At 43.6% G+C, this 144,179-nt stretch overlaps 1 protein-coding gene across 4 annotated transcripts; it reads right to left on the bottom strand.

The window, feature by feature from the left end:
* Positions 1–38,142: 38,142 nt before the first annotated feature.
* xpnpep1 (X-prolyl aminopeptidase (aminopeptidase P) 1, soluble) lies at positions 38,143–140,508 on the bottom strand. Of its 4 annotated transcripts, XM_087998716.1 has the most exons (21): positions 140,463–140,508; positions 121,864–122,073; positions 107,500–107,624; positions 103,016–103,079; positions 98,789–98,893; positions 97,818–97,910; positions 89,626–89,769; positions 85,857–85,952; positions 82,046–82,127; positions 77,448–77,658; positions 74,938–75,027; positions 74,577–74,627; positions 74,284–74,342; positions 67,667–67,744; positions 66,726–66,797; positions 64,801–64,861; positions 63,990–64,059; positions 57,788–57,961; positions 50,512–50,588; positions 42,754–42,852; positions 38,143–38,434 (listed from the first exon to the last, which is right to left on the bottom strand). In XM_087998716.1, the coding sequence occupies exons 3-21, from the start codon at positions 107,614–107,616 to the stop codon at positions 38,315–38,317; spliced, it is 1,863 nt and encodes a 620-aa protein (XP_087854842.1). In that variant the 5' UTR covers positions 107,617–107,624; positions 121,864–122,073; positions 140,463–140,508; the 3' UTR covers positions 38,143–38,314. The 4 variants fall into 4 exon arrangements, with proteins under 4 accessions (XP_087854842.1, XP_087854843.1, XP_087854841.1 ...); XM_087998717.1 differs by lacking the exon at positions 121,864–122,073 and having other exon boundaries at positions 140,463–140,482; XM_087998715.1 differs by lacking the exons at positions 121,864–122,073; positions 140,463–140,508 and adding an exon at positions 119,821–119,841.
* Between the last annotated feature and the right edge of the window lie 3,671 nt (positions 140,509–144,179).

Below are 144,179 nucleotides of genomic sequence, written 5' to 3'. Positions count from 1 at the left end.
ATAGCACCAGGGACCCAGGTTCGATTCCAGCCTTGGATGACTGTCTGTGTGGAGTTTGCACATTCTCCCTGTGTCTGTGTGGGTTTCCTCCTACTGTCCAAAGATGTGTAGGTTAGGTGAATTGGCTGTGCTAAGTTGTCCATAGTGTCCAGGGAAGTATTGGTTGGGTGTGGATTAACCATGGGAAATGTAGCATTACAAGAGGGTGGGATGCTTCTTGGAGGGCCAGTGCAAACTTATTGGGCTGAATGGCCTCCTTATACACTGAAGATATTCTGTGATTCATCTCTGTGCGTCTGGAGTCACATGTAGGCCAGACCAGTTAAGAATGGAAGGTCATTCGTGAGCCAGATGGGTTTTTCTAACCATCGGTACATAGTCATTGTTAGATTCTTAATAGCAGATTTTACTTTTAATTGAATTCAAATTCTACCATCTGGCATGGCAGGATCCAAACCTGGGTCCCCAGGATATTACCTGGGACTCTGGATGAACAGGTCAGCTTTATTATCACGAGGCCATCGTCTCCTCCAAGCAGAGGTAGATAGATAGGATTGAAAGGTTACTGGGGTGGGTTATGGTCAGGTCAGCTATGATCTTATTGAACAACAGAATAATGGTCTCCTCCTGCTCCTCATTCGTGTGTTTGTATCAAAGTACAAAGGCACTGGCCACAATCTTCCCCAGATTCAGGGTTCAAGCTGAACAACTGGAAAACTCCAGAGGAAGCACACTTGTTCATGTAAGGTTGTGAGGATAAGCCCAGCAAATGGAGACTGGTCATTGGTGGGGAAATGTTTTGAAATTACTTTTCAGCATGTAATCTGAGAAGATTATGATTAAATAAATTAGCATTTTTTGGAGCGGTAATGACAGAGTTGGTGTGGATAATGCTGTTGATGTATTGTATCTGGACTTCCAGAAGGAGGTCTGTACACTGTTACACAACAGACAGAAGCAATACAGATTCACAATTGGCTGAAGGATAGAAAAGAAATAGTAATGGTGAATTGCTTCATTGGGCAAGAGAAAGATTGGTGGTAGAGTTCTCTAGGGATTTTGTGGAATCCCTACAGTATGGAAGCAAGCCATTCAGCCCATCAGGTCCATACTGACCCTCTAAAGAGCATCCCACACAGACCCACTCCATCCCTGTAACCCTGCATTTCCCATGGCCAATCCCCCCTAACCTGTAATTCTTTGGATTGGAGGAGAAAACCAGAGCACCTGGAGGAAACCCACACAGACACGGGGAAAACGTGCAACCCCCACACAGACATGGGGAAAACGGGCAACCTCCACACAGACACGGGGAAAACGGGCAACCCCCACACAGACACGGGGAAAACGGGCAACCTCCACACAGACACGGGGAAAACGTGCAACCTCCACACAGACATGGGGAAAACGTGCAACCCCCACACAGACACGGGGAAAACGGGCAACCTCCACACAGACACGGGGAAAACGGGCAACCTCCACACAGACATGGGGAAAACGGGCAACCTCCACACAGACACGGGGAAAACGGGCAACCTCCACACAGACACGGGGAAAACGGGCAACCCCCACACAGACACGGGGAAAATGGGCAACCCCCACACAGACACGGGGAAAACGGGCAACCTCCACACAGACATGGGGAAAACGGGCAACCTCCACACAGACATGGGGAAAACGGGCAACCTCCACACAGACACGGGGAAAACGGGCAACCTCCACACAGACACGGGGAAAACGGGCAACCCCCACACAGACACGGGGAAAATGGGCAACCCCCACACAGACACGGGGAAAACGGGCAACCTCCACACAGACATGGGGAAAACGGGCAACCTCCACACAGACACGGGGAAAACGGGCAACCTCCACACAGACACGGGGAAAATGGGCAACCCCCACACAGACACGGGGAAAACGGGCAACCTCCACACAGACATGGGGAAAACGGGCAACCTCCACACAGACACGGGGAAAACGGGCAACCCCCACACAGACACGGGGAAAACGGGCAACCCCCACACAGACACGGGGAAAACGGGCAACCTCCACACAGACATGGGGAAAACGGGCCACCCCCACACAGACATGGGGAAAACGGGCCACCCCCACACAGACATGGGGAAAACGTGCAACCCCCACACAGACACGGGGAAAACGGGCCACCCCCACACAGACATGGGGAAAACGGGCAACCTCCACACAGACACGGGGAAAACGTGCAACCCCCACACAGACATGGGGAAAACGTGCAACCCCCACACAGACATGGGGAAAATGGGCAACCTCCACACAGACACGGGGAAAACGGGCAACCTCCACACAGACACGGGGAAAACGGGCAACCTCCACACAGACATGGGGTAAACGGGCAACCCCCACACAGACACGGGGAAAACGGGCAACCCCCACACAGACACGGGGAAAACGGGCAACCTCCACACAGACACGGGGAAAACGGGCAACCTCCACACAGACATGGGGAAAACGGGCAACCCCCACACAGACATGGGGAAAAACGGGCAACCTCCACACAGACATGGGGAAAACGTGCAACCTCCACACAGACACGGGGAAAACGGGCAACCCCCACACAGACACGGGGAAAATGTGCAACCCCCACACAGACAGTTGAATGAAGGTGGAATTGAATCAGAAACTATGGTGCTGTGAGGTAGCAATACTAACCACTGAGTCAGTGTGCTGTGTGCATTGGTATCTTTGCTTTTCATGATTCAGACTTGTGATCTAGATTTTGGGTGCAGGGGACAATTTTATTTGTTGATACAAAACTTAGAAGCATTATAAACTGCGCAGAGACTATTGTAACTACAAAGGACATTGACAAGTTGATAGAGTGAGCAGGCAGGTGGGGCTAGGTTAGGTTGGACCAAAGGATCTGTTTCCGTGCTGTAAGGCTCTGTGACTCTATGAGAGGTGACAGGATGTTTGATGCAGAGAAGTATGAGACAGATGAAGGAAAAATAAAGACTGCACAAGAGGACAGAGACCTGACAGTAGCAGTAGTCAGTAGAGATGGCAGGACAGGTAGAGCAAGCAATTATGAAGCATAGAGTAACCTGTAATTTATTAATAGGGACATAAAATATGGAAGCAAGAAGATTGTGCTGAACTTGTACAAGATACTAATTAGACCACAGCTGGAGTATAGTGTACAATTTTGGACAGCAGACTTTAGGGAGGATGTGAGTGTATTTGAGGGCATGCAAAAGCGGTTTAAGAGAATGGCTCCAGGGATTAAAAACTTCAATAAGGAAAAGAGATTGAAAAAGTTGTGACTGTTTTCCCTGGAGAGCAGAAGTCTAAAAGGGGATTTGATGGAAAATTTCAAAATAGTGACCGGGCTAGACAGAAAGGCAAGGGAAAATCTGCTCCATCCCATTAAAAAATTGAGATTGAAAAGGTACAGATATAAAACCATCTGCAAAAGAAACAAATGCACGCAAGAAATAATACTTTCACGCAGTGAATAGTCTGGAACACATTATGTGGTGGAAGCAGATTCAACTGAGGTCTTCAGGGGGATATTAAATGGTTACAAACAATCTTCACAGTTTCGAGAAAAGTCTGAAGAATGACAATAAGTCATAATGCTGATTCAACAATCTGGTAAAGACACAAATAACCAAACAGCCTTCTGCTGCACCATAACAATTCTGTGATTCTATTATTCTGGGGTCAAAGATCATTCTCCTCAAACTGCACTGAAGAATTAAAACGAAATGTGAATGAAATTGTAGTAAGAAAGTATTAGCCAACAGGAGGTGACTGCAAGAATGAACTTTAGTATGAATTTGAGAGCTCTTGTAGCACAGTGTCTCTCCCTCTGAGGCACAGGTTCAAGTCTGACCTGCTCTAGAGGTGTGTAACTGCATCTCTGAGCAGGTTGTTCAGAAAACATTCAAAATATTATACGTGACCATATACATCTCTCACAACAGGGATGTGATTGCACAAACACGTCGTTATAAAATTCACAGAAATGTAACCAGAAGATTTTTTGCTATATATGTGTATTTTACTTTGTTACAAGGAATAAATTAGTCATCTTTCTGTGAAAGAAACATATTTATATTATTAAGCAAAACATTAATAGACAATTAGACAAAGCATAAACAAGTCACAATCAAGTAATGTTAGTAAAAGCATAATGGAGCCCGTCACCATCAAAAATAATAACCAAAAGGACTGTGGATGCTGTTACTCAGTAACAAAAACCGAAATTACTGGAAAAGCTCAGCAGGTTTGGCAGCATCTGTGGAGAGAAATCAGAGTTAAGGTTTTGGGTCCACTGACCCTTCCTCAGAGAGAGAAAGTTGTAGTGAGGGAAATGTTTGATTTTTATGCAGGAGTGAAGGGAACAGCTAAGGATAAACAATATGTGGGGGTAGAGCCCAGGGAGAGAGAAGAACAGTTGGACAAAGGAGAGGATAACAATCAGCCTTGGAGAATGAATAGCTGCCAACAGGGACTACTGGTGGCTAACAATGGGTTCTGCATAATAGTAGACAATGTGATAACAAGGCCTGGGGTGTGGTGGTGGGGGTTAGGACATGGGGAAAGGTCCTAACACTCCAGGGAAAACAGCCCCAGCCTGTTCAGCCTCTCCCTGTAGCTCAGATCCTCCAACCCTGGCAACATCCTTGTAAATCTTTTCTGAACCCTTTCAAGTTTCACAACATCTTTCCGATAGGAAGGAGACTAGAATTGCACGTAATATTCCAACAGTGGCCTAACCAATGTCCTGTACAGCTGCAACATGACCTCCCAACTCCTGTACTCAAAGCTGTGACCAATAAAGGAAAGCATACCAAACGCCTTCTTCACTATCCTATCTACCTGTGACTCCACTTTCAAGGACCTATGAACCTGCACTCCAAGGTCTCTTTGTTCAGCAACACTCCCTAGGACCTTACCATTAAGTGTATAAGTCCTGCTAAGATTTGCTTTCCCAAAATGCAGCACCTCACATTTATCTGAATTAAACTCCATCTGCCACTTCTCAGCCCATTGGCCCATCTGGTCCAGATCCTGTTGTAATCTGAGGTAACCTTCTTCACTATCCACTACACCTCCAATTTTAGTGCCATCTGCAAACTTACTAACTGTACCTCTTATGCTCACATCCAAATCATTTATATAAATGTCAAAATTTAGTGGACCCAGTATCGATCCTTGTGGCACTCCACTGGTCACAGGCCTCCAGTCTGAAAAACAACCCTCCTCCACCACCCTCTGTCTTCTACCTTTGAGCCAGTTCTGTATCCAAATGGCTAGTTCTCCCTGTATTCCGTGAGATCTAACCTTGCTAATCAGTCTCCCATGGGGAACCTTGTCGAACGCCTTATTGAAGTCCATATAGATCACATCTACTGCTCTGCCCTCATCAATCCTCTTTGTTACTGATATTGATCTGTGAACATTTATTACATCAGGCTGCAATTTTTTGCAAAAATAGCTTGGAGTAGCACATGAATCTTCCTGAAGTTACTTTTTTATCCTTTAAAATTAGATTAGATTCCCTACAGTATGGAAACAGGCCCTTCAGCCCTACAAGTCCACACCGACCCTCTGATGAGCAACCCACCCAGACCCATTCCCCTACCCCACATTTACCCCTGACACTATGGGCAATTTAGCATGGCCAATTCAGCTATGTGCACATCTTTGGACTGCGGGAGGAAACTGGAGCACCCAGAGAAAACCCATGCAGACACAGGGAGAATGTGCAAACTCCACACAGAGTCATCAAACCCGGGTCCTAGGTGCCGTGAGGCAGCAGTGCTAACCACTGAGCCACTGTGCCACCCCGAATTCCCCTTCTTTATTAATTCAAGTTTTTCATACATATAATGACCTTTCATAATTATAATTCTTGACCATGTTATTCTCAAATTAAAGTAAATTGGTTTGTTGAATGAATTCCAACTGTCCTTAAACAATCCAATAGGAATCTTTAATAAAGCCAAAGATGGAATCTGATGCACTTCATTGTTTAATTCCATGCACAAAGCACTCCATAATTAATTAAACTGACCTAACTTATCTCCTACGCTTCCTCAGTGTCTGAATCAATTAAAACATATAAAATATCAGTCTCTCTCACTTCTCATCAACTTTACATTTTTACACCCAGTTTACTCCATTAAAATATCATTCATCGTTTTGCTCGAAATGATTGCAAGATACTGCGACAGGAATATAAAGTTGTGAAGACCTTTGTCTTTGTTGGCAGACAATGTCCTTTGAGTAAAATGTGTTATATATTCAATCATCAGGACATGACGAAAGAAAAGACAATGCTTCTTTTTCATCACAGTGTTTATAATTGTGACCTGTGAAAATGAGAAAACTCAAATTTTACAACAAGTGTTAATTGACTTGGTCTCCATTTCTCTTGCTAGGATTACAGTTAATATTCAATAGCTTCTCCACACAAACTCTAGTACCTCAGATCATGCCCATGATGAAAGGTGACAAACCATTATGAATGTGCTGAAGGTGAATAACTGTATTTGGGAATGGAGCTTAATTTAGGTAAATGTGAGGTGCTACATTTTGGAAAGGCAAATCAGGGCAGGACTTATACACTTAATGGCAGGGTCCTGGGGAATGTTGCTGATCAAACAGACCCTGGGGTGCAAGTTCATAGTTCCTTGAAAGTGGAGTTCCACAAAAACAGGGTAATGAAGAAGGTGTTAGATATGCTTGCCTTTATTGGTCAGAGCATTGAGTATAGGAGTTAGGAGGTCATACTGTGGCTGCACAGGGCATTGGCTAGACCACTTTTGGAATACTGTGTTCAGTTCTGGTCTCCCAGCCACAGGAGAGATGTTGTTAAACTTGAAAGGGTTTACAAGATGTTGCCAGGGTTGGATTTGAGCTATAGGGAGAGGCTGGGTAGGCTGGGGCTGTTTTCCCTGGAGCATTGGAGGCTATGGGGTGACCTTATAGAGGTTTATAAAATCATGAGGGGTATGGATAGGGTAAATAGACAAGGGCTTTTCCCTGGGGTGGGGGAGACCAGAACTAGAGGGCATTAGTTTAAAGTGAGAGGGGAAAAATTTAAAAGAGACCTAAAGGGCAACTTTCTCATGCAGAGTGGTGTGTGTATGGAATGAGCTGCCAGAGGAAGTGGTGGAGGCTGGTACAGCTACATTTAAAAGGCATCTGGATGGGTATATGAATAGGAAGGGTCTAGAGGGACATGGGCCAAATGCTAGTAAATGGGACTAAATTAATTTAGGATATCTGGTCAGTATGGACCGGTTGAACCAAAGGGTATCTTTCTGTGCTGTACAACTGTATGATTCAATGACTGATTAGCTGGAGCTATTCATACATCGCAGTAATCTGCACAGCACAAGTAGGGAGTGTAGTGGAACTCTGTCTTTCTTTGCCTTGTTAAGTGCAGCTCCAATAACATCTAGAAACATATAATGTAACAGGGCTCATATTGTCCAAATTACAATAGAAGGTTAGCAGGCTGCAACAACTTATGAGGAAAGTGTTGGTTTCAAAGGTAGCAAAGGTAGTAAAAAGAAGCCATTTTGCTTTGTTAATGTTTTCAATACAAGAACCTTGCTGTTCTTATTAATACTATTTACTGGATTCAAAGGGGAGAGGTATTGCTTTCCTCAACATTATCATTCCTCACCTGACAGAGCATGAAATTGACAATAAAGGAGTCACATTGTCCATTTTTATAATGCAAACAATCCAAAAGACGTTTGTTTTCACAGTGAGGAGCTCTTCCAGAAAACAAGGGATTCCAATATTTGAAACTTAAATCAATTTAATATTTTTGTAGCCTGCAGTTATAGATTTATAGTGGCTTTGAAGGCTTGTGCATAATAGGAAGATGGTATGCATTAACTGCACAATATTTAGCAATAGCCTAATACACTTCAGAAAGAGTCAGCAGAAAATGCTAGAAACAGCAAGAGGTCAATGTTCAGGTCAACATTTAGGAGAAATCTTTAGGAATATTTTTAACCTGTTTTCATATTTTCATTCTTTTTCTTTTGATGACGTGAATTTTCATTACATCAAAAAAGATTCAGATGTTGTAGTTCAGTCACACTTGTGACACAGAATTCAAACTACATTTCTTTTTGATGGTCCAGCTTTTAATGGAAGCACCCAGTTGTACAGTAGAATACTGCCCCCGTCACCATCAATCGATTCGATTCAGCACAGGCAATAAAATACACGGAGAAATAAACAAACGTTACCATTTCTGAGGTGAGAGTTAAACGGGTTTGCATTGTATTTGATAAAAAACACTTTCTGATGCACAAGCGCTCAGTAGATAGCTGTACAGCAGTTCAGGCAGCATCCAAGGAGCTTCGAAATCGACATTTCGGGCAAAAGCCCTTTATCAGGAATAAAGGCAGAGAGCCTGAAGCGTGGAGAGATAAGCCAGAGGAGGGTGGGGGTGGGGAGAAAGTAGCATAGAGTACAATAGGTGAGTGGGGGAGGGGATGAAGGTGATAGGTCAGGGAGGAGAGGGTGGAGTGGATAGATGGAAAAGAAGATAGACAGGTAGGACAGGTCATGGGGACAGTGCTGAGCTGGAAGATTGGAGCTGGGGTGAGCTGGGGGAAGGGGAAATGAGGAAACTGGTGAAGTCCACATTGATGCCCTGGGGTTGAAGTGTTCCGAGGCAGAAGATGACGCGTTTTCCTCCAGGCGTCTGGTGGTGAGGGAGTGGCGGTGAAGGAGGCCCAGCACTTCCATGTCCTCGGCAGAGTGGGATGGGGAGTTGGAATGTTGGGCCACAGGGCGGTGTGGTTGATTGGTGCGGGTGTCCCGGAGATGTTCCCTAAAGCGCTCTGCTAGGAGGCGCCCAGTCTCCCCAATGTAGAGGAGACCGCATCGGGAGCAATGGATACAATAAATTATATTAGTGGATGTGCAGGTAAAACTTTGATGGATGTGGAAGGCTCCTTTAGGGCCTTGGATAGAGGTGAGGGAGGAGGTGTGGGCGCAGGTTTTACAGTTCCTGTGGTGGCAGGGGAAAGTGCCAGGATGGGAGGGTGGGTCGTAGGGGGGCGTGGACCTGACCAGGTAGTCACGGAGGGAACGGTCTTTGCGGAAGGTGGAAAGGGGTTGGGAGGGAAATATATCCCTGTTGGTGGGGTCTGTTTGGAGGTGGCGGAAAGGTCGGCGGATGATTTGGTTTATGCGAAGGTTGGTAGGGTGGAAGGTGAGCACCGGGGCGTTCTGTCCTTGTTACGGTTGGAGGCGTGGGGTCTGAGGGCGGAGGTGCGGGATGTAGACGAGATGCATTGGAGGGCATCTTTAACCTCGTGGGAAGGGAAATTGTGGTCTCTAAAGAAGGAGGCCATCTGGTATGTTCTATGGTGGAACTGGTCCTCCTGGGAGCAGATACGGCAGAGGCGGAGGAATTGGGAGCCTGAATCTCCATGCTTCAGGCTCTCTGCCTTTATTCCTGATGAGGGGCTTTTGCCCGAAACATCGATTTCAAAGCTCCTCGGATGCTTCCTGATCTGCTGTGCTTTTCCAGCACCACTAATCCAGAATCTGGTTTCCAGCATCTGCAGTCATTGTTTTTACCAGATAGCTGTACATCCTCAAAACCAATGCCAAATACTTTTCACAATTGCAATTGTGACAAGATCTCAAGAAAATGCATCAAACACAAAGTTGGAATATTGTGTTCTTGCAATATATTTAATTAGTTCCCTGTGTCTTTCAAAATGCACCTCCCACAATAGAATGCTTAAGGAGAGCTGAAAGAGGCACATGTGGAAGCACAAATGATTTTGTGCTATCAAAACAGTCTCTGCATCCTATTGATGTGTTCTCAGGACAGATGGATGCAGTTTTGGGAGTGAAAAGTGACCTAAGCACATCAATTCCAAGAAGTCTATAATTTCTGCCAACTACCGAGCAGTCCCCTGTGGTGTTAATGTGGAAATGTTTATGCTGCTGGGTTTCGGACAGAAAAAGCCAACACATATGGCAATTAGTTCAGTTTTGCATTCAGAACAGAAATTTCAAGATTTACTCAGAACAATCCAGAGTTCAGTTCAGAACATGGAACGGTGTTTCCTCAGAGCAGAACCAATTGTTTTTCCAGTTCAGTTCAGAGGTACCAGTCACTTTGAAGAAGTTTGTATTCTGAGAAGCTTCCAAACAGGAAAATTTTAGATCAAAGTTTTTGAATTATTGGAATTGAAAATGCTTAGGCATTCAGAATTGTAAGTTTGATATCAGCTAACTCAGAAAGGGATTACAAAAAAAAACTCAACAATCCAAAGGAAAGAAATTGCAAAGTGTCAGATAAGTGAAGATTGAAAAAGCTGAGCTAGAAGTGATAGTTTTCTGGGATTGCAATGTTATGAAACAGATTGAAACTTGGTTTTGACATATGTGAAAAGATCTTTCTAAATGTTGTCAGCATATGTACTGCATTTGTTTTTGTTTCAGTGTAATAAACTGTGTTCTGTTGTTAAAGAACACCTATAGCTTCATGTGGCTAATCTTCAGTGACTAAGCACTTCATTAACCAATTATAACCACTAAAGATATTGTCTCTCAAGCCAGGTTTCATTCTGAGTTCAGAGTTGCCCAGTACTATCATCGACAGTGATCATAACAGGATCAAGGCATCATTCAGAGAAATTAGTGCAAATATTGAGGAGCAGGCTGTTCCAGCTTAGCAGATTCAAAACCCAGAAAGTCTTCACGTGCTGTGAGAGAACTACATCTTTCATTTGGTCTGAATTAACCAACTGTATCAATCAAGAGATTGCAACAAGGTAAGTGGTCAGCCTGAAACATTAGCTTTCTTTCTCTCTCGTCAGGTGCCTCTAGACCTGCCGAGTATTTCCAAAGGTTTCTGTTTTTATTTTGTGCTTCCAGCATTTGAAGAATTTTGCTATCGACGTCCAGACAAGTTGCTTTGTCTTAATAGTGTTCTTCTTGTAAGCTGTAGTCATCCAGGAAAGTGAGGAGTATTCCAACACACTCCTAACTTGTGCTTTGTAGATGATGGACAGACTCTGGGGAGTCAGGAGGTGAGTTACTCACCACAGCATTCCCATCCTCTGACATGCTCTTGTAATCACTGTGTTTATGTGGCAAGCCCAAATGAGCTTCTGGTCAATGGCAACCCCCAGGGAGTTGATAGGGGATTCAACTGAATGTCAGCAGGTGATAATTAGATGGTCGCTTGTTGAAGATGGTCATTGGTTAGCTTTTATATGTCATTAATGTTACTTGCCACTTGTCAACTGGATATTGTCCAGATCTTGCTGCATTTGGACATGAACTGCTTCAGTATCTGAGAAGTCGTGAACGGTGCTGAATATTGTGCAATCCTTGGGGAACATCCCCAGTTCTAACCTGATGCAGGGAAGGTCATTGTTGAAGCAGCTGAAGATGGTTGGACCGAAGACACTATCCTGAGGAACTCCTGCAGAGATGTCCTGGAGCTGAGATGACTGACCTCCAACTACCACAACCATCTTCCTTTGCGCCAGGTATGAGTCCAACCAGCAGGGAGTTTGCACCCTGATACCCGTTGATTCCAGTTTTGCCAGGGCTCCTTGATGCCACACTCGGTCGAATGCAGCCTTGATACCAAGGGCTGTCCCTCTCCCCTCCTCTCTGGAATTCAGCTCTTTGTCCATGTTTGAACCAAGGCTGTCATGTGGTCAGGAGCTGAGTGGTCCTGGTGGAACAAAACTAAGCGTTACTGAGCAGGTTATTGCTCAGTATAGTTTTCTTAACTGATATCTTATGCCTAACGATAATGCATAGTTATTTATAGGAATGCTACTTATAAACTCCCAACTTGTACCGTCGGTTCAGAGTATGGCATGCCGAAATTATAATGTTCTATTCTGAGAGACAGTTTTTAAAAAGTGGCAAATAAGTGATACATCAATGTCATAATCCTTTTTTGAGTAACTTACTCAAATCCCGGTTATTACAAACATCAACTTCATTTCTCTCACCGTCTCTCCCAATGTCCTAACCAAAGATAAAATACAATTACATTTGAAATGAATTTCATTTGACCCATATTTCATAATTTTACCTTCTCCTTCACAGATTCTTTAGCGTCACTTGTCAGATACCGATTAGTCAATCAGATCGTGTTGCTCTTGCCCTTGGCCCCATGATTTTCAACATGTGTTTACTCAACTATAAAGGGAGACATCAAATTCTAACGGCTTGGGGAGTTAGGGACTTGCAAAGTCCTGCAGATGGGTTTTAAATCTAATGAACTGTACAAGTTGTAAATTGCATTTTGTTATGTCTGAGAGAAAAGTTTCAAAGTCTTTGAACCATGGTAACAGTTTGTCACCAGAAATGTCTGTTATAATTTTCAAAACGTAAGTACCATATCATCAGAAAGCCATTGAACTGGTCAGAAAATTATCAACAACTCCAGCCCTTTAATTCGCTGGGTCATGCAGATCTGGAAGGTTAAAGTTTCAGTTGCTGAATTTGCCTCTATCAGTTTGCAGACTATGAAACCACTTCAAAGATCCTGGACTTCTGACCCTAATACTGTTTGAGTGACAGGATTAATGGGGCCATATTGAGTGTACTTTGGCCTTGACTATGATCCAAAATATCCACTCAACGACATAATCTACAGGGACTCATGACCAGGAAGACAAAGATTGAATGCACCTCAAAGTTCAGCCTGTGATATTTGACACTGTATAAGGCAGTACATTCAGGAGAACACTGGACAGTACAGCTTGGGGATTTATTTTTCATATAACTCCCATTGTTTTGAGCGATCGACACTGATCCATACAATAGAGACTGAATGTCAACATCCTGAACCCCAGGCCTATGATCAAAGAACCTGTATCTCACCAACCACACTCTCTTTTAATCAAAACAATGAAGGAGAAGTTGCATTTTGGCAAACTTTCCTCATCTGACTTTTGAAGAGATTTTTAAGGAGTCAAAACTGCCTACACTCCTGAGCTGCTGGCCAGCCAACCACCTACGCTCACAAAGGATCTCCAGTCTGTTAATACACACCATGGACGTTTGGACTCCTTCTTTAGTACAAAGACATTCTAAACCTTTGTCATTTTCCACCTTTGTACTTCAGTGGTCACGAGTAGAACAATCTCTTTGGTTTTTCTTATTGTGTAGAATCATGGAACCATACACTATAGAAGAGGCCCTTTAGCCCATTCAAGTCTGCACTACCACAAACATACTGCTATCTGCACTGCTCTGACTTTCCTGCACTAGTCTCATTGCCTTGAATCTTATGATACATTTTCAGAATATTTTTGAAGATTATGAAGTATCCTGGCTCAACTCCCCTCCTGGTAGTGCATTCCAGACCCACACCACCCTCTTGGTGAAACCATTTTCCTCAAATCCCCTCTAATCCTCCTGCCTTTCACTGTAAAAGTGTTACACTTGTTCTTGACCCTTCCACAAAGAGGAGCAGCTGCTTTCTCTCCATCCTGTTGCTGCCCCTGATCGATCAGGGCCCCCTCATCTTTCTCTGCTCCGAAGGAAATAACCTGAGCTTATCCAGCCTCTCTTCATAACTGATATCTTCCTGATAGAGTCATAGAGTCACACAGCACTCTGTTCAGTCCAATTGGTCCATGCAAACCAAATTTCCCAAACTAAACTAGCCTCATTTACCATCATTTGGCCCCTATACCCCAAAACCCTTCCTATCCATGTACCTGTCCAAATAGCTTTTAAATGTTGTAACTATACCTGCCTCCACTACTTCCACTGGCAGTTTGCTCCATATACTCACCACCCACTGCATGAAAATGTTGCCCCTCAGGTCCCTTTCAAATCTTTCCCCTCTCACCTTAAACCTATGTCCTCTAGTTTTGGGCTGCCCCTCCCTGGGGAAAATATATTGGCTATTCACTTCATCTATATAGTCTAGCACAGACTCATAAAAAGCAATGAAATGAATGACCTAAAGTGAATGTCACTGACAATGCAGCAATCCCTCACCAATGCACTGACCTGCTCTGGTCTCTGTTTGACACAGATACTGACATTGATCCAAAGATGACAGATAATTCTAAGCAGGATGTTTCCTCTCACACCATATTTATTATCTAAAACATCAAAACCCCACAGTTCACTTTGTGATACATCCAAGCACTGGAAACACAATGCTTTTGTAGAGAAAATGCTGGAATCAATCTGCATTTGAAAAGCTAATAGATTACTATATTTAATGGTGCCTTATGTCCGAACTGCCAACATTTACACACTTATAACTTTATATTTTTGCTTGTCTGACCGGACTATTTCTGTCCCCTCCACATATATAAGAATTAATTCAAATACGTTAATATTATAGGATATGTAAATGTGTTTGCAAAAGATATATTTCTGGAATTGCACACGATTATTGAAACCTTATAGAGATCACAGAAATACAGCTTGTAATAACTGATCTTATAAAGCAATATCGTGGAGAGGAACAGAACAGGATCTTAGTGAAAAGATTTCTGAGTGAACAAACTAAATACCAAGTTGGTGAAAAACAGTGAAGAGAGCATGAGTAAATGGAAGATAAATCTGCAGAGACTGACAGACAAGCAGAAAATATGAGAGGATAATTTACAGAACAGGCAGAGACAGTCGTAGGACACAAAACATATAATACATCTGTGCTTTTATCGAAATAATGGATTCTTGTAATTTGGCAACATTCTGAAAATTTACTCAGTCAACAATCATGATGTGTGTATTAAACTCTCAAAGTCCGCTTTCAATTGAAATTGTTTTTGTGACCTCCTTAAAACATTTACTCTAATTTACATCTAAAAGTCTCTGAACCACAATATTTTAACAATGCGTGGGAACACGTATTTTTATTATAACATATTGAGATGTATCACATTGACAGTGTGCTGAGTTCAATAATTACATGACACCACAGCATATTCTAATAATTGAACACATAGTGTTATGAAATAGATCTGGGCTGACACACAACATCATTGTACTTGAATTCACTGAAGCCAGAATTATTCTTTATCATTTACATTTTCAATTTCTATTTGCTCTTTCAAATTTTCTTTTGCACTTATGGGTAACATAAATATGGAGTGTAATTTCCATGTTTTACTCCTGATTTTAATGCTTCAATCATGCATCCTGAAGAAAATCAGAAAGTTAGCAACAAAACTCATGAATATGTGGTAAAGAGCATTCCATCAACTCTATGGAATGAGCTGCCAGTGGAAGTGGTTGAGGCAAGTACCTTAACAATATTTCAAAAGGATCTGGAATAATACATGGATAGGAAAGGTTTAGAGTGATAATGAGCCAAGTGCAGGGAAATGGGGTTAGCATAGTTGGACATTTTGGCCAGCATGGACCAGTTTGGGTGAAATGGCCTATCTCCATGCTGTAGGATTCTATGACTCGATGATGACTGGGCAATGCTGAGGAGTAATGTGCAGCACTCAGTAAAAGAAATATGGAGACATTGAAACATGGAAGATAGGAGCAGGAGAAGGCCATTCAGCCCTTTGGGCCTGCTCTGCCAGTCAACACAATCATGGCAGATCATCCAACTCATTAGCCTAATCCTGCTTTCTCCCTGTAACCTTTGATCCCATTCGCCCCAAGTGTGAGATCCAGCCGTCTCTTGAGTACATTCAATGTTTTGGTATCAACTACTTCCTGTGGTCATAAATTCCACAGGCTAATCACTCTGGGTGAAGAAATGTCTCCTCATCTCTGAGTTAAATGGTCCAGTCCCGATCCTCAGACTGTGATCTCTGTTTTCTGGGCTCTCCCACCATCGGGAAGATCCTCCCTGCATTTATCCTGTCTAATCCTGTTAGAATTTTGTAAATCCCTCTGAGATTCCCCCCTCATTTGCCTGAACTCCAGTGAGAACAATCCCAACCTAGGAATCTCTCCCCTACGTCATTTCCTTCATCCCGGAACCAGCCTGGTAAACCTTCACTGCACTCCCTCGAGAGCAAGAGCTTCCTTCCTCAGAAGTGAAGACCAAAACTGCACACAATATTCTATGAGTGGCCTCACTAAGACCCTGCATAACTGCAACAGCCCTGTTCCTGTACTCGAAACCTCTCTCACTGAAAGCCAACGTACCATTTACCTTCTTCACCACCTGCTGCAGCTGCATGTTCACCTTCAGTGCCTGGTGCACAAGGACACCCAGGTCCCACTGTCCACTCCCCTCTCCCAATTTACAGCCATTCAGGTAACAATCTGCCATCTTGTTTTTGCTACCAAAGTGAATAACTTCACACTTATCCAAATTATACTGCATCTGCCATTGGTTTACACACTCCCCAACCTGTCCAGATCATGCTGAAGCATCTCTGCATCCTCTTCACAGTTTACCCTCCCACCCGACATTAGGCTTACTGCTCTATAATTCCCTGGTATCTCTCTACCTCCCTTTTTGAATATTAGAGTGACATTAGCTACCCTCCAATCTGCATGGATTGTGCCAGTGTCTTTAGAATCTTGGAAGATGACCACCAATGCATTCACTAATTCTAGAGCAACTTCCTCTAGATTATCAGACCCGGGGATTTATCTGCCTTCAATCCCATCAATTCCCCAGCACCATTTCCCTACTAATATTGATCTCCCTCTGACTAAATCTTGCATTCTCCAACATTTCTGGTATCTGATTTAAAGTCATAGAGATGTACAGCATGGAAACAGACCCTTCGGTCCAACCCGTCCATGCCAACCAGATATCCCAACCCAATCTAGTCCCACCTGCCAGCACCAGGCCCATATCCCTCCAAACCCTTCCTATTCATATACCCATCCAAATGCCTCTTAAATGTTGCAATTGTATCAGCCTCCACCACATCCTCTGGCAGCTCATTCCATACACGTACCACCCTCTGGGTGAAAAAGTTGCCCCTTAGGTCTCTTTTATATCTTTCCCCTCTCACCCTAAACCTATGCCCTCTAGTTCTGGACTCCCCAACCCCAGGAAAAAGACTTTGTCTATTTACCCCATCCATGCCCCTCATAATATTGTAAACCTCCATAAGGTCACCCCTCAGCCTCCGACGCTCCAGGGAAAACAGCCCCAACCTGTTCAGCCTCTCCCTGTAGCTCAGATCCTCCAACCCTGGCAACTTCCTTGTAAATCTTTTCTGAACCCTTTCAAGTTTCACAACATCTTTCCGATAGGAAGGAGACCAGAATTGCACAATATTCCAATAGTGGTCTAACCAATGTCCTGTACAGCCGCAACATGACCTCCCAACTCCTGTACTCAATACTCTGACCAATAAAGGAAAGCATACCAAATGCTGCCTTCACTATCCTATCTACCTGTGACTCCACTCTCAAAGAGCTATGAACCTGCACTCCAAGGTCTCTTTGTTCAGCAACACACCCTAGGACCTTACCATTAAGTGTATAAGTCCTCCTAAGACTTGCTTTCCCAAAATGCAGCACTTCACATTTATCTGAATTAAACTCCATCTGCCACTTCTCAACCCATTGGCCCATCTGGTCCAGATCCTGTTGTAATCTGAGATAACCTTCTTCGCTGTCCACTACACCTCCAATTTTGGTGTCGGCTGCAAACTTACTATATGTACCTCTTATGCTCGCATCCAAATCATTTATGTAAGTGACAAAAAGTAGAGGACCCAGCACCGATCCTTGTGGTACTCCATTGGTCACAGGCCTCCAGTCTGAAAAATAACCCTCCACCACCACCCTCAGTCTTCTACCTTTGAGCCAGTTCTGTATCCAAATGGCTAGTTGTCCCTTTATTCTGTGAGATCTGACCTTGCTAACCAGTCTCCCATGTGGAACCTTGTTGAATGCCTTACTGCAGTTCATCTACATCATGTCTACTGCTCTGCCCTCATCAATCCTCTTTGTTACTTTTCAAAAACTCAATCAAGTTTGTGAGACATGATTTCCCATGCTTAAAGCCATGTTGACTATCCCTCGTCAGTCCTTGCCTTGTGAAAACAGAACTAAAGTATGTGTTCAGTTGCCTTTCTTTGTCCCCTTTAAACATTTCTGTCTGTATTGAATAACTTTCAAGTGTATCATCAGACTATTCACAAAGTTCAATAAATGTACTCACTTTCAAAAAACACTTTCTTAATATATGGTTTCATTAAAAACAAACACTCATGCAGAACAAGAAGCCTGAAATTCTTTATTCCTCAGGCACAGCATATGCCACACACATCCCACATTTACAAAAGTTATTTTGTCTTTTGTTTCTTCACTAAACTCGTATCACTGCCTGTGGCTGTAGGACACAATACCTTTTATAATTCAGTCTTCCCGGCCCTCGAGTCTATGACAAAACCTCCCTTTGGATTTTACCATTCCCCTCTTCCCTTTTCACTTGCTGAAAGCTCATTACATTTCTATCCTTCCTCAGTCTGTTGAGGCATCATGAATCCAACTTACCGAATTCTACTTCTCTCTCCATTGATGCTGCCTGATCTGTTGGGTACTTCCAGCATTTTCTGCTTCTGATTGAACTATTTTATTTTATTGCTCTCTGGGACATTTTCTGCACCAGAATCTCCACCTTGGCCTCATTGGGAGAGCTGCCCCACGTACCCCCAGGCTGTGGCTCAGCTCCGACTGCAGGACTCTGCATTGATGCTGCAGTGCAGAGCCTGTGGTGAACTGCACTATTGGGAAAGCCATCTTTCAATTAGGACATTGTACCAGGGCCGTGTCTCCATCCTGGACACTACTTCAAACTCATTATCTTGTCCACAACCAATACCACAAAAACAGATTACCTGATCATTAGAAAATAACTGTCTGTGGGAATAATAACCAGAAGAAGTGTGGATGCTGTAAATCAGAAACAAAAACAAATTGCTGGAAAAACTCAGCAAATCTGAGAAAAGGTCACTGTACCTGAAATGTTAACTCTGGTTTCTCTCCACAGATGCTGCCAGACATGCTGAGCTTTTCCAGCAACTTCTGTTTTTGAACTGTGTGTGGGAGTCTGGTGTGAGCAGATTTGCTACTGCATGTCCTATAGTAAAACAGTGATTGCACTTTATAAAGGTGCAGCATTAGCTGTAAAGTGCTTGTTGGAGATAGCTAGCGCTCAATACAAATGTATGTCTTTCCCCTTCACTGGAATAAAGCTATCTTTGTTCTGACAGCGACCGTCAAACACCTTTGTTGAAACAGTTCTTCTAAATCAAGAGATATTTACTCTGTTGGATAATTGAAATAACAATGTCAATCCATTGAACACTGATGTTCCCCACATCTGATGGGATCCCATACAATTAGTGGTCACTCACTCTCACCTTCAATTCATGGAGTCCACTCTGAATTTAGCATTTTGCCCCCTCAGTAAAGTATGTTCGTATCAGTGTTGGGATTGAAAATCACTGAATGTATTTTATTTTAGCATTCAGTTGTTGTATTTGCATTGCTTATTCAGCAGTGAAGACAAAAATTGCTTTGCTATTTTTGTCTCAAGTCTATGCAATTATCTTAATCATAGGCTCAAAAACGTGCTGTGGAGGTAATTTACATTTTTGCTCTGTTTGCTCATTACGACTAGAAATAGCATCAAAGCACAACCATGTTATTAAAATCCCCAACATTGCCTCCATTGGTAATGAGGTAGACGGACTTGTGTTGGCTTTCACTAACAATGTCATTTGAGCAGAATGGGATCAGGAAAGATGTTTAACAGGCGTCACATCATACATCTTAAACAAAACTTACATTCTCCCCCAGAGCCTGGAAATGAACTCCATCAATCACTGAACCCTTGGGCTGAAGGATGGGGTCTTGGGTTTTATTCCTTACCAGCCAGGGCTCCTGCTTATTGACTCCCAGTCAATACAAAGAGATAAATATCTATGAACTCTTTCTCATTTGTTCACCAGAACCTGTGCCATGCATTTGCCTCCAATAAGGTGTTGCAATGCTGACATTGAGAATGTAGCATGAGAAACTTAGTGGGATATTGTGGCATTGAAGAATCCAATCGATATTGTTTCAGGCGGTCCCCAGATTGCAAAAAAGTTCCATTCTGCAGTCCGTTGACAAGTCACTTTGGACACCAGTCAGAATGCAATGCAGGAAATTGTAAAGGAGCTATTCATAAGGACAGGAAATGGTCATATGCCCTGTCTTTAAAATTACACCCTAGTGTGGGAACACTTTCATAAATACAAGCATTCATAAAGCAAATGTTCATAAATCAGGGACCCCATATTTATAACTATTATGTAGAGTACATTTCACACCTAGGTATGTGTCTGGGTGAATATTAAGCCATGAGGTCACATAGTTATTAGCTATCAGCTGCCTGCTTCTACACAGCATCATGGCCCATGTGATCCGAGGGAAAACAGAGACTGAGATCGTTATCCCCTCAGGTCAGATGCCTTGATGCAGCAATGGGTCTTAAAGGTATATTAATGCATTGACTAGGAAACTCCTTGTCCTCAGATAAATAATGACATGAGTTGGAGTTACTAATCTTGAAGTTAATACTTACCTTGAACTGGTCTTTAAGAACCTTCCATATCTTGTCTGCATCTTTCCGATCATCCTGGGAAAAACAAAATTTTCCAGGTAACAATGGCAAGTAAGATATTTAGAGGTTTTTTTTGGGATCATTTATCACTTGATCAGTAAAATAAAACTGCGTGTTGCATTTGAACAGTTGTCATTCAGGAAGCATATTACTGGTTGCCAGGGTTGGAGGATTTGAGCTATAGGGAGAGGCTGAATAGGCTGGGGCTGTTTTCCCTGGAGCATCAGAGGCTGAGAGATGATCTTATAAAGGTCATGAGGGGCATGGATAGGGTAATAGCCAAGGTCTTTTCCCCAGGGTAGGGGAGTCCAAAACTAGAGGGCATTGGTTTAAGGTGAGAGGGAAAAGATTTGAAAGGGACAACTTTTTCACAGAGTGTGGTGTGTGTGTATGGAATGAGCTACCACAGGAAGTGGTGGAGGTTGGTACAATTACAATATTTACAAGGCATCTAATGGGTATATGAATGGGAAGGGTTTAGAGGGATATGAGCAAAATGTTGGCAAATGGGTCTAAATTAGGTTATATATCTGATCAGCATGGACAAGGTGGACTGAAGGGTCTGTTTCTGTGCTGTACATTGCTATGACCCTATGACTCTGTGACTCCTCTGTCAGAAGTCTATAAAAAACAGTTCCAACACCTTTTAGTTCTGAAGAAGAATCATATCAGACCTGAAATGTTAACTCTGTTTCTCTATCCACAGATGCTGCCAGACCTCTGAGTTTCTCCAGCATTATCTGTGTTTGTTTAAGAGGATCCTTTACAATGGCTATCAACAAAATCAGTTACAGATATTGAACAGAGTTGCCAAAGGGATGATGCACATTCTTGAAGACAGAATAATACCAGTTTACTTAGATTCACTGCTCACAGTCAGCTGTCGATATTCGATGTCAATAATCACTGTGGGGACTCTTTCCTATCAAAGTAATAAAAGTGACGTTTTCAGAGTCAAGTCTCATTTACTGAATAGCTCTATATTAAGAAACAGTCAGTGACTGATCTGAGAGTTATTATCTGAAATAGAGACAGCCTTTGGAGTTTATTAACGCAATCTGCTCAATAAAGGAGTCTCTGTTTCCCCGATTCCCTGCAGATTTGCATCTTGAGATCATTTGTCTCCACACTGTCAGAAACTGCAGCAGCATCTTCATCCCTAGCGCTGTTCGTTCACCCCGAGTCTCTGCATCTCTCCTCAGTAATAGCCCAGAAACCTTTGCACAGAAACCTGTGTCCTGCCACTTCATTCACCCTCACATTGTTGCCCTAAGTGAACACCAGTCTACCTGGCAAAGGGGATTTTAATATGTTGTCTAATTTTATTCATAATATTCTAACACACTAACAAATTCCCTTCAAGCTATTGATGCTAAATTGATCACAGGCAATATCAGGGATAACCCATTGGAACATACACATGCAGGATATTTCATTCACTAATGGCAGAATGCTAGAAATGTTGGCTTTGTCATGAAGAAGCCAGAAGTTAGCTACAATGTAGCATTATTGAAGCTATGTCAACAACATTTACTTCCAGAGTAGAAACATCAAAAGGTTTACAAGACACAAAGTCATCATTTGGCACATCATTTCCATGCTGGCTGAGAAAGCTGTCCTGTGTATCTCACCTTGCAGACATTAATCCACAATCCTGTCAGTTACAGCCCCACAAGAGCATATCCTCATATAATTGAAGAATCCCTACAGAGTGGAAGTAGGCCATTTGGCCATTGAGTTACACACCAACCCTCCAAACCTACCCCCCTACCCTGTAACCCTGCGTTCCCATGGTTAATCCACCTAGCCAGCAATTTAGCACTGGTCAGTTCACCTAACTTGCACAGCTTTGGACTGTGGGAGGAAACCGGAGCACCCAGGGGAAACCCACACAGACACAGGGAGAATGTGCAAACTCCACACACCTGAGGGTGGAATCGAATCTGAGTCTCTGGCGCTGTGAGGCGTGATTTTAAATTGTCCTGTGCATTTTATGTATGTGACACCATTATGTAACAGACTGATTGCTAGGTCCTTATAGGTGAATAAAACAAAGTACACTGGAGATCTGAAAGTGCTGGAGAAACTCAGCAGGTCTGGCAGCAGTTACGCAGAGAGAAACAGAGTTCATATTTCAAGGTTGGTGGCCTGTTGTGAGATCTCAGTTCAGAACCATTCTGAAGAACGGTCAGTGAACTCGGAATGTTCACTCTGTTTCTCCCTCTGTAACATCAGCCGGACCTACTGAGTTTCTCCAACACTTTCTGTTTTTTTTTTAATCACAAGAAGATTGGGCCTATATTCCCTCAACTTTAGATGGATGTGGCTGGTCTCATTGAAGTGTACAAACTTTGCATTGAGTTTAACAAGACAAATACAAGATGCTCCTTTGCCTGCTCAGGGACTCTAGAACCATGGGATACAATTTCACAATCAGAGGGGGATTAACTGAGAGCAAGATATAGAATTTCTTCACACAGAGGATGGTAAGTTGCTGAAACGTGCTATCCTTGAGAGCTGCAGAAGCTCAGTAATTGAGTATGTTCAAGCCTGGGATCAACAAATCACTTGAAATTAAAGACATACAAGGATATTAGGAAGGTGCAGGGAAATGGTGTTGAGAGAGTTGATCAATCATGTTTGTTGAATGGTACAGCAGACTCAATGGGCTGAAAAATCTACTCCTGCTCATATTCCAAAGATTATTCCAAATGAACGTATATTTGGCAACTGCCCGCTGAGTTTTACAATATTCTATTCAGATTGTGACATTTGTTTTTTTAGGAGAAACCATGTTAGTTTCCATCATATCCATTCAGTGCAGGGTCACCTTGGTACCACAGAGGGTTAATCTACTGACCATCATCTTCAGGACCTAGATTCAAATCTCCCTCAACCTCTCTTCATAAGACAAACCCTCCAATCCAGGCAGCATCCTGGTAAATCTCCTCTGCACCCTCTCTAAAGCATCTGCATCCTTCCTATCATAAGGTGACCAGAACTGGACACAATATTCCAAGTGTGGTTTAACCAGGGTTTTATAGAGCTGCGCTGAAAATGTGTTGCTGGAAAAGCGCAGCAGGTCAGGCAGCATCCAAGGAACAGGAGAATCGACGTTTCGGGCATAAGCCCTTCTTCAGGCTTATGCCCGAAATGTCGATTCTCCTGTTCCTTGGATGCTGCCTGACCTGCTGCGCTTTTCCAGCAACACATTTTCAGCTCTGATCTCCAGCATCTGCAGTCCTCACTTTCTCCTTTTATAGAACTGCAGCAAAACCTCACAGCTCCTAAACTCAATTCCCCATTATCAAAAGTCAAAACACCATATGCCTTCTGTCAACCTGGGTGGCAACTTTGAGGGATCTATGCACATGGACCCCAAGATTCCTCTGTTCCTCCACACTGTCAAGAATCCTGTTTTTAATCCTGTATTCATCATTCAAATTCAACCTTCCAAAATGAATCACTTCACATTTATCCAGGTTGAACTCCATCTGCCACTTCTCAGCCCAGCTCTGCACCCTGTCAATGTCTTGTTGTAGCCTGCAACAGCCCTCCACACAATCTACAACACCACTGACCTTTGTCTCATCGGCAAACTTACTAACCCACCCTTCCACTGCTTCATCCAAGTCATTTATAAAAACTACAAAGAGCAGAGGTCCAAGAACAGATCCCTGTGGGTCACCGACCTCCTGGTGGAATATTTACCATCCTCTACCACTCGCTGCCTTCTTTCAGCCAGCCAATTCTGTATCCAGACAGCCAGATTTCCCTGTATCCCATACCTCCTAACTTTCTGAATGAGCCTACTGTGGGGAACCTTATCAAATGCCTTGCTGAATTCCATTTATACCACATCCATTGTTCGACCTTCATTAACTTGTCTCGTCACATCCTCAAAGAACTCAATAAGGCTTGTGAGGCATGACCTGCCTCTCACAAAGCCATGATGACTATCTTTAATCAAACTATGTTTTTCCAAATTGTCATAAATCCTATCTCTCAGAATCCTTTCCAGTACCTTGCTTACCACAGACCTAAGACTGACTGGTCTGTAATTCCCAGGGATTTCCCTATTCCCTTTCTTGAACAGAGGAACAAACATTCCCCTCCCTCCATTCAGCCGATACTACTCCTGTGGAGAGTGACGATTAAAAGATCATCACCAGAGGCACAGCAATCTCATTCCTCGCTTTCCATAGAAACCTTGGGTATATCTGGCTATGGGGATATACCTGCCTTGATGCTTCCCAGAATTTCCAGCACATCCCCTTCATTAATATCAATCTGTTCAAGTTGATTAACCTGGTCCATGGTGTTCTCACTATCAAAAAGGTCTCTCTCACTGAGTGAATATTGAAGCAAAACACTCATTCAGGTACCTCCCCTATCTCTTCAGACTCCAGGCACAAGTTCCCTCCTCAATCCCCAATTGGCCCTATCTTCCCTCTGATCATTCTCTTATTCCTCACCTAGGTGTAGTACACCTTTGGGTTTTCCCTAATCCTTCCCGCCAAGGCTTTTTGTGCCCCCTCCTAGCCCTCCTCAGTCCAGTTTTGAGTTCTTTCCTAATTATCCTGTAATCCTCTAAAGCTGTGCCAGATCCTTACTTCCTTAACCTTAAGTAAGCTTTCTTCTTCCTCTTGATGAGAAGCTCCTCTTCTCTTGTCACCCAAGTCTCCTTCACATTACCATTTGTTGCCTGTCTCGGTTGGGATCTGTGAAAGGGCAAATGACTTGAATAGATCAAAAACATTTTGCTTTTAAAAGTAAACAAAGCAGGAAATTTCACTTTGTGCTGGGTTGAAACTAGCTCAGAATTTTTTAAAAATTTGCTTCGAACAAGTTAAGTGGATGTAGGGGGAAACCAAAAAATGATAGTAGCCGTTGGCATGGTAACAGATGATTAATCATATGCTTTTACTGTTGAAACAGTTCAGACTGAGCTCCCTTGGTCCATTCTGATGTCAAGGGTAATTTTGAACAGTACGCACGGTTTGGTGGGTTTCTGCGTTATCCTTAGACTATCAAAAGGATCTGGATGGTACCCTTTCTGGTAAGTAATACCATGTGCTTATTAACAATTAGATCAATGTTGGTTAGCTTTCTAGTAGGATTAGACAAGGTCAACGCAGGATGGTCCTGATGGTGGGGAAGTCCAGAACCAAGGGTCATTGTTTAGGGATAAGGGGTAAATCTTTTAGGATTGAGATGTGGAGAGATTTCTCCACCCAGAGAGCGGGGAGCCTGTCGAATTCATCACCAAATAAAGTGACCGAGGCCAAAATATTCAATGTTTTCAAGAAGGAGGTAGATGTAGCTCTGTTGGCCAATGGATCAAGGGATATGGAGGGAGGGCGGGATTACGGTATTGAGTGCAATAATCAGCCACAATCATGTTGAATGGCTGAGCAAGCTCAAGGGGCAGAATGGCCTATTCCTTTTCATATCTTCGGTTGCATGTTTCGACACATGCTCTTACTAATCTGTCTTCACGACTGGTAATGGGAATGTGTGTCTCTCTATTTGCAGAAGTTAAAATCATGAACATCACCATGGCATCCATAGCATTGTGTATACTGGTGGTGTCTGAAATTATATGTGGCCTGTTTTATCACAAGCAAAGAAGGTACCGTGAAATATAATGGGGATATAGATGGTAAAGGATCTCCTGTTGTTATTCTGACACCTCAGTCCCCAGTGGATTGGGTTTGATTTATATTATAGTGCATGGTACTCGGGTCTCGGGGATCATCGGGCATTATCCAGCAGTTAATGAACACTGCACTGTTAGAAACATCAGTTAAAGTGGGAATATTTACCAAGACCATGAATTCAATTCCCACAGTCATTCAAGGGCTGCAGTGGTTCAGAAAGGTGGTGAGGGCAAGTCGGGCTGGACAATAAATGCTGGCCCTAGCCAGTGGCACTTACATCCCACAAAAGAATGTTAAGGAAATATATACAAAGGGATTGCTGTGGAGAGGCCTTAACTATGTTTCTAAAAAGGTCACCATTTCAAAGGCAGAAATTCCAAAGCAAAACCTTCAAGGCAGTCTGTTTGAAGTATTCAGGTTGAAGATTATTTCAAAATACTTTAACCCTTTTAGAAATAACTCTGATTGGCAGCCTGTCCTCACCAATTTGAATAATTTCCCTCCTTTAGATGTCAAGACTTGACATTGTGAAGCTAGCTTTACAAATTACAACATTAAAGGTGAACACTCGGTACATCCGAGTTGTAAAACAGAAATCAAAGCCACAGCTCAAAGCACCATCACAGAGATGTATAATGATAAACCACAGCAATAGTGGGGCTCAGATAGTTCAGCTAACTGTACTGCTATTTTGCAGTGCAGAGTAATGTCAACATAAGGCCAAAGAAGTAGGAATTGGAGTAGGCCATTCAGCCCCTCGAGCTTGCTCTCTCCATTCAATAGGATCATGACTGATCCAACATTCCTCATGTCCACTTTCCTACCCTTTCCCCATTATCATGGATTCCCCAACTGATCAAGAATCTATTGATTTCAGCCTTAAATCTACACATGGACTCTGACCCCACAGCTCTCTGTAGCAAGGAGTTCCACAGAGTCATAGGAGAAAGTGAGGACTGCAGATGCTGGAGATCAGAGTCAAGAGTGAGGTGCTGGAAAAGCACAGCAGGTCAGGCAGCATCCGAAGAGCAGGAGAATCAATGTTTCGGGCAAAAGCCCTTCATCAGGAATGAGGCCGATGAAGCCCTTCCTGATGAAGGGTTTATGCTGAAACGTTGATTTTCCTGCTCCTCAGATGCTGCCTGACCTGCTGTACTTTTCCAGCACCTCACTCTCAACTCAACCCACATAGGACATGGATGTCACTGGTTGGGTCCAGTATTTATTGCCCGTCCCTAGTTGCCCTTCAGAAGGTGGGGCAAGCTGCTTTATTGAATCACTGCAGTCCGCATGCTGTGGGTTGACCCACAATGCTCTAAGGGAGGGAATTCCAGGATGTTGATCCAACGACAGTGAAGGACCGGTGATATCTTTCCAAATCAAGATGGTGAGTGGTTTGGAGGGGAACTTGCAGGGGGTGGTGTTCCCATGTATCATGCCCTTGTCCTTCTCGATGGAAGTGGTTGTGGGTTTGGAAGGTGCTGTCTGAGGATCTTTGGTGAATGTTTGCAGTGCTCATTGTAGATAGTACACCCTACTACTGAGCACTGGTGATAGCGGATTAGATGCTTGTGGGTGTGGTGCCAACCAAGCAGGCTGCTTTGACCTGGATGGTGTTAAGATTCTTGAATATTGTAGCAGTTGCAGCCATCCAGGCAAGTAGGGAATATTCCATCATACTCCTGACTTATACCTTGTAGATAAACAGCTTCTACCTGCTCTTGTAGTCACTGTGTTTAAGTGGTGAGTCTAGTTGCGTTTCTAGTCAATGGAAACCCCAAGGTTGTTGATAGTGAGGGATTCAGTGATAGTAATATCAAGAGACCAAGGTTAGATTGTCACTGCCTGGCATTTGTGTGGCACAAACGTTGCTTTCCACTTGTCAGCCCAAGCCTAGATATTGCCCAGAACTTGTTACATTTAACATGAACTGCTTCAGTGATTGAGGAGTCACAAATGGTGATGAACATTGTGCCATCATCAGCGAACATCCCCACTTCTGACCTTACAATGGAGGGAAGATCATTGATGAAGCAGCTAAAGGTGACTGAGCCGAGCACACTATCCTGAGAAATTCCTGCAGAAAAGTCCTGGAGCTGAGATGACTGACCTCCGACAACCACAACCATCTTCCTATGTGCCAGGTGTGACTCTAACCAGCAGAGACCTTTCCTCTCATTGATTCCTATTTTGCCAGGGTTCCTTACCACACTTGGTCAAATGCAGCCTTGATACCAAGGGCTGTCCCTCTCCCCTCCCCTCTGGAATTCAGCTCTTTTGTCCATGTTTGAAGCACGGCTGTAATGAGGTCAGGAGCTGAGTGACCCTGGGGGACCCCAAACTGGGCGTCGCTGAGCAGGTGCTGCTTGATAGCCCTGTTAATGACCCCTTCCATCACTTTATTGAGGATCAAGAGTAGACTGATGGAGCAGTAATTTTCCAGGTTGGATTTGTCCTGCTTTTTCTATACAGGACATACCCGGGCAATTTTCCACATTGTCAGGTAGATGCCAGTGTTGTAACTGGGCTGGAACAGCTTGGCGAGGGGAGTGGCAAGTTCTGGAGCACACGTCTTCAGTATTAATGCCAGAATGTTGTCAGGGACTGTAGTCTTTGTAGTATCCAGTATGTCAAACCATTTCTTGATATCATGTGAAGTGATGTCTGTAATGCTGGGGACCACTGGGGGAGGCTGAGATGGATTATCCACTCAGCACTTCTGGCTGAAGATTACTGCGAAAGCTTCAGCCTTCTCTTTTGCGCTGAAGTGCTGGGCTCTTGCATCATTGAGGAGGGGGATAATTGTGGAGCCTCTCCCTCCCACAACTGGATGTCTTAGGGCTATAGAGCTTAGAGTGTTACCAGGGGACATAAATTTAAGGTGAAGGGTGGAAGGTATAGGGGGGATCAAAGTTGAAACTTTATTGCTCGAACAGCACAGCAGGTCAGGCAGCATCCAGGGAACAGGAGATTCGACGTTTCGGGCACAGGCCCTTCTTTGAAGAAGGGCCTGTGCCCGAAACGTCGAATCTCCTGTTCCCTGGATGCTGCCTGACCTGCTGTGCTGTTCCAGCAATAAAGTTTCAACTTTGATCTCCAGCATCTGCAGACCTCACTTTCTCCCCGGTATAGGGGGGATGTCAGGGGTGGGTTCTTTACCCAGAGAGTAGTGGGGGCATGGAATGCGCTGCCTGTGGGAGTGGCAGAGTCAGAATCATTGGTGACTTTTAAGCGGCAATTGGATAGGTACATGGATGGGTGCTTAAGCTAGGATAAATGTTCAGCACAACATCGTGGGCCGAAGGGCCTGTTCTGTGCTGTATTGTTCTATGTTCTATTTGATGTATTGGTTGTCGGATCATTCAGCTCTGTGTACCACTTGCTGTTTGATATTCAAATAGTCCTGTTTGGTAGCTTCACCAGGTTGAAATCTCATCTTCAAGTATGCCTGGTGTTGTTCCTGTCATACCCTCCTGCACTCTCCATTGAACCAGGGTTGATCCCCTGGCTTGATGGTAATGGTTGAGTGGGGGATATGCCGGGCCATGAGGTTACAGATTGTGCTGGAATACAGTTCTGCTGCTGTTGGTGGCCCACAACGCCTCATGGATGCCCAGTCTTGAGTTGGTAGATCTGTTCAAAGTCTGTCCCATTTAGCATGGTGATAGTGCCACACAACATGTTGGAGGTTATCCTCAACATGAAGGCCTCTTTATTGTGAGACTATGCCCCTGGTCATAAACTCTCCCATCAGGTAGGAAACATTCTTTAGCATTTACCCTGATACATTCTACATGTAATTCTTAAAGAATGTATGTAGTGTAGGGTCAACTACCACAGTGGCTGAGGTTACTAAACAGGATCCACCTTCTCAACCTCTGCCCTCACCTGTGCCATGGTGACCCTCAGGTTAAACTTGTCTATTAAGAGAGTAACCTGTTGATCCCAGAGGACTATGGTGTCTTTACTTTTATTGTAATACTGAAAATTCTACACACTTGGGGCCATCGAGTTATTTAAGTTGATCACCAAAGAATTCTCCACAGTTCCTTAGACAGCACCATGATCACTTCCAATTAGAAAGACAAGGGCAGCACATATAATGGGAACACCTCCACCTACAAGTTTCCCTCTAAGCCACTCACCATTCTGACTTGGAAATATATCGCCGTACCTTCAATGTCACTGGATCAAAATCCTGGAATTCCCTCCCTAAGGGCATTGTGGGTTAAACCACAGCACATGGACTGCAGTGGTTCAAGAAGGCAGCTCATCACCACCTTCTCCAGAGCAACTAGGGACAGGCAGTAAATGCTGGACCCAGCCAGCAACACCCACACCCCACATTGAATGAAACAAAAAAATATTTTGATAAATTGTGTTTGGAATTTTAATACATTTCTTAACAAAGCCCAATTTCAGACATTTCTCCCATGCCACATGACAGCATCAAAACAAGAGGCAGAATAGCAAAATCAAGATTGCGGCTGTACTCTCCCATTAGGAAAAATATATTCTTGGAAAAGAAAGGACTCTGCTCTTTTTTGACCTTCATTTGGATGAATTATTTTACTTTCTCAAAGTTATAGAAGAAACTGGCAAACTTTCAAGACTAGATTCTAAATGAGGAATATTAGAATTACAAGTTGTGGAAAAACCACAGTCTCAATTGGAATGGAAGTCTGCTCAGGGATTATATCCAAAACATTAATGTACCTCCTGTTTCAAACACTCACCAACTGACTGTATTTCAATGGGGTTATGCCCCTGACACCAATGAGTTTTTTCTATCTTTTCATTTCTATTTGTGGTTGTGTCTCCCATCATCAACTGCAAGGGATTGATTGATAATCAATGAGTCAAAAAGTGTTGCACTGAGCGCTGAATGACTGCAGCAAGAAGACCACACATTTGCCTCAGGGAGGAGAGAAAAGCATCAGAAACTGACCAGCAATTTAGGAAGAGTTAATGGTAGTCGCCTTTTCCCTACAATGAGGGATTTCAAACTTAGGAGACACATTTTTAAGATGCGAGGGGAGAGATTTAAAAAAGACACAAGGTGAATTTACACAGAGGGTGGTTCATGTGTAGAATGAGCTTCCTGAGGAAGTGGTAGCTGTGGGTACAATACAATGTTTAAAAGCCATTTACGTGGATACATGAACAGGAACGGTTTGGAGGGATATGGGAAAAGAGCAGGCAGGTGGGGCTAGTTTAGTTTGGGATTACGTTCAACATGGACTGGTTGGACTGCAGGGTCTATTTCCGTGCTGTATGACTTAATGAGTCCATCTCACAAATAAACCTCCAATCCACTGACTCCTTCTACACATTCTGCTGCCTCAGGAAAACAACCAACACAATCAAAGACCCCTCCATCCCGGTTATAATTTCTCCCAACCCCTTCCATCAGGCAGAAGATACAAAAGCTTAGTCACCTACCAACAGGTTCAAGAACAGCTTCTTCCCTGCTGTTATCAAACTTCTGAATGAACCCCTCAAATATTAAATTTAAATTTTGATCCCACTCTCTGTACACCTTCTCTGCAGCTGTATTCCTCACTCTGTTATTCTAATGCACTTTGCATGGTATGGTCAACCTGTACTGCACACAAAATAAAACTTTTCACTGTACCTAGATACATGTGACAGTAATAAATCTAATCAAATTGCACAAAAAGCCACATAGAAGGAAAATAAAGGAAATGAAATGAAATAATTAGCCTTTGGGAAATTGACATTGGTGTTCTGGTTCAGCTAAGCAGCAGTGTATCTCGGTACACGTGACAACAATAAATCATTCAATAACAACATTACCAAGGTGACCACAGGCATGCAATCCTGAATAAAATGGTTTGAGTAATTAATAGCAGATTTTCATTCATTCCCATCAATGGAAATGTGCTTACATTTTCACTTCCACCACAGGAAGCATCAACAAGGCTGACTGTATGAAAGTAAAATCAGCAGCAAGTCAAGAACCATCGATGTGAAGAATGTAAAAAGGAGACACAGCTTCAACAACTCATCGATTTTCAGGAAAACAAATAAGCAGTTACCAAAACCCGACAATGGCCTCGTCAGAGGAGTGTATCATTACTTTATGAACCTGGAAACTCTCCAGATGATGAATGTTTGCATGTTTCCTTTCTCTGGTTAAAGAATGGAAAATAAATGATAAACTTACAACAGTCCACCACAATAAACAGCTTTTCTTTTAAACAAGGGGCAGCACGGTAGCTCAATGGTTAGCACTGCTACCTCACAGCACCAGGATCCCAGGTTCAATTCCAGCCTCGGGTGACTGTCTATGTGGAGTTTGCACATTTTCCCTGTGTCTGCGTGGGTTTCCTCCGGGTGCTCAGGTTTCCTCCCACAGTCCAAAGATGTGCAGGTCAGGTGAATTGGCCATGTAGTGTTAGGTGCATCAGTCAGAGAGAGATTGGTCTGGGTGGGTTACTCTTCGGAGGATTGGTGTGGACTTGTTGGGCCGAAGGGCCTGTTTCCACACTGTAAGGAATCTAATCTAAAACATAAACGCCCCTAGCTAAGCCAATGTGAAGTTCTCTCCTCCCCAGTGTATTCATGACAAAGTTCCCTTGTCCCTCCCTATGCATTGTCAGCATGGCTCAGATAGTAAAGATCACCAGAAGGCCAAAGGCTGCTCTCTCATTACAGAGAGTGAGAGAGAGGTTGAGAAGGTGGGATCTCCATGGTGCCCTCAGCTTGTGCTGTTGGCATCACTCCGAATCACAAACCAGCCTCACAGCCAACTGAGCTAACCTATTCTATTAAAGTGATCAGCACTCCAGGCAATGAATATAGAGGTCTTGTCAAGGATGCAAGCTTTTGGGTAAATTAAGCTAGCCCTAATCCTATTGCAGGTGCCAATGAAAGATCCCACACCATTTATGGAACTGGGGACATACAGCGGGATGTTCAGCAGTATTTGTTCCTTGGTCACGTTTAGGCCATGCACCAAACTGCCTGCTGCTGCTTTCACCCCAAGGACAATAGACCTATTCTTCAAAAGGAACTCGATAATGGTTGAAGATGCAATAAAATGTTGTTCCCTTTAAATTCAACCTCAAAAATGCCATTGACTTCCCCCGTTAAGTTGGAGTGAAGCCACTGAATGAGAATAGCATTTTTTTCTATTTAGTGTTTGGAAGCCTATGCTTTTTAGAAATTTTAAATTATTTATAAAAGGCTTTTTATCATCAATAATGTTTCATCCAATAACACATTCGAGCTATTGTCAGTCTTGAAGTTGAATAAAGGGAACTATGGAGCTATAAGGGAGGAGCTGGCCAAAGTTCAATGGTGCAATACCCTAGCAGGGAACAACAATGGCAGGTATTTCTGAATATAATGCAGAAGGTGCAGGATCAGTTCATTCCAAAGAGGAAGAAAGATCCTAAGTGGAGGCAGAGGCAGCCATGGCTGACGAGGTAAGTTAAGGACTGTACAAAGATAAAAGAGAAGTATAACAAAGCAAAGCTGAGCAGGAAGCCAGAGGACTGGGAAACTTTTAAAGAGCAACAGAGGATAACTAAAAAGGCAACACGCAGAGAAAAAATGAGATATGGAGGCAAACTGGCCAAAAATAAAAAGGAGGATAATAAAAGGTTTTTTAGGTATGTGAAAAGAAGAAAAAATGTTTAAGACTAAAATTGGGCTCTTGAAGACAGAAATGGGTGAATTTATTATGGGAAACAAAGAAATGGCAGAAGAGTTGAATAGGTAGGTACTTTGGATCTGTCTTCATTGGGGAAGATACAAGCAATCTCCCAGATGTAATAGTAGCTGAAGGACCTAGAGTAATGGATGAACTGAAGGGAATTTATATTAGGCAGGAAATGGTGTTGGATAGACTGTTAGGTCTGAAGGCTGATAAGTCTCCGATACCGGACGGTCTGCATCCCAGGTTACTTAAGGAGGTGGCTCCAGAAATCGTGGATGCATTGGTGATCATTTTCCAATGTTCTATCAATTCAGGATCAGTACCTGCGGATTGGAGAGTGGTTAATGCTGTCCCACTTTTCAAGAAGGGAGGGAGAGTGAAAACAGGGAATTATAGACCGGTTAGCCTGACATCAGTAGTGGGAAAGATGCTGGAATCAATTATAAAAGATGAAATTACAACTCATTAGGATAGCAGTAACAGGATAAGTCAGAGTCAGCATGGATTTATGAAGGGGAAATCATTCTTGACTAATCTTCTGGAATTTTTTGAGGATGTAACTATGAAGATGGACAAGGGAGAGCCAATGGATGTAGTGTACCTAAACTTTCAGAAAGCCTTTGATGAAGTCCCACATAGGAGGTTAGTGAGCAAAAGTAGGGTACATGGTACTGGGGACAAAATACCGACTTGGATTGAAAACTGGCTGACTGACAGGAAGCAAAGAGTAGTCAGAAACAGGTCCCTTTCGGAATGACAGGCGGTGACCAGTGGGGTATCACAAGGTGTGATGCTGGGACCACAGCTGTTTACAACATATATTAATGATATAGATGAAGCTATTAAAAGTAATATTAGCAAATGACACAAAACTGGGTGGCAGGGTGAAATGAGAGGAGGATGTTATGAGAATACAGGGTGACCTGGACAGGCTGAGTGGACAGATGCCTGGCAGATGCAGTTTAATGTGGATAAATGTGTGGTTATCCACTTTGGCAAGAAAGGAAGGTAGATTACTATCTAAATGGAGTCAAGCTGGACTCAATTACAAGAGGAATTGAGTATAGGAGCAAAGAGGTCCTTCTGCAGCTGTACTGGTCCCTGGTGAGATCACACCTGGAGTATTGTGTGCAGTTTTGGTCTCCAAGTTTGAGGAAAGACATTCTGGCTATTGAGGGAGTGCAGTGTAGGTTCACGAGGTCAATTCCCGGAATGGCGAGACTATCATGTGTTGAAAGATTGGAGTGACTGGGCTTGTACACACTTGAGTTTTGAAGGATGTGAGAGGATCTGATTGAGACGTATAAGATTATTAAAGGATTGGACACTCTGGAGGCAGGAAGCATGTTTCCGCTGATGGGTGAGTCCAGAACCAGAGGACACAGCTTAACAATAAGGGGTAGGCCATTTAGAACAGAGTTGAGGAGAAACTCCTTCACCCAGAGAATGTGGGTGTATGGAATGCTCTGCCCCAGAAGGCAGTGGAGGCCAAGTCTTTGGATACTTTCAAGAAAGAGATGGATAGAGTTCTTAAAGATCGTGGAATCAAGGGATATGGGGATAAAGCAGGAACAGGATACTGATTGTGAATGATCAGCCAAGATCATAATGAATGGTGATGCTGGCTCGAAGGGCCGAATGGCCTACTCCTGCACCTATTGCCTATTATCAACTATCAATGTATTGATATTGAGCCTTAAAGCTCATGAGGAAGTTTGAGAAAGAAGCTGCATTCATAGCCAAAGGAAAATGACTCTCCATTTTCACTCTCCTATTTAGATCAGCAAGTGTTGGAAGAAGCTGGCATACCTGATTTGAAACTTTTCATCTTGCCATCTCTCCTAAAACAAGACACCCTTACAGATATAGTCACAAATCCAATTGCTGCTTTCGGATTGCTAAGATTTGGTCTATTGTTCTCCTAATATTTATGTTAAAGTTGGCTATTCAATAAGGTGGGTTTGGATCGACCTCTGACCACTGCCTGTCTGAAACATCTCCTCTCTTCTGTTTGTTATTCCAGTCTGGGATCAACAATCTCCTTTCCAAACTTCATTAAGCAACTAACATTGCTTCTCTATGTAAACTTTCAATGGTTGCTCAGTGCAGGAAACGAATGAATGGTGGGAATGGCTCCAAGTACTGTATATTTTTTTACAAATAAACAGAAACAACTTTGTCTGAGGCTACAGTGGTAAGTACAACAGAAAGCAGGGTGGGTAAAATCTTTTGGTCAAAATACCTGCGCCACCCAGAAATGGCACTATCAGCCATAAATTGGGCAGCTATGGGTGTAATGGAAATGCCACTAAACCAGCAATCTGGAACTTCAGGCTAATGACCTTGGACAAGGGTTGAATCATGTTAATGCTGAAATTTGAATTCAATAACAATTTGAGCTAAGAAGCCAGTTTTAATGGTGACCATGTAAATGATCTACATAAAGGCCCATCTAGTCCACAAACACCCCTTAGGGAAAGAAATGTACCTTTCCCTGCTCCCGCCTTTATATGACTCCAGAGCCACAATAATAACTTATTCTGGGCAATAAATGATGAGTTTCAATGAATGAGTTTTCTTTTAAAAAGTCACTTTTTTTTTCTGAAAAGACAGAAAAGAATCCTGTCACTGATTTAGAATCTAGTTCCTAGAGGATAGTGTAACTCACATGAAAACATTTAAAGTCCAGAAGAAAAACTGTTTCTCACAACAATGCACCTTTTCCAGTTTGTAATCACATTTCACCAGCCAGAAGAAAAAACTGACACACCAGGAGGCAGTTAGGGCTCTCCATGGTTACCAGAAGCACAGTGGAGCCCCCCTGTCAACATGAAAAACTCAGCATCTTCAACCTCCTTCAGGCAAAGCAATAAAGGCAGTCCTGTGCAGAGATAGCAATGCTCTACCCTCTAAGGCAGAAACTCCAGCTGTAGTTGTTTCCAGCTCTCACTCGGTCATGTGTCAACCTTTGTTCAGTGGTAACACACAGTCAGAAAGGTTCCCCAAAACAGTGAATATTTTTAAGTGTATAGCCACTTATGGAAGGTATGCAGATCTTTGTGCAACATCTCACAAATAGCACTGACATAAATAATCCAGATAATGTGTTTCTTTACTGATATCAAACGAGGGTCAAGTGCTGGCCAGGATGGTGAAGATGCAGCTAAAATCCTGCTCTCTGGTGTGGGATAACCAGAGGTGACCCAGGGGTGACACTAACAGAGGTAACCCAAAAATCACATATATTAGCACGACAAAAGAATAGTACCAAATGATCAGGTTAACAAAATTCTTGTAGGGCAAGTTGATGATTAACAATGAGAAGACAGGTAGTTCCTACAAGGATCTCAGGGGTAATAGAACAGTTTGGGTACAGTTAATTGCACTTCCACTACACAAACAATTGTCACATTTGTATATGCAAGGGGACGTTCCATATATGTTTACAAAAGATTAGTCTATCAGGTGGTTTTACCAAGTGTTGTAAATGGAGTGAGAGGTATGGAGATGAAAAATGTGGTGCTGAAAAAACACAGCAGACCAGGCAGCATCCGAGGAGCAGGAGAATCGACGTTTCGGGCATAAGCCCTTCTTCAGGAATGAGGCTGGTGTGCCAAGCGGGCTGAGATAAAAGGTGGGGGGAGGGAATTTGGGGGAGGGGCGCTGGGAATACGATAGGTGGAAGGAGGGGAGGGTGAGGGTGATAGGCCGGAGAGGGGGTGGGGGCGGAGAGGTCGGGAAGAAGATTGCAGGTCAAGAGGGCGGTACTGAATCTGGCGGTTGGGACTGAGATAAGGTGTGGGGAGGGGAAATTAGGAAGCTGGAGAAATCTACATTCATCCCGTGTGGTTGGAGGGTTCCTAGGCGGAATATGAGGCACTTTTCCTCCAGGCGTAGTGTGGTCAGGGTCTGGCGATGGAGGAGACTAAGGACCTGCATGTCCTTGGTGGAGTGGGAGGGGGAGTTAAAGTGTTCAGCCACGGGTTGGTTGGTGCGGGTATCCCAGAGGTGTTCCCTGAAACGTTCCGCATCATTCAAATCCAAATTGTTAGGTAAATGTCCATCAGTGATTTTGTAAAATATCTATCCAAAACATTGCCCTCAGGGTGAAAGAAAATCAGTTTACTAAAAATGTGAAAACCACCTTTTAAGGTTTTTTTGTTTTAAGACAGTTATTGTTACAAAGATTCTTAACATCAAAGACTTAAAGAGGCACTGGAAAATTAGAAGCACGAAATATTTTATTTGTAAAATTACATACTAAATTTGAAAGAGACATCATTGCATGTTCACGGAATACATTATGAATGTTGCATCCTCTGCTAAGTTAAGTCATAATGCCATTATTGTGCATGATAAACAAATGGGTTTCCCATGGTAAACATTATTTCTCAATCAGGCAATTGGTTGTGTTGCCGTTATAAGCCACTGTAAAGCCTCTGGTCTCCCCTGCTTCTCCAGTTCTGCTCCAATCACTTCTCTGCATAACCGATGGTAGTTGTTGATCCAATCACACTGAAGGACATTGATAAAAATGACATTATTCATCAGAAAATTAAACCATAACAAACAAAGCTGTTGAGTGATTGCATCACTGGAGATCCGTTGGGAGCACCAACAAGAAGTTGATTTTTAAGACAACTGAGAAATGAAAATTCATACTTTAGTGCTGAAGACACAAAATTCCAATGGGTGTGCTCACAAGGCCAGATGGGCTTCTCACACTCTAATGGGTGTCTGATGAATCTCTAATTGTTCTCATCACATATGCATCATGAGTTTTCATGCTTTCATGTCAAATAATAACACACATTCTGGGAATGAATTTGAAACTGCAAACTTTCACTCCTCCTGCTCAAGTGCATCGCTGGGAGCAATAGCAATCTAACTTTAATCTAATTGTTTCCCCTCAAAGTCTAGAATAATGTTTCAGGAAACCGGATGACTTGGTTAAGCCCTTCAGATGCATTGGTTATTTCTCTGTTCGCAATTCCTGACTGAGGCATTCAAGTGGGTAGGAAATGATGACTGAGCAGAAAAAATGTGCAGGTGTTCAGAGAGCAAGCAGAAAATTGTAACGGAGGCATAATGCTCAAAGAGCCAGTGTGTACCTGATGCGCCAAAAGGCCTTCTTCTGCACTGTAACCTTTCTATGATTATTTTCTAAAAGTGGTATAATATCTCCATACAATACCTCAACTTCCTAAAGAAGAAAGTTAAAGCAATTCACTTTAATTCTTTTTTACCTTTACCTCTCACCATTCAGATTAGATTACTTAGTGAGGAAACAGGCCCTTCGACCCAACAAGTCCGCACCGACCCTCCGAAGAACAACCCACCTAGACCCATTCCTCTACATTTACCCCCTCACCTAACACTACAGGCAATTTAGCATGGCCAATTCACCGACCTGCACATTTTTGGACTGTGGGAGGAAATACACGCAGGCATGGGGAGAATGCGCAATCTCCACACAGACAGTTGACTGAGGTAGGAATTGAACCCTGGTCTCTGGCGCTGTGAGGCAGCAGTGCTAGCCACTGTGCCACCGTGCCGACCAATTCAGTTTGGAAGGGAGATCTACTAATTCAAAAATGGAGTTTCAAAGATTGAAAACTAGTTTTAAACATCATTCTAGTCAGCTAAATAAAGTCTCTGAATGGGAAATCTGAGATGGCCTTCTATTGACTATTATTCCGATAATAATCTCTGGGCTTTAAGACCACAGATGATTTAACATGCATTTCAAGGATCATTCAAATGCACAACATTGTCACCTCATCATTTTCACTAACTTTCTGGATATAGGTTTGCTCGCTGAACTGGAAGGTTTGTTTTCAGACATTTCGTCACCATACTAGGTAACTAGGCCATAGAGCACAGTGGAGGCTGGACATTAAATGTCTTCAAGGCACAGATTGATAAATTCTTAACCTTGCAAGGAATTAAGGGATACTGGTAGAGTGCAGGTAAGTGGCTTTGAAATACCCATCAGCCATGATTAAATGGCGGAGTGGACTCGATGGGCCGAATTGCCTTACTCCCACTCCTATTTCTTATGGTCTTAACATCTTCAGTGAGCCTCCGGATGAAGCACTAGTGGTGTAGCCTGCTTTCTATTTATGTATTTTGGGTTTCCTTGGGTTGGTGATGTCATTTTCTGTGGTGATGTCATTTCCTATGGTAATGTCATTTCCTGTTCTTTTTCTAAAGGGGTCATAAATGGGATCCAAGTCAATGTGTTTGTTGATAGAGTTCCAGTTGGAATGCCATGCTTCTAGGAATTCTCATGCATGTCTCTCTTTGGCTTGTGCTAGGATGAATGTGTTGTCCCAGTCGAAGTGGTGTCCTTCCTCATCCGTATATAAGGTTACCAGTGAGAGAGGGTCATGTCCTTTCGTGGCGAATTGATGTTCATGTATCCTGGATGTTGGCTTTCTGCCTGTTTGTCCAATGTAGTGTTTGTTCCAGTTCTTGCAAAGTATTTTGTAAATGACAAACCTCCTTTAAATACAAACCTTCCCTTAACACCCCACTAGCCAAAAAGAATAGCAGAGCAAAACGGTGGTGAATGCTTAGAGAAATTATTAATGATGCCCACCACAGATTCTGTAAATACAACTGGGAAATTTTGCGCCAAAAATCATAACTCACTAATGCAACAGACCATGAATGGACAGACGCAGTACAACAAGCCACAGACATTAGACAAACACAGACAATGAAAATAACACACCTGCAGAAAAGAACTAGACAAACTTACACAAAATAACAACACTGACAACACAGATACATGGAAAAAAAAATCTGACCAACTGAAAAACCGTCTTAGTAAGAGGATTAAATTACAACTTCCAGAATGCAGACAAGAAAGATTTCTTAGCAGCATTAGAAACAACACTGAAAGACAACCAACTTACAGAAGAAACCCAGCCAACTGTCAGACAGATAGTCGCACCAACATTCAGCAGGAAACAGGAAGGAAACACACTCAATACACAAGAAAGAAAAGCATTAGAAAGACTAAAAGAAAATAAAAACATTGTTATCCTTCCTGCAGACAAACAATGCTTGACCAGTCGTTTTAAATCATAGAGACTACATTCAGAAAGTGAACACACTACTTGCAGATGCCAACACTTACAAACAAGTGGTGATAGACCCGACCCCACAACTAGAGAACCGAATCACAGCCCTACTCAAAACACTTCAGAAATCTGGAAAAATAAATAAGACTGACTTCCAAAAACTGAAACCAGATGGATCCAACACACCACGCTTCTACGGATGACCCAAAATTCACAAATCAGGAGCCCCCTTCAAATCCATAGTCTCGCTACCTGGAACACCAACTTACAGATTGGCCAAGGAACTACACCAAAGACTAAAATACTTGATAGAAGACTCACGTCACTCCATCCACAAATAATGGTCTCCTTTGACGTAACAGCCCTGTTCACATCCATCAACATCAAGATGGCCAAGGAAATACTGACTATACTATTAGAAGAACCAAAAACACATACACCAAACACCACCAACTTCATCAGCAAGGACAATATTGTCAAGCTAGTGGATGTATGCCTTACCCCACACTTCACTTTCAATAACAAAACCTATAGACAAACCAATAGATCACCCATGGGATCTCTGATATCAGAGCAGAGGCAGAGGCAGTAATGCAGAGACTCGAACAAACAGCTCTGCCAACCATCCAACCAAACTTTGGGTCCACTACGTGGATGACATCTTTGTCATCACTAAACAAAACAATATAAAAGAAACCCTCAAGACCATCAATAATACCCTTACTGGCATAAAATTCACTAAAGAGGAGGAAAACAACAACAAACTGCCATTCCTAGATGTCGCAGTACAGCGAATAGCCAATGGGGAACTTCAGACCAGCGTCTACAGGAAACAACACACACGGACCAAATATTGAACTACAGAAGCAATCATCCCAACATCCACAAATGAAGTTGCATCAGCACATTATTCCAACGAGCCACCACACACTGCAGCACAGAGGAACTATGAAGAGCAGCGGAAAATCACCTACACAGTGTATTCAAAAGAACGGGTACCCATTGAACACAATCTGATTTGTCAGCAACAAACCCAAACAAACAGACAGAACACATCCAGAAACTTTACCCACTCACCCAACCTCAAAGACATCTCAGAAATGACTACAAGACTCCTCAGACTCCTTGGCATCATGGTAGTCCACAAACCCACCAACACACTAACACAGCAGCTAATGAACTTGAAAGACTCTATACAGACACCAAACAAAACTAATGTCATTTACAAATACCTTGCAAGAACTATAACAAACACTACATTGGACAAACAGGCAGAAAACTATCTACCAGAATATATGAACATCAACTCGCCACAAAACGACATGACCCTCTCTCAGTAGTATGCTTACATATGATGAGGAAGGACAACACATCCATCCTAGTACAAGTCAAACAGAGACATGCATGAGAATTCCTAGAAGCATGGCATTCCAACCGGAACTCTGTCAACAAACACATGGACTTGGATCCCATTTATCACTCCCTGAGAAAAAGAACTGGAATAACATCACCATAGGAAATGATGTCACACCCCAAGGAAACCCAAAACACATAAATAGAAAGCGGGCTGTACCACTAGTGCTTCATCCGGAGGCTCACTGAAGATGTTACAAAATGTCTGAAAACAAACCTTCCAGCTGAGCGAACAAACTAACATCCATAAACCACTGGCTCTTGCTGAGTAGTTTTTTCACTACAGAATGCATTGATAGGAGATGGATCCACCGTTTTGTTCATTACACTCACCTCTTTCTGTGTCAGCAACTCAACTTTGATCATTTTGATTTGAATTGGAACCAATGTCAACGGTTCAAATGTAAGGCTCTCTCTGTTCAGGTACCGGTACTAAACAAAACACAAATCAGGTTCAATACTTCTTATTCATTATTACCCACAAGTTGCAAAAGTGTCTGTTAGTAGGTAACCCATGAGATAAAAGGCATAAAAGACTTGCAGCACAGATTACTTACTGAGAATACAACACAATGGCTACAAATGCTGTTGAGACCAGACACCCTTCACAAGATCAGACACAAATCTAGATCTTTGAATAAACTTTAGCATCTTCTTATTGATCCCAACTCCATGGGAGATCAGTGTCTTTACTGAAAGAGTTTTCAGAGACTGCCCATTTTTGCTGCATTTGCTTCTGATCATTAGAATGACTGATTGACATTTGTCATTCATTGTAACATTGGAGCCAGTATCTGTAACCTTTCTGATGGATCTGGGTATCAAACCATTGCTGCGTGATTTAAAAAAAACACACTGTAATGGAAGACCAGGTTAATGCTGAACAAAGACCGACCATCCCAACTGCATTCTTCTTAGGTTTTCTACTTGCTCTGTGAATGGGAGGTAAATTCAAAACTAATCTGTGAAAACAAAATCTCAGATCAATCAATGGAACAGGCTCCCCAAGGAGACTCTGGATGAAGTTAATATTGATTATTTTAAATAAAAATTAGTTAGACTTCTGTCAGAAAATAAGATTTTGGATATAGTCTATGAGTAATTTGAGACATAATATGGTAAATGTATTAAGCAGGAACAGATGCTATGAATTTAATACTCACTACGTTCCCCACACTGGGGTGTTCCTATGTAAGGTGTCGCTTCATGGTGTGATGTTTATGCCACTGATCTGTCACTGTCAAAGGCCCAGGTCAATGGGTTTGAGATACAAGGTCAAATCCCACCACTGGAATGTCTAAACTCAATTAATACACCTGGAATACAAAGCCACGTTCAGTAATGGTGACTGTGAAAGCTATGGTTATAAAAATGTAGCTGGTTCATTAATGTCCAGTAGCGAAGGAAATCTGCCATCCTTTCCTGGTCTGGCCTATACATGACTCCAGACTCCAACAATATGGTTGACTCTTAATGACCCTGTGAAATGGCCAAGCAAGCCATTCAGTTCAATAGCAACTTGACAGCAAGGCCCCCATCCCATGAAAGAGCTAGTTGATTACAGCAGTATTGTATTATGCCATAACCAGGTTAATAGACGGACTGTAGCCTTTATCTCTCTGCTCTTTTTATCTTTCCTCATGGTGGCAGCTCATGCTGGTGCACTCTGAATAACCAAACTTCCGGTGGGAATGTCCGGCGGATGCTCTGTGACGGACGTGGGAAAAGATTACAGTGTTGGTCTGCACTTTTGGCTCATACCCACTGGGCACATATTAGAAATTTGCGGCACAAATTTACTGGGGCCGTGCGTGCTTGTCTGTTCACACCTCCGCAGTTCACCAAACATCAGCTGACTCACTCTGTGTTCTGTTATGACAGGGTGACAGTAGTGAGCAATCCACTCCCCTCTTTTCTACCCTCTGAGATCAGATGCAAAGATGTCATGTTGTTTCTGGCAGGCGGCTACAGTGGTATCAAATTTAAATGTGCAGCAGTTCACTAGCTGACCAGGAACAATGAGGAGCTAATTACAAGGTTTTTTTGTTGAGTGAAAGAGGAAGCAATATTATCTGCTGCCCAATGTTCCCTTTGGAGTTGCACATATGCAACTGCTCCAAGGTGCTGCAAACAGGGATCGGTGTCAACACACACTGACTTCTAATTCCAGAGGTAGCTGCCATTCACAGTCTTCAGAAACCCGCACGTCCAGAAAGAAAATTAGAGGGAACATTCCTGGTATTTCCAATAATAATGATAAAGATGTGACATCAAACATAAATGCACATAGCTACAAAGTTGAGAAGGATTAGTATTCAATTCAAAAGGAAGATCAAAGAATATGCAGTTTATAGTCATTGAGGCCTACAATCCCCAAGAGCACAGTTGTTTAACCAAGGACCTGTATCACCAGCAGTAACAAATATTTCAGTTATCCTAAATTTTTGGTATCCTGACGATCCTTTTTAAACTCAGAGCTTTCTATCTCGAGATACTGAGAAAGCATTTTTCCCATCAGTTCCAGTTAGAAACTAGTCTCCCCTGCCAAAACCAGCTCACAAAAGTAAACATAGTTTGTGTGTTCCGATGTCAGAGTTCCTTGTTTCCAAACTTGATAATCATAGACAATGCCGTTCATCTCCGACATGTAAAGCTTATCACACAGGTGGGAATTAAAATAGGAGAAAGGGCTCTTAATCCCTGACAGAATGCAGAGGTGCCAATGTTGGATTGGGGTAGATAAAGTTTAATGCATTGTCTGAACTGAGATGTCACCTGTTTTTATACTGATAAAACCTTAAGTTGTCTCAGAACTGTAACTTGAAAGAAGTATTGGGATTTAAATATAAATCAATTGAAACCCGCATTCCCATTTGAAGTGATTAAATACTTAATAGCAATCTAGGTTTGTTCAATATATCTCATCAGCTGTATGACATTTTGATCTTTTACTATAAATTCTGTGTCCTATGATCCTGCCCCACTAGCTACCTGATGAAGAAGCAGAGCTCCGAAAGTTTGTCCTTTCAAGTAAACCTGCTGGACTAAAACCTGGTGTTGTGAGATTTTTAACTTTGTCACTGATAGAGTGTCAGTGCCCTTTAATATAACATTAAATTCAATTCAGATTGTTTCATTATTTTCGTACTGTTTTCACAAAGTTTGGTGAAGCTGTATGGTCAGAGGTTACTGAGATTACACTAAGTCAGTGCTGTTCCCCTTTTAAAACCAGTGTCGTCCATTAAAGTCCCCGGTATTGAATGTGGGTGAGGCAATGTGAAATAGATCATTTGTTAACACTATCATGACTGAGCAAGTTAGTGGGAGGCTGCCAAATGCCTTAGAGTTTTCTGGGACGACATGCATCTGCGAGAGGGAGGATAAACAGTATATGCAACTACAGGAAAAAAAAAGTGGATTTTCACTTCAACGCACGAATCTAGCAAGTCGGGACCTTCAGGGCTAAAATTCCAGGATTCTATGTTTAGTTGCATATCTGCAGTTGCTAGAAGTTGCTGTTAAATTTATTCTTAAATAACAGTGAGGACTGATAGCCTTATTGTCATTCCTACTCCAACATCTGTGTTTTTTGTCAGTAGGCATTTTTCAAATTTTCACGTGATATGTGGACATCACTGGCTGGGCTAACATTTATTGTTTGTCCCTATCTGCCCTTGAGAAGGTGGTGGTGAGCTGCCTTCTTGACTCACTGCAGTCCACAGGATGATAGATGCACAACGCCCTTAGGGACGGAATTCCAGGATTTTGACGCAGCGACAGTGAAGGAACAACAATATATTTCCAAGTCAGGATGGTGAGTGGCTTGGAGAGGAAATTGCTGTTCCCATATATCTGTTGCCCTTGTCCTTCTATATGGTAATGACTGTGGTTTGGAAGGTGCCGTCTAAAGATCTTTGGTGAATTTCTACAACACATCTTGTAAAGTACACACTGCTGCTACTGAGTGTCAGTGGTGGAGGGAGTGGATGTGTGTGAATGTGGTGCCAATCAAGCGGCTGCTTTGTCCTGGATGGTGTCAAGCTTCTTCAGTGTTGTTGGGGCTGCCTCCATCCAGGCAAGTGGGTAGCATTCCATCACACTCCGGACTTGTGCCTTGCAGATGGTGAGCAGGCTTTGGGGAGTCAGGAAGTGAGATACCCATAGCAGTATTTCCAGTCTCTGACCTGTGTGTGTAGCCATTGCGTATATACAGCTAGTCCAGTTGAGTTTCTGGTCAATGGTAACCCCAAAGATGTTGATAGTGGGGGATTTAGTGATGGTAATACCATTGAATGTCAAGGCATATTGGTTAGACTGTCCCTTATTGATGATGGTCATAGCCTGGCATTTCCATGGTTCACTTACCACTTGTCAGCCCAAGCCCGGATATTACCCGGATCTTGTTGCATTTGAACACTGACCACTTCAGTATCTGAGGAGTTGCGAATGGTGGTGAATATTGTGCAATCATCAGTGAACATCCTCACCTCAACCCTGACCTCAACCCTGACCTTATGATGGAGGGAAGGTCATTGATGAAGCAGCTGAAGATGTTTGGGCCTAGGACAATACCCTGAGGAACTCCTGCAGAGATGTTCTGGAGCTGAGATGACTAACGTCCAATAACCACAAACATCTTCCTATGCACCAGGTATATCTCTATCGACCAGAGAGCTTTCCCCCTGATACCCATTGATTCCAGTTTTGCTCAGACTCCTTGATGCCACACTCGGTCGAATGCAGCCTTGAATAGGGTAAATAGGCAAAGTCTTTTCCCTGGGGTCGGGGAGTTCAGAACAAGAGGGCATAGGTTTAGGGATAGAGGGGAAAGATATAAAAGAGACCTATGGGGCAACTTTTTCACACAGAAGGTGGTACGTGTATGGAATGAGCTGCCAGAGGATGTGGTAGAGGCTGGTACAATTGCAACAATTAAGAGGTCTTTGGATGAGTATATGAACAGGAAGGGTTTGGAGAGATATGGGCCAGGTGCTAGCAGGTGGGACTAGATTGGGTTGGGATATCTGGTCGGCATGGGCTGGTTGGACCGAAGGGTCTGTTTCCGTGCTGTATATCTCTATGACTCTATGGCTGTCACTCTCATCTCACTTTTAAATGAAAACAAAGTAACCAACATGGAAATAGTTTTTTTAGCTTTTCTCATTCAAATTCTTGAAAGTCAAATCTCCACATTTGTACTGGGCCATAAATAAATCTATTTTTTAAATATCCTAAATAAGTTGTTTACTCTATGTTTTTTTTCTCTACAGCCTTAATATTATTTCAACTATTTTGTAACTGACAGTGATCCAATATAATGGAGGCCACTGCCTGGTTTGCTATTGAATCAAATCCAGACACGAGCTCATATTTAGTTGCACCTGACAAGTAACCACAGGAACGTGCCAGGATAATACTTGTGAAAATGTCTCGGAGCATGTCCTTAAAATTTAAAGGTAACTTTGTCCAGCAAACCTATCATTTAACTTCTAGATCTCAATTCCACTCTCCTATCTCACCATAACAGCATGTCTCTGGAAACATAGCTCTCTTGACTAATTTGTAGGGTTACATTTACAAATTATTCTTAGAATACAGGTACATTATACATTAGCAATCCAGACAAAAGAACTAATGGCATTGTTACTAAGTTTGCAGATGACACAGGGACAGGTAGAGAGACAGGTAGCGTTGAGGCAGTGGGGAGGCTGCAATAAGACCTGGTCAGGCTTGAAGAGTGGGCATAGTGGCAGATAGAAAGTGTGAGGTTCTGCACTTTGGTAGGAAGAACAGAGGCGTAGACTAATTTATGAACAGGGAAATGCTTTGGAAATTTAAAGCACAGAGGGATTTGGGAGTCCTAGTTCAGGATTCAGTTAAGATTAACATGCAGACTCAAGTGTTGTTTAGGAAGGCAAATGCAATGCTAGCATTCATTTCAAGAGGGCTAGAATACAACAGCAGAAATGTACTGCTGAGGCTTTATGAGGATCTGGTCAGAACGATATTTGGAATATTATGAGCAGTTTTGGGCCCAGTATTTAAGGAAGGATATGTTGTCATTAGAGGGGGTGCAGATGAAGTTTGCTTAATGGAGTTTAGAAGGATGAGGGGAAGATATTATTCAAGCTTACAGAATACTGAGAGGTCTAGATAGAGTGGACATGGAAAAGATGTTTTCATTAGTAGGAGAGACTAGGACCTGAGGGAACAACATCAGAGTGAAGGTACAAACCTTTGGAACTGAGATAAGGATGAACATCTTTAGCCAGGGGATAGTTAATCTTTGGAAGTTGAGTGACTGAGAGTACTTAAGACAAAGACAGATAGGTTCTTGATTAGTTAGGGGATCAAGGGTAACGGGAAGGAGGAAAGAGAATGGAGTTGAGAAACATGTCAGCCATGATCGAATGGCACAGCAGACTCAATGGGCCAAATGGTCTAATTCTGTTCTGATAGCTTATGGTCTTAATTAATCTATTGTGTTGTATACCATGTGGAACATATAAAAGTCAGCGGCCTTTAATACTGTAATATCTGTGGCAAGGTAAATGGTTGGAAATTGGGCAATATTGTAGACAGTGTACAACAGGATATTGACGGATTAGGTGAATGGGCAAAGCTGTGGCAGATGGATTTTAAATATAAGCAAGTGTGAGGTTACCCATTTCAGACCACAAAAGGATTAACCAGAGTATTTTTAGAAAGCACAAAGTCAAAGACAGTCGATATCCAATGGGATTTGGGTGTTCAGGTGCACAGCTCTTTAAAATACAACAAACAGGTGCAGGAAACAGTGAGGAAGGTTAATGGAATGCTGGCCTGCATATCTAAAGGGCTGCAGTACTGGGATGCAGACACAATGTCAAAATTACTCAAAACTCTAGTTAAACCTCAATTAGAATACAGTGAGCAGATCTGGGCACCACACCTTAGTCAGAATGCTTTGGCTCTGGATGGAGTTCAATACAAATTGACAAGGATGCTACTTGGGCTTTACGGGTTAAAGTTATGAAGAGAGATGAGACAAATTAGGTCTTTCCTCTCTAGAATTTGGAAGGTAGCCATGATGTGGAGGTTCATGATGTAAAGTATCACCCGACGAAGGAGCAGCATTCTTGAAAGCACGTGATTTTAAATAAACCTGTTGGACTATGGCCTGGTGTCGTGTGATTTCAGACTGTCCACCCCAGACCAACACTGGCAACTCCACATCATTCTGAAAAAAAGTGAGCACTGACAGCATCATTTTTGTTTCTACTGTTCATTGTTTAATCGTTGATAAAGTTGCTCATATAGACCTTCCTCCAAATATAAAATACTGGTCAGTGGCAGAAAAGTTAGATATAAAGCAGAAACATCCTACAGTTAATGGAATGGGGAGCACTAGAGTTTCTATATTCAGGTGCATTATTGACCTGACCGAAATGATAAATGGTTTAAAAACAGCCATGATAGATCTAATGAAGCTGGTAGAAATATTTAATTTGAGTCTTTTGCAAAATAATTCATTTTTACAAGAGACAAACATGAAGGAGCTTCCTGTTCTTTTCATTAACTTCAATGCTAACATAGCCTTGTTTTAAAAACCTGGGAGATCAGTGTTCCTGCACTGCTCAAATTCAAGCTCATACCATTCCCACATCAATAGAGAAAAGATTCACTTTGAATACTCCCAAGAGAAAGTTTGAGCAGCCTCCAATCAATTAAGCCTGTAAGACTAAACCAGTCATAATTCTTGCATTAAATATACCATCAATTTCAGGAATCATACAGAGAGCAGCTGCAGGAAATAGGAATTTGAAACAGTGAAAATTGACCTGGTTCCAATCCATGCGGCAACTGAACAAGCATTACCTGATGTGAATCCTTTATCCAACAGAGCAAGACACTCTCTTTCACCACTGACCATGTGCAAACAAATTCTGAGCTTTATAAAATCAAAACTGGGCAGATGCTGCAGAGTGGATTAAATGAACTTTGAAAGCATGAAGACAGGGCAACGTGTGCATTGAGCAGGATTCTAGTCATGGTCCACATGTGAAAAATTAAATGATTCAAATTGAAAATAAAATAAAAAGGATAATCTACCTTGGTTTGTGCAGGAACTACAAGCATAATACTTTCAATACGCACTCCAAAACTGCCATCTTCATAATAGCCAGGCTCTAAAAATAGAGAGATTTATAGTTAATGTCCTACAGATATCAAAACACTGTTCCCATTAGTTATGTCAGATGGCTATTACTGCATGAGGAGCAGAAGAGGTATTGCTAATTCAGTTTTAATGTTTTGTCTCATTTTCTCACTATTAGCTTTGATAACAATGAAACAAATAAGCTGTTTTAAGGTCATGCTGAGTTATACATTATGGTCTATTCAAAGCACTCCTGTCCATGATAGGAATCCTTTTTGTAACATGAATTTTAATCATCTATGCTCATATAATTAAGCAATCAGTGATGCCTAGCTGGGAAACATAATGAAATGCAAAAAATTTGAAAGACATGTTTTCGATGACTGCTGCATTAACAGTTCACCTCCATTTGTTTCCAATTTTCCACAAAGCCTTGGGTACATTAATGCACTACTTTGCAATGTATTATTAATTTGCAAAATTGCATAATATCCTAAAATGGAACATATTACGACAATTGACTGCAATTGAGCCCTCTAGAGCTTGACGTGAAATACATCAGGCATGATATCCCCACAACTACCAGAATCTCAGCATGTCTGGAATCCAGTTCTGGTCACCCAGTTTATAGGAAGGATATTAGTAAGCTAGCAAGGGCTCAGAAGAGGTTTACCAGGATGTTGCTGAATATGGAAGGTTGAGTTATTAAGAAAGGCTGGATAGGCTGGGACTTTTTTCACTGTAGCATAGCAGCTTGAGAGGTGATCTTATGCAAGTTCATAAAATAATGATTGGGGATTTCAAGATTAGGGGGCACAATTTTAAGGCAAGAGGAGAGGGATTAAGAAAAAGGCACAAGGGGCAAATTTTTAACACGGAGGGAGGTTCACATGTGGAGTGAACATTGAGAAGACATTCAGAAAGGTACATGATGAGGGAAAGTTTGGAGGGATATGGACCAGGAACAGGCAGGTGGGACTAGTTCAGTTTGGGATTATGTTCGGCATGGACTGGCTCGACCCAAAGGTCTGTTTCCATGCTCCATCACTCTAACGGTCACCCAGAGAAGAGAATCAACCTCATCTCCTCGAACAGGCAAGGCTTGCAATATTAGCACAATCCGATGCCCATACTATCTCATCAAATGAAAGTTAGGGTCACTCTGGCAGAAGCAGATTTGAATGCCCTGGATAATCAGTCTGAATGACAAGATTGAAAACAGAAGCTAAGAAAGACAGGACAGAATACAAATAACCTAGCAGACTAATTCCAGTAGTGCTGTATGCACATTAAATGGCAATTTCAGAATAGGACGAGGGAGTAACGTTGAAGGATAGAACAGGAATAACCGTTAACTGTGTGTAATAACAACAATGTTAAATAGTAAAGGATGTTGTGAAACTTGAAAGGGTTCAGGAAAGATTTACAAGGATGTTTCCAGGGTTGGAGGGTTTGAGCTACAGGGAGAGGCTGAACAGGCTGGGGCTGTTTGCCCTGGAGCATCACAGGCTGAGGGGTGACCTTATAGAGGTTTATAAAATCATGAGGGGCAATGATAGGATAAATAAACAAGGTCTTTTCCCTGGAGTGGGGAGTCCAGGAATAGGGAGCATAGGTTTAGGTTCAGAGGGGAAAGATTTAAAAGGGACCTAAGGGGCAATTTTCTCACACAGAGGGTGGTGCATGTATAGAATGAGCTGCCAGAGCTAGTGGTGGAGGCTGGTACAATTACAATATTAAAAAGGAATCTGGATGAATATATGAATAGGAAGGGTTTGGAGGGATGTGAGCCAAATGCTGGCAAATGGGACCAGATTAGATTAAGATATCTGGTCAGCATGGACGAGTTGGACCAAAGGGTCTAGTTCCGTGCTGTACAGCTCTATGACTCTGTGAAAGAGCTAACCCAACCACACCACGGTTTCAGTCAGTGTCTCTTTGTATATGCTGAGGTGAAACCCCATTAATGTGATCTCCTTGCACAGAATGAAAACAACTGACATATAATTCACAGTAGGTCACAACAGGTACCATGTGACCCAAGGAGGACAGGAAATGACAGAGGTGGCTGACATTAAAACTACAAGTGATAAGTGCCACTGCAAAAGTGACCCTTAATTTTACATGCAAAGAATACATTTTAATGTCTCATGTATGTTTATTGTATCTTCCAGACATAAAGAACGTGTTTCTCATAAGGATTAATAATGCAATTGAATTTTGTAGATTTTCAAAAGCTGATCGTTGAATAGTGCGATATCGTTTATTTAGTCTGTTGGGAATCTGTTCACACCTTCACAATGCAAACTTGATTGCTTTGCTCTGTCAGACACCCAGAATCAAAATAGATTAAGTCTCAGACTTATGCACTTCACTTAATGACAACCTGAAACACTTCACATATCACAATTACTTCCAAAGTGTATTACGGAGGAACAGACAGATATTTTGCCAGCAAAATACACCCCACAAAATAGCAATGAGATGAATGGCATTAGACATGGGAGATTGTCAGACAGGACTAACCCAGGAATATCCTGAAATCCAGCAAGATCAAACAAAAGGAATATTAAAAACATGACAAATACTAAAAACAGCCACAAAAAATAAGTGTTAAAATGACTAGATATATTTCCACTCCTTAGGTTTTTCCTATGTTTAGAAAACTCAAGTTACTTGTGCTGGGGTTGGGGATGTTGGAAGGAAAGGACATTCTGAAATAATTCATGCCAATAAGCTGAGTCAGTCAACTCCTGACTGAGAACAATCTCAATCACATTCCTCGATCAGTAACATTTCTATTAAGTGCTGAACTGACCATCAAGTTTGACTCTGCATTATTACTGCTTTACTGAGCAGAGAGACTGGTTCTGACTTGTTGATGCAGGAGTTGGAGCAGTGGGAACAAAATACCTCCTGTGAAAAATTCCATTTTTAAAACTCACTTTCTTTTTAATAAGTCAAGCTACTGACAGGAGGAACCTCACTTCTTAGATGTGCGTAATATTTCATAAATACTTTAATACAGAATGTGCAAACCTTAAGGCAATAAAAAAGGGAACTTGGAGAAAAATGACATGATGATAGGTCAAAATCAGAGTAAGGTAGTTGAGATATCTTACCAATAAAGGGACAGCTTCCAATGACAATTAATCAGAGAAGGAGAAGAGAAAACATGAGCTGGTCCACATATGAAACAGTTGGTGTTCAGAGGCAGTTGACAGAGAGAGATCCCTGAGGGTACGGAGTGACACTGATGGAGGGGAACAGACTGCTCACCCACATGAGTAAATATTTAAGACCATAAGACATAGGAGCGGAAGTAAGGCCATTCGGCCCATCGAGTCCACTCCGCCATTCAATCATGGCTGATGGGCATTTCAACTCCACTTACCCGCATTCTCCCCGTAGCCCTTAATTCCTTGTGACATCAAGAATTTATTAATTTCTGCCTTGAAGACATTTAGCGTCCCGGCCTCCACTGCACTCTGCGGCAATGAATTCCACAGGCCCACCACTCTCTGGTTGAATAAATGTCTCTGCATTTCTGTTCTGAATTTACCCCCTCTAATTCTAAGGCTGCGTCCATGGGTCCTAGTCTCCTCGCCTAACAGAAACAATTTCCTAGCGTCCACCCTCTCTAAGCCATGTATTATCTTGTAAGTTTCTATTAGGTCTCCCCTTAATCTTTTAAACTCCAATGAATACAATCCCAGGATCCTCAGCCGTGCCTCATATGTTAGACCTACCATTCCAGGGATCATCCGTGTGAATCTCCGCTGGACATGCTCCAGTGCCAGTATGTCCCTCCTGAGGTGTGGGGTCCAAAACTGGACACAGTACTCCAAATGGGGCCTAACCAGAGCTTTATTAAGTCTCAGTAGCACAACAGTGCTTTTATATTCCAACCCTCTTGAGATAATTGACAATATTGCATTCGCTTTCTTAATCACGGACTCAACCTACATGTTTACCTTTAGAGACTCCTCAACTAGCACTCCCAGATCCCTCTGTACTTTGGCTTTACAAATTTTCTCACCGTTTAGAAAGTAGTCCATGTTTGTATTCTTTTTTCCAAAGTAAGATATTGATCAGATATTACTCAGATATTGATCAGCAAAGAGAAGGTCCACTCTGCAGCAGTGACAGGATCAGGTGGATTGACAAGTGAGGACTGCAGATCAGAGTCGAGAGTGTGGTGCTGGAAAAGCACAGCAGGTCAGGCAGCATCCGAGATGCAGGAGAATTGACATTTAGGGCATAAGCTCTCCACAGTTTGACACATTGGACTTTAACTGGGGTGTGGGAACAGAGGGGAGGGGGGTAATAAGGGAAGTGGGAGCAAGAGCTGGACTTTAACCCCTCACTGATGGGTGGGCGAGGGGGGGCGGTAGGGGAGAGTTGCCCCATCCTCTGGTGGCACAGGCCAATATAATTAGCTCAATAGTGCCAGAGCTCCTTCCTGGGCACAGCTGGTACTGCAGGCAAGCCCAGGAAGGAGCCAGTGGATTCTGTAGTGGAGTAGGTCAGGGGATGGGCTGGGGGATTTGTTTCCCACCAAGTTGAGGAGGGCAATAGGGGTGACTAGGTTATGAAATTTAAATGAAACAGAAGGGTAAATGCCTTCTTGGGAGAGAGTGATCCCAATGGGCAAAAGCCACGTTCCAAAGACAGTGCCCCACTGTTTAAAAACTTTGATAAAAATAAAATCATGCTGCCCACCCACTATATGATGGCATGGGCTGGATAATACTGGAGTCAACTGATGCTTAATTATTTATTAAATATAGCAGACAGGCTGCTGGTTTCTGTGTGCCCCCACCCACTCCTGTATTAATGAGGTGAACCCATGGTGGGCAGGTATGGGACAGTGATGATCTGGATACCATCCTATTTTAGTTACCCTCTCCTACCGCCCAGCACAGAATCAATAAATGAATGATTTTATTGTCACATGTATTTTACAGTGAGAAAAACAGTAAAATACAGTGAAAAGCTTTTGCAGTGTCACCATGAGCCAGTGTAATTTTGAACAGATTAAAAATAATAAAAAGAGAAAGCTTAAAGACAGTCCATCAGTATTGAGCCAGCGCATCATCAGCAACATCTTCACTGTTGTCCCTTCTCCAATGCCTCGCCACCATCTACACTGGATCCAACCAACATCAAAGTCACCAATCTTCAGGCTCCATCTTTCATCACTGGGCTGATTCTCCTCGATCGCTGTCTTGCTGCCACACTGACCAACATCAGAGTCTGATCTCTCACTGCTGGGCCAACCTCGTCAATGTTGCTATGATGCCCTTCCGCTTCCACTTTGCCACCGCCAGCATCAGAGTCAATCAATGACAAAGTTGTCAATCCTCAGGCGCCATCTTCCAAAAGTGGGCCTACCTCACTGATGTCACCTCCGCCAACATAGCAGCCGCCAATTCCAATGCTAGGTCCCGTACATGTCCCACATAAGTAAGTAGGGACTCACCCATCGCCGCTGATGCCACCTGAGCTCAGGCCAAGAGGTAAGTAAAGGCAAAGAGAGGAAACAGAAAAAAACAAGAGAAAAATAGAGCCCTACTCTGTCACCATCTTGATGACTGGGCTTGTATTGTCCATCCTGGAGATAGAAACCACCTTAGAGGGGGGTCATGACTTCATACTTAAATCATATTTTTGGAAAATGAGATTATAATTAATCTGACAGCAAATTAATCAACAAAATTATCTGCATATCCATGTTTCTGATTGTTTCTTCATTCCCCTCCAAATGGATGATCTCATTTGCACCTTGACTCCACAGTTGCCCTGTTGTCTGCTGTTTTTAAAAGTAATATATGCATTTTAAAACTGATGCAAATTCCAAAGAGCTTGAAAAACTGAATTATGAGAAATTCTCTGGGCAGTGAATATGTTGAAATAGTGAATTAGCATGAACTAATGAAAGGGAAATCACATTTAACAAATCAACTGGAATTTTTCAAAGATGTAACTAAGATCAAAGATTTGATAAGGGGGAGCCTGTGGATAGGGCTTGAACTCTCAGAAGACTTTTGATAAGGTCGCACATAAGAAATTAGCATGTATAATTAAAGTGTATGGGATTAGGTGCATTGTACTGACATGGATATAAAACTGGTTGGCAGACAGGAACAAAGAGTAGGAAGAGTACAGGACCTTGTTGAGACTATACCTAGATTATTGCCAGCGGTTTTGGTCTCCTTCTCTGAGGAGGAGTGTTCTGGCCAAGAGGGAGTGAAATGAAGGCCTATAAAGACTAATTCCTAGGATGGTGGGATTGATGTACGAAGAGAGACTGGAGTGATTAGGATTATATTCACTGGAGTTTGGAAGAATGGCGGGGAATCTCAAAGAACTCAATAAAATTGAAACACAGCTAGGCAAGGTAAACTTAGCAACAATGCTCCTGATGGCCATGGAATTCGGAACCAGGGATCACAGTTTAAGAATGTGCAGTTTAAGAATAAGCATATAGGACTGAGGTGAGGAGAAAGTTCTACACTCTGAGTGTGGTAAGTCTGTGGAATTCTCTGCAACACACCTTGGTTGAGGGCAAAACATTCAATGTTTTCAAGCAGGTCTTAAATATAGTTCTGAGAGCTAAAGGAATCAAAGGGCATATGGTGGGGGGGGGGGGGTGGAATGCAGAAGTAAGGTACTGAATTAGATGATCAGCCACAATCATATTGTATGGCAGAACAGGTTACAGGACCGAATGGCCTACTCCTGTTCCTAATTTCTATGTTTTTTGTCAGTGCAACACAGAGTGAAAGAGACTGAAGGATAGCTGTCAAGTTGTAGAACTAAATTTTAAACAAAAATTATTTGTATAACAAGGGGTCTGTACAAAAGAACTCAGGCAAATCTTGATTATAATCGGTGATTCAAAGATTATGATATACTGGCATCTGCTGACAGAAAACCAATACTGCAATCTCTTGTGGATATTTTTTAAAATTCATTTTTACGCAGTATCACTGTATAACACACACAGATGGTTAATACATTGTTCACATCCATCATACACAGTCAACTGTGTATTTTCAGGGAGACCGAACAATTGCACTCACAAAAGAACGCAAAGTGCAAAACAAGTTGCACTTGCCCGTGTCAGACTCTTGCAGACTTCTCTCAACTGTGGAGCATCAACAGCCTTTTCACCTGGGCTTGGATCAGATGTGGCAATAATTCAACTCGTGTGTCACCGTCACTCACCATCACTCAGAATCATTCCAGCCTCAAGAGGCTCATCCGCAAATGTTTTGTAACTAATACTGCATGGCCCCTCATGGACATTCAGGAAAGATCCAACTCCATGACCCGTTCCATGCAGGTAATCTAATCCATGATCCCAAAGGGTTGCTCTTGCAAAAGAGTCGAGAAGGTGTCCTGGCAGAGAAGAGCACAGCAGAAGTGAACATTCCAAATGACCCGACTCATACGGCAAAGATGCTCCTCTACAAAGACATTTGGGGGCTGCTGGCCTTTGACAGAAATTCATTACAGAACACTGATGTTCCACAGGATTTGAACCAGGTATGATTGTGGGGCCCTATTAAATAAGGTGTTTCTTAGAAAAGAAAATAGATCTTAGTGAGTTTTGAGAAGATTTGTAGCTCAGGTTGAGGTTCTGGATGTAGGTTTGCTCGCTGAGCTGAGAGGTTCATTTCCAGACATTTCATCACCCTACTAGGTAACATCTTTAGGGAGCCTCTGGTGAAGCAGTGTACATGATTCCTGCTTCTATTTATATGTTTGGGTTTCTTTGGGTTGGTGATGTTATTTCCTGTGGTGATGTCATTTCCTGTTCTTTTTCTCAGGGGGTGGTAGATGGGGTCTCAAAATAGGTTTCATTGATCTGCTTTATAGTCCTGATAAATGAAGAAAATTAGGAGCTCACAAAACAGAAAGATGTCAATGCAATAGTTTCTGTGCATTCTCTCTGGTCCATACTGCCCTGTTTGTCCAACAATTATATTTATACAGGGCTCCAGGCTGGCCAGAGCTTAAAATCATGGTTTACATCTGTAAATTACTCCCCCCAGAAAAGTTTCCTTTCTCCTTCAGCTGATCCTCTGTGCAGTATTTTCTTCAAACACTTCTGAAATTTCACAGCCACACTTTGGATCTCCCCACCCCACCTGTTAGACCTTTGTTACTACAGCTTCCATTTTCCTTATACCCACGTACGAAGCACCGTGTAATATACCCCATGTTCAGAGCTCGTTATCAGTGTTTGTTGCTGGTGCATGAGCAGGGGCAAATACTTAACACCTTGATACACAGACTGGGGAAGGTGGGGGAAGGCGTGACCAGAACTGAAAGGTGATGTGAGAGACTGGACCAGGCTATACTGCTGGAGGATACTGAAGTCCTGAGTTCTGGTTAGTATTCAGGAACATTGTAGCTGGTTGGTCAGCTGCTTAGCCATTTCGAGTACAGAAGCTATTCAGCTGTTTAAAACAGCAAGGATGCTAAAATGTAAACATCAAGCTAAAATGCACCAGAATTCACATTTCATCTTTTACTAAAATCCTTACAAAAAATCAAGACATTCTAATGAAGTCGTATTGGAGTGGAAATGCTAACTGTTTTTCTCTCTCCAGAGCCTGACTTGCTGTGGATGTAGGTTTGCTCACTGAGCTGGAAGGTTCATTTCCAGACATTTCATCAGCATACTAGGTCACATCAGCAATAAGCCTCCGGTGAAACACTGGTGTTATGGCATGCTTTGTATTTATGCATTTAGGTTTCCTTGGGCTGGTGATGCCAGTTCCTGCATGAGAGTTCCTAGAAGCATGGCATTTCAACCGAAATTCTATCAACAAACTCATCAATTTGCATCCCAACTATCACCCTCTGAGAATAAGAACAGGAAATGACACCATCAACAAGGAATTGGCATCAGCACAGGAAATGACATCACCAGCCCAAGAAAACCTAAACACATAAATAGAAAGTGTGTCATGACACCAGTGCTTCGCCAAAGGCTCACTGATGATGTTACCTAGTATGGTGACGAAATGTCTGGAAACGAACCTTCCAGCTCAGCGAGCAAATCTGTATCCAGAACCTCAACCTGAGCTACAACTCTTCTCCAAACTCACTGACTTGCTGTGTTTCTCCAACATTTTGCACTTTTGTTTCCAATTTCTAGTATCTGAAGGATTTTGCTTTGATATGAATTGCCCAAACCCACTTTCCCATTAAGACACAGTTATGCTGAAGCTAACGTCGTGTATGCACTGCACTCTGCACTCAGGTGACTACATTAATACTCTGTCGTCTTTGTGGCTTGCCACTTTATTTCGCAGCTCTGCAATCCCACCATCTCACACGTCTATCTGCATTTTGGAAACGAGTAACATGAGTATATAGCTTCCCCGCTAAAACCTGGATGATCTAAAATTTTAACTGAAATTTAAATGGAGTTGTTTAGACACATTGTGATATACCACTGGACAAGGTGGGACTTGAACACACAAGAACCTTCTCCCCAAACAATTATAAACTACTGACAGCTTTTCCCAACCAGGCCAATTTAATCCTCAGTTAAGGCAACAATACTTTTCTTTTAAAAAAATCTATTTCTACAGTTTAAATTCAAAGTTTGATGGGTATTATTTTAGTTCAAACAATTTCAAATTAAAATTCAGCCGAAATCTCAATTATGTCAATAGCATTTTTTAAAAGTTTAAAAATTTCTTGGTTTAGCTGAAAGAAACCTTCCTCCTTATTAGATATGGCTTTTAACAAATAGCTTTAACATCATAAGTATACCGCTTTGGATACTGTTGGGGGGGACAGCCTAGCAGGGGTAAGCTGCAGTGACCGGGTCTCTGGCACGAGGTCCGGTTCTAAGGCCCAGAAGGGAAAGGGGGAGAGGAGGAGAGCGCTAGTTATAGGAGACTCTTTAGTTAGAGGGACGGACAGGCGGTTCTGTGGACATGGGCGAGACTCTCAGATGGTTTGTTGCCTCCCGGGTGCCAGGGTCTGAGACGTCTCGGACTGTGTCTTCAGAATCCTTAAGGGGGAGGGTGTGCAGCCAGAAGTCGTGGTGCACGTTGGCACCAACGACATAGGTAGGAAGAGGGGTGGGGAGGTCATTCAGGAGCTCAGGGAGTTAGGCTGGAAGCTAAAAGTTAGGATGGACAGAGTCGTCATCTCTGGGTTGTTGCCGGTGCCACGTGACAGTGAGGCAAGGAATAGGGAGAGAGTGCAGTTGAACACGTGGCTGCAAGGATGGTGTAGGAGGGAGGGCTTCAGGTATTTGGACAATTGGACTGCATTCTGGGGAAGGTGGGACCTGTACAAGCAGGACGGGTTGCACCTGAACCAGAAGGGCACCAATATCCTGGGAGGTAGGTTTGCTAGCAATCTTCGGGGGGGTTTAAACTAATTTGGCAGGGGGATGGGATCCGGACTTGTAGTCCAGCAAGTAGGCTAGCTGTTTGTCAGGATGTCCAAGAATGTAGGGAGGCTGTGGAGAAGGTAGCACTGACAGGGAATATTTGCGGACACAGAGATGGGTTCAAGTGCGTATTCAGTAAGATTGGGGAGGGTAGTAAAAATGGAGGGGGGTGGCTTTGCTAATTAGAAATGGTATAACGGCTGCGGAAAGGCAGTTCGAGGGGGATCTGCCTTTGGAGGTAGTATGGGCTGATTGGGAAACAGATTTTGGAAAGTTGCAGAAGCCACAGGGTAGTAGTCATGGGCGATTTCAACTTCCCAAATATTGATTGGAAGCTCTTTAGATCAAGTAGATTGGAATTGGTGGTGTTTGTGCAGTGTGTCCAGGAAGCTTTTCTAACTCAGTATGTAGATTGTCCGACCAGAGGGGAGGCCATATTGGATTTGGTACTTGGTAACGAACCGGGACAAGTGATGGGCTTGTTAGTAGGTAAGCATTTTGGTGATGGTGACCACAGTTCTGTGACTTTCACCTTGGTTATGGAGAGAGATAGGTGCATGCAACAGGGCAGGTTTTACAATGAGGGGAAGGGTAAATACGATGCTGCAAGACAGGATCTGAGGAGCCTAAATTGGGAGCATAGGCTATCAAGGAAGGATGTCGTTGAAATGTAGAACTTTTTTAAGTAACAGATATGACGTGTCCTTGATATGTATGTACCTGTCAGGCAGGAAAGAGATGGTCGTGTGAGGGAACCTTGGTTGACGAGGGAGGTTGATTGTCTTGTAAAGAGGAAGAAGGAGGCTTATATAAGGTTGAGGAAACAAGGTTCAGACAGAGCGTTGGAGGGATACAGGATAGCCAGGAGGGAGCTGAAGAAAGGGATTAGGAGAGCTAAGAGAGGGCATGAAAAATCTTTGGCGGGTAGAATCAAGGATAACCCCAAGGCATTTTATGCGTATGTGAGTAACACGAGAATGACGGGAACGAGGGTAGGTCCGATCAAGGACAGTAGTGGGAGACTGTGTATTGAGTCGGAAGAGATAGGAGACGACTTCAATGAGTACTTTTCTTCAGTATTTACAAATGAGAGGGACCGTATTGTTGAAGAGGAGAGTATGAAACGGACTGGTAAGCTAGAGGAGATACTTGTTAGGAAGGAAGATGTGTTGGGCATTTTGAAAAACTTGAGGATAGACAAGCACCCCCGGGCCTGACGGGATATATCCTAGGATTATGTGGGAAGCAAGAGAGGAAATTGCAGAACCGTTGGCAATGATCTTTTCGTCTTCACTGTCAATGGGGGTGGTACCAGGGGACTGGAGAGTGGCGAATGTTGTGCCCTTGTTCAAAAAAGGGAATAGGGATAACCCCAGGAATTACAGGCCAGTTAGTCCTACTTCAGTTATAGGCAAAGCAATGGAAAGGATACTGAGGGATAGGATTTATGAGTATCTGGAAAGACACTGCTTGATTAGGGACAGCCAGCACGGATTTGTGAAGGGTAGGTCTTGCCTTACAAGTCTTATTGAATTCTTTGAGGAGGTAGCCAAGCATGTGGATGAGGGTAGAGCAGTGGATGTAGTGTACATGGATTTTAGTAAGGCATTTGATAAGGTTCCCCATGTTAGGCTTATGCGGAAAGTCAGGAGGCATGGGATAGTGGGAAATTTGGCCAGTTGGATAGAGAACTGGCTAACCAGTCGGATAGAGAACTGGCTAACCGGTCGAAGTCAGAGAGTGGTGGTAGATGGTAAATATTCAGCCTGGAGCCAGTTACAAGTGGAGTTCCGCAGGGATCAGATCTGGGTCCTCTGCTGTTCGTAATTTTTATTAATGACTTGGAAGAGGGAGTCGAAGGGTGGGTCAGTAAATTTGCAGATGATACGAAGACTGGTGGAGTTGTGGATAGCGAGGAGGGCTGTTGTCAGCTGCAAAGGGACTTAGATATGATGCAGAGCTGGGCTGAGGAGTGGCAGATGGAGTTCAACCCTGTCAAGTGAGAGGTTGTCCATTTTGGAAGGACAAATAAGAATGTGGAATACAGGGTTAACGGTAGGGTTCTCAGTAAGGTGGAGGAGCAGAGGGATCTTGGGGTCTTTGTTCATAGATCTTTGAAAGTTGCCACTCAGGTGGATAGAGCTTGCAAGAAGGCCTATGGTGTATTCGCGTTCATTAGCAGAGGGATTGAATTCAAGAGGCGTGAGGTGATGTTGCAGCTGTATAGGACCTTGGTTAGGCCACATTTGGAGTACTGTGTGTAGTTCTGGTCGCCTCATTTTAGGAAAGATGTGGAAGCTTTGGAGAGGGTGCAGAGGAGATTTACCAGGATGTTGCCTGGAATGGAGAATAGGTCGTACGAGGATAGATTGAGAGTGCTAGGCCTTTTCTCGTTGGAACGGCGAAGGATGAGGGGTGACTTGATAGAGGTTTATAAGATAATCAGGGGAATAGATAGGGTAGTCAGTCAGAGACTTTTTCCTCAGGTACAAGAGAGTGTTACAAGGGGACATAAATTTAAGGTGAAGGGTGGAAGGTATAGGGGGGGATGTCAGAGGTAGGTTCTTTACCCAGAGAGTGGTGGGGGTATGGAATGCGCTGCCTGTGGGAGTGGCAGAGTCAGAATCATTGGTGACCTTTAAGCGGTAATTGGATAGGTACATGGATAGATGCTTAAGCTAGGACAAATGCTTGGCACAACATCGTGGGCCGAAGGGCCTGTTCTGTGCTGTATTGTTCTATGTTCTATCATCTTCTTGTAGAAGTGCAAGTATTTGAATAAGTCTCCAAACCAACACTATCCACGGGTTAATCTTCTCACTCTTATTTTTAAACAGGAACAATCATTAGGAAATAAACCATAAAAACAGCACCTTGCACCACACAGCGAGTCAATCCTAACTTCATGTCCCCAGCAACCCCCAATTCCACTCAGCCCCAAGATTTACACAGGTAAAAGAGATTAGTTTTTTTCATAATACTGCTATCTGCACCAAGCTATCTTACCTTTGGTACCACTTGGGAAAATCGCTGAACCCAAACAGACATGTCCCTTCAACACATAAGTGAAGCATTCCTGAGTACAAGAGGGCAAATAAACCACACGTCAGCACAAACATGCGTTATAGTTGCTGAAAGTTCTGAAAGCTCTTTTTAAAAATAATCACATACATCCAATTACATTGCATACAGGATAGAGAATATTATCCTATTTCAATACCAAATTATAGTAATGTTAATCACTGAGCTTCTCAAGATGGTTACAAAATCTGGTCAAAACATCAAAATTGATGTTAAAAATAGCATCACACAAAATTACTTTGACTGTGCAGCACAGGCTCAAGTAACCAGTTCATTTATAATGCCGTCAAACCTTCTCCTATGTTTCTTTACTTAGCTCTTCAGAAAACCCTCACCTCCCCCTCTTGTCATGTGTTGATCTGCCTTCCCCATAAACACATCCCTGCTATCCACCTGAACACCTTCACAGGCAGTGAATTCCATGCTCTCACCACTACTGTACTTTCTAGACACAGAGGCTCTGGAGGAAATTGGGGTACGGACACGGTACCAGATAAAGCAGAGCTGCTTCCTGAAAATTACACAGCACTCTTCTCACCTTGACACTGCACACTGGTTGAAACCCACAAATCTCAACTATCAAAATCTTTTATTAGTTTTAAAGACCTCTACTAGGTCACGCCTCAGCCTTCAATTTTTAAGAGAAGCCTTTCCCAGACGTGTATAACCTTGCAATTCTTTGGAAGCTCAGTTATCTGGTCAATGCTACACTGGTGCTCACAACAAGATCACATACCTTCTCATACTCGGATGGAGTGCCAAAATGCATTGTCCGTGTGACATCAGTCGTGCCATCCCTATGTGAAGCAGAAGAGCAGGTTACACATATGAAAAACTGTCAATCTAAACAAATCAAATGCTACACTTGCACTTATAATGAAAGGCGACTTTATTAAAGTTGCATGTTGTAACATTAGGTAATGTACAATAAAACACATCCGTAAAATAGGAAACACTGTCTGAAGCCTATAAAGTAATAAAGGAAATAACCAGCAAATCCATTTTGATGATTTTAATTGAAAATAAATATTGACCATGACAATGGGAGAACTCCACTTCTTTAAAATAGTCTCTTTCATGTCCATTTTAGTGAGCAACATCTCAGATTAACAGCTCCTCCCCAAGATACCACTGCTGACAGTGCAGCCCTCTCTCAGTAGGAGATTAAATGCTCAAAAAATTAAAACCTTAAAGCAAGCAACTTCCAGCTCCAAGGCAACAACATGCTCAAGTCTTCAGACTGCGGAACACGGATTGTCATCATGCTTTTGGAGTGAAGCACCTTTCAACCTTATCTTTTTTCAAGACAAACACTTCTTACTCTTGTTAATAAGGCAGCAACAAGAAAACCCCAAACAGCAGCAAGCACGTTCGATATCTAAACCAATAAAATAGCTTCGTATAGCAGATCAGATTAGCAACAGCAAGAAAGAATCTGGACGTGAAGGCCAATTCTCTTTCAAACAGAGACAACCCTTAACATTGGTAATTTTCATGCATTGAACTGCAGCATTCCAAGAGGTGGCATCCACACATTGACAGTGTCAAACTGGAGCTCTCTCATGTTTCCATTTCACCTGATAAAGGAGCAGTGCTCCAAAAGCTTGTGATTTCAAATAAGCCTGTTGGACTATAACCTGGTGACATGTGACCTCTGACTTTGCCCATCCCAATCCAACACCAGCACCTCCACAGTATGTTTCCATTCCAACTGGTTAAGGACCTTTCAGTGAATGCAATTATGTGGCAGCCCACAATCAATAAAGCATGGGAAGACTATGCTGAGGTGAGAATTGAAAGTTGGTTGCCTCACCAGCATTTCCATGGGCCAACAATGTCACCAAATGAAACATCTTGACTTTGTGGACAATAATAACCAAAAGAACTGCAGATGCTGCGAATCAGAAACAAAAACGGAAATGGCTGGAAAAGCTCAGCAGGTCTGGCAGCATCTATGGAGAGAAAGCAGAGTTAATGTTTCAAGACATTCCGAGGAAGGGTCACTCGACCCAAAACTTCCGATTTCTCTGTGCATATGCTCCCAGACCTGCTGACCTTTTCCAGAAATTTCTGTTTTTGACTTTATGGACTGTAGTCAACTGAAGGAGGATAACCTCAAGGGCAACATGAGACAGTGCAATTCTCCATTTGTTGTAATATGGACATCTGCTCGGTCAGGCTCTCCTGAAATGTAAAGTATAGACTCAAGTCTCACTGACTGACTTTAGAACATTAGTCAGGATGTTACTTCCATGCAAACAAAAAGAAATGATCCATGATCATATATCATTCTTTTGATAAGACATTGTCTGGCTGCGCAGGGAAATGTTAAAAAAAAACCACTGCAGTTTTTAAAGGAAAGGCACCCTTTTGTCAGCATTTATCTGTTCACCAAAAAAAAAGAGGTAATGCTCAGTGGCCGTATTGATATTTATGGGATCTTTCTGTGTCACAAATAAACTTAATTACTCAAGTCATTTATACAAACACAAGTTCAAAAGTCATTTCTATTTAAGGTGCTTCTCAATAACATAAAAAGATGCAATAGAAATGAATGTTGTTCTTTTCCCTTAGGAAGTAATTAATAACTTTTGTATAAATCACACTGTTAAATCATTTTTGTGCAGTCCTTAGACAATCTAATTTGATACAATGTCTTACCTATACTGGGCGCCAGAATCCAAAAGATAGATTTCACTCATTGATAAAGTTCTGTTGGTATGTTGGGTGGGCCTAAAAGTTAAAACAAGTTTGAAATTTAAATAAGCCTCAAAGCACAAGTATTCATAATGCTGCACTTTGATCTTCCCTGCAACAGTAACTGACCCGCCATATAAACACAGTGGCTACAAGTGAAAGTTGAAGGTTCAGAATCCTGTGGTGAGTAACTCACCTCCTGTCTTCCCAATGCCTGTCCATCATCTACAAAGCACAGACAATCTAACTTTAAGGTGTACTACAGTACACCAGTGAAGAAACCAGGTAATTAAACAGAGCACAACTTCCTCTTCAGCATCAACTGAAGCTTTATACATGATCCTATTGTTTTTCATTCAGGAAAAGCATCAGGCCTCTGCAAAACCTGCCTGGTCAGAACTCTCTTTCATCTCCAATCTAAATGAGTGAAGTAGATCACAGTTACAGCAGCATTTCATTTCTAAAGCAACACAGTTTTTTTTGTCGATACCTGATATTACCAAAAATACAGTGAGGGGACATTATAACATACTTGTTCAATTTCTGATCGATTGTTCAGGATGTTCACAGCATCAGCCTCAGAAATAAATCAGAAAGCCAATCAGAAAATAATGTCAGACTCGAATGGACCAAATGGCCCTCTCCTATCCTTTTCTGTACTCACATTTATCATTTCTTTTGCAAACTTTTTAAATTCCATTACTTTTATGACCAATATTTGTTCCAGTGTATTTCTTTAATATAATTTTAAAATCATAACTTGTATATAGTGAGAGTGCTACAAGTTTGCTTTTAGAAAGAATGATTCAAAGACGGATCCTTCTGCTTTTAGAGTTTTTTTTACTTGATTCAGCATCAATGTCAGCAATGAAACATCACAATGGGTCAGTCCATGCAGTTGTTACCTGTAGTGAATGATTGCACTGTTTGGTCCACTGCTGGAGATCGTGGTGAAACTCAAGTCTACAAATTTTTCTTGTTGCCTGCAAAATATACATAAAGGAATGAATTAAAACTGGTTATATTTGGAAGTCATTTATTTTAATGAAAAACTCAACACCAAATACACTGGAAGATGTTAAAAATAACTGAATAAGATACAGGTCTGTTAAAAAGTGATTAATTATCCAATTTCACATTCCCAAAATAAGCTCTAAACTCACATGATGTTTTAGAAGTTAGGAAGTTGTGCATTGAAAGACAGGATATTATCAATTCCAAAGGGCTCTTATAGTACAGTGATAATGTCTCTGCCTCTAAGCCAGAAAGCCAGGTTCAAATCCTACTTGCTATAAAGATTTACAGTCAACTCTACCTAATCTAAAAATGTAAACGTGCAGCGCTCTCTATTAGTTGCGGATTACATGCTTAAGAAATTAAAGCCTTAAAGCAAGCAACTTCCAACTCTAACGAAACAACATGGTCAAGTCTTCAGACTGTGGAACATGGATTGTCTTCATACTTTTGGGGTGAAGTGCCTTTCAATCTTATCCTTTTTTATGACAAACACTTCTTGCTCTCTTTCATAATCTACAAAAAGCCCACTATGCCATGTTATTTTCGTTGTTTATTTAAGATTAGTGAATAGTTGCATGATTGGTACAAAGCAAGTGTTGAATTATGAGGTGGAAGTGCCTGAGGAGGTAGATACCTGATCAAGGCGCAGCGCTCTGAAAGCTAGTGCTTCCAAATAAGCCTGTTGGACTATAACCTGGGGTTGTGTGATTTTTAACTGAATTATGAGGGCACTGCAGATGGAATTTGCAACCGAACCTTGATCCGTAATGTAATTTATTCGCTGCTTACTCGCTTGTACCACATGCTAAACATTCTGCATCAGGTACTGACCCTGTCTGCCATTCATGCAGCTTTCTAATTCAGTAAATAATATGGCTCAACTCAGTGGATGTGGTGTACCTAGACTTCCAAAAGGCCTTCGCCAAGATGCTGCTGCATAAGATAAGGATGGATGGCATTGTGAGTGAAATATTAGCACGGGTAGAGGATTGGTTGATTAACAGAAAGCAAAAAGTGGGAATAACTGAGATATATTCTGGTTGGTAATCAGTGACTAGTGGTGTGCCTCAGGGGTTGGAGTTGGGACTGCAATTATTTACTATTTATATGGATGATTTGGAGTTGGGGACTACGTGTAGGGTGTCAAAGTTTGCAGATGACACTAAGATGAGTGGCAGAGCAAAGTGTGCAGAGGACTGTGTAACTTTGCAGAGGAACATAGATACAGTGAGTGAATGAGCAAAGGTCTGGCATTTTGGTAGGAATAACAGTAAAAAGGATTATTACTTGCATGGTAACAAGTTGCAGGGGTGCTGCCATGCAGAGAGACCTGGGTGTCCTTGTGCATGAACCACAGAAGGTTGGTCTGCAGGTACAACAGGTAATTAGGAAGGCTAATGGAATTTTGTCCTTCATTGCCAACGGGATTGAGTTTAAAAGCAGGGAGGTGATGTTACAGCTGTACAGGGTGCTGGTGAGGCCACCCCTGGAGCACTGTGTGCGGATTTGGTCTCCTTACTTGAGAAAGGATGGACTGGCACTGGAGGGGGTGCAGAGGGGGTTCACTTGGTTGATTCCGAAGTTGAGGGGTTGGCTTATGAGGAGAGACTGAGTAGATTGGGATTATATTCACTGGAATTTAAAAGAATGAGGGGGATCTTACGGAAACATATAAAATTATGAAGGGAATAGATAAGATAGACGTAGAGAGGATGGTTTCCACTGGCGGGTGAAGCTAGGACAAGAGGGCATAGCCTCAAGGTTAGAGGGAGCAGATTTAGGACTGAACTGAGAAGGAACTTCTTCACCCAGAGGATTGTAAATCTATGGAATTCCTTGCCCAGTGAAGTAGTTGACGCTACTTCAGTAAATGTATTTAAAACGAAGATAGATTTTTTTGAACAACAAGGGATATGGTGAGAACGCGGATAAAATGATCAGCCATATTGAATGGTGGAGCAGGCTCGAAGGACCGGACAGCCTACTGCTGTTGCTAGTTCTTATGTTCTAACTCATCCTTCAGCACCTCCTGCTTTGCTTCAGTTAACCCCATACTCAGCAAATATTTTTAATTCCCAGTGATGTAAGCATTTCTTTGAGTAGGCCAACTAGGAAGAACAAGATTACAATTCTGTTGCTCTCAAGTATCCAGGAAAAAGCTTTTTTTATTTAGGGAGTGGAAATTGTAAACTTTTATCCCTTTTTTATTCAAGGGCCACTGGCTGGGCCAGCACCTATTCCCCATCCCATAATTCGAGAGGAAGTTCCAGAATTAGATTAGATTACTTACAGTGTGGAAACAGGCCCTTCAGCCCAACAAGTCCACACCGACCCGCCGAAGCGCAACCCACCCGGACCCGTTCCCCTACATTTACCCCTTCACCTAACACTACGGGCAATTTAACATGGCCAATTCACCTAACCTGCACATTTTTGGATTGTGGGAGGAAACCGGAGCACCCAGAGGAAACCCACCCAGACACGGGGAGAATGTGCAAACTCCACACAGAGAGTCGCCTGAGGCGGGAATTGAACCCGGGTCTCTGGTGCTGTGAGGCAGCAGTGCTAACCACTGTGCCACCGTGCCGCCCATGAATTGTAACCCAGCAACAGTGGAATGGTGATACATTTCCAAGTCAGGATAGTGATTTGGAGGGGATCTTGCGGGTGGTGGTGTTCTCATGTATCTACTGCCCTTGTCCATCTAGATGGAAGTGGTCATGGGTTTGGAAGATTCTGTCTTTGGTAAGTTCCTGCAGTGCATCTTGTAAGTAGCACACACTGCTGGTCTGAGTGTCGATGGTGGAGGGAGTGGATGCATGTGAATGTGGTGCCAATCAAGCAGGCTGCTTTGTCCTGGATAGTGTCAAGCTTCTTGATAGTGCTGGATAGTGTTGGATAGTGTTGTTAGAGCTGCACTCATCCAGGCAAATGGAGGGTATTTGATCAAACTCCCGACTTGGGTTTTGTGGATGACAAACAGACTTTGGAGAGTCAGACGGTGAGTTACTCACTGCAGTATTCCTAGTCTCTGACCTGCTGTTGTAACCACTTTGTTTACGTGGCAAGTCCAGCTGAGTTTCTGGTCAATGCTAAGCCCAAGGATGCTGATAGTGGGTGAATTCAGTGATGGTAACACTATTGAATGCCGAGAGGCAGTGGTTAGATTGCCTCTTATTGGAAATGTCATTGCCTGGCATTTGTGTGACGTGACGGTTACTTTTCACTTGTCAGCCCAAGCCTGGATATTGTCCAGATCTTGTTGCACTTGAACATGGACTGCTTCAATGTCTGAGGAATCATGAATAGTGCTGAATGTTGTGCAATCATTGGTGAACATCCCCACTTCAGTCCTTATAATGGAGGGAAAGTCAATCATGTTTGAACCTAGGACACTATCCTGAGGAACCCGTGCAGAGATGTCCGAGAGGTGAGATGACTGACCTCCAACAACCACAACCACATTCCTACGTGCAAGGTATGATTCCAATATTAGAGAGTTTGCCCCCTGATACCTACTGATTTCAGTTTTGGTCGGGTTCCTTGACGCCACACTCAGTTGACTGCAGCCTTGATGTCAAGGGCTGTCACTCTCACCTCCCCTCTGGAATTCAGCTCTTTCATCCATGTTTGAACCAAGGTTGTAATGAAGTCAGGAGCTGAGCGGAACCCAAACTGGGCGTCACTAAGCAGGTTATTGAGCTTGATAGTACTGTTGGTGACACCTTCCATCACTTCACTGATGATCAAGAGTAGACTGATGGAGCAGTAAGTGACAGGGTTGAGTTTGCCCTGCTTTTGGTGTACAGGACACACCTGGGCAATTTTCCACAATGTCAGGTAGAGGCCAGTGTTGTAACTGTAGTGGAAGAGCTTGGTTAGGGGAGCAGCAGGTTCCGGAGCACAAGTCTTCAATACTATTGCCAGAATGTTGTCAGGGCCCAAGGCCTTTGCAATATCCAGAATCTCCAATCAATTCTTTATATCATGTAGAGTGAATCGAATTGGCTGAGGACTGGTGTCTGTGATGCTGGGGACCACTGCAGGAGGCCAAGACAGATCCTTCACTCGGCACTTCTGACTGAAGATTGCTGCAAATGTTTCAGCCTTATCTTTTGCGCTGATGTGCTGGGCTCTTCCATCATTGAGGATAGGGATATTTGTGGAGCCTCCTCCTCCAGTGAGCTATTTAATTTTCCAATACCATTTACTATTGGATATGGCAGGACTGCAGAGTTTAGATCTGATCCGTTTGTTGTGGGTTCACTGAGCTTTGTGTATCACTTGCTGCTTATGCTGTTTGGCAGCTTCACCAGGTTGACATCTCATTTTTAAAAATACCTGGTGCTGCTCCTGGCATGCCCTTCTGCACTCTCCATTGAACCAGGGTTGATCCCGTGGCTTGACGGTAATGCTTGAGTGGGGGATATGTCGGGCCATGAGGTTACAGATTGTGCTGGAATCCAATTCTACTGCTGTTGATGGCCCACAGCGCCTCAAGGGTACTCAGTCCTGCGTTGCTAGATCTGTTCGAAGTCTGTTCCATTTAGCACGGTGATAGTGCCACACAACCTGATGGAGATTATTCTCAATGTGAAGTCAGGTCTTTGTCTCCACAAGGACTGCGCAGTAGTCACTCTTACCAATACTGTCATGGACAGATGCATCTGCAGCTAGCAGACTGGAAAGAATGATGTTTTTCCTTCTCGTTGATTCCCTCACCACCTGCCGCAGACCCAGTTTAAGCCCATTAGTTTGTCAATATACAAATAAATCAGAACATCAAAATGTAACTATAATGTCGCAGGGATATTGATGGCAAGCTTCAGGTTTACAAAATGAAAACATGAATTTGAGAAAAAGACTGTAGGTACACACTAATATCAACTGTATATGCTTATAGAGAAGAATCACTTTATTTAGAGACCTTTGAAATACACACTGGCTAATTAACTGGCGGTACTGATTTCTGGTGGCCAATTAAGCCACATTAAGGTTTTCATTACTAGAGATTTGCAAGATTATTTACTGGCATCTTGAGAATCACATTTCTGTTGGTTTCTGATGATTGAAATTGTGTTTTGTTTCTGCTTCAACAAAAAAAAATCACACTTTTTATTTCGACATTTAATGGTAATAAACATCTTGACTGGCTGAGGTTGTTTCTTTTCAGGAAGCTGAGCAGAGGTTTAATGGAGTTGAATAAAATGAGGGATCTGGAAAAGGTTAAAGAAAAGATTTACTTCCCTTAGTGCACAGTTAAGTGTGCATAGATTTAAAGCAATTGACAAAAGGATTAGAGAGGCATTGAGGAGAACTTTTACCTGTGCATGCGCGCGTGTGTCTGGAACTGACTAGCTAAAAGCATGGTCAGCAGAAACCCTCACTACATTTAAAAGGTACTTGAATGTGTCGTTGATGCACCATAACAAAAAGGGCCATGGACCAAGAGCTAGAAAGTAGCATTATGCTGACAAACACTCTTGTTTTAAAGCCAGCAAAAGTATAATGGGATCAATGGCTTCCCTCACTGTTGTAAATTTCTATGATCCCAAATTTCAAGATCCCATAAGAATACAAGATGGAGAAGCAGAAGTTGGCCATTCAGGCTCATTCAGTCTGTTCCACTATTCGGCTAACCTCATTTTCCTCAACTCCACCTTCTTAACCTTTCCCCATAAAACTCAATTCCCTTCCTGATTAAAAACCTGTCTCAGCCTTGAATATATTAAGCAGCCCAGTCTTGACAGACCTCTCTGGCATAGAATTCCACAGATTCACAACCTACAGAGAAGAAATTCCTCCTCACCCCTGCCTTAAAAGGGTGGCCCTAATTCTGAGATGATGCCTGTAGATGTTCAAGGTTTGCATAAAAATTTGTTGCTTGGGTGCCAGTTGACACAGAATTCCAGAAGACACAGCACAGCAGCACTTCACAGGAAGCTCCAAAGCTCTGAGGATGTCACCTAGAAAGGGGATGAATTGTCTGAAAATCAACTTCCCAGCTCAGCAAACATACCCACAACTACATGATGCCCTCTTGTCCTAGACTCTCCCATAATGGGGAAGCAATCCCTCTTCATCTATTCTGTAAAGCAGACTTAAGAATCTTGCAGGTTGCAATAAGTTCTTCCTTTAGTCCACCAAACCCTGACGAATACAAGCCCAACCTTCTCAAACTTACCGCATAAGAAAATCCCTCCATACCCTTCTGTGGACTGTCATGTGCACAACCAATATATCTTTAGTTAGATTAGGAGATGAAAACTACTCACAGTATTCTTTGTGTGGTCTAACTAGAGCTCTGTATAGTTTTTGTATGTTTTAATGTACCATGATTCCATTCAAGTAGTGAACCTAAATTCAGCAATAGTGGGAAAGGCGAGAAATACTAACTATGAGGTGATTCCCTAATGCTCCCAAGTAGCAAAACATGAACATATGGGATTTGGGTTTCTGTAAAACGATTCTGTTACACTAAAATAGGTGCAGCATTAAGACTTACATGCGGAATTCAGCTGCTTTGTCCGAAGCATCCAGTTCAGTTATGTTGCCTTTTGGAACCTGCAAAATTGCAATCTTAGTAAATATTCCAGAAATAATGGGCATGTTAAAAGAGAAAGTAAAGTTACAGTAGGTTGATATGAATTACCTAAAACTCTTTGATTGTGGTTTAGTCCACATGGTGTCTTGTGATAGATATTCACCAGAGCTCCCACAGTAAGACTGTGAAAGACCTTGGAGGTTTATCCCAGAAATAACACAGATGCCGATATGAACAATGAGAAACTTTCTTACCTCTTTCTCAAGCCAGGCAAACAGTTCACAGAGAGCCACAGCATCTTTAATCTAAGTAGAACAAACAAATAAACAAAACACATTTTTCCAAATAATTTATTTTTGTTAGCTTACTTGTCACTGTTTTTCTTTAAATAACTGTTCAGTTTAAAAGATGTGAGAGGGCACATTTGGTCCTAAGCTTGTGTAAAAACCAACGACAGCTTATACCTATCAAACCCCATAAACAACAATATGATTAGTAGCCAGGTAATAGCTATAATAGCTGATGTTGATGTGTGCAGTTTGTATTTAAATATCATCTCAAATTGCTCATGCTGATAGAGGTTAGGAAGAGCAAGCGATTAAAATTATTACTCACATGAGCGCGTCTCATCCCTTGGATTTCTGTTGGATTCTTGAGAGCTTTTGCAATGCAAATGGGAGTGTATACAGTCTGCAGTCTGAGTCTCTGTTAAAATCAAAGTCAAGAACTTACTTTGCTCATAGCCCTATTTGTACGATAGTTCCAATTAATGACACCACGGATCAGTAACTACAAAGTAATTAGGATTCTTGGCACGCTGATACAACAGGAGCAAAACTGCACCAACTTACAGGTGTCATATTATTGTTTTCATCTTAAGTACTTAAAAGAGAATCAGGTTTGCACAAGGTATCATGGTGAGTGCTTGGCATGGCTCTGCTTTCATTCAAACAAGAAATGGCAATAGTCACCGAGGTCCCAAAATGGGCTTGAATGGGTTTTGGGGTTTTTTTTTGAGGGAGAAGTAGGAAGAGAAAAAAAGAATCAATTCTTTACTTTAGTTTTTCTTTTTGTGCTTCCAGTCAGAAATGCAATTACTCGGAGGATACTCTACAGTTCTTAAATATGAAGTTAGCACAGAGCACAACTACAATAAAGATTTAAACAGAAGTAGCAAAAATTGAAAATTGGAACACATCAAACCTGAAATATCCTGCAACTCGGATATAATCTCCTTATTTACTGACTAAGCTGCTGGGTTTTCCTGTAATTTTCATGTTCTTGAAGTGTGCTCAGTTTTGGGCTGTTAATGTCATGCCGGTGTTGAAGAACAAAGACATGAACTCTTGCAGGATTAGGCTATTGAGCTTGATGAACAGCCACGATCACGATGAATGGTGAAGCATGCTCGAGGGGTTGAATGGACTACTGTTGTTCCTATCTTCTATGTTTCTATGCCATGGGGGCAAGAGATAATCAACTGCTGTCATTGCTAATACTGAGCAGTAACAGCAGCAGAATGTCACATCCACTGTGCAGTGATGTGGGAGCTGACCAAACCTAGAGATTCCCACCTCGCCATCAGTGTACTGTTACCTTTAAACATATACATTCATTTAATGTGAAGCAGAAACTTTCTGTGGTCAGTACTCACAATAAGAAAAACAGACTTGATTACACAGTCCTTGGTTGAAACAAATGCAATTTTAAGCATTGGCACAAATACCATCAAGATACAGGACTGTCAAAATACGAAAAAAATCCAAAATAAAAATGTTGACAGTTGTAGATGTCGAAACTTCAAAGAAAAAGGCTCGAAAACATTTAATCACTGGCGTCTAAAAATGAAAAGATGAACCACAGTGGGGAGAGCCTTTAGGCATTTGTAATTGTGTGTTCCCTGTCAGGGTTTGTTCAACTTACTTTTCCAGCTATTTGTGCTTGTCTATAAAAAGTCTAAATTCTGCCGGCATCACAAACTTCAGCTTGTAATAAGTTTCCATTTTACAAAATATATCACTCTGAGCTCATGGAGCTTGGCAAATTGCACAAAGTAAAACTCAGACAGTGCTGACACTGTATTGTCAGGTGCAGAACGAGTCCATCTCTAAACATGTAGAGCCACAGTGTGGTCTGTCTCTCAAGTGAAACAGAGGTATTTCCCCAGAGGTGTTATTCACCACCAGCTGGAGTGAGAATTTCTGAACCTTATTAAAACTAAAGTGACCTCAACGTAAATTGTAAGGGAGCAGGGAATTTACCAGATAGTTCTGTAAGCACTAGCATTTTGTGGGAGAGAGGCCCTACACATACATGTGCATCAAGTCGGTCTCCTGATTTGAATTGTTCAGAGTTCCAGGCAATAACCAAAAAAAGGAGAAAGTGAGGACTGCAGATGCTGGAGATCAGAGTCAAAACGTTTGGTACTGGAAAAGCACAGCCGGTCAGGCAGCCTTCAAGGAGCAGGACAGTTGACGTTTCTTGCATTCCTCATGAAGAGCTTATGCTCGAAACGTTGACTCCCCTGCTCCTCAGATGCTGCCTGACTGGCTGTGCTTTTCCAGCACCACATTTTTCAACAGTAACCAAACACTGCCTTGCAGGAACCCAAACCCCTGATGGCAGTCTGTAAGTGCTCCAAGATCAGAAGCTCACTGGTAACATCCATCAGTAGTCTGCTGGCCTCTGTATGTTATTTTTCCAATTAACCCTCCTACTGCAGCCTATCTCCACCAGAAACAATGAAATGCAAAGCTCACCATGTGTTTTGAAAGTGACCTTGTGTGGGATATCGACTGGATGGCCACATTTTCCTAGCTCACTGAAGTGGAGCTCTCCCTCACAGTGCCTGATGTCCATGCCAATACTGGCAAAGCATGGTCAAATTAATTCCCAATATCAGTGCAGCCTGGAATTTAAACTAAGACTCACTGACAATCAAAAAACTACACCACAGATCCTGACTCTGCTGCTTTGCAGTCTCAACACAATTTTTACTCTATATGCAAACAAATGCAGAACCCTTTGGGGACCTGTTTTATGAACGAAACAGCAATCTGCATCCTCGGTTGCCGGTTGAAAAGTTTTTTGACAAATTAATATTGTAGTAGCAACTGTCAACTGACCTTTGGGATTGTTTCACAAAGAGCGTAGCTGGCTTTGCTACTGATCCAGACTTTTTCCTTCAAAGTCATGTTGGAACAGATTGTCTGCAGTTCAGTCAGAATTGATTCATAGGGGAGTATGTTTATCTTGAAACTGGGTGCTGTCTCACAGTCAAGCTGCAAATGTTCTCGCACAGCAGGGTCTTCCATATGTGTCTCATTGATGAAAAGTCTGCAATAAAAAAGATTACTTTAAAAATATTAATGGAAACTGCCCTCCTGAGAATTAGTGGCATTGGCTTTTGTTTTAAAACTGCGCTCACTTGAAATAGACACAATGCTTTTGCAATGATTAATCCTCATTCTTTTCTTGCACTGCAGTCTCATAATTGTTTATTTCTGAAGCAAATAAGAGAAAGTCAAAAAAACAAAGCAAAAGCAGGAATCATCATCAGACAATTGGCTTTAACACTGTATGTAAAGAGTGTGAATTTAAACTTGCACTTTTACAGATTGCTCATAATCCCCAGGCCAATGAAAAGCAATTCACAGACAACACGTATACTTGTTGCTGCAATGTAAGAAACACAGCAATGAACTTGCACGTAGCAAGTTCCAAAAATAGCAACACGATCAGATGATTGGTTGTTTGTGGTTGACTGAGAAATAAATTTGGCTCAAACACTGGGAATAAAACTCAGCTTGTTACAAAATCGTGCTATTGGATCTTTAACATCTGAAGGGGAAGATGGGGTCCTGGTTTAACATTTCAACCAGAACATTGCGCCTCTGATGATGCAGCATTCCCCCAAAACCATCCAACAATCCCAGTCTAGGCATTCGTGTTCAAGTCTCTGGAGTGGGATTTGAACCCACAACTCAGAGATAAATCAGAGATTGAGCCATGGCTAACAGAAATGCAGCTATAATATTGAAATTAAACCACCCAGAGTTGGGACTGTTGAACAAACGTTTTGGGATCAGGCTTTGCTACTAATCTAAACTTCCACCTTAGAAGTTGCATTGGAACAAATTTCCAAAACTCTTTTGGCAGCGTCTGCCAAACCCACGACAACCATTCTGAAGGCCAAGAGCAGCAGATACATGGGAATACCATTGTGTGTAAGCTCTCCTCCAAGCCACACATCATCCTGACTTCAAAATATGTCACTAACATTATTTCACAGATGGTGTCAGACTGAACCATGTGGAGTTATAGACCTAAATCCAGCTCCTATCCACTAGCAACAGGCTGGGATATACAAAAAAAAAGGGAACTGGATTAGCTAACTTGTCACAAGCCAGCTGAATTTAGTGTTGCAAAATGTTTGTGATACTGAACAACTTCATAGAACATAGAACAATACAGCACAGAACAGGCCCTTCGGCCCACGATGTTGTGCCGAACTTCTAACCTAGATTAAGTACCCATCCATGTACCTATCCAAATGCCGCTTAAAGGTCGCCAATGATTCCGACTCTACCACTCCCACGGGCAGCGCATTCCATGCCCCCACCACTCTCTGGGTAAAGAACCCACCCCTGACATCTCCCCTACACCTTCCACCCTTCACCTTAAATTTATGTCCCCTTGTAACACTCTGTTGTACCCGGGGAAAAGGTTTCTGACTGTCTACTCTATCTATTCCTCTGATCATCTTATAAACCTCTATCAAGTCACCCCTCATCCTTCGCCATTCCAACGAGAAAAGGCCGAGAACTCTCAACCTATCCTCGTACGACTTCCTCTCCATTCCAGGCAACATCCTGGTAAATCTTCTCTGCACCCTCTCCAAAGCTTTCACATCTTTCCTAAAGTGAGGCGACCAGAACTGCACACAGTACTCCAACTGTGGCCTAACCAAAGTCCTGTACAGCTGCAACATTACTTCACGACTCTTGAATTCAAGAGTCGTGAAGTAATGTTGCAGTTAGAAACTTCAATTTCTCACAATCTGAACTAACCAGTGCTCTTTCATTAGGCCAGCATTGGAGCTTAGACATGGATGAATGGGATGGAAAGCCAAATGAAGAAAGGCTAAACAGATTGTGGGGAAGCCATTAAGAATTTGGAGGAAAGAGATATGATCTTATTGAAACTGACTAGATCTTGAGGCACACGACACAGGAAGAATGTTCCCCTTATGGGAAACTAAACTTACAACACAGTTAAAAACAAGTGGTCTCCCATTGAAATCTGAAATGAGGATTTCTTTCTCCCTTAGAGGGTCATTAGTTCATGAATTTATCTTCCCCAGGAAGCAGCAGAGACTGAGTTATTGAAAATATTCAAGGTAGAATTAGTCTGATTTTTGAGAGACGAGGGAATCAAATGTTATGGAGAACAGACAGGGAGACGAAGTTATCAACAGACCACGAGCGGCACGGCGGCTCAGTGATTAGCACCACAGCCTCACAGCACCAGGGACCTGGGTTCGATTCCAGCCTCAGGCGAATGTCTGTATGAAGTTTGCACATTCTCTCCATGTCTGTGTGGGTTTCCTCCCGCAATGTGCAGGTTCGGTTAATTGGCCATGCTAAACTACCCACAGTATTCAGGGATGTGTGGGTTAGGTGATTAGTCAGGGGTAAATGAAAAGTAGTAGGGGAATGGGTCTGGGTGGGTTACTCTTCGGAGGGTTGGCGTGGACTTGTTGGGCCAAATGGACTGTTTCCACATTGTAGGGATTCTGTCAGCTGCTATCATAGAGATTGGTAGAGCAAGTTCAAAAGGGGCTCACTTCTCAATCTAATGTCCTGAGACATTACACTGAATTTGTACTGAAACGTGATTCAGTCACATTCGTGAGCAGATTGAAGAGTTTGTTCTCATGATGTAAAATGATATCGTCACAATGGAGCTGGAGCAAAATCAGATTTCCCAAACCCAAGAGGTTCCACCAATCAGGAAAGCCCAACTTGGAGCTTTTTTCTTTAGAAACTAAAAAATGGCGGGATGATCTAACAGATATGTGTAGCTTATAAAATGGCTCCATTTGGTAGACAGGAGAGATGTTTCTACTTCTATCTAAAACCAGAGCCAGTGACAGCAACATAGAATAGCCACTAATAAATCCAATAAGATATTCAGAAGTAACATGTTTGCCCAAAGAGCAATTAAACTCTGGCACTTGGTCCCACTGGGATTGATAGCTGTGAATTGTTGAGATACACTTAAGGAAGAGCAGAATAAGGTACATGAAGGAGAAAAGGAGAAGATACAAAGGTGGAGTTAAAGGAGAAAGGATGCAAGGAGGCATGTGTGCAGTGTTAACAACAGCATCGACAGCGGTGAAAGGCAATGAGAAAACTGTTGGAATGCAAGCATTCGAAAATAGATTTATCATTTCAGATACTCGTGGTACTAACACTGAAACATCAGTATATTGCTGCTGTTTTCCCAGACTTATTGATGGAGCTTGTAAATAGTTAAATATTCAATATTAGCCTACCATAACACCACAGCAAATAGGAACAGGAGCAGACTGCTCAGCCATTCCTGATGAAGGGCTTATGCCCAAAACATCGATTCTCCTGCTCTTCAGATGCTTCTGTGCTTTTCCAGCACCACACTCCTGACTCTGATCTCTAGCATCTGCAGTCCTCACTTCCTCCTAGTTTTGCCCCTCGAGCCTGCTGCACCATCCAATAGGATCATGACTGATCCGACATTCCTCAATTCGCTTTCCTGCCCTTTGTTTGTTATCCTCAGTTCCCCATCACCCTCGGTTCCTCATTACCCTCGATTCCCCATTTCCTCGGTTCCCCGTTACTCTCTGTTCTCCGGTACTCTCTGTTCCCCATTTCCTCGGTTCCCCGTTACTCTCGGTTCTCCATTACCTCGGTTCCCCATTACCCTCAATTCCCCATTTCCTTGGTTCCCCGTTACCCTCTGTTCCCCGTTACCCTCTGTTCCCCGTTACCCTCGGTTCCCCGTTACCCTCGGTTCCCCGTTACCCTCGGTTCCCCGTTACCCTCGGTTCCCCATTTCCTCGGATCCCCGTTACCCTCAGTTCCCCGTTACTCTCTGTTCTCCGGTACTCTCGGTTCCCCGTTACCCTCGGTTCCCCGTTACCCTCGGTTCCCCGTTACCCTCAATTCCCCATTTCCTCGGATCCCCGTTACCCTCAGTTCCCCGTTACTCTCTGTTCTCCGGTACTCTCAGTTCCCCGTTACTCTCGGTTCTCCATTACCTCGGTTCCCCATTACCCTCAATTCCCCATTTCCTCGGTTCCCCGTTACCCTCTGTTCCCCGTTACCCTCGGTTCCCCGTTACCCTCGGTTCCCCATTACCCTCGGTTCCCCGTTACCCTCGATTCACTGTAGCCCTCAATTCCCCAACTGATCAAGAATCTGTTTCAACCTTAAGTACCCACAAGGACTCTGCCCCTACCCCCCTCCAAACAGACACACTCCACATAACTAAATTACTTGACAATCTGGGAGTGTACAGTTTATAAACAATCATTGTCAGGCATATCCAAAATCTAATATGTCTCAAAACAAAAGCTTGTCACAGCCTTCGAAAAATTGATTTTAAAAGCCATTGCTACTTGAACATTTAAATTTCAAAGTTTGAGATAACATAAAACAGAAGGTTTGTTGTGAACCCAAATTACCGAATGGAGTTTAGGCCAATGATGGTGAATGCGAAGAATACCGGGTTATACTGTATGTCAGAGCCCCGAAGGTTAAACAGCCCTGTGGAGGAGGGAAGAAAATCAAAACATTACAATCAATCTTAAAAGATTTACAACCTTCCAGATTCAACACTGGGATGCACACTTTCAGACCAGAACCACTGTTCCCATTTCTGTGGACAGCAGCTGTCAGCAATGATATTGCTCTTGGCATGTACAGATCATCCAGATGACTCTCGTTTCTTTACCCATCCCATCATCAGCCCCTTTGCTTCACTCTGTGACACTGCTGCATCGTGGTAACATCACTAGATGATGCAGACGTCCAGGGTAATGCTCTGGAGACACAGATGTAAATCCCACCATGACATAGCATGGAACTTAAATTCTATTGAACCAGTGCTGACTGTCATAGTTTACCTGCCATAGCAAGCCTGACCTGATCTGGTTAATCTTAAAGGCCTTCGCAAATGGCTAGCAAGCCCCTCATTTGGGCCAAGCCATTGACAAAAGTTAAAATGTAATGAAACCAGAGGGACCACCTGGTATTGACTAAATCACCGGGCAATAATGGCACACCAAGCCTTGCTCTAGCTAAAAATTAGATGTCAACCTGGTGAAGCTACAAAACTGGACTACGGCATGCCAAATAGCAGATGCAGCAAGTGAGAGGCAGAGTTAAATGATCCTACAACCAACTAATTGGATTTCAGCTTGCAGTCCGAGTGGGCATGTATTTAAAGTGAGAGGAGAAAGATGTTAAAAAGGCCAAGACGCAACTTTTATTTTACACAGAGTAGTTCATATGTGGAATGACCTGCCAGGTACAGTTGGATGCAGGTACAGTTACAACATTTAAATGACATTTGGTCAAGGACATGAATGGGAAAGGTTTGGATGGATATGGACGAAACACATGCAAGTGGGACTAGTTTAATTTGGAACATGGTTGGTGTGGATTAGTTGGACCGAAGGATCTGTTTCAGTGCTTTATAACTCTATGATTTTATGTAACCAATTATATAACAGCTTTCAAAACATGTAGATATTTACTGAGGGAATTCAGTGCTGCTGGAGTTTAAATAAATGCAGCACAAAAAAACACTGTTAGATGGAAGGTAGATTGAAAAAAATACTCATACATATCCAAGCGTTAAATGATATGCAGCATCTTCTGGTAGTGAAACAGGACTATTACAATAATCTAGGAACAAATTGTTGCATTTGCTGGAATCTGGACTGAAAACAAAAAATGCTGGAGATAACAGCAGGTCAGGCAGCATCCATGGAGAGAGAGAAAGCTGGTGTTTCGAGGTAAGATGGCTCTTCATCACAACATGCCTTGAAATGTTAGATTGTTCTTTCCCTGGATGCTGTCTGACCAATTCGATCTCTAGCTTTTGTTGTTCTCATTACAATAATCTAACTGACAAAGTCAGAATCTTTACTTAAGACCAATATTTCACAAAAACTGAGGAAAATAGAGACACAATTCCAAGAGACATGCAGCAACATGAAACTGTGCTGCAGTAATTACTGTGTTCAGTTCCACTGTTTGCTAAAGTACCAGTGTGCCACAGATCTCAAATGGAGCACTTACCACAATTTAACTCTAACAACTGACGAATCACAGTGGGTGGGAGGCATTGAGAAGTCACACACACTTAGTTCAAATAACACAGTCCACAGGTCACGCTGGGAGAGTACAGCCCAATGTGAAAATAAATCATAAACACTGGACTGAGAGGGGAAACTGGAGGAACCCACGCACACAGGGAAAATGCACAAACTTCACAAAGACAGTTGCCAAAGGGTGGAATCGAACCCGGCTCCCAGGCGCTGTGAGGTAGCATGCTAACCACTGACCTCACATTTCCACATGGACTTGCTCCTTAACTCAGGAATTTGGAGGTAAATTGCACTGAACTAAACTTCAGTTTCCAACTGCTCTCCTGTGACAGGAGTTAGAAAGTGCATGTAATTGAGAACAAGATTGAAGAAATATGATAGACATTCAAACAGCACGTCACGCTCAGCATCCAGATTAGCGTCGTGAAGCACAGCAATATAGCTCTTCCCTACCTCTGGGACAGAAGGTCTGAGTTCAAGACTCTTGTAACTCAAGGGTGTGACTTGGCCCAAAAAAATTATTAAGAATATGTTTAAGTGTCTAAATGTGATGGAAATGTGTTGCTGGAGAAGCGCAGCAGGTCAGGCAGCATCTAGGGAACAGGAGAATCGACGTTTCGGGCATTAGCCCTTCCTCAGTTTCCTGAAGAAGGGCTAATGCCCGAAACGTCGATTCTCCTGTTCCCTAGATGCTGCCTGACCTGCTGCGCTTCTCCAGGAACACATTTCCATCTCTGATCTCCAGCATCTGCAGACCTCATTTTCTCTGTCTAAATGTGCCGGCTGGTAATGAATGCTAATAGTTAACAAGATTTTTGTTTCCTTTTTAAAGTATCCCTTTAAAGGGATAAAGTACTAGGATGAGTTCCTCAAAGAATTAAGCTAGATTAAACAGCAATAACAGCAGAAAACAAAACTAAAAACATTACGAATGCTGAATTGTTTTTAAAAATCACAAGATAAACACTAAATCGTAAGAAACAGGAATAGCACACCACGCTGTTAACCCCACTCAAAAAGGCAAATGTGCCATATAAAGATCACCTTTCATTCTATTAAACTTCAACTAAAGTCATCCCAACCTGAATAATGTTTCCTCAAAAGATCGCTCCTTTGTCCCAGTATCAGCCTAGTGAATCTTTGCAATTACAATATAAATGCACCCCTCCTCAAATAAAGCCAGACTTGACGCAGTACTCTGGGAATAGTCTAACCAATGTCCTCATGCGCTCTACTAAAGCTCAGTATGCTGATTGCCTCTTGCAGACTACATCTAACTGCATTCTGACTATATTGAACTCCCACTTCAGTACCATTTCCAGTGAAGTATAACAACATACAGTAAACAAAGAGATTGTTTAATGCTGTGTGTGGGAATACTTTCTTTTAAGTGTTCAGTGGATCCTGAGAGGAGGGAACCAGGAGGAAAATGCAGATGTCACTGTGGACTCTGAAGGAAAATATTGTTTAATTTGTCCCCAGAGTCTTTTCTGGATGGAGGGTAATTCCAACTATTACAATGATATCATAAAGAAAAAGACTTTTAGTAAATCACATCATCCATTATAACATCTCTCTTTACTGTGACTGTTACTTAGCTGGGAGCATTCTCAGCTTCAAGTCAGAAAACTGAGGATTCAAATTTATTCTGACTCATACACACTATCTAAGTTAATACTGCAACACAATCACACAGGCATGTCGCATCATCACAAATGTTTTCCTTCAGAGAAAGCGTAAAGCTAAGGTTTTCAAATGGGTGCTAAAGTTTTCATAGCAAAGAGAAAGAATTGTGTCTGTCATTATCCTGGCCAACATTCCTCCCTTAGCTCGCACAAAGCAGATTTACCTTTTAAATATCTCATTACTATTTTTCAAAATAATGTTTCTATTTATTAGAGAGTCAGGGGACATAAATATAAGTCACAAACATATCCAATAAGAAGTTCAGGATTAATGCATAGTCACAGAGAGTTCTTCAAACCCAGCCTTCACATAGTCACTGAACTTCCCTAAACAATGGGAGTCAGTGACCCCACTGAAGCTATAGAAAAGTTGTTAAATCAAGTAAATGCCTCCCTTTCGGGAAAATTTCTTTTTAAAAAGGGCATGATTTTTTAATTGCTAAATTCTTTAAAGAGTAAAAAAAAAATGCACCCACATGCAATTTCATCGAGGGCTGTGATCACCAGCCAACTAGCATTTTTCTCCACCATCTTCGCACGCTGTTGTACAATTTTGTCTTGCCAAGATATACCTGAAATGGAGTTTAAACACAATTACTAAAAGCTACTAACATGACTTTTACAGAGTAAATGACAAAGCAACGATTTACATTCATGTTTAAGTACAGGAGCCCATGAATGAACCATTCACATACTTTTTCTGTTTATTACATTGAAGGCACATCGACGTCCTTTTCACATCCAGTTGCCTTGCCTCCATTCCCTTTAACAGCCGGACTTTTATCAATCTCGGGTTTAAAACGATTCACTGACCTCAGATCTATTGTTTTTTGTCAGACAGTATGTTCCAAACTTCTGTCACCCTCAGCCTGAACTACCTCCTAATTTCTCTATTGAAATACATGATTCTGATTTTAAGGTTATAGTTCTTTGTCCAGATGTCCCCATGTGCCAACTTCAAAACTATCTATTTCATGTCAAATTTTATGTTGAATTATGTTTACTTCTGAAGGAAGCATGACGAGTCACAAGATTTTCCTTTCACTTTGAAGTCATTAATCATTAAAGGAACTGTATGCTCAGGTAGCCAGTTGTCCTGACAGGTGAAGTTGGGCAATAGTAAAATCTTAAACTAAAATCCTTTACACACAAATTTCAGTAACGCAAGTGTGTGAGGAACATTAAAACCATTTGAAAAGATAACGTTTGTATTTGAAACTAATCTAATGTTATTCCAGATGTGGTCTAAACAGGGCTTTCAACAACTACAGCAAAACCTCTTCCCATTCATGGTCTAGCTCTTTAGTCAAAAAACCAAACGTTCCAATCCACATTTATCAGATAGCCCACTGAGGGAAAGTACAAAAATCTGCCCCTAGACTCCAGTACAGAGCAAAAGAGGAGAACTTTTGCCAGAGATGTGATCCAGATTCAGCAAAGCTTTGTCTTCAAGGTTTAGGTGGATGTTAAAGATCACCTGGTTCTATGCAGTAAATCCTGATTGAAGATTGATGTAGATGTTGTTGGTTACTGTACAAAAGCAGCAGATAGGCTGCTGTTTGAAAATCCATTAGAGAATCATCCTTCCCACGTTGCTAGGATTTTATAAGAGTGGTTTCTCCTATCCTACACAACTCTAGCTGCACAGATCACTCTTATTACAGCAAATAACAAAGAACCTAATCAATTAGAGAGAGAAGATTTCCATTTCACCATTTAGATTGTACAATGTTGGCAGTGATCATTACAGCAGATCGCAAAACCAGCAGCTGCTGGAAATCTGCAAATAAGATATCCTGCACTTGGCGATAAGAATGGATGTGAGCTTTTTAACCATCTGTTACACCTACAACACCATGGCTATCACATCCAGAGGTGAGGCTTCAACTTGGTCCTTCTGACCCAGAGGTTGAGACACTACCACTGTGCCACAAGACCCCCTCAGAATAGATTGTGCATTAGCAATAATGCAACTTCATAAACAATTCTCAACTGATGTTCTGTAAAACAGTACCTGTTTAGGAAGAGGATTGCAAAGGTCCCTTATATTGAGTGGAAACCCAGAAAGTAATGGTTTTGGATCCTCAAAAAACATGAGGCACCACAAAATCTTTCATGATTCAGTTTGGGGGGCTGTGAGAACATAGAAATGTTGCAAAGAGATAAAGACAATTAAGGTGAGTGGGCAAAGGAGGTGGGAAATGAAGTATTGAATGGGAAAGTGAGCAGTTATGCATTTCGGTAGGATGAGTCGAAAACAGAATGTTAACATGATGAGAGGCCAGCATGTATTGTACAATAGCCTTTATTCAGAGGGAGGGGTTGGAGTATAAGGAAGTCTTGCTGCAAACAAACAGTAGGACAACACTGTAACCTTACCGAAAGGGAGCACATACCTTTCTTAGAGACTGGGAAACAAAGGTTCACTGAATTGAATGCTGGGATAAGTTTCAATCGAACGGGCATATGTTCCCTGGAGTTTAGAAGAAAGATGGGGATGGCATTGAATAGTATAAATGTCTGACAGGACTTGATAGTGTAGGTTCCGAGAGGCTGATCCCACAGACTGAGGATGGAGAGTCAGCTATTTAAGACGGAGATGAGGAAACATTTCTTTACTGAGGATTGTGAATTCCCTGCCCCAGTGAATGCTCTGCTTTCCAGTATTTTCAATTGCGAGATTAACAGAATGTTGCACTTTGTCTTAAGTGAATCAATAATTTGGGGACAGTGCAGGAAGGTGAAGTTGAGGAAGATGATCAGCTGTGGTTTTACTGCACAACAATGCTAGCTCAAGGGGTTGTCTCATTCCTGATCATGTTTATGTCAGGCACAATACACTTTAATTAAAACCCCATAATAACCATAAGAAATTTGTCCAAAATAACTCTTGAATCTTACCTGTTTAAAACATTTTTGAAAACTCATCAGAAATGGCAACAAAACTGAGTTAATGGGAACAGATGGTGGATGTCAAACACTGTTCCTTTCACCTGTGAACCCTCAAATCTAGCCCAAATTGATAGTAAACGTTCCACCGGATGCGTAAAGATCTGATGAATGTCATTGACCTGAAATGTTAACAGCTCGCCTCAGCATGATGCTGCTGAATATCTACAAATTTAATTTCAGATTTTCAACATCAAGATTATTTGGCTTTTGTGAAATGCTTCAACAGTATTTTGGCTTTCTGCTGATGGCAACTGTACTACCAATCTTGAAGCGTTATTATAAACATATGGAATAAAGGAAAAATTGTTATAGTACTACAGACTATAGGGCTGCTCTCATTAGAGACAGAAGATGATTGGTGGTGGTTTAACCCAAGGGTCACTATGCCTCAGGCATGGCAAGGTCAAGAAAATGGAACCTTCAACTGGTGCTGGAATCGAACCTGCACTGTTGGCGACATTCTGCATCACAAACCCATCATCCAACCAACTGAGCTAACGGGGCCCCAATGAAATTGTAAGTACATCATAAAAAGGTAATTGTGAGTGAGGTTCACTTTATATGTGAGTACTCAATATCCAGATCAGCAATTAGCAAGAAGTAGGAATATAGTGTTCCATTCACCTCTAAGAATAGGTTGTTGAAGGAAAGGGAAGGAGAAAGAGAAGCAAAGGTGTGTGAGACCACAGTGAGCAGGTATGATTATGGCTAATCCTCATGTGGAGGTTAAGAACTAATGTGGGTAAGTTGGGTAATTACGGATGGGTAATAAATGCTGAGCCAGCCGGCAATGCCAAAATCCCGTCGAATCAGAAAAAAAGTTTCATTTCAATTATTAGCTCAATTAAGATGTAATAAAACAATAAACACACTTCAAAACAATTTATTTCATGTTAAATTTTATGTTGAATTATGTTTACTTCTGAAGGAAGCATGAAGAGTCATAAGATTTTCTTTTCACATCTGAAGAAACTGTATGCTCAGGTAGCCAGTTGTCCTGACAGGTGAAATTGGCAATAGTAAAATCTTAAATTAAAATCCTTCACACACAAATTTCAGCAACAATTTAATGTCTGATGAACATTAAAACCATTTGAAAAGATCACATTCATATTTAAAACTAATCTAAAAACAAAACTCTTCATTTTAATGCCTCAAGCACCTTCAAAATTACACCAGACGCTTTCAATCTTCAATTATTTTGCACAGATTAAACTGGAATTCTATTGAACTTCAGTATACAATGATGTTCAAGATGACAGCAGAGTGATTTCTAATGGTGAACAGACTCACCAGTGTAACTCAGATCCATAATCAACAATGGTTTGCAAGGTCGGCTTGGCTGGTCCTTCCAAATCTTATCAACAAGGTTTTCTTTCAGAGGCACAAGATGATGTCCTGAATTCTTCATCGCTTTAGACAGGCTCTTCCATTGGTCTGAAAAAGACAGACAGCTCTATGATCCAGATTCTGATCTTGAAGCAACTGAGTCACAAAGATCTCGCCATCTCCACAGCTTGGGTTTGTCCTTTCCCAACATCAGCTGAAACATGGGCCAAGCCAAGGAGCTCTCCAAGCAGCTAGCAACACGGTTTTACTGGGCAGGGTAAGTCGCCAATGAAATTCAAATATTCTCACAGACAAACTAGGAAACAAAATCATTGATTATTCTTCCCTTAGCTTGGACTGTGAAACAATTATTTGGGATACACATCGAGATTATAATAGATTCTACAATATTAATACAGGCTACTAGACTAGGTGGGATTGAGGTTCACAAGGAAGAGGTATTAGAAATCCTGCAGAGTGTGAAAATAGATAAGTCCCCTGGGCCGGATGGGATTTATCCTAGGATCCTCTGGGAAGCCAGGGAGGAGATTGCCGAGCCTTTGGCATTGATCTTGAAATCGTCATTGTCACAGGAATAGTGCCAGAAGACTGGAGGATAGCAAATGTGGTTCCCCTGTTCAAGAAGGGGAGTAGAGACAACCCTGGTAATTATAGACCAGTGAGCCTTACTTCAGTTGATGGTAAAGTATTGGAAAAGGTTATAAGAGATAGAATTTATAATCATCTAGAAAAGATTAATTTGATTAGGGATAGTCAGCATGGTTTTGTGAAGGGTAGGTTGTGCCTCACAAACCTTATTGAGTTCTTTGAGGAGGTGACTAAACAGGTGGATGAGAGTAAACCAGTTGATGTGTATATGAATTTCAACAAGGCGGTTAATAAGGTTCCCCACAGTAGGCTATTGTACAAAATACGGAGGAATGGGATTGTGGGAGATATAGCAGTTTGGATCAGTAATTGGCTTGCTGAAAGAAGACAGAGGATGGTGTTGATGGGAAATTTTCATCCTGGAGTCCAGTTACCAGTGGTGTACTGCAAGGGTCAGTGTTGGGTCCACTGCTGTTCGTCAGTTTTATAAACGACCTGGATGAGGGCGTAGAAGGGTGGGTTAGTAAATTTGCAGACGACACTAAGGTCGGTGGAGTTGTGGATAGTGATGAAGGATTTGTAGGTTACAGACACACATAGATAAGCTGCAGAGCTGGGCTGAGAGGGGGCAAATGGAGTTTAATGCGAACAAGTGTGAGGAGATTCACTTTGGTCGGAGTAACCAGAATGCAAAGTACTGGGCTAATGTAAGATCCTTGGTAGTGTAGATGAGCAGAGAGATCTCGGTGTCCAGGTATACAGATCCTTGAAAGTTGCCACCCAGGTTGACAGGGTTGTTAAGAAGGCATACAGTGTTTTAGCTTTTATTAACAGAGGGATCGAGTTCCGGAACCATGAGGTTATGCTACAGCTGTACAAAACTCTAGTGCGGCAGCACTTGGAGTATTGTGTACAGTTCTGGTCACCACATTGTAAGAAGGATGTGGAAGCTTTGGAAAGGGTACAGAGGAGATTTACTAGAATGTTGCCTGGTATGGAGGGAAGGTCTTACGAGGAAAGGCTGAGGGACTTGAGGCTGTTTTCGTTAGAGAGAAGAAGGTTGAGAGGTGACTTAATAGAGACATATAAGATAATCAGAGGGTTAGATAGGGTGGACAGGGAGAGCCTTTTTCCAAGTATGGTGACGGCGAGCACGAGGGGACACAACTTTAAAGTGAGGAGAGATGTCAGAGGTAATTTCTTTACTCAGAGAGTAGTAAAGGTATGGAATGCTTTGCCTGCAACGGTAGTAGATTCACCAACTTTAAGTACATTTTAAATCGTCATTGGACAAGCATATGGACGTACATGGAATAGTGTTGGGTAGATGGGCTTCAGATTAGCATGACTGGTTGACGCAACATCGAGGGCCAAAGGGCCTGTACTGCACTGTAATGTTCTATGTTATTAAAAAAAAACTAAAGCTTTTCTTAAATTTATGATGATTGCTATATTTGACACTCTACAATGTTTTTCAGGTCCCAAGTAATACTTATTGTACACTATCAAATTACCAGTTTCACTTCATTCAACAAGAGCTAGCTTTTCCAAGGGTATAACAGCAATACAAGTGGCATTAAAGGGCAATTTTTCAACAGTTCAGTGTTTTCCAACTGACTGCAGTCCACAAAGACTTCAACAGAGCTCCCCATTTTTGCAATATTACTGACTGCAATGTTTGAGTTTCAATGCTGAACTGGACATGTGCAGATTCAAGATATTAGTGCTGGTTTCAGAGAGGCAATGACAGCATCCACATCACGTTCACTATCCAACAGGACCATTGCAAAATCCAGGTCATTTGTGTGACAAAGTATCAGCTAATGGTCACAGAAAACTAAAAGCCACATGGTAATTTCTTCACTCCTATTGCCATCTGACATTTAATCATCTGACCATTATGGAAAACATAGCCAATGAAAAGACAAATAGTTAAAAATTTTAAAGGCCAGTAATTTTGGCCAACATTGCATATCATTAAGTACTTTTCCAAAACAATAGTTATTTTTAACTCATCATCAGCAATCACTCGCTACGAAGTAGGATTTCCACCAGGGAATTTCCAGGTCACTGGGTTCTATGGGTCCATGTGTGACTGATGAGCCCGATGCCAGAGCCCCACCTCCAACCACACACTGGGAAGGTGTTTCCGTGACGTGGAAGTGATCCTTGGCCTTAAGATCACTGGCATTCCTTTCTCTTGTTCCTTTTCTGTACTTCCTCATGCCAACAGGTCTTCTTAAAGAATTGTGTTCCTTTGTACAGGAGTTTCACCAGCCATTTCTTCTGAATGAGGGTTTTCCACGCATTGACATATATGTTGTATCTCTTGAGGAAAGTCTTCAGGGAGTTCTTGAAACAATTCCTTTGACCTTCTCTTGTCCGAGTGCCTTCCTTGAGCTGGGTGAAGATTTGCTTTGGCAGAACATGCCTGACCAGTGGAGTCGGTTTCAGATGATCATGGCCTCGATGCTGGCTCTATTAGCTGCTTCAAGGACATCTGTCCTCCCAGCTAATGGGGAGAATCCATCTCAAATAGCAGTGATGGTACTTCAAGGATGTTGACTTGATGTCTGTATGTAACCAAAGTTTTGGAGCCAGACAGAAGAGGGGGAAGAGTGCCTGCCTTATACACAGGCTCTTGGTAAAGCACGGATGTCACGGTCAAAGACTTTCATTCTTCGGTGACTGAAGGCAGCAGTCACAGATCAAATGTGATGTTGAATCTTCCCATTGACATCAGCTTTAGCTGAGAGGTAGCTTCGTAGGTAAGGGAAATATTCCACATTTGGGAGGATTTATCCATTAATGGGGAATGGACCAGAATCTGACCTGGGACAGGCTGGTAAATGATCGAGTCTTCTTGACATTGAGACTGAATTCATTGGTTTGCTTCCACAAAAGCATTCTGTGATGCTTGAAGATCTCTTCCGAGAACGCAGAGGTGATACTGTCACCCACATACACACAGTCTATTCTGATAATAACACAGTAGTTCCATTCCTGTGTGATCCTGCGTTATAAGAAAATTGCATAATAGCAGCAGCATTTAAACCAATGGGACCAGAATCACATTACAGACAATACAGGTAAGGAGAGTTTGTGTTCTACAAATAACGACCTACATTCTTCAATCACATTATAGCCAATTCGCATTGAAGAAATGTGCGTTATAACAGAACCCGACTGTACTGACGTTCCACCAGTGAGGTCAGTGTTGTTTTCATCTTGGATTTCAACCAGTGAAGGTTGAAAAGTTCTGTCCATCCTGGAAGCAATGCCCACTCCACTGGGAAGCTTGTTTTTGACAACAAGGAGAATAGTGGTGATGAAGATGGAGAAAGCGGGTCGGGGGTGATGACACATCCTGCTTGACCCCTCTCTTAACTTTAAAAGGATTCTGTCATATTACCATTGGTGAGGACTATAACCGACATCTTGGAGTGGAGGAGATGGAGGGTGTTGATGAATTTACTGGACAGCCCACCTTTGGCTGGGTCTTCCACAGCACTCAGCATCATCAGATTGATACAGCACAGAAGTTGGGCAGGGGGGGGAACACTTCAGCCTATCTCATCCATGCTGACCCAAACACTCCAAGATACCCTTTCTAATCCCATTTTCCTGCACACAGGCCATATCCTTCAGCTTATAGCACTTAAGGCCTAAATCAGGTATATTTTTTAAAAAAGAGATTACCTCTCTGCCTCCATCACAAACTCAGGCCGTGAATTACAGACACTCAACGCCCCTCCCTGTCAAAACCTTTCCCTTCATGATGGACTGAGTCAGAGTCTTGGTCAGACAGATGAGCTCCATCTCTGTCACATCTGTACTGAAAAGGTCAACTTGGACAAGGTGCCCTCCAAAACCGAGGACTCCCCAGCCAATGGTTGACAAGGCCCTCAGCCGGGTCTGAACCATCTTCCACACTTCGTCTCTCACCACTTCTCGGACCTCCCACAACATAGAGGGTCCCTCCCCTGGTCTTCGCTTACCATCCCACCAGCATCCACATCCAAAGAATCATTGGCTGCCATTCCTGGGCCTGCTGCAGTGCTCCAGCGAAGCTCAGCACAAGCTGAAACAGTGACACCCCGTTTTCCGCTTGGGGTCCCTGCAGCGCCTGGGCTCAATAATGAGTTCGATAATTTTTGCACTTGAGCACCTTCTCCCAAGTCCTTATGCCAAAACACAAATATCAGCCCTTGTCATTATATGGGCGACTATCATACAGAACCCACTGTCAGCAATTAATGGGCTCCACTAATAGTGTCTAGATTAGACACTTTTGTGATCAGGACTGAAGGGCTTTTGCCCGTAACATCGATTTTACTACTCCTCAGATGCTGCCTGACCTGCTGTGTTTTTCCAGCACCACTCTAATCTAGACTCTGATTTCCAGCATCTGCAGACCTCACTTTTTCCACTAATAGTGACAGATTCTCCCTGGCTAACCCTTACCCTTTCCTTTGTCTAGGAGAAAGAGAGGACTGCAGATGCTGGAGATCAGAGTCAAGAGTGTGGTGCTGGAAAAGCACAGCGGGTCAGGCAACATCCGAAGAGTAGGAGAATCGACGTTTCGGGCATAAGTGACAGTTTGGGTTCCTGATGAAGGGCTTATGCCCGAAATGTCGATTCTCCTGCTTCTCGGATGCTGCCTGACCTACTTTGCTTTTCCAGCACCATACTCTCAACCCCTTTCCTTTGTCTGCCAAACTATTTTACTCCAAGACTGGAAGAAGGTGCCTAGTGAGGATTTTGGTGATTGTCTTCGCAGTGATGTAGAGCGTGGAGTTTCCTCAGCAATTCCCACAGTCCACTTGGTCTCCTTCCTTGAAGATGGTGGCAATAGCAGCAACACCAGCAGATCACCAGGAGTTCCTTCTTTGTCCTAGATTTTCAGCAACAGTTGATGAAAGTGACGGGTAAGCTCTGCTCATCCAAGTTTGAAAATCTCCGCTGGAATCCCATCTACTCCTGCACTTTCCCATTCAGTGCGTGTCTCTAATGGAGGCTTCAACTTCTGTCACACTAGTGTTGGGGAGATTTCACTGCGGTGTTTAATGTAGGGCTAGGGAGGGTGACACTTCCAGCCCTGAAATGGTTAACAACAGCCAAGTGAGCTGCTGCAGGCGATTGCATGACTGCTGGAGCTTGTAAGGGATATGCATAATGTTAATTAAATCTTGGAGCCTGTAAATACCAGCCAGTATCAATTGCCCCATCGAAACTTGGGATTAATAAAGAAACTGATCGGAATCTGTAACTGTTAGACAAGTGTGAATTGCTCTATCGGAACCTGTAACTAGTGAGTGTGAATGGCTCTATTTAAGTCTAAAGTTGATAAGTGTAATTGACAATTTAGTTAAACTAAAACTATTGAAAATGGCTAGCCTGTCAGACGCATAGTAATTCCTTGACACAATGGACTATTGAATACGGGATCGGAACCGCTCCCAGGGATGGCTGAGCCATTGTCAAGCACAGCAGGAGCTGGACAGGCACTTCGATGCGGCCAATAGGAGGACGGATCCCCAGCGCGCGCAGATGAATGGACCAATGGGGAAGGCGAACTGACCGGGGACTCCAGGCAGCGCGAAGTATAATTGTGTCAACTTTGAACGGGAAGGGAGAACGCCTTCTCCAACGAATGCATGCCTGTAGATTCGTTGTATCAGTTAAGATTCTGTGAATAAACTGCTGTCTGCGTCTAATCATAGTTGCCAGTGTGAGTCTCTCCTTCCGAAAGAACACGCAAAGACGGGACCCCGCAGGTCCGTCTTAACACTAGGCAAGAATCAAGATCACCTTTGATGAGGAGCTCAGGAATTTCTTAACGCAAATCTTATTCAATTACTGTATTGTGATTCAGGAATTCTTCAAAATGCCCTTTCCATTGAAGGCTGATGTTTTCTCTCACTCTCTGAAGGGTTCTATCTTTATTCCATGTTGGTTTGAGGCCATGGGTGTTGTGTCCCTATATTACCTTGGTGACTGAAAAATTTCCGGGTTGCAGCTCATTTTCTCAGTCTTCCATTGGTTCTTGATTTCCCTCGTTCTTCCCTGGAACTCTGCTTTTGTTGGTTGAGGAGTTCTCCTGTTTGCCTCACTGGTGAGGTTGTGCTGCCATGCATGAAGAACTTTCCTCTTCTTGTCGAGAGTTTACATGATGTGGTTGTTCTCACTGAAATAGATTTGGTCTTTCCTGGTCTTTTCCCAATGGTTTCTTCATAGCATGAAATGATGGCTATCTTAAGCTCTTTCCAGATTTCCTCCACTTCATTAAAATGCACACTTGGGAGATTTAGGTGAAGACATTGTTCGAAGTTCCTAAGTCTGCATGGCTGTTCAAGTTGCTTAATGTGGAGCTTAATCCTGAACTGCTTCTTCATCTTCAGCTACTTCTGTTGGCATTTGATGGACATAGAAAAGCAGATAAGCCCGTGGTCTGTCCTACAGTCATCTGCACTGGTCATGAGGTAATAAGGACTTTGGGAATGAGGACATCCTTTTGTGCTTGGGATCAAACAATGAAGTAGTCGATCACATGCTCCAGTGCTCTGATCGCAGATCTCTCCAAGTAGTCTTGAACTTGTATTTTTGGTGGAACAGCATGTTGGTGATGACCAACTGGTGTTCTGCACATTTGGTGAGCTGGAGAATCTTGGAGCTGCAATTCCTGACTCAGACTTTTGCATTCCAGAGTTGGCTGTCCTTTTCAATCCTGGTCTTGAAATCTCCAGGAGGAAAGTTATATGTTGGGAGTATGCTCTCCAGGGTTGAAGCATCGGCACTCATAACTGCTCCCTGCTGCTGTAGAAGGAGAGTCGTGAGGCGATTGTTGATGCTAAGAGAGCTCTAAGAGCCAGTTATTGAGTTTGTGCTTGATAGCGAATCCAATTCCACGTGTCCTGGGTCAATTCTCAGGTATTCCTCTGAGGAACAAGGCATAATACCACCTTCTTTCCTCAGCGAGCCTTTGCCTGCTCTGCCTGTCTCCTTCAGGGAAGTGATATCAATATTAAACTTCTGAAGCATGGTCACTGGATGTAAGATATTATCTCTGGTATCACTCCACAGTTGCAGCCAGGTCTGCTAAGTTTTTCCAGCAATTTCTCATTTTGTTTCTAATTTCTAGCACACAGAGTTGTTTATTTTGGTCGCTGTTCATGAGGGTTTGTATATTTCCATTCCAAAATTAACTCTGACTCTTAACTAAACTAGCTGAAACCATGCATAAAAGCAAATATGAGTTCTTGCCTGAAGGCTTATCGAATGAGAGGACAGAGGAAAACATTTATCCTACTTCTGTGTCACACATCAAACTGGAAAAAAAGGCCTAAAAGATTAATTTTTAAACTTAAGGCTTCTCAAAAAACAGAGAGATTACGTCTATCTTCACAGAGAGATGAGTTGGCAATGTATGTCAATTGGTTAACAAAAATCTCGTTTTGATTTTTAACTGAATTAACCTTTAACACAATGGAAGAAACATTAATGTACAGAAAGATATGATGCTTCTTACAATGTTACCAAGCACTCACCAGCTGCTAAAACAAAAGGATCTGCGCCAACCTTTGAGCCTTCTGGGAGTACCTGAATTAACCAATCTTCCTGACTAGGTGTGGCCTTCAGACCTACAACACAAGAGTGAAACAGTTTCAGAAATAAAGGGTTCCATCAGTTGTTGGCACACATCTACGCGAAAAATAGCTTGTGTGTTACCCTGGTTTGGCAATGAAGTGTGACAAATATCCTGCAAGGAGGAGAACATACAGCAACCTGACTGTCAGCATGCATTGACAGACACATTGTAAACAGTTTACAATCAGAATAAGATGCTGCAATCAGCAAAACAAAAACTTTCCTTCCAAGTTCCCCTGTAACATTCCCATATTACATAAAAATGTAATAAATGCACAATGTAGAATTGCAGAAGATAGGTAAAGTTATCATACTTCACATTACTATTTGATAAGCCTGAGCTACAGTAAAAGCCAAAAACATTGAACTAATTGACGCAGAGGATGGTGCGTGTAAGGAATGAGGTGCCAGAAGAAGTGGTGGAGGCTGGTACAATTGCAACATTTAAAAGGCATTTGGATGGGTATATGAATAGGAAGAGTTTGGAGGGATATGGGCCAGGTGCTGGCAGGTGGGACTAGATTGGGGGTTGGGATATCTGGTCGGCATGGACGGGTTGGACCAAAGAGTCTGTTTCCGTGCTGTACAACTCTATGACTCTATAATTTCAAAGAATCAGCATAGGTAGAATGGGCCAAATGGCCTCCTGTATTCTGTGATTGTACCAGTTTGCAAAAATCTCAGTTTAATGGATGCATGAGGAATTATTCAAGTAAAACTAGCTGGTGCTGTAGAAACCAAATTGTTAAGGAATAAAAAATGCTCTTATTTACAGATTCCACTGGAATTACCATTTAACAAGAGAGAAATAAGAATAAACGCACAAACCTCATTTCACAGCCACGAGACAATGCTTTAGGTATCCACTCACCCAATTTCATCAGGGTCCAGTTGTTATCCATTTGTTGGGAGGCTTGAAGGAAGTAACGACCATCTGTCCACATTGCTGCATGTTGCTCAGTTACAATCGCAGTTCCTGCAGACAGCCAAAAGACAACGGCTCAGCATGTTCTCTACCAGTTATAGTTAAATCAGAGAACAAAGTCAGAATCAGAATTCTCAGGGACGTTACATATACAAGTCACATTGAAATAAGTTAACAGAAAATTGGGGAATATTTGCACACCATTCCTTGACTTGCAAGTCCAGCAGGTGGTAGTGTGAGAAAAGGATGAAAGTTTTGGTAGAATAAATATGGGTGCTGAGTGGAACAGATTTACTAGTTTCAATGGTTTCCTCTTATGTGAATGATAGCTCACATATCTTTCAAAAATAAAAATTTTATGTTGTGATGATCTCTTTGATAACTATGTTTCTCTAGATGATATCTTGTAAAAAAAACAATATTTTCCAAATCATATGACTAAGCTGCCTGGGAGATAAACAATAAAAAAAAACAAAATACAAACAAGAGGATTATTTCAGAGAACATCTCTTTCAAGAAGCTTACTTTAGAGCAATCTGGCTTCAGGGAACAATTCTCTGCAGAATTCAGCTAAAATGGTTCAGAAATCTTTGATAGTTCAAGGACTCTATGAACATTGCATTGAACTTCTAGGAATGGCATGCTGAGAAGAGAGAGCGTTCATAGATACACAATTCAGAATCAAAGTGGACCCAGGAGAATTCCTACAAAACGGACCTCTTTTAAGAAACTAGCAATGCTCACGTGAGTCAATGGTTAATATGAAAACTTCACTGAAACTGAGCAGAAAGACAAAGAAACTTTTTAGAACAGTGCTCAGATAAAGTGGTTAACTATCCAATTTCTGACAAATATCTGTGCGAAATCTCTGAGTATAAAAGTCAAAAGTGCAGAGGAAATTTGAGTTTAGACATTTGGTTAAGAACATTAACAACCACATTGCTGTATTTTGAATATCTTTAACATAACTAATGATTTAAAATAAAGTGCAGTTATCACCATGAATATACTTTGATTTTTGTGTAGCAAGGTTTTGGTTTAAGCAGTGTTCTTTGTGGCTTCATACGTTTAGTAAATACCTGGGTCTTTGGCATTTTGAAAATAATAAGAAGTTTAATGGCCTGTACCTAGAACCTAACACTCGAGATTGTAATTTGTATGTGCAATTCAGATTAGCAAAACAAAGGCATACTAGCAATGATATATTTTACTTAACAGCTTGACATGGGGAGTGAAGAGACTTTAGAGGTTTTGGTGCTTTTAAAAGTGAACGAATCCCCAGGTCCTGATGAGCAGTATCCCAGGCAGCCATGGGAGATGAGGGGGGAAGATACAGGGGCTCTGACACAAATTTGTAATTCCTCTCTGGCCACAGGGCAGTCCTAGAGGACTGGAGAACCGCTAATGTGGTTCCACTTTACAAGAAGGTTGGTTGAGATAAACCAGGGAATTACAGACCAGTCAGTCTCACAATAATGGTAAGGAAACTATTAGAGAGAATTCTGAAGAAGGTAATTAACCTCCATTTGGAAAGGCAACGTTTGATCAGGGATAGTCACCATGGCTTTGTCAGAGGGAGGTCACACCTAAAAAATCTGATTGAATTTTTCAAGTTTGTGTCTGGGTGTGTGGATGAGGTTATTGAAGTTGATGTAGGTCATATGGATTTCAGCAAGGTCTTTGACAAGATCCCACATGGGAGCTTGATAAAGAAGATGAAAGCAGATGGAATCAGGGAAACTTGGCAAGATGGATCCAAAATTGGATAATCACAGGTGACAGTGGGTGATGGTAGAAGGGTGTAGTGTGACTGGAAGCCGATGTCCAGTGGCAGATTGCAGAGATCGGTGCTGGGTCTCTTATTGCTCATGGTACATATAAGCAATATAAATAAGAATGTAGGGGGCGATGAGTAAGTTTGCGGAAGACACAGAGATTGACCAAGTGGTTAATAGTGAGGAATAGTTCTTAGGTTACAACAAGGCATAGACAGGTTGGTCAGGTGGCTGGATCAATGGCAGATGAAATGTAACCCTGAAAAGTGAAGTGTTGCAATTTAGTAGTACAAGACAAGGGAATACTTAATGAAAGTAAGGTATACTCACTTTGGTATGAGTAACAAAAAGATGGGGTACTGGGCTAATGGTTGGATACTTGGTAGTGTGGATGAGCTGAGGGATCTTGGTGTCCATGTACACAGATCTCTGAAAGTTGCCACCCAGGTAAATAGTGCGGTGAAGAAGGCATATGGAGTACGTACTGGCTTTTATTGGTAGAGGAATTGAGTTCCGGAGTCCTGAGGTCATGTTGCAGTTGTAGAAGATTCTGGTGCGGCCACATCTGGAGTATTGTGTGCAGTTTTGGTCGCCATACTATAGGAAGGATGTGGTGGCACTGGAACGGGTGCAGAGGAGGTTTACCAGGATGTTGCCTGGTATGGTAGGAAGATCGTATGAGGAAAGGCTGAGGCACTTGGGGCTGTTTTCATTGGAGAAAAGAAGGTTAAGGAGTAACTTGATAGAGGTGTACAAGATGATTAGGGGTTTAGATAGGGTTGACCATGAGAACCTTTTTCCACGTATGGAGTCAGCTATTACGAGGGGGCATAGCTTTAAATTAAGGGGTGGTAGGTATAGGACAGATGTTAGGGGTAGGTTCTTTACTCAGCGAGTCGTGAGTTCATGGAATGCCTTGCCAGTAGCAGTGGTGGACTCTCCCTCTTTATGGGCATTTAAACAGGCATTGGATAGGCATATGGAGGATAGTGGGCTAGTGTAGGTTAGGTGGGCTTGGATCGGCGCAACATCGAGGGCCAAAGGGCCTGTACTGCGCTGTATTTTTCTATGTTCTATGTTTTTCCATGTTCTATGAAAGGCAGGACACTAGGAAGCTCTGAGGAACAGATGGATCATGGAGCGTTTAACCCACAGGTTACTGAAGATGGCAGGACAGGTTAATCAGAGAGACTTGTCTTTATCAGTTGAGGCATATGTTATAAGAGCAGGAAGGTTATGTTGGAGCTGGACAGAGATTTGGTTCGACCATTGCTGGAGTACTATAGAAGGATGTGATTTTACTGAATGGGGTGCAGAGGAGATTCACCAGGATGTTGCATTTCAGCTATAGAGAGAGTTGGGTAAGCTCAGGTTATTTTCTCTAGAGCAGGGAAAGTTGCGGGGGGAGAGGGTGGGAACCCGATTGAGGAGTGTAAGATCATAAGGGACAAGAATAAGGTGGATAAAAAGCAGCTGATCTCCTGACGGGTAAGTAGTGAGGGGGCATAATTGTAAGGTGAAGAACAGGAAGTGTTTCTGACCCAGAGGTTGGTGGGAATCTGGAATGTCCTGCCTGGGACAGTAGTAGAGGCAGGAAACCTCAAAACCTTTAAAATGTACTGGAATGAGCACTAGAAATGTCATTACATTCAAGCTAATGGGTTAAATCCTGGAAAGTGGGACCAGTGTAGACAGGCAAAAGTGTGGACTGCAGATGCTGGAAACCAGAGTTTAGATTAGAGTGGTGCTGGAAAAGCACAGCAGGTCAAGCAGCATCCGAGGAGCAGGAAAATCAACATTTCGAGCAAAAGCCCTTTATCAGGAATAGAGGCAGGAAGCCTCCAAGGTGGAGAGATAAATGGGGGGGCTTTGAAGGTTTTGAGGTTTCCTGCCTCTACTACTGTCCCAGGCAGGACATTCCAGACTCTCCCCCATTTATCTCTCCACCCTGGAGGCTTCCTGCCTCTATTCCTGATGAAGGACTTTTGCCCCAAATGTCGATTTTCCTGCTCCTTGGATGCTGCCTGACCTGCTGTGCTTTTCCAGCACCACTCTAATCTAAACCCCAATGTAGATAGGTCAATACAGACCCGAGGGGCTGAAGGGCCTCTTCTGTGCTGTATGACACTGGGACTTAATATAATGTTAAACAGTGGGTGGGTTGAGGCACGAGCAATATTTACCATTGAAAGGGGGAGAGGCAATGAGATATATACAAATATTTATGATAAATTGCATGCAAATATATGGGTAACAATCCAAATAGAAATACCTCTATATACCGAATATTCAAATGACAGACATTTACAGAACACAGTTGCTCAGGAATCGATTAAACACATATCCCATGGGTTCGGAACACACCCTTTCATACCTATTTTTCTTTACTAGCACTGACCTGCCGATCCATCAAAGCCTGAAAGAAACTCGCGCCTGCAGTCACACGGAGCAATGTATTCACTCTAAAAAAACAAGGAAATTAGCAAAGTGGTTATCTCAGAGTGGTGACACTCTGCTATTAGGGTCATTAACAAAAGATCAGATGCTGGTTGTAAGGTCAAAAAAGGGCACTGATTAGGAATTGAAAAGTGTGTTGCTGGAAAAGCGCAGCAGGCCAGGCAGCATCAGAGGAGCAGGAGAATCGACATTTCGGGCATAAACCCTTCTTCAGCTCTTTATTAAGAGCAAGCTCAAACAATGGAACTATTGAGAAACAAAAGCCACTCCCAAATGCAGAAGGCCAATTTTGTATGGAATATTGTAGACTTACTAATAAACTTAGCTTTGGACATTTGCTGATCATTTTTCATTCCAGAACCACACACACAATATGAACATTGCCTTGTGGTTCAAGAAACACAAATTCTGCAATGGGAAACTACTTTAGGAACTAGGAACACACTGAAGTAACCACACACTTAAGGGTGGAACACTAAGGAATAAATGAAAAAATTTTGAGTGTTTGTCAGATTGGTATACTGAGAAGCAAGAGACTAGAAAAATCTGAAGGGCTAAAAAGTAGCTGACATGAGGAGTTTACAGAATGTGTTCGGAATACTTTCTTACAACAGCATTTTCTGGAGCTGACTGTGATATCGTGCAGGCACAGGCACATGTAGGTAGCAGCAATGATGTTTCTTTACAGACTGAGTTTACTGATTTAAACCTGACAACAAACTTAGGAGAGGCATTGGCCTAGTGGTACAGGTAGACGCTCCTTTATCCAAAGTTCCAAAAGCCAAAACTCTCTGAAATTTTGTGAAGTTTTTCTCTCATTAACAAGGTTGTTTAGCGTGCAAACAGTTAACCCAAGTCAATGTTGGACTGGGGTATACAAAGTAAAAATCACACAACACCAGGTTAAAGTCCAACAGGTTTAATTGGAAGCACTACCTTTCGGAGCACTGTTCCTTCATCAGATGGTTGTGTACTCCACAACCACCTGATGAAGGAGCAGTGCTCCGAAAGCTAGTGCTTCCAATTAAACCTGTTGGACTATAACCTGGTGTTGTGTGATTTTTAATTTTGTACAACCCAAGTTTACAGCCACTCGATGCGTGTCACTCGGATGCGACACGGAGGTGCATGGCTCAGCCCTGGCAGGCCTCAATTTTCTCTCAAGGCTGTTTTACTTAGTAAGTCTGCTCCTCCGGTAAGATTTTAAAAATTTTCACCATCAAACTGTCCCTTATTCTGAAAATCTAAAAATTCTGAATTCCGAAAAGCAGCTGGTCCCAACGATTTCAGATAAAGGATTGTCTATCTGTATTATCACTAGACTCTTAATGTTTTTGGGACCCACGTTCAAATCCAACCATGGTGGATGATGGAAATTGAATTCATTTTTTAAAAAATCTGGAAGTATGAGGCTAATAGTGACTATGAAACTGCCACCAATCATCAGAAAAACCCATCTGGTTCACAAATGTTCCTTAGGGAAGGAAACTGCCATCCTTACCTGGTCTGGCCTACATGTGACTCCAGACCCACAGCAACACATTTGACTCTTAACTGTCCTCTGGCCAATTAGGGACAGGCATTAACCAAATCCCATGAATCAATTAAAAAAAAATAACATGATTGGGATTGAGGGTGAAAGGAATGACTCCAAGTTTTGAAATTTAAATACAAGCGATTATGATGACATGAAAGCAGAGCTGATTATACTGAATTGGAGAATTACATTAGAAGATAAACCTATGCAGAGACAGAGGCAAACATATAAGGGATTATTTGAGAACACACAGAATAAATACAATCCAATGAGCAAGAATAATTTTGATAGGTTCACCAAAAACAGTTAACTAGAAAGGTGAAGGACAATGCTAAAAGAAAAAGTTATATAAACTGCACAAAGAAAGTTGGCAGGTCAAAAATTGGACAGAATATATAAAACAACAAAGAATGGTGAAATAAATGAGAGAAAGATTATAGTTTGAGAGAACGTTAACCAGAAAATATGAAAACAGAGCAAGAGTTTTGATAAATATTGAAAGACTGAGCATTCGCAAGGCCTTCTTGTTTATATAAGAATAGTTGGCCCTCCTGTGATTTGGTTTGACTAATCAGCCCCTGGCAGACTGATCTCAAAAAGCCCAAGTTAACCCTTTCCAAGTTTTCTCAGTTTTGCCTTGCTTGAATGTCCAGAGATTTTGCAATAGGTAAGTCCTCAAGGTGGATCAACTCCAAAATCAAAACAAGATCTAGTTAACAATTCCATGAATAGTTGTTTGGCTGTACAGAAATCAGCATTGCTGAAAAAGAGCACATTGCTTCAAAGCTTTTTATCTAATACTTATCAGGACAATACACAAGAAATACCAAAGGAAGGTAACATCTATATTGTATAAGAGGTGACTGCTGAAGGTTAGCAAGATTGAGAGAAGAAATAACAATGCAAAGGGAAAACAAGATTAATACCATTGTACGACAATGCTGATTGGTTGGCAAGTGAGTGCTGCTTGGTAGAGATGTTACCATGGAGAATGCATCAGTTAATGATTACTGACAGTTAACTGCCAAGCTTTTATTACATTTTACACAAGACAAGTTGGCTCTGATTTGGCTATTACACTTGTGAGTCATACGGTGTATGAATTTCAGTGGCAATGTGATGTTATGTATGAAAGCCATATGTCCCAAACCCAGGCAGATTATAAAAAAAGCATGTTCCTTCAACTGTTTGCAACAATCAAGGTACTGATCATATCCAACCACCCAATGCCTACAAAACTCAACACAGTATTTAATATTAGATACAAACCCACAATTGTACAGCATTTGCCAAATAAATCTGAGTGTGTGAAGAATTATACTGACAACCAATTTTGGAACGTCAGTCGGGCTCTCAGAGTGTAGAGAAGCTACATACATTAATGTACAGGGTCCTGGTTATTGTCGACAAAATGAACATGAATACAAACAACATCTGTTTCAATGCAGCAAAACAGGGAACAGCCATTCTGGGCTCATTTCTTAGGATAATGTCTTGACCAATCAGAGTCACTAGCCTGTATCAATGTGTAAACAAACCTTGGTAGTTAACAGTTATTCATCATTAACTGGTGCCGTCTCCATGGAAACATCTCTAGCAAGCAGAGCTGACTTGCCAACCAACCAGCACTCTAGTACCACGGTATAAATCTTGTTTTGCTTTTGCGTTGTTATTTCTTGTGAATTGGCATGATGAATGCAAGATGAAAAGCTGAAATAAATTTGTCTCTTTTCAAAAACATGATAAATACAAAATAATGGAGATATGCATTTAAGCTTATAAATGCCTGAGGTTCCGTTGTATGAGAAACAAATATAGCATCAAAAATATATCATCAGTAAGTTCACGATTCTAAAGTGAATATAAATCTGGAAAGGGGTATTTACGTTGAGAGATATATTCAGTTTTTGAAGGATGATTTGCCATGTACTTTGTAATGAAATCGAGACTTTAAACCATTATCCAGACTTAGCACAAACCCAGCCGATATTCTTAGAAGTGAAACCAAAAGAGAAAATGCTGGAAAATCTCAGCAGGTTTGGCAGCATCTGTAAGGAGAGAAAAGAGCTGACGTTTTGAGTCTAACTGACCCTTTGTCAAAGCTGTCTTAAAAGTGAACACTGTCATCCTTTAAGGGTCACAATGTGACCAGACTCTATGTCATGGCTGGGGGTGAAAAAGAAATATGAAATACCCACCAGTGCCATGTTATAGACCAAAGCAATAACAAACACAGTCATGAAATGTTTATAGGGAAAATACTAACTGTCATCCCTAATATACTGTAGACTACCAAGTAAAGACACTTACATGGGGATTGGGGGGAGAATGAAAAAGAGAAAGGCTGAGAAAGCAAAATACAATGAAAACAAAATACAAATATTCAACATATTAGTCAAAGGCTCAATAACAAGGGGCATGATGTTAAATTAAAAGGCAGGCGGTTTAGAGGGGATTTCAGGAAAGCCTTCTTCACCAAGATGGTGGGAGTCTGGCTGGGAGGGGAGTTGAGGAGGGAAACCTTACAACCTTTAGAAAGTATTTGGATGAGCACTTGAAGTGTCCTAACATTCAGGGCTATGGAACAGTGAAGGGGAGTGGGACTGATGGATATTTTTGGCAGTACAAATGTGATGGCCTCTTTTGTACTGTACAATTCAATTATTCTATTCAGCAGAAAATATGCAAAATAAATCTTGCACCTGAGTCTTTAGTCTTCCACAGATAAAACCTCAACAGGAGATAAATTAAACCAGGAAAACATTACGAGTTACTGCACAAGACTTCTAACACCAAATGAAATAAAATTAGGCATACAATAAACACAAAATTAAAGCTTTAATATAGTGATTGTACTGAGAGGTGAGTGAACTGGTTAGTGCAGGTACCTGATGATTGTCTCCTGATGGTACAATCAGAGCTTGGATTGGTTCATTCAAGCTGCTGGCATTCTTCATCACCTGCCTCAGCTGCTTCAACAGCTCAGTGGTGGTTTTCGCAGGCATGTTTCTACCTACAGACACGGGACACACAGCAATTAGTCCAGACCAAGAGGCTGGCAGCAAATCAACACAATACTGATTACAAATGCAAGGGCCCACAACAGAAATGCAGGATTTGTTTATCCTTAAGTCAAATCAGGTACCAACTACCATTAAATAAATAAATAAAAGTTCAATTAAAGCTACTTCTTTCGGCATTATTTTCTCCTTTTCTTTAGAGACAAGCAGCCTTATGCCAGTAGACCCCATTTCCTTCAATTGGTGCCAATTTCAGCAAAATTATAGTCATCTCACTGCATCAGGCCCAAAGTAATCTACAGGAATCTTAAGATGTTCCATTATCTTAAACAACCTGCGGCAAAAATGAGTCAAAGAAATGTTACACATAATACACACTTGAAAAAGATAAGTCACTGAGCCTAGCTGATGCTTATAGACAGGGTGGTTAAGAAGGCGTTTAGCACGTTTGGCTTCATTGCTCAAGATTCTGACTACAGTGTATAGGATTTGGGATGTTAAGCTTCTAAAGGACTCTTCTGGAGTATAGTTCACAGTTCTGGTCTCCCGGTTATAGGAAGGATATTATTAAGCTGGAAAGGGATCAGAAGAGATGTATCAGGATGTTGCCAGGAATGAAGGGTTTGAACTATAAAGAGATAATGGATAGACTGGGAATTTTCTCACTGGAGCATAGGAGGTTGAGGGACGACCTTATAGAAGTTTATAAAATCACGAGGGATACAGATAAGGTGTCTTTTCCCTAGGGTTGGGGATTTCAAGGTTAGGGGACATATTTTTAAGGTGAAAGGAAAAGGACTTAAAAAATACATGGGGGCAATTTTGTTTTATATGAAGCGTGATTTGTGTATGGAATGAACTTCCAGAGGAAGTGGTGGATGCTGGTACAGTTAGAATGTTTGAAAGACATTTGGGTAAGTACATGAATAAGAAACATTTGGAGGATCATGGGCTGAAGCACAGGCAGGTAGGACTAGTTTAGTTTAGGATTATAATTGGCATGAACAGATTGGACCAAGGGCCTGTTTCTGTGGTGTGTGACTCTATGACAGAACTGCCACGACTGATTCGGACTAGGGGTGAGAGGTTCAAGTCCCACTTCAACACTCAAACAAATGAAAGCTAGACTGTGCCACACTAGAACTGAATGTCAAATTCAGGTTCTCCAAAGGCGAGCAGCAGTTTGTCACAGTCTGGAACTCAGCTCTGCTTCAACCTGAACAAGGGTGTTCGGCACCTGACATGGGCCACTCCACAATCTTGACAAAAATGATTTTCATACATCAGGAACAAAAAAAAAGTTTCTTCTTATAAAACCATTCAAAAAGGGGCTGGGTTACAGTTTAGATTAGATTCCTTACAGTTTGGAAACAGGCCCTTCAGCCCAACAAGTCCACATCAACACTCCAAACAGTAACCCACGCAGACTCATTTCCCCTACATTTACCCCTACTAATGCATCCGACCTATGAATCCCTGAACACTACTGACAATTTAGCCAATTCATGGAGAGAATGTGCAAACTCCACACAGACTGTCACCCAAGGTGGGAATCGAACCTGGGTCCCTGGTGCTGTGAGGTAGCAGTGCTAACCACTGAGCCACTGTGCTGCCCTTGTTTACTCTTTAAATAAACAAGATTAGAATTATGTGTATCAGAGATAAAATCACCTTCATTTTGGGGCAGTCACTTCTTCAGAGTAACTACACTGTCATTTGTTACTTCTGTTTGTTAGCTAATCGTTTGTGAAAATGCTGACAAGTACTTGGCACTAAATAAACATTTTACAGATGCTGTAAAATCAAAGTCAGCTTTTTTAGATTGAAGCAGAGACAGATTTATCAATGATTACTTTACTGCAACTAAAATCTATGAACAGAATCTCCACCTTTGCTTTGTCACTCAGCCACCCCACCCCACTGTGATGAGACTATGGCTTTAAGAGGATTTTGTCCAGAGTTTTCTTTGAAGAGAGGTTTTAAGACGGGGTTCCAAGCTGTCTATTTGAATCCAATAAAGTTTGTGAGGTTTTGGGTTTTTATTTCTAAATTTGGAACAATAGAAGCAGCCTGAATGGGTGGGGTCAAGCTCCCAAAGAGCTAGGATTTTCAGTTTTAGTTTTTCAGTAGCAGTTGTTGGAGTCTTGAAGCTGGATGTGGAAGCTGATTTTCCTCTTTCTGTTACAGCTAAAAGCTGGGATTCTCTTCCTGCTGCTAGAATTGTATGTGAGACAATCAATTTTACTGAATTTGCCTCAGCCAAGGGTGGGTTTACTTGAGGTTACCATTTTGAAACAATTACTGTTTAGTAGTTAAATAATCTATTATTCTGTTAAGATCTCGAACAGAGTTATGTTATTTTAATTTGTTCTTTCCTTTGTTATAGTTTAACTATAGTGTATAAATAAAGTGTGATTTGCTTCAAGACTAGTTGTTTGACAAATCAAATTGCATCGGAAACAAAATACCTGGCACTTCAAAACAAATATGTGCACATTAAGAACACACAAACAGCAGTGAAATAAATAATCTGTTCTGTCACACACAGTTTTAGATTTTCAGAATATTGACGTGGACATTAGCAGAATTCCCTTCAGACCACACCACTTGAGTCAGCTGAGCAAGCAAAGAACCAGCCATAAAACTTAAAATCTTAGCCAAAACACAGTTTCAGAGGCAATTTAGCACTGGCTCAATACAGTACAGCTGGAATAGACTCAAGTCTTGGATCCAGGTCTGAATTGATAGTCTTTTGACTCAGAGGCAAGTTCTACAAACTACATCAATAGATCAAGACCAGAATCAATCACATATCTGAGCTGCATTTTCTTTAATTTAAACTGACAAAAGATTACCAGGATTGGGGGCGACTGAACAGAGCAGCACTATAGGTCGTTTGTATGCTCCTGTTGTGCACACTGACTGAGTCAAAAACTGGAACAGAGTTTGGACGCCTGCTCCCTCTTTATTCTCTCTTCAACTGTGACACCTCTGAACTTTTGCTTGGTAAAAACAAAATTAAAATGAGGAAAATCACAGAGATCTTTCAATTAGCCATCACGTTTCACTAAACTTCAGTTGTACAGCCTCAGAGTGTGATGCTAGAGGACACACCCTGTAGCATCTTTTGAAAAAGGTCACTGAGCCTTACAGGCACCCAGAGGTCAGAGAAGCATCACCATGAAAGTAGACTCCCACTGATCTCCATGCTCAATTCAGCACCATCATGTTATTTATTTTGGCTGCATCTACACAAAAGCAAAACTGAAACTAGCACCAAAACTCATTAACGTTTGGATAATCTTCTCAAAACTCACTAACATCAGGATAAATCATTTTTTGAGGTGCAGTCACCAGCCAACTCCCAATAAGGTACAGCCTAGCCCTCTATCACACAGTTGAATGATTCAGGCTTGGCATTGGATACTTTTTAAAACCCATGTGTGAATGAACAGGATGCCACAAAATGCACATTCCTTTCCTTAACATAAACCAAAATGCCATCCATATATTTCTCCAAATATAGAGATAAGTTTAATGTAACCCAGCAGAGAATGGCTGTCTGTTTCACACTATTCTTGACTGTACACACCTAACTGCAACAGGGAATACATCCAATCAATCAGTAACACAGACAGCCAACTCAAACCTGTCCATTTGCACCCCAGTAACATTAGTGAATCCTCATGTTCAGAAACAGTTCAAGGCTCATAAAGACATAGAGATGTACAGCTCATCCAGAGAGATGGAGAATTAGAACTACATGTACTGTTGAACATGGATTCTTTAAGATCTTTGTCTTCTGAGCAGACTCACTCAAGTGGTACATGAGCAATTGGCAGCCTCAAATGGACAAAGTACACAATGCAGTTTTCATCATACTACAACTCAGAGATCTAATAGGTAATGTCTCTTTTCCTATTATAACAACCTGCCATTTCAAGTTAGTTACTGGATCACTGATTTTGGAGTTATTAATAGATCATTCATTCTTTATCAAGTTGAAATGGGCCACATGCTCAATATAATGGCACTCAATATAATGAGAGTCTAATTACTGAGCTGCTTATTCAAGAGAACTCCAGCAAATCAATGATCTTATCACCTTGTCAAAGATGATCAAACCCACGACCCAAGGCTGCAGCATATTCTTTGACCTGTGTCAAGGTGGTTTGGGATTAATTCTTCACCACTTATTCTGAAACTAAAGCAGTAAAAGGCTACACTTCTCAACTGTGTTGATAATGTGGAGGTGCTGGCGTTGGACTGGGGTGGATAAAGTTAAAAGTCACACAACACCAGGTTATAGTCCAACAGGTTTATTTGGAAGCACTAGCTTTCTGAGCAATGCTCCTACATCAGGTGGTTGTCCAGTGCTTCCAAATAAACCTGCTGGACTATAACCTGGTGCTGTGTGATTTTTAACAACTGCATTAAAGCAAATAATTGTGCACTTTATTGGACTTAAACAATCTTTGGCAAACATTTATGATCCAACATGATGGTCCTCATAGAGCAAACAAATTTAAACTTAACGAGATAGTTATTGCGTAGACCATAAAATCTTATATTGAGTGATAACCACAAAGGCCAGTTAGTTTGGTACTGGACTAGTAACCTGCACATCCAAAAATGTGCAGGTTAGGTGAATTGGCCATGCTAAATTGCCCGTAGTGTTAGGTGAAGGGATAAATGAGTCTGGGTGGGTTACGCTTCGGCGGGTCGGTGTGGACTTGGTGGGCCGAAGGGCCTGTTTCCACATTGTAAGTAATCTAATCTAAGTAATCTAATCTAATCTAATCGAGTATGCTCTCCTTTGAGTACATCTCTCGTGCTTATGGTCTGTTCACCCTTAATAACTGTTTCTGATTAAAAACTAAAAGTTAAGCATACAAAAATAAATCATTTTTTTCCTCAAAGGCACACCCACATCAAAGCTGAAGAATTTGATTTGGTACAACTCTTGGTTGTAATTTTGTAAACATTGGAAAAGCATCTGGCAACTGCAATTCACCAATTCAAAGTGAATCTGCAGATAGAATACCTGGAACAAGTGCAAGAATGAGCTGTAAAAGCAGGAAGTGCTGGAGAAACTCAGCAGAAACTCGGCAGAATCAGGGTTAACATTTTGAATCTGACATGACCCTTCAAAAACCTGCAAATACAACAGCCAGTCCATATTCAATTAACAAGTCTCATAGTGGTCTCCGATCACTGGCTTTAAGAGGAACAGGCAGCCACAGTTCCCACAGCTGATCACTACCTAGCATGGGTCTGGGAGATGTATATGGATTCAAATCACCTTCCCACAATTCAGGCATAGACAGGAGCTGCTTGGACAATATAACAAAGGGCATCAATGTTCACAGATCAACACCACTGGGTTCACAAGAGTTCTGTCTTTCTGGGGAAGAAAAGGATTGGAATGTAAAACTAAAAAATGGATTTTTCAACACCCCTTACATAAAATCAGAAAAAGAAAATGAAAGTGCAAAGAATTTCTTGGTGTTTAATCTAGTATATCATAGGGTCAACATTATCAATCTATACAACCAAAGATAATTAATAACCGGGAAACTAACCGCTGGTTACACTTAATATAGTCAAGATGACCAAAACTAATGCAGAAACATAATGTTCGTTTAGTGGAATTTCACGATGTCTGAATTGCAGATATTAAAACTACTCTGATGGATTTGCAAAGGAGTTTTGACAATGGTGAAAGGAGGATAGAGCCATAGCCAGCATAGCAGTGGCTCAGGCAAGGTCAGAAAAACTTCATAAGAAATTGAGATATTGGCAGCTTTTGGGAGACATGCAAAACAGTTTCTCAGTGTAAGAGAGAACAAAAGAAGGAATAGCAAGTTGATGTAAAACTTTCAGAAGAGTAAGTATTACAGAGCCACTTAAAATCAGATACATCTCCTCAAATTTCAGCATATTTTAAACCAGTTTTCTCACAAGACTTTGAAAACAAAAATATTTCTGAAATATTAAATTTCAGAGCATAATACATCATATCAATTAAAAATAAAAACACAATGACAATATCTGGTTTATATTCTAATTCCAAAGAATGTAAATAATAAGCATCTTTCATCAATCGCATTAGGAACTCCTCGATCCCAGTTGCTCACAGGGTGCCTGGCCAACCTTTCCTTTTCAATCAGAATCACACTGTCAGATATAGTAAATGCTGAGAGATTAGAAGCAGGGGAGTAGTCAGAATTACTGAGTTTTTTCAGCACTTTCTGCTTTGTTTCAGATCACCAGCATCCGCAGTTCTTTGTTTTATATTAAGTAGCTAGAAATGCTTTCTTTAAATCAAGCAACTTCACCTGATGTAGGGAAGTAGACCATGTCTGTTTTTATTTTACTGTTACACAAGAAATGTTGTTCTGATTCAACGAAGGAAATCTGATTACAACTGTTGTCCTCCATAGTCACTTCCTTCACCATCGCTGAGTCAAAATCTTGGGGGTCCTTCCGAACAGAGCAGTGGACATCCCTATACTCTCTGCCCTATGGACTGGATGCCTAAAGAATGCAGCTCCCCACCCTCTCCTCAATGGCAAGTGGATGGGTGATAAATATTGGCCAAACCACTGATGCCCACATCCATGAATAAATAAGAATACTTTTTCTATTCATTCATGGGGATGTGGACATTGATGGCATATATCGTCCAGAGGTATTTCAGAGTTGACCACATTGCTATGCGACCACTAGGACTCATAACAGCACGCAAACCAACAGCCACTCTCAGACAACAACTCACCAGAATGAAGGACCCGATACCCAGCATGAGCAAAACCAATGTAGTTTACAAAATCCCATGCAAGGACTGCACAAAACACTACATAGGACAAACAGGAAGACAGCTAACGATCCGCATCCATGAACACCAACTAGCCACGAAACGACACGACCAGCTATCCTTAGTAGCCACACACGCAGATGACAAGCAACATGAGTTCGACTGGGACAACACTACTATTATAGGACAAGCCAAACAGAGAACAGCCAGGGAATTCCGAGAGGCATGGCACTCATCCACAGATTCAATCAATAAGCACATCGACCTGGACCCAATATACCGACCACTGCAACGGACAGCTGGAACTGACAACCGAAAGTGGCAGAGACAAACCACTATAAATGCCGGAGAAAACATCACAGAAGCGCTTCACAGGAGGCCCCCAAGCACTGAGGATGTCACCTAGACAGGGGACGAAACATCTGCAACAAAAATTCCCAGTTCGGCGAACAGAACCACAACAACACATTGCTGTGGGTCTGGAGTCATATATGGGCTTGGACAACTAAGGACAGTAGTTGCCTTCTCTCCAGGACATTAGTGAACCATGCAGGGAGCTCTTCTGACTTCGCACTGCACAGAGATTTACTTCTCAATGTTGGAAGAAACTGAGTGAGGGAGACTGGTGGACTTGATTGGAAATTGGTGCAGTCGGGGAAGAGGATTGTAGTGCGAATGGAATATTTTTAGATTGCAAAAAGCAATTTTTCACATCTGTATTATCTTCAAATGGCTTAGATGTGGAATGAGAAGCTAAATTTTCAATGAATACAAAATCGAAGGACAACCATTCAGAGATTAAGGGGGAGTTGGATAAGTTGGAAGTTTGACTGAGTAAAATACCTTGGTCGGATGTCTTTGCCAGCCTTAAATTTACTTATATATCCTTATGGTTGCTTGTGAAGTGAAATATCTATTTACCCTGGAGGCCAATTTCCATTTTGCATTTTGTTTGAATTGATTCTGTCATTTGAGGACAATTAGCGTCGTACTTCAATATTGTCTTAGGTCCAGTAGTACCAGTGATTTGCCAATCATCTTATCAGGTCAATATGGGCATTTGGAGCAAATAATTAATAAAGATCAGGCTGGTTATGAACTGTAAAACTGCTTTATTTCTCAAATAGTAGTTTGGATAGGTAATGTCCAAATCGTATTATCACTAGACTGTTAATTTGGAGATGCATGGTAGATGGAATTAGGAATCTGGAATTAGAAGGCTTATGATGTCTTTGAACCCATTGCTAATTGTCAGCAAAATCCCCCCATGGTTCACTAATGCCCTGGAGGGAAGGCAACTACTGTCCTTAGTTGTCCAAGCTCATATATGACTCCAGACCCACAGCAATGTGGTCAACTCTGAAATACCTCTGGATGATATATGCCATCAATGCCCACATCCCCATGAATGAATAGAAAAAGTATTCTTATTTATTCATGGATGTGGGCATCAGTGGTTTGGCCAACATTTATCACCCATCCACACTTGCCATTGAGGAGAGGGTGGGGAGCTGCATTCTTTAGGCATCCAGTCCATAGGGCAGAGAGTATAGGGATGTCCACTGCTCTGTTCGGAAGGACCCCCAAGATTTTGACTCAGCGATGGTGAAGGAAGTGACTATGGAGGACAACAGTTGTAATCAGATTTCCTTCGTTGAATCAGAACATTTCTTGTGTAACAGTAAAATAAAAACAGACATGGTCTACTTCCCTACATCAGGTGAAGTTGCTTGACTTAAAAAAAGCAATTCTAGCTACTTAATATAAAACAAAGAACTGCGGATACTGGTGATCTGAAACAAAAACAGAAATTGTTCATTTATTCAAAAGCAAACATGGAATTAACATTTCAGGATAAATGGTATAACACTAAAGAATCCTCAGGGATGTGATATTTTTCCTAAGGACCACAGTATAAGGATTATCCTAACTTCTATGATCCCAGTTGGTGGTAATCATGGATAAATTCAATCCCAGAATGAAATCTGGATTGATGGATCATATGTTTAACTTTTGCAGTTAGTTTCTCTGGTGGTTAGTCACTGAAGCATGTTCACATGAGGCTGCAGATGTTCTTGAAAAGCAGAATACAAGTCTATTACTCAAAAGAAAGGAAACAAACCAAGCTACCTATATATAGGTTAGCAACACCGAAGCAATAAAAGGAAAAATAAAATTCCAATCTGTTATCTTTTCACAGGTATTCAATTCCAGAAACATGTTGCACCTGTGTCAATGCTTGAAGTTTCGACTGAACTGATGCTTTGCAGTTTCACTTCTTGAGGTGGGGAGACAAACTTGTATGATTTATTTCTATTGTGTGAACTTTCCACAATTCTAATGGCCTAAACTTTCTCTGTTTGAATCATTTGAAAATTTCTATCCAAATTCTCCAAAAGTTACAAACTAAAATAGTTTCTTTTAGTGATTGTTTCCCTTGAAGTCAAACTTCATTTTCCTGCTTTTAGAAAGCTAAAACTTGCTTCGGAATGGACTCTATGAACCTTTCCTTCTGAAGTCAAAACTTAGCTAACAGCCTTGATGTTTTTACTCTGTGTTATAGGGAGAGGTTGAACAAGCTAGGACCTTTTTCTTTAGAGTGTAGGAGACTGAGGGGGACTTTATAGAGGTGAATAAGGTCATGAGAGGCACGGATGGGGTGGACGCAGGCGGTCTTTGTCCCAGGGTTAGGGAATTGAGGACTAGAGGGCATTAGTTTAAGGTTAGAGGGGAAAAAATAAAAGAGGACCTGAGGGGTACATTTTTACACAGAGGGTGGTACACATATGGAATGAGCTGCCAGCAGAAGTGGTTGAGGTGGGTACATTAACAACATTCAAAAGGCATTGGGACAAATATATGGATAGGAAAGGTTTAGAAGGATATGGACCAAGTGCAGGGAAATGGGGTTAGTGTGGATGAACATTTTGGTCGGCATGGACCAGTTTGGGCCAAAGGGCTTGTCTACATGCAGTAGGACTCTATGACTCTACGTTCCCAGAACTGCTGAGCTTTTCCGGCAAGTTTTGTTTTTGTTTCTGATTTCCAGCATCTGCATTCTTTCGGTTTTTATTTACAGAATATTTCACTTTTGGGAAAGCAAAGTCAATCCCAAACTAGTTCTGGTTGACAACAGCAAGTTCCATCCTAGGGTAATTTTGGCTCACAAAGCAGATTGCAGAATTACCACCGTCATTTCTATTGAGATCAGACTGGCACTGAAACCAGAGGGTACCCTCACAGTGAAATGCTGCATTTGAACAAATCACTACATAAGGTACTCTGACCAGACATGAGGATACACAGCAAAGGTAATTAAAGGCTACTTTGGATGAAAAGCTCATTATCTGACATATGTGATAACGACTGCTCAGTTTATTAACCAATAAACCGCAATGAAAAGTAGTGTCAGAATTCCACATTATTGATTGTATGATGTGGTAATCCTCAAGTTCAAAAGGAACAAAATGAACCTTTGCCCCAAAGGTTTTCCATCTTTAAGGTAAGGTCTGCTGAACCAGCAGAATGCCTCACACAATCCCAAGTTTCAACATTACCATTTTTGTGTTGTTCAAGCAAAGAATAAGTTGCATTTTTATAAACTGTAGATGTCCCAAAACACTTCACAACTACTGAGGCACTTTCAAAGTGTAACTACAGGTTGTACTGCAGAGTACACAACAACAACCACTTTCCTTACAGCAAAGTCCCACGATTAACCACAAGAATAATGGCCACATTAGATAACATTACTGGACTAACAATCCAAAGACCCAGGCTAATATTCCAAAGATGGATTGAAACTCAATTAACAAAAATTCAATGAACGCAAAAAACTTTGGAATGAAAACTAGTCTCGAAAATGACATGAAGCTGTCATCGATTGTTATAAAAACCCACTTGGATCACTAATATTCTTTTAGAAAGGAAATTTGCTGCTCCTACCTGGCCTAGCCTACGTGTGACTCCAGACCCACATAAATATAGTTGATGCGTAATTGCTCTCCACAGCCAATTAGGGCTGGGCAAAAAACTCTGGCGTTACAGTAACAGGCCACATGCCATGAAAGCATAAATAAAATAAATATTTCAGTGGTCTGATCAAGGAATACAAATTGTCCAAGGTAGCAGGACTGACTGCTGTGCTCTTCATCAAAATTATGGCATGGGATTTTTTATATCCACCTGAAGCTTTATTTAAATATCTCAACCAAAAGAGAAGTTAAAATAACTTGCAAACATTCTCAAAGTGCATGTTCTTTTCCAAAAAGCCAACCTGCAGCTTTCAATAAACGCACACAAACATCATTTCAGCTATCCTTTACCATGTACAGTGTACACAAACATGTGCTTTCTAACACAGGGATGCGATGGAGATCCTGAGAATCAGGTTAAAGGTTAGTGTCGTTCAATGTAACCTAGGTTCCCATTGGAATCTATAATAAAGGTGGAGTCAGGTTCCATAGCATTTTGTCATCAGAAAAACATCTTTACAATATTATACGTTGCAAGTTGACATTCACTACATTAGTAAATTAAATACATTTTCATGAAAAAATTAAATTTTATATTGACAGTACAGGTACCTCCTGCTCATCACCGACTCCCCTGGCATGTCAATGCCACCTCCAAGATACACTCAGACACTGTGAAGCTGCTTCCTCTTGACCTTTTCTTCCTCCTGGCAGCAGAGTGCTAGCCATGACTGAACTCAGGGTGGCACGGTGGCTCAGTGGTTAGCACTGCTGCCTCATAGCCTCGGGCAACTGTCTGTGTGGAGTTTCCACATTCTCCTTGTATCTGCGTGGGTTTCCTCCAGGTGCTCCAGTTGTCTCCCACATTCCAAAGATGTGAGGTTGGGTGAATTGGCCATGGGAAATTGCCCATTGTGCCCAGGGATGTGCTGGCTAGGTGGATGGGTCATGGGAAATACAGGTCACAGGATAGAGTAAGGGGCTGGGTCTGTGTGGGAGGGATGTTCAGAGGGTTGGTGTGGACTTGATGGGCTGAATGGTCTGCACCCATGCTGTAGGGATTCTACGATTCTTCCTCAACTCCCTCTCTCTGAGGTAATGTCATCCTTTGAAAGCCAACATGAGTTTATCTCTAGCACATTCCCAGGCAACACATTCTTGATATTAACCATCCAGACCCTAGGTACATCACTTTATAAATACAAGTTTTTTTCCTTTAAACACTTTAAGACTTAGATTTACCACAACATTGTTGCAACATCCTGACACAACCTTTACAAGGGGAGCAATCTGTGAACATTTCTTAATTATACCTTAGCTCTAATGGAACGTATTGAAATCTGTTAACAGGACTATAGTACGATTTTTAATAAAAATGCATAAGTATAGATCCCTTACCTGTGTTACTCATGTTTAGAGATACAGTACAAGTGTCTGGAGATGGCAGAAATATAAGACTAGGAGTACCTTACCCTTTAAAATACAATATTCATGTGACTATTATCAGTAATTTTTCTCATGTCACATAAAACAGTACATAAACCTGTAACACATTAAACCTCAACCATAATAAACTTGTTCAAGGGCCATTATTGTGAAATATTACTGTACTGTCAGGTTAAGTTACTAAGTGGGGAGCTGGGGGTGATTATAAACCTTCTTATCATTAAGCTGTAGACTTTGAATATCAGAGAAGGAAGGACCAAATCTGCAACGTCAGATCTTTTTATAGAAAAACAAACTTTATTATGTTAAAAATCACACAACCATGTCTGTTAATTCGAACAGATGAGAGACTTAACGAACAATCCAGGTCATTTTCAACATATAATTTCAGTTACATTACACTGTAAACTTTTGCTATAAATTCTGTGTCTTATACTCCACAATCACCTGATGAAGGAGCAGCATTCCGAAAGCTAGTGTGCTTCCAATTAAACCTGTTGGACTATAACCTGGTGTTGTGTGACTTTTAACTTTGTAGACCCCAGTCCAACACCAGCATCTCCAAAACTTTATTATGAACTAGTATCTCACTTAAAAAGGCCGATGTAAAGTTGCCCTGAGAGTGCCTTTTGAAGTTAACCCAGAGGAACCTATCCACACAAACTGAGCAGCCTGTGGTGAACAGTCAGAGGAAGTCCACACAACCAATATTTCAGTGGGTGTGTACTGGAGGGAAACTAAAACTCTTAGAATCAAAAACAGAATTTTAAAAATGTTCCATGATAACATCTTCACAACTTCAGTTCTTAATTGCATCATGCAACAACTTCTTTGACTGCACCCTTGTGACGTAATAAATCATTGCCCAGAAACAGTCTCATCCTGTATTGGTTTTACTTTTGAAATTGCAGTTCTTGTCTTCTGCTGTAGAGTATAACAGGCACAGGCCAGGGGACTGCTGCCAAGGTATTGACACTTGTTTACATCTCAGCTGTGATGTTTCTGCTAATACTTGATGGAAGTTATCATCTTTTATTTTCAATCATGAACCTCTACATCAAGAAAGTCTAGGCTAAAAATAAAATAATATTGCCATGTTTGACTGAACCTGACTTTGAAATTTAGTTCATTTTGAAGGAAGTACTAAGCGTTGCGGAAGCTGTGACCTTCCAAATAAACCTGTTGTACTATAGCCTGGTGTTGTGTGATTTTTAACTTTGCTTTACGCCCAAACACCTCCACTCCTCTGGCTTCTAAATATCTATTTATTTAGTAAATTGGCCCTAGCAGTGTTCTGCATTAGGAAATTTCACAAGTTTACCACCCTCTTAGTGAAGAAACGTCTCCTCATCTCAATGTGAAATGGCCTAGCATATGTCCCAAGACGGAGTCTCCCGGTTCCGGACTTCCGGACCAAGGGAAACACTGTTCCTGCATCCAATCTGCCTAGCCCAATCAGGATTTTATCGATATCAACAAGATCTCCACTCATAATTCTAAACTCCAGCAAATACAGGAGCAGTCGACTCAATCTCTCCTCATATGAGAAACCTGAGGAGTCAAGTCTCGTAGCTAGGGACCTTCAACTCCAGGCCCCAGTACAGCCTTGGTTCAAACACAGACAAAGATGGTGAACTCTGGAGATGAGATGAGAGTGACTGCCCTTTAGATCAAAACAGCAGGTGACTGAGTATGGAGTCAAGGAGTAACGCTGAAACTTTATTGCTGGAACAGCACAGCAGGTCAGGCAGCATCCAGGGAACAGGAGATTCGACGTTTCGGGCACATGCCCTTCTTCAGGAATCGGGCATGTGCCCGAAACGTCGAATCTTCTGTTCCCTAGATGCTGCCTGACCTGCTGTGCTGTTCCAGCAATAAAGTTTCAGCTTTGATCTCCAGCGTCTGCAGACCTCACTTTCTCCTCCCAGTCAAGGAGTAACCAAAACTGAAGTCAACGGGTAATGGGGGAAACCTCTCCGTCGGTTGGAAGCATACCTAGTTTAAGGAAGAAGGTTGTGTTGAAAGAGACCAATCGTCTCCTTAGGTCATCACTGTAGGAGTTCCCAAGGGTAGTGTCCTGGGCTCAAGTGTCATTAGCTGCTCCTTCAGTGACCTCCACTTCATCATAAGGTCATAAGTGGCGATGTTCCCTGATGATTACACTGTATTCAATGAAGTAGTCCATATGCCCGCATGCAGCAAGACCTGTACAACATTCAAATTTGGGCAGATAAGTGGCAAAAACATTGACACAGCACAGAACAGCACAAGGGATAGGATCTCGAGCAGCCCTTGGAGTGTGTTCTGATCTACAACAAGATCTGGTTCATCAAATTACGGAGGAGGAAATGCTGGATGTCTTGAAACGCATAAAGATGGATAAGTCCCCAGGACCTGATCAGGTGTACCCTAGAACTCTGTGGGAAGTTAGAAAAGTGATTGCTGGGCCTCTTGGTGAGATATTTATATCATCGATAGTCACAGGTGAGATGCCGGAAGACTGGAGGTTGGCTAACGTGGTGTCACTGTTTAAGAAAGGTGGCAAGGATAAGGGGACTATAGACCAGTGAGCCTGACGGCAGTGGTGGGCAAGTTGTTGGAGGGAATCCTGAGGGACAGGATGTACATGTATTTGGAAAGGCAAGGACTGATTAGGAATAGTCAACATGGCTTTGTGCGTGGGAAATCATGTCTCATGAACGTGATTAAGTTTTTTTTGGGAAGTAACAAAGAGGATTGATGAGGGCAGAGCGATAGATGTGATCTATATGGACTGCAGTAAAGCGTTCAACAAGGTTCCCGTGGGAGACTGGTTAGCAAGGTTAGATCTCACAGAACGCAGGGAGAACTAGCCATTTGGATATAGAACTGGCTCAAAGGTAGAAGACAGAGGGTGGTGGTGGAGGGTTGTTTTTCAGACTGGAAGCCTGTGACCAGTGGAGTGCCACAAGGATCAGTGCTGGGTCCACTATTTTTCATCATTTATATAAATGATTTGGATATGAACATAGGAGGTATAGTTAGTAAGTTTGCAGATGACACCAAAATTGGAGGTGTAGTGGACAGCGAAGAAGGTTACCTCAGATTACAAAGGATCTTGATCAGATGGGCCAATGGGCTGAGAAGTGGCAGATGGAGTTTAATTCAAATAAATGCGAGATGCTGTATTTTGGGAAAGCATATCTTAGCAGGACTTATACACTTAATGGTAAGGTCCTAAGGAGTGTTGCTGAACAAAGAGACCTTGGAGGGCAGGTTCATAGCTCCTTGAAAGTGGAGTTGCGGGTAGATAGGATAGTGAAGGCGGCTTTTGGTATGCTTTCATTTGTCGGTCAGAGTATTGAGTACAGGAGTTGGGAGGTCATGTTGCGGCTGTGCAGGACATTGGTTAGACAAGTGTTGCGTGCAATTCTGATCTTCCTATCGGAAGGATGTTGTGAAACTTGAAAGGGTTCAGAAAAGATTTACAATGATGTTACCAGGGTTGGAGGATTTGAGCTATAGGGAGAGGCTGAACAGGCTGGGACTATTTTCCCTGGAGCGTTAGAGGCTGAGAGGATTCCCCCACCCCAGGGAAATATTTTGTCTATTTATCTTATCCATGCCCCTCATAATTTTGTAAACCTCTATATTTTCCCTGGGGTGGGGGAATCCAGAACTAGAGGGCATAGGTTTAGGGTGAGAGGGAAAAGATACAAAAGAGACCTAAGGGGCAACTTTTTCACACAGAGGATGGTACGTGTATGGAATGAGCTGCCAGAAGAAGTGGTGGAGGCTGGTACAATTACAACATTTAAAAGGCATTTGGATGGGTATAGGAATAGGAAAGGTTTGGATGGATATGGGCCGGATGCTGGCAGGTGGAACTAGATTAGGTTGGGATATGTGGTTGGCATGGATGGGTTGGACCGAAGTGTCTGTTTCTGCGCTTACATCTCTATGACTCTATCTACTTTAGCACCACGCACTTGAACTCTTCCCATACTCCTCAACTCCGTGTACCCAGCAATCTATGGAGCCCAGTTTTGAATAGACTCAATGATGTAGTATTCAGTTCTCTGGAATAAAGAATACCGAAACTTCACAACCCTCAGCGAAGAAATCTCTCATTTATACTTAGGCATGTTCTAGATATTATTGTGCTGATCCTGTCAAGCCCTTCAATTTTTGTTTCAAGTAAATACTGTCTCATTCCTCTCAATGCCAGGGAGGATAACACAATCTTTGGAGAGGCGGTGTATAAAGGTGATCTCAAATCAAACTATCAACGTTTCACTGCCAACCCTTCATAAATAACTCATCTTTTCTAACTCCTCTCATTTTCTTCAGGTTAGAGGGGTGGCCATGAGTACACGCATGGGCCCCAGTTATGCCTGTCTTTGTTGGGCGGGGGGGGGGGGGGAATCTTTGTTCCAATTCTATTCCAGCCCCCACCCACAACTCTTTCTCCGCTGAATCAATGTCATCAGCGCTGTTTCCCTGTCTCATCTGGAATTGGAAACATTCAGCAATTTTGCTTCCAATTTCCATCCTGCCCTCATTTTAGTATAAACACATCAACTCCCACAGCTCCCTGAACTATACATCCTCACACCCTGCTTCCTGTAAAGCCTCTATTCCATTCTCCCAGTTCCTCCGTTTCCTTCTCATAAATTCTGATTAGACAAACTTAGACAAAGGGGCCTCCAAAATGTCCACCTTCTTCCTCAACTGAGGATTCCCCAGTGTCATTGTAGACAGGGCCCTCAACCGGATCCAACCCATCTCCTGCACTTCCGCCCTCACCCCCTCTCTTCCCTCCCACAACAGTGACAGTGTTCCCCTTGTAACCTACCATCCCACCAGTATTCACATCCAGAAGATCATCAGCCTCCATTTCCCCCAACTCCAGCAAGATACCACCACCAGACAATATTCCCCTCCCCTCCCTTGTCTGCCTTCCGCAGGCACCATTTCCTCCAGGACACTCCTTCACTCCCAACACCTCCTCCAACCGCCTAAGGTGTAACACCTGCCCATTTCCCACCTCAGTATCCAAGGGCCCAAACACTGTCCAGGTGAAGCAGCACTTCTTACAATTCAAAGTTTGTGCGAAGATTTGTAGCTTGGGTGCTCGTTGTTGTGGTTCTGTTCGCCAAGCTGGAAGTTTTTGTTGCAAACGTTTCGTCCCCTGGCTAGGCGACATCATCAGTGCTTGGGAGCCTCCTGCGAAGCGCTTCTTTGATGTTTCCTCCGGTGTTTATAGTGGTCTGTCCCTGCCGCTTCCGGTTGTCAGTTTCAGCTGTCCGCTGTAGTGGTTGGTATATTGGGTCCAGGTCGATGTGTTTGTTGATGGAGTTTGTGGATGAATGCCATGCCTCTAGGAATTCCCTGGCTGTTCTCTGTCTGGCTTGCCCTATGATAGTAGTGTTGTCCCAGTCGAATTCTTGTTGCTTGTTGTCTGCGTGTGTGGCTACTAAGGATAGCTGGTCGTGTCGTTTCGTGGCTAGTTGATGTTCATGTATGCGGATAGTTAGCTGTCTTCCTGTTTGTCCTATATAGTGTTTTGTGCAGTCCTTGCATGGTATTTTGTACACTACATTAGTTTTGCTCATGTTGGGTATTGGGTCCTTCGTTCTGGTGAGTTGTTGTCTGAGAGTGGCTGTTGGTTTGTGTGCCATTACGAGTCCTAGGGGTCGCAGTAGTCTGGCTGTCAGTTCCGAGATGCTCCTGATGTATGGTAGTGTGGCTAGTCCTTTTGGTTGTGGTATGTCCTCGTTCCGTGGTCTTTCTCTTAGGCATCTGTTGATGAAGTTGCGCGGGTATCCGTTTTTGGCGAATACCTTGTATAGGTGTTCCTCTTCTTTTTGCAGTTCTGGTGTACTGCAGTGTGTTGTGGCCGTTTTGAATAGTGTCTTGATGCAACTTCGTTTGTGTGTATTGGGGTGGTTACTTTCATAGTTTAGGACTTGGTCTGTGTGTGTGGCTTCAACCCAAACTCTGGGTCAGATATGTCGATGACACATTTGTAATCATTAAAAACACGGAAATAAAAAAAACACACCAGATCATCAACGCCACACTCACAGGAATCCGATTCACGAGAGAAGAAGAAAAGGATAGCCAACTCCCATTCCTAGACGTGATGGTACAGAGAACACCGAACGGAGAATTCACCACAAAGGTATACAGGAAAGCCACACACACAGACCAAGTCCTAAACTATGAAAGTAACCACCCCAATACGCACAAACGAAGCTGCATCAGGACACTATTCAAAAGGGCCACAACACACTGCAGTACACCAGAACTGCAAAAAGAAGTAGAGGAACACCTATACAAGGTATTCGCCAAAAACGGATACCCGCGCAACTTCATCAACAGATGTCTAAGAGAAAGACCACGGAACGAGGACATACCACAACCAAAAGGACTAGCCACACTACCATACATCAGGAGCATCTCGGAACTGACAGCCAGACTACTGCGACCCCTAGGACTTATAACAGCACACAAACCAACAGCCACGCTCAGACAACAACTCACCAGAACGAAGGACCCGATACCCAACATGAGCAAAACTAATGTAGTGTACAAAATACCATGCAAGGACTGCACAAAACACTATATAGGACAAACAGGAAGACAGCTAACTACCTGCATACATGAACATCAACTAGCCACGAAACAACACGACCAGCTATCCTTAGTAGCCACACACACAGACAACAAGCAACAAGAATTCGACTGGGACAACACTACCATCATAGGGCAAGCCAGACAGAGAACAGCCAGGGAATTCCTAGAGGCATGGCATTCATCCACAAACTCCATCAACAAACACATCGACCTGGACCCAATATACCAACCACTACAGCGGACAGCTGAAACTGACAACCGGAAGCGGCAGGGACAGACCACTATAAACACCGGAGGAAACATCAAAGAAGCGCTTCGCAGGAGGCTCCCAAGCACTGATGATGTCGCCTAGCCAGGGGACGAAACGTTTGCAATAAAAACTTCCAGCTCGGCGAACAGAACCACAACAACTTCTTACAATATTGTTGACTGCATTCACTGTGCCCAATGTGGTCTCCTCTACATTAGGGAAATGAAGCATTGACTGGGTGACTGCTTTGCAGAACATCTACATTCTGTCTACAAAAAAAGACTCTGAGCTTCCAGTTTCCTGCCGCTTTAACGCCCCACCCTGTTCCCTGGCCAACATCTGTCTCAGGCTTGCTGCAGTGCTCCAGTGAAGCTCAGCTCAAGCTGGTAGAACAACATCTCATTTCCCCCCTGGACACTCTCCAGCCCTCCAGATTCAATATGGAGTTCAATAGTTTTCGGGCCTGAACTCCCCCATGGTCTAGCCCCCTACCCCACACAACCAGACCTTATCACATAGTTTACCATTACACACTACCTATTGTTAGCCACTAACAGCTATTCACCCTCCCAGCCAGAGCATTATCAACTCCTTTATCTGTCCAACTGTTCTCTCTCTCTCTCTGGGTTCTATCCTTACCTATCATTTACTTACTTTCACCCTCCTACCACCCTACCTTCTGCTTATAAACCAACATTTTCCAAGCTACCATCAGTTCTGAAGAAGAGTCACCACATTCGAAACGTTCACTCTGATTTCTCTTCACAGAGGCTGCCAGCCCTGCTGAGCTTTTCCAGCAATTTCTATTTTTGTTTCAGACTGATTTACTGATTGTTTACCACTTGTCTTTTTTTGGACTCGCTTCTTATTCCTAATCTGTGTGGCTTTATTGTTCTCGCTTTTAATAATTAATAATCTCACTCATTTGTTAACTCAAGAAAGCCTGGTTAAACTGGCTCCTCATGAAACATAAACTCCTTTGGATCTGGCAGAAAGGTATCCACAAGGGGCGCTGTCCTTTGTAATGTTTCCACCAACCAAAGCAGCCAGTGAGTAAAGAGCCCCCAAACCCTCCCACTCCACCCCCACCCCTAACACCTCCCAGGAGCTTGACAGTTTGTCATTTCTCGTCTAGTGAACCAGTTTGGATTGGATTTACGACAATAGTTCCATGCTCTCTCATCGTGGAGAGTTGCTTCATATTGCAGATTTATGGCTTGAATTCCAATTCTACTAGCTGCCCTGATGAGATGTGAGACCATGTCCCAGACCCTGAGGCCTCTGGATTACTACCCCAGCTAATTTTGGGATTGGTTAGTTGAAATCCTTTTGTCCTGCTTCCTGGCAGCACTCAAGATTGAGAAAATGTTTATTTTGTTCTGTTTCCTGTTGGCTAGCTAGCTTCTCACTCAGAGTGAGGGAATCCTTTACCTGCAACACTAGTCCTTTGTGAATTAACAAAAAAAAACAGAAAAGGTGGCCAACCATCGCTAATATGGGAAATTAGATCAAAGGAAGGGACATGCAAATTGGCTGAAAGAAAAGCAGTAGACCCTCAGGATCGAAGCAGTTTAGATTTCATTGGAGGAGGACAAAGCAATTAATTAAGAAGGGGAAATAGAGTATGAGAGAAAGATTGTGGGGAACATACAAATTGATTGTAAAAGCTACTACAGGTAACTGAAGAGAAAATGATTAGTGAACACAAATGTAGGTCCTTTGCAGTCAGAAGTTATAATGGAAAGTCCTTCTGCAAACATTACCCAGGTTTGCAGCATTGAAAAGTATTTCTTTCTCCAGAAGGCAGCATGGAAGTGGAAGGCCGAGTTAAGCATCAGATAAATAGCTAGCCGCAGAATTTTAATGATGGCAAGTATGTCTGTTCACATTTTGACATTCAATAACATTGTCATTACAATTTTACACCATCACATATTGAGGATCACCACTGATCAGAAAGTTAACTGGACTAGCTAAACAAACAGTCACTACCAATGTAGATCAGAAGCTGAGGTTCTTTGGCGAGTAACTCATCGTGTGAACACCCAAAACCCATCCACCATCTAAAGGCACAAATTACACTTTGATACTTAACTATATTAGAATCCTCTGCACTTGCCTGGATAAGTGCAGCTCCAATTACACTGAACACGTTTGGCATGATCAGGAATAAAGCTACCCACCTGATAAGCACCACATCTGCTGCCTGCAACATTTACACCCTGCATCAGCAACACAACAATGACAGCATTAAGCACCACAGCAACTCACTAAGGCACCTTCAACAGTGAATACAAAAGGTCCTTCAGTTAAAAATCTAGTTGGAATCTTGTTTTGCAAGACTGGCTGAGCCAAGATAAACTGAACAACCCTGCTCCACCTGGTCAAATACCTTGAGTGAAGTGACGTTAAGCGCTGATGAGTAATACATTCTGCTTCAGTCAGGGTGGGAGTATCACTGTCAGAAGAAGGAAGTTCTTTTCAGTGAAAGGGTGAGGGTCATTGAGAGTATAAATGATGGAAAATGTCCCTGGAAGTCAGCAAATGAAAGGGCACAACTCAAGAAAATCACAATCATCAGGGAAGTGATGTTGAGCACATTGTTGGAGCTGCACACAGACAAGTGCCTGGATCCTGATGGACTTCATCCTCTGGTCTTGAATAAAAAGGGAATCAGTTGGTGCATTGGTTTTAATTTTACAAAATGCCCTAAATTCAGAAAAAATTCCATCAGATTGGAAAATAGCAAATATTCCTGTTTTATTCAAACAGAACAGGCAGAAAACTACAGGACAGTCAGCTTAACATCTATTACTGGGGAGATTTTAGAAGCTACCAGTACATCATGGCAGGACACTGAAAAGTTCAAGTTAATCAGGCAAAGCCAACATGATTTAGTGCAAGGAAATCACATTTAACCAATCAGCGGGGGTAAGATGTGCAATAGATAAATGGGAACAGGTGGATGTACCATATTAGATTTCCAGAAGATATTTTATGATATCCACAAAGTTACTGTAAATAAAAAGAACACACAGTGCATGTTGGAGGAGGGATAACATATTGCACAGAGAGGAAATTGGCTTGTTAACAGAAAGTAAACCATGGCCATAAGTGAATCGTTTTCTGTTGGTCATATGTAATGATCGGTGTATCTCAGGGAACAATTCTTAACTTTTAGATAAATTAATTGAATAAATGGACCAAAGGTATGGTGGCCCTCATCCTGTTGAGAACGTATATAGGGTATGAGCAACTAGGGAAAGAGTTAAGTTCTGAGTTTTGTAAAACAAGAGGTTCAGCTGAGCATGACTCAGATCAGATAAGAACTTGCAGTTAACAATGGGGTGCTGGAGGCAAGGGTAATGGGTTAACAAGGTGGAAGAACAGTCATTATATTAGAAGTATTCAGTATGTAAGGTCAGTTTAACAAGGGGAAAAGTATACATTATGTGAAGCCAGTTAAGGTTAAGAACATTAATTGTGTAACAGCAGATGGTTTAATCTTTACTATTGACACTCGCTGATTGTAACGGCCACCCAATCAATATGTATGTGGCCTTATCTTGATGCGCCTCCCTGTAAAATGACTATATCATTCATTAAGAAACTGCTATTCCAGAGAAGACCGAGAACACATGTCACTATGCACATGAGCAACTGTTCTCTTTTCCTCCAGGGCCCAGAATAAAGATAAAGGAGGTAAACGTATACTGAGTTTCTGAGCATTTTGCTTCGACTGCAGGGGGGGAAAACTACAATATTGGTGTAGTTAGCAGGATCCAAACGAATAGTTATGATCGGACGGTGCCAGCGATAGCCTGGAACATCAGTGTCTCAAGATGGACGGGCCCGCAAGGTAATATATTAAACCTTGGTCCCTCTCGATATTCCTGTGTGCTGGAGATGGTGCCCTCCCTCGATCACTCTATTCTATGGATTCCTTGAACGGTAATTAAGTCAGTCGAGAGACACAGTTTCCCAAACGCACCGCAGGCAAAGGTTCGAGTCCTCTGTGCTGCGTTGGGGGGGAAGGGGGTGTAATTGAGGTTTGAGTCCTCTGCGTGGTACTGGGGTTCAAGTCCCCATGGGTAGGTTAATTTGAGGTTCAGATTCTCTGCGCTATGCTGAGGTTCAAGCTCTCTGTGTTTAAGCAGGATTCGGGTTCTCTGCGTTTAAGTGGGGTTCAAGTTTCTGTGTTTAAGTGGGATTTGAGCCCCCGTGGGGAGTGAAGTGAGAAAGGGTTAAAGTCCCTTAGTTGAAATTTGAGGCTCTGCGAGTCTTTGTTCTGAGGGAAGAGAGTGGCTTGGATTGCGGTTCCATGTGGTCCACCGAGAGGGCTTTTTCTTTTCATAAGTGTCATTTCAGTGAGAGGATGCAAAAAAATGAGAAACGCTGAAATTAAGTTATACTAATAATTGGTATGAAAAGGAAAGTTTCAATGTAATCTGTGCCATGCTGAGAGTGTTTGATGTTTAAAAATTTTGGTTTTTTAAAATACTGGTTCGGAAAATCCTTTTAAGTAACTTTTGTGTTGTTTGAATCAAGATCTCAATTCAGTGTGTTTTGTGTGCTATGTAATGGGGTAGATTTAGTTTTTACATTGAAATTGTACAATATTATGACCTTTTTTAAAATGATCAAACTTTAACCTTAAAACAAATTGATTGAGTGCCTTGAGTCCCTGATTTGTTTGAAATTCTACAATACCTGTTTAAAAGAAAACAGTTGGGACAGTGGTCATGCGTTGGCCAGATGACAGTATTGTCTTAAAATATCTTTGCTGCTGTGTTTTTAATGCAGAGAGTTCACAAAGAGAAGAGTGTATTTTGAGTTTGATGTTTTGTAAAGATTTTAGAGAATATTAGAACCTGAGGCTGAGCTGTTTCAGTCCTGTTAATTAGTGTTAAGACTTCATTGGCCCCCTTCATATTGCAAATTCAAAGAATGCTGATCTCTACCAAAGTTGCAACTCTAATTCCGACTGTTTTATTTGGGGAACATATTTTAGTATATTCAGCATTTCTTTCCCATGAATATTTGAGATTTAAATCTGAACTGAAGCTGCCTCTTCAGTTGCTAAAACACAGGAAACATTTTGTTGTTTTCTTGCTGTTCCAGACTTGTGAAATATTTTTCCTGACAGCTTTCACATTAGCCAAGTATTCATTTGTTAAAGGAAATTAATTTTTGACTAACCTGAATGGGGTCACACGACGGTTTGATTTTAGGATCATTTATTGTTGTTTATAATTGACTGGATTGTTTAGGCAGTACAATTTAGAAGTTTATAGATTGTATAAAACTTGATAATGTCATAAATAGTGAATAGAGTAATAGACTTCAAGAATTCAAAGAATTAGATTCCCTCCAGGGCAGAAACAGTCCCTTCGGCCCAACAAGTCCACATCGACCCTCCAAAGAGTAACCCACCCAGACCCATTTACTACTCATGCACTTAACACTATGGATAATTTAACTTGGGCCAATCCACCTAACCTGCACATCTTTGGATTGTGGGAGGAAACCGGAGCACCCAGGGGAAACTCACGCAGCCACGGGGAGAACGTGCAAACTCCACACAGACAGTCACCTGAGGATGAAATTGAACCCAGGTCCCTGGCGCTGCGAGGCAGCAGTGCTAACCACTGAGCTACCATGCCACCCTCAAAGAATGTTGAAGTTGGCAGGCACAATTTGGTGTAGTTAAATGTGTGACTGTCTTCATACTGATATCCACATTGGCAAGGAAGGAATGAGAGAGGAAATGTAGAGATACTTGCAGCAGCTAACATCGTCTCTAGAGTTTCCCCATTCACAGGTAAAGCTCACCTTCGGATCACCACCCACCCTCCACAACCTGATCCAATGATTCAATCAGCTCCTCAGTCACGAGCACGAAAAGTGAAGAAGCCAACAAACAGTGAAGAGGTTGGTACACGTTTTGTCAGTGGCCTTCCTCTGGACATTAAACCATGTGAGCTTTACCTTGTCTTTCAATCATTTAAGGGATATGAAGGTTCACTTATTGAGCTAACATCCCAGCAGCCAGTTATTTTTGTTACATTTAACAGCAGAGTGGGGGCAGATGCAGCAAAGAATGCTGCGTTCACCGAGATGCGCTGGTATCCTCCATCTGAAGCATCTCTGCAAGGATAGAAGTCTTGTCAATTTTGTGAAGCATTTAACTGACCTTATTCAAGAATTCAGATTTCTCCGTGGAGTGATGATGCAAGGACAGCCTGGATTTTGTTTTCAGGTTGGACTTTACTGAAGGAGACTTTGGAGAACTGGCTCATTTCCATTCGACTTGGAGGGGATGGAGTGGTCACTAAGGGCTGTAGATTTAAGAACTTTACTGGTGAACATTTTGTCATTATGTACAACCATTTAACAGTATTGGAAGCATTCAGTATGGAAAGTCAGTTAACAAGGGGAAAACTATCCATTATGTGAAGCCAGTTAAGATTAAGAACATTAATTGTGTAACAGATATGGCTTAATCTTTACGTTGACACTCGCTGATTGTAACAGTCACCCAATCAATATGTAAGTGGCATTATCTGGATGCTCCTCCCTGTAAAATAATTCAGCAAGAGAAGACAGTGAACTCATGTTCCTGTGCTTATGGGCAATTTTTCTCTCTCCCTCCAGAGCCTGGAATAAAGATGGAGGAGGTAAAACTATACTGTGTCTCCAAGTGTTTTGCTTCGACTGAAATGGGTGGGGGGGGGGGGAGGAGGGAGGAAGGGCGACACTGTAAATGAATAAAAAGCTACATTTGCTGATGACACATAGGTAGGAAAATGATTGTGCAGAGGACATAGAAGCCTACAAAGGGATATAGATAGGTTAGGTGATTGGGCAAGGATCTGGCAAATGCAGTAGAACATGGGAAAATATGAAGTTGTCCATTTTGGCAGAAAGATACAAAAGTATATTATCTAAATGGTGAGAGGTGGCAGAGCTCAGAAGAAGTGAGATCTACATGTCATGCATGTATTGCAAAAGGTTAGTATACAGGTAGAACAACTAAATAAAAAAGCTTAAAACAAAGGAAAATGTAGACTGAAGTAGGGAGAGTATGATATGTTTGTACAGGGTACACATCTTGATCACTGTGCACAGTATCGGTTTTCTTATTTAGAGAATGCTGTAACTATGTTGAAAGCAGTAGTTCAGAGAAGTTTCACTCAATGAACACCACTGTCTTGTACCCACATTGGAAAATGCTTTGTGGTACTAATACTTGAAATGAGCACCCCAATCCAGCCACAGCTACATGTGCACTGCAGCTAACATTGTCTACCTGCTGCCTCCTCTTCAATCACCTTGCTGCTTCCTTGGACACTTTGCTTGCTGCATATTCACCACTACACACAAGATCTGAACACTTCAATGAACAAAACTTGTTCCTGTAAATGTATACCCAACTACAAAATAAAACATACTTTCTACAGAATAATTATTTCAATTTCTGGCATCTTTGGAGCCTGAAACCAATAACAGTAAGCAATACCACAGTGACAGGGGACGAAACGTTTGCAACAAAAATTTCCACCTCAGCGAACAGAAACAACGAGCACCCGAGCTACAAATCTTCACCCAAACTTTGATTGCAATTGTCTGGGCAGTAAATGCAGTTGATGTGGAAAACCAGGTGAACTCATAAGGAAATGTTGGACAGACACATTATATTCACTAGAGCTTAGAGTCAGAGGTGACTTGATTGAAACACTGAAGATCCTGAGGGAGCAAGAAAGTCAGAGTTTAAATCCTAATTGTCCAGAATGTTTGTCATAACAAATCCGAACAGGTTGATTAAAATAACAAGATGATCCTGAGGGGTTCTGACAGAGTCGAGGTGGAAAGGATGTTTTCTCTTGTAATCCAGAAAACAAGACGTAAGGATTATTGTTTGAAGCAGGGGTTCACTCATTTCAGACAGAGTTAAGAAGATATCTTTCCAAGCAAAAGATCTCGAGTCCTAGGAATGCTCTTCCCTAAAAGGGACAGAAGCAGAGCCCTCCAGAATGCTTTTAAGAGAGCAGTAGATAGATTCTTGATTAGTAAACAATGAAACATTATTGGGGTTAGACATAAATGTGGTGCAACCAAATCAGATAAAAGGTGGTTAGATTCGATGGGATGAAGGGCCCCTCGATGTGGGGGGGGGAAGGGGGGGGGGAAGGAGGGTGGGGGGGGAAGGAGGGTGGGGGGGGGGAGAAGGAGGGGGGGGGGGAAGGAGGGTGGGGGGGGGGAGAAGGAGGGTGGGGGGGGGGAGAAGGAGGGTGGGGGGGGGGGAGAAGGAGGGTGGGGGGGGGAGAAGGAGGTTGGGGGGGGAGAAGGAGGGTGGGGGGGGGAAGGAGGGTGGGGGGGGGGGGAAGGAGGGTGGGGGGGGGGAAGGAGGGTGGGGGGGGGGGAAGGAGGGTGGGGGGGGGAAGGAGGGTGGGGGGGGGGAAGGAGGGTGGGGGGGGGGGGAAGGAGGGTGGGGGGGGGAAGGAGGGAGGGAGAGGGTGGGGGGGGGGGAAGGAGGGAGGGAGAGGGTGGGGGGGGGGAAGGAGGAGGGAGAGGGTGGGGGGGGGGAAGGAGGGAGGGAGAGGGTGGGGGGGGGGAAGGAGGAGGGAGGGTGGGGGGGGAAGGAGGGAGGGAGAGGGTGGGGGGGGGGGAGGGAGGGAGAGGGTGGGGGGGGAAGGAGGGAGGTGAGGGGGGGGGGGGGGAAGGAGGGGGGGGGGGAAGGAGGGTGGGGGGGGAAGGAGGGAGGGAGAGGGTGGGGGGGGGGGAAGGAGGGAGGGAGAGGGTGGGGGGGGGGAAGGAGGGAGGGAGAGGGTGGGGGGGGGAAGGAGGGAGGGAGAGGATGGGGGGGGGGGGAAGGAGGGAGGGAGAGGGTGGGGGGGGGGAAGGAGGGAGGGAGAGGGTGGGGGGGGGAAGGAGGGAGGGAGAGGGTGGGGGGGGGGAGGGAGGGAGAGGGTGGGGGGGGGGAAGGAGGGAGGGAGAGGGTGGGGGGGGGAAGGAGGGAGGGAGAGGGTGGGGGGGGGGAAGGAGGGTGGGAGAGGGTGGGGGGGGGAAGGAGGGTGGGGGGGGGTGGGGGGGGGGGAAGGAGGGTGGGAGAGGGTGGGGGGGAAGGAGGGTGGGGGGGGGAAGGAGGGTGGGAGAGGGTGGGGGGGGGGAAGGAGGGTGGGAGAGGGTGGGGGGGGGAAGGAGGGTGGGAGAGGGTGGGGGGGGGAAGGAGGGTGGGGGGGGAAGGAGGGTGGGAGAGGGTGGAGGGGGGAAGGAGGGTGGGGGAGGGTGGGGGAGGGTGGGAAGGAGGGTGGGGGGGGGATGGAGGGTGGGGGGGGGGATGGAGGGTGGGGGGGGGGGAAGGAGGGTGTGGGGGGGGGGAAGGAGGGAGGGAGAGGGTGGGGGGGGGAAGGAGGGAGGGAGAGGGTGGGGGGGGGAAGGAGGAGGGAGAGGGTGGGGGGGGGGGAAGGAGGGAGGGAGAGGGTGGGGGGGGGGGGAAGGAGGGAGGGAGAGGGTGGGGGGGGGGAAGGAGGGAGGGAGAGGGTGGGGGGGGGGGAAGGAGGGAGGGAGAGGGTGGGGGGGGGGAAGGAGGGAGGGAGAGGGTGGGGGGGGGGGAAGGAGGGAGGGAGAGGGTGGGGGGGGGAAGGAGGGAGGGAGAGGGTGGGGGGGGGGAAGGAGGGTGGGAGAGGGTGGGGGGGGGAAGGAGGGTGGGAGAGGGTGGGGGGGGGGGGAAGGAGGGTGGGAGAGGGTGGGGGGGGGGGAAGGAGGGTGGGAGAGGGTGGGGGGGGGGAAGGAGGGTGGGAGAGGGTGGGGGGGGGGGAAGGAGGGTGGGAGAGGGTGGGGGGGGGGGAAGGAGGGTGGGAGAGGGTGGGGGGGGGGGAAGGAGGGTGGGAGAGGGTGGGGGGGGGGGAAGGAGGGTGGGAGAGGGTGGGGGGGGGGAAGGAGGGTGGGAGAGGGTGGGGGGGGGGGAAGGAGGGTGGGAGAGGGTGGGGGGGGGGGAAGGAGGGTGGGAGCGGGTGGGGGCGGGGGGAAGGAGGGTGGGAGCGGGTGGGGGCGGGGGGAAGGAGGGTGGGAGAGGGTGGGGGGGGGGGAAGGAGGGTGGGAGAGGGTGGGGGGGGGGGGGAAGGAGGGTGGGGGGGGGAAGGAGGGTGGGAGAGGGTGGAGGGGGGAAGGAGGGTGGGGGAGGGTGGGGGAGGGGGGGAAGGAGGGTGGGGGAGGGTGGGGGAGGGTGGAAGGAGGGTGGGGGGGGGATGGAGGGTGGGGGGGGGGGATGGAGGGTGGGGGGGGGGGGGATGGAGGGTGGGGGGGGGGGGATGGAGGGTGGGGGGGGGGAATGGAGGGTGGGGGGGGGGATGGAGGGTGGGGGGGGAGATGGAGGGTGGGGGGGGAGATGGAGGGTGGGGGGGGAGGGTGGGGGGGGGGAAGGAGGGTGGGAGAGGGAGAGGGTGGGGGGGGGAAGGAGGGTGGGAGAGGGAGAGGGTGGGGGGGGGGAAGGAGGGTGGGGGGGGGGAAGGAGGGTGGGGGGGGGAAGGAGGGTGGGGGGGGGAAGGAGGGTGGGGGGGGGAAGGAGGGTGGGGGGGGGGGAAGGAGGGTGGGGGGGGGAAGGAGGGGGAAGGAGGGTGGGGGGGGGAAGGAGGGTGGGGGGGGAAGGGGGGGGGGGAAGGAGGGGGGGGAAGGGGGGGAAGGAGGGGGGGGGAAGGGGGGGGGAAGGAGGGGGGGGAAGGGGGGGAAGGAGGGGGGGGGGAGGGAGGGGGGGGGAAGGAGGGTGGGGGGGGGAAGGAGGGTGGGGGGGGGAAGGAGGGTGGGGGGGGAAGGAGGGGGTGGAAGTAGGGTGGGGGGGGGAAGGAGGGTGGGGGGGGGGAAGGAGGGTGGGGGGGGGAAGGAGGGTGGGGGGGGGGAAGGTGGGGGGGGGGGGGAAGGAGGGTGGGGGGGGGGAGGAGGGTGGGGGGGGGAAGGAGGGTCGGGGGGGGGAAGGAGGGTGGGGGGGGAGAAGGAGGGTGGGGGGGGGGGAGAAGGAGGGTGGGGGGGGGGGGAGGGAGGAGGGTGGGGGGGGGGAGGAGGGGGGGGGGGAAGGAGGGTGGGGGGGGGAAGGAGGGTGGGGGGGGGGGAAGGAGGGTGGGGGGGGGGAAGGAGGGGGGGGGGGAGGAGGGTGGGGGGGGGGAAGGAGGGGGGGGGGGAAGGAGGGGTGGGGGGGGAAGGAGGGTGGGGGGGGAGGGGGGGGGGAAGGAGGGTGGGAGAGGATGGGGGGGAGGAGGGTGGGAGAGGATGGGGGGGGGAGGAGGGTGGGAGAGGATGGGGGGGGGAGGAGGGTGGGAGAGGATGGGGGGGGGGGTGGAGGGTGGGAGAGGTGGGGGGGGAGGAGGGGGGAGTGGATGGGGGGGGGAGGAGGGTGGGAGAGGATGGGGGGGGGGAGGAGGGTGGGAGAGGATGGGGGGGGCGAGGAGGGTGGAGAGGATGGGGGGAAGGAGGTGGGAGAGGGTGGGGGGGGGGAAGGAGGGTGGGAGAGGGTGTGGGGGGGGAAGGAGGGTGGGAGAGGGTGGGGGGGGGAGGTGGGTGGGAGAGGGTGGGGGGGGATGGAGGGTGGGGGGGGGAAGGAGGGTGGGAGAGGGTGGGGGGGGGAAGGAGGGTGGGAGAGGGTGGGGGGGGAAGGAGGGTGGGAGAGGGTGGGGGGGGAAGGAGGGTGGGGGAGGGTGGGGGGGGGGAAGGAGGGAGGAGAGGGTGGGGGGGGGGGAAGGAGAGAGGGAGGGGTGGGGGGGGGGGGGAAGGAGGGAGGGAGAGGGTGGGGGGGGGGAAGGAGGGTGGGGGGAAGGAGGGAGGGGAGGGTGGGGGGGGGAAGGAGGGTGGGGGGGGAAGGAGGGTGGAGAGGGTGGGGGGGGGAAGGAGGGTGGGAGAGGGTGGGGGGGGAAGGAGGGTGGGAGAGGGTGGGGGGGGGAGGAGGGTGGGAGAGGGTGGGGGGGGGAGGAGGGTGGGGGGGGTGGGGGAGGGTGGGAGGAGGGTGGGGGGGGTGGGGGGGGAAGGAGGGTGGGGGGGGAAGGTGGGTGGGGGGGGGGGGGAAGGAGGGAGGGGGGGAAGGAGGGTGGGGGGGGGGGGGAGGGGGTTGGGGGGGGAAGGAGGGTGTGGGGGGGGAGGAGGGTGTGGGGGGGGGAAGGAAGGAGGGTGGGGGGGGGGAAGGAGGGTGTGGGGGGGGAAGGAAGGAGGGTGGGGGGGGGGGAAGGAGGGTGGGGGGGGGAAGGAGGGTGGGGGGGGAAGGGGGTGGGGGGGGGGAAGGAGGGTGGGGGGGGGGAAGGAGGGTGGGGGGGGGAAGGAGGGTGGGGGGGGAAGGAGGGTGGGGGGGGGGAGGAGGGTGGGGGGGGGGAAGGGGGGAGGGGGGGGAAGGGGGGGGAAGGGGGGGGAAGGAGGGGGGGGGAAGGAGGGGGGGGGAGGAGGAGGGGGGGGGGGAGGGGGGGGGTGGGGGGGGGGGAGGTGGGGGGGGAGGAGGAGGGGGGGGGGGTTGGAGGGGGGGGAGGAGGGGGGGGGGGAAGGAGGAGGGGGGGGGAAGGAGGAGGGGGGGGGAGGAGGTGGGGGGGGGAAGGAGGGTGGGGGGGGGGGAAGGTGGTGTGGGGGGGGGGGAAGGAGGGTGGGGGGGGAAGGAGGGTGGGGGGGGCAAGGAGGGTGGGGGGGGCAAGGAGGGTGGGGGGGGGGAAGGAGGGTGGGAGGGATGGGGGGGGGAGGAGGGTGGGAGAGGATGGGGGGGGGGGGGGTGGGAGAGGTGGGGGGGGGAGGAGGGTGGGGAGGATGGGGGGGGAGGAGGGTGGGAGAGGATGGGGGGGGAAGGAGGGTGGGAGAGGGTGGGGGGGGAAGGAGGGTGGGAGAGGGTGGGGGGGGGAAGGAGGGTGGGAGAGGGTGGGGGGGGGAAGGAGGGTGGGAGAGGGTGGGGGGGGGAAGGAGGGAGGGAGAGGGTGGGGGGGGGGAGGAGGGTGGGGGGGGGAAGGAGGGTGGGAGAGGGTGGGGGGGGGGAAGGAGGGAGGGAGAGGGTGGGGGGGGGGGAAGGAGGGTGGGGGGGGAGGAGGGTGGGAGGGGTGTGGGGGGGAAGGAGGGAGGGAGAGGGTGGGGGGGGGGAGGAGGGTGGGGGGGGGGAGGGGGTGGGGGGTGTGGGGGGGGAAGGTGGGTGGGGGGGGGAAGGGGAGGGAGAGGGTGGGGGGGGGAGGAGGGAGGGAGAGGGTGGGGGGGGGGAGGAGGGTGGGGGGGGGGGAAGGTGGGTGGGAGAGGTGGGGGGGGGAGGAGGGTGGGGAGGGTGTGGGGGGGAGGAGGGTGGGGAGGGTGGGGGGGGAAGGAGGGTGGGAGGGGTGGGGGGGGGGAGGGTGGGGAGGGTGGGGGGGGAGGTGGGTGGGAGAGGGTGGGGGGGGGAAGGAGGGGGGTGAGGGTGGGGGGGGGGGGAAGGAGGGTGGGGGGGGGAAGGTGGGTGGGAGTGGGTGGGGGGGGGAGGAGGGTGGAGAGGGTGGGGGGGGGGGAAGGAGGGTGGGGGGGGGGAAGGAGGGTGGGAGGGAGAGGGTGGGGGGGGGGAAGGAGGGTGGGGGGGTGTGGGGGGGGAAGGAGGGAGGGAGAGGGTGGGGGGGGAGGGAGGGAGAGGGTGGGGGGGGGAGGGAGGGAGAGGGTGGGAAAGGAGGGTGGGGGGGTAGGGGGGGTAGGGGGGGTGGGAGAGGGGGGTGTCCGCCCCCCAAGACCCTGAGCCGACGGCTGGACCAACCTGTAACCCCTGACCCCTTCTCCGACGCTGATTCACCGCCTGGGCGCCGCCATGTTGTAATGACGTCACTGGGCGCACTGCGCACGCGCCTGTCATGGGAGTTGCGCATGCGTGTTACCTGGTGCCGGCGACTAGTCTGCGCATGCGTGATTCAGAAAGCGGGAAAACCATAAAGAACAAAAATATCTTTAATTTTAAAAAATGTAAAAGATGAAAATAAACAGTAGCTCAACATGAGACAAGCTATAAACAAAATTCAAAATCACAGCTGAAGGTGGTCACATGACACCTGGTTATAGTCCAACAGGTTTATTTTAAAATCACAAGCTTTGAACACTGCTCCTTCATCATTTCACCTAAAAAAGGGTTTTCAAACTGAAAGCTTGTGATTTTAATTAAACCTGTTGCACTAGAACCTGGTATTATGTGCTTTCCAACTTTGTTCACCCCAGTCCAACACCTGCACCTCCAAGTCAGGTTTATTGATTTGATTTATTGTTGTCCCATGTCCCGCGATACAGTGGAAAGTGTTGTTTTATTGTAAAAGGGCAGATTGTATCATACAGATACATCAGGGCAGCAGAAAGGAATACAGAATATAGTGTTACAGCCACAGGGAAGGCACAGACAGGGAGAGAGAGATCAACATTAACATTTGAGTTTAGGTCAGAGTGGTGCCAACATTTCAACTCCCCCTCCCACTCTGCCGAGTACATGCAGGTCCTGGGCCTCCTCCACCGCCGCTCCCTCACCACCCAACGCCTGGAGGAAGTACGCTTCATCTTCCGCCTCGGAACACTTCAACCCCAGGGCATCAATGCAGACTTCTCCAGTTTCCTCATTTCCCCTCCCCCCACCTTACCCCAGTTCCAACCTTCCAGATCAGCACCGCCCTTATGACCTGTCCCACATGTCAATCTCCCTTCCCACCTATCTGCTCCACCCTCCTCTCTGACCTATGTGGAAAATATGTTTTGAAAAATGTAAGTATTGGTTCGGCAGAAACCACAATCAACGGTCATAAGGTTCATTGTGGACTACCAGGGAGGAAAAGTTGCTTTAGCAGAAACCATAATGCAGAAGTCGTGCATGCTAACAATAGACCACAGAGTGATGTGGTAAAACAGTCAAGCTGTGTGGTAAAATGGTCAAGCTAACACTTGGAATTTGTTACAAACAAGGAATCGGATAGGCCAAATAAGGCAAGAAACAAACAAGAGTAAGGGGCGACAGGCTTTGAGTAGTGGGAGAAGTAAACAGAGGAGGAGTGAAGTGAGTAGCTTGTGATAGGTTTGACGCTTTGCATGCTAAGCCAATAAGGTAAAAGAGGAGTACCGAGACACTCAGCGGAACTGCATAACTTGCGGTGTAACCTTTTGATCGGTGTGCCTATTTGTCGGACACCCATACTTATAAAAATGCTTCAATAAATACCTGCTTCGGAATTTGACTCAGACTGAAATTATTGAAGAGTGAGTGGCATTTCTCATATCTATCACCTCCATCCCCACCCCCATTCACCCATTGTACTCTTTGCTACCTTCTCCCCAGCACCACCCCCACCCCTTTCCCCCATTTATCTCTCCACTCTGGAGCCTTCCTGACTCTATTCCTGATGAAGGGCTTTTGCCCGAAACGTCGATTTTCCTGCTCCTCGGATGCTGCCTGACCTGCTGTGCTTTTCCACACCACTCTGATCTAAACATTGGTTTCCAGCATCTGCAGTCCTCACTTTTGCCTAGTTGATTTTAACCTTACTGCAAATCTTCTTGCAGGGATGCCTACCTTGAAGATGTTTGCCTCCTCTCTCCACAAGAATCTCAGTGAGTCTCTCTCTCACTGCAATCCCCAGGTCATCTCCTCTGCCCTGAAGCTCTTCAACCATGTCCTGAAACAGACTCGCTACCACAGCCACATTTGCTTCCTCAGTGCCTGACTCCGTAACCAACTCATCCCACATGGACTCCGGACTACATTCAACCCATTAACATTTGAGGTCTGCTCAGAAGTCTGAGAACAGTGGGGAAGAAGCTGTTCCTGAAACTGTTCAGATGCGTTTTCAAACTTGCACATCTTCTGCCTGGCAGGAGCGTGTGGAAGCGAATATAACCATGGTGGGATGGGCTTTGATGATGTTGGTTGTTTTCCCGAGCCAGTGGGAAGTATAGGTTAGTTGCTGTGGTTCTGTTCGCCGAGCTGGAAGTTTTTGTTGCAAACGTTTCGTCCCCTGCCTAGGTGACATCCTCAGTGCTTGGGAGCCTCCTGTGAAGCGCTTCTGTGGTGTTTCCTCCGGCATTTATAGTGGCCTGTCCCTGCCGCTTCCGGTTGTCAGTTTCAGCTGTCCGCTGTAGTGGCTGGTATATTGGGTCCACGTCTATGTGTTTGTTGATATCCCAATTCCTGACTCCTGTACTCAAAGGTCTGAGCAATGAAGGCAAGTATGCTGAATGCCTTCTTAATCACCTTGTCTACCTGTGATGCAAACTTCAAAGAATTATGTACCTGAGCCCAGAGGACTCTTTTTTTCTACAACATCTGCAGTGACTGACTTGAACTGAATTGTCAACTGTATCCGGGTCATTAGGTGATCTCATATTCCTCTAGAAGGCTTTGCTCTCTGTCTCTAGGCAAGGGATATTGCTGATTCATACCCATGAGTGACAACAGAGCAAGTAGCTTTCTGAATGGTATATTCGAAGTGCTGATATAATTCAAAACACAGGTAGACTATGGACTGATATAGTCACAAGGGTACCATCCAAACTCTCAAGGTATTTTGGCAAATCTGCTTTTTGGAAGTTCCATTACATCTTCCTTGCACAGTTAGTGACAGGACGGCAAAGGACAGTGTGAGTAAACAGTGGCCTGTGTTGACTTGACCTTGCAGACTCCCTTTTGGGAATAAGGAGGTGAGCTACTCACCGCAGTCTTCTTAGCCTTTGACCTGCTCATGTAGCCACTATGTTTATATCGCAAGTCCAGTTGAATTGCTTATCAAGGGCAGCCCCCAGGATGTTGATAGTGTGGGATTTAGTGATGGTAACACTACTGAATGTCATAAAGAGTGTGATTCTCTCTCATTGGTGACGGTCAAAACCTGACCTTGTGAGATGTGAAGCCTGAAGCTTGTCCAGCAAACGATGAGCCTTGAGACAAGTTTTTATCTATATTTGGAGGTCAGGAAAAGTCCCCACTGGATTCAACAAAAATAACTTGTGCACAAGGAACTGTGAGAATAGGATTCTTGCCGTCTCCCCTCAGCTTCCCTTTCCCTGGTTACGAAGCTCAGAGGCTCAGCTCTCTCCATCTCTGAATGGCTCCGGATGTAGGTGCAGAATTGAAACTTTTCAAGACAGACACTAATAGATTTTTAACAGTTAAAAATATCAGAGGATGTGAAATTGAGGCAGGGGATTGACTTTCAGGTGCTAATGATATAGCACAGGTTTGAAAAGCTGAATGGCCCACGTAACAAATGTCAGTAGAGATCCTGACTTCATGAAAGGATTGAATCTCCCTCTGGCCCGACCAGGTGAGCTCATGTTGTCCCATAACCTCTGAAGGCAAAGTCTGACCTTTCAGTGACTTGTTGTTTTGTGTCTGATGCCAGTTTTTCAACTCCACAATTTTCCATTTCAAAAATAATCTGCCTCTGAATTCAGTTAATTTGTAAACAATTTGAATTGTGTCCACCTGAATGTCCTGCCTTTCGCCACA

Source organism: Chiloscyllium plagiosum, unplaced genomic scaffold, assembly GCF_037043375.1.
Source record: "Chiloscyllium plagiosum isolate Xiang-an unplaced genomic scaffold, Cpla_swu_hap1 HiC_scaffold_22, whole genome shotgun sequence".
NCBI lineage: Eukaryota > Metazoa > Chordata > Chondrichthyes > Orectolobiformes > Hemiscylliidae > Chiloscyllium > Chiloscyllium plagiosum.
Note: the sequence above shows the minus strand (reverse complement) of the source record. Positions and strands in the feature narration are given on the sequence as shown.

Coding starts and splice junctions, on each gene's coding strand:
- xpnpep1 (XM_087998715.1), bottom strand. Junction 98,894..103,015: donor AGGCTTTGATGGATCGGCAG/GTCAGTGCTAGT, acceptor GGCTGTCTGCAG/GAACTGCGATTGTAACTGAG. Junction 74,628..74,937: donor AAGGGATGAGACGCGCTCAT/GTGAGTAATAAT, acceptor TGTTCTACTTAG/ATTAAAGATGCTGTGGCTCT.